At 46.8% G+C, this 121,896-nt stretch overlaps 1 protein-coding gene and 49 non-coding genes across 51 annotated transcripts; 35 read left to right on the forward strand and 15 right to left on the reverse strand.

Annotated features, from left to right (window-relative positions):
- Positions 1 to 62,966: 62,966 nt before the first annotated feature.
- Positions 62,967 to 70,759, forward strand: PDCD5 (programmed cell death 5). Of its 2 annotated transcripts, XM_078875790.1 has the most exons (7): positions 62,967 to 63,154; positions 65,362 to 65,394; positions 66,164 to 66,207; positions 67,129 to 67,190; positions 67,912 to 68,003; positions 68,269 to 68,340; positions 69,378 to 70,759. In XM_078875790.1, the coding sequence occupies exons 1-7, from the start codon at positions 63,086 to 63,088 to the stop codon at positions 69,423 to 69,425; spliced, it is 420 nt and encodes a 139-aa protein (XP_078731916.1). In that variant the 5' UTR covers positions 62,967 to 63,085; the 3' UTR covers positions 69,426 to 70,759. The 2 variants fall into 2 exon arrangements, with proteins under 2 accessions (XP_078731916.1, XP_078731917.1); XM_078875791.1 differs by lacking the exon at positions 65,362 to 65,394 and having other exon boundaries at positions 62,968 to 63,154; positions 69,378 to 70,757.
- Positions 70,760 to 80,347: 9,588 nt separating this feature from the next.
- TRNAR-CCG (transfer RNA arginine (anticodon CCG)) lies at positions 80,348 to 80,420 on the reverse strand. The gene has a single exon. It is a non-coding gene; the product is annotated as a tRNA-Arg (tRNA).
- Positions 80,421 to 80,655: 235 nt separating this feature from the next.
- Positions 80,656 to 80,727, forward strand: TRNAA-CGC (transfer RNA alanine (anticodon CGC)). Its single transcript has one exon. It is a non-coding gene; the product is annotated as a tRNA-Ala (tRNA).
- Positions 80,728 to 81,232: 505 nt separating this feature from the next.
- On the forward strand, positions 81,233 to 81,304 carry TRNAA-UGC (transfer RNA alanine (anticodon UGC)). The gene has a single exon. It is a non-coding gene; the product is annotated as a tRNA-Ala (tRNA).
- Positions 81,305 to 81,790: 486 nt separating this feature from the next.
- On the reverse strand, positions 81,791 to 81,863 carry TRNAR-CCG (transfer RNA arginine (anticodon CCG)). Its single transcript has one exon. It is a non-coding gene; the product is annotated as a tRNA-Arg (tRNA).
- Positions 81,864 to 82,098: 235 nt separating this feature from the next.
- On the forward strand, positions 82,099 to 82,170 carry TRNAA-CGC (transfer RNA alanine (anticodon CGC)). Its single transcript has one exon. It is a non-coding gene; the product is annotated as a tRNA-Ala (tRNA).
- A 505-nt stretch (positions 82,171 to 82,675) lies between these two features.
- Positions 82,676 to 82,747, forward strand: TRNAA-UGC (transfer RNA alanine (anticodon UGC)). The gene has a single exon. It is a non-coding gene; the product is annotated as a tRNA-Ala (tRNA).
- Positions 82,748 to 83,233: 486 nt separating this feature from the next.
- TRNAR-CCG (transfer RNA arginine (anticodon CCG)) lies at positions 83,234 to 83,306 on the reverse strand. The gene has a single exon. It is a non-coding gene; the product is annotated as a tRNA-Arg (tRNA).
- Positions 83,307 to 83,541: 235 nt separating this feature from the next.
- Positions 83,542 to 83,613, forward strand: TRNAA-CGC (transfer RNA alanine (anticodon CGC)). Its single transcript has one exon. It is a non-coding gene; the product is annotated as a tRNA-Ala (tRNA).
- Positions 83,614 to 84,118: 505 nt separating this feature from the next.
- Positions 84,119 to 84,190, forward strand: TRNAA-UGC (transfer RNA alanine (anticodon UGC)). The gene has a single exon. It is a non-coding gene; the product is annotated as a tRNA-Ala (tRNA).
- Positions 84,191 to 84,676: 486 nt separating this feature from the next.
- On the reverse strand, positions 84,677 to 84,749 carry TRNAR-CCG (transfer RNA arginine (anticodon CCG)). Its single transcript has one exon. It is a non-coding gene; the product is annotated as a tRNA-Arg (tRNA).
- A 235-nt stretch (positions 84,750 to 84,984) lies between these two features.
- On the forward strand, positions 84,985 to 85,056 carry TRNAA-CGC (transfer RNA alanine (anticodon CGC)). The gene has a single exon. It is a non-coding gene; the product is annotated as a tRNA-Ala (tRNA).
- A 505-nt stretch (positions 85,057 to 85,561) lies between these two features.
- TRNAA-UGC (transfer RNA alanine (anticodon UGC)) lies at positions 85,562 to 85,633 on the forward strand. The gene has a single exon. It is a non-coding gene; the product is annotated as a tRNA-Ala (tRNA).
- Positions 85,634 to 86,119: 486 nt separating this feature from the next.
- TRNAR-CCG (transfer RNA arginine (anticodon CCG)) lies at positions 86,120 to 86,192 on the reverse strand. The gene has a single exon. It is a non-coding gene; the product is annotated as a tRNA-Arg (tRNA).
- Positions 86,193 to 86,427: 235 nt separating this feature from the next.
- Positions 86,428 to 86,499, forward strand: TRNAA-CGC (transfer RNA alanine (anticodon CGC)). The gene has a single exon. It is a non-coding gene; the product is annotated as a tRNA-Ala (tRNA).
- Positions 86,500 to 87,004: 505 nt separating this feature from the next.
- On the forward strand, positions 87,005 to 87,076 carry TRNAA-UGC (transfer RNA alanine (anticodon UGC)). The gene has a single exon. It is a non-coding gene; the product is annotated as a tRNA-Ala (tRNA).
- A 486-nt stretch (positions 87,077 to 87,562) lies between these two features.
- On the reverse strand, positions 87,563 to 87,635 carry TRNAR-CCG (transfer RNA arginine (anticodon CCG)). Its single transcript has one exon. It is a non-coding gene; the product is annotated as a tRNA-Arg (tRNA).
- A 235-nt stretch (positions 87,636 to 87,870) lies between these two features.
- Positions 87,871 to 87,942, forward strand: TRNAA-CGC (transfer RNA alanine (anticodon CGC)). Its single transcript has one exon. It is a non-coding gene; the product is annotated as a tRNA-Ala (tRNA).
- A 505-nt stretch (positions 87,943 to 88,447) lies between these two features.
- On the forward strand, positions 88,448 to 88,519 carry TRNAA-UGC (transfer RNA alanine (anticodon UGC)). The gene has a single exon. It is a non-coding gene; the product is annotated as a tRNA-Ala (tRNA).
- Positions 88,520 to 89,005: 486 nt separating this feature from the next.
- TRNAR-CCG (transfer RNA arginine (anticodon CCG)) lies at positions 89,006 to 89,078 on the reverse strand. The gene has a single exon. It is a non-coding gene; the product is annotated as a tRNA-Arg (tRNA).
- Positions 89,079 to 89,313: 235 nt separating this feature from the next.
- On the forward strand, positions 89,314 to 89,385 carry TRNAA-UGC (transfer RNA alanine (anticodon UGC)). The gene has a single exon. It is a non-coding gene; the product is annotated as a tRNA-Ala (tRNA).
- A 505-nt stretch (positions 89,386 to 89,890) lies between these two features.
- Positions 89,891 to 89,962, forward strand: TRNAA-UGC (transfer RNA alanine (anticodon UGC)). Its single transcript has one exon. It is a non-coding gene; the product is annotated as a tRNA-Ala (tRNA).
- A 471-nt stretch (positions 89,963 to 90,433) lies between these two features.
- TRNAR-CCG (transfer RNA arginine (anticodon CCG)) lies at positions 90,434 to 90,506 on the reverse strand. The gene has a single exon. It is a non-coding gene; the product is annotated as a tRNA-Arg (tRNA).
- A 235-nt stretch (positions 90,507 to 90,741) lies between these two features.
- Positions 90,742 to 90,813, forward strand: TRNAA-CGC (transfer RNA alanine (anticodon CGC)). The gene has a single exon. It is a non-coding gene; the product is annotated as a tRNA-Ala (tRNA).
- A 505-nt stretch (positions 90,814 to 91,318) lies between these two features.
- Positions 91,319 to 91,390, forward strand: TRNAA-UGC (transfer RNA alanine (anticodon UGC)). Its single transcript has one exon. It is a non-coding gene; the product is annotated as a tRNA-Ala (tRNA).
- A 486-nt stretch (positions 91,391 to 91,876) lies between these two features.
- TRNAR-CCG (transfer RNA arginine (anticodon CCG)) lies at positions 91,877 to 91,949 on the reverse strand. Its single transcript has one exon. It is a non-coding gene; the product is annotated as a tRNA-Arg (tRNA).
- Positions 91,950 to 92,184: 235 nt separating this feature from the next.
- On the forward strand, positions 92,185 to 92,256 carry TRNAA-CGC (transfer RNA alanine (anticodon CGC)). The gene has a single exon. It is a non-coding gene; the product is annotated as a tRNA-Ala (tRNA).
- A 505-nt stretch (positions 92,257 to 92,761) lies between these two features.
- Positions 92,762 to 92,833, forward strand: TRNAA-UGC (transfer RNA alanine (anticodon UGC)). Its single transcript has one exon. It is a non-coding gene; the product is annotated as a tRNA-Ala (tRNA).
- Positions 92,834 to 93,319: 486 nt separating this feature from the next.
- TRNAR-CCG (transfer RNA arginine (anticodon CCG)) lies at positions 93,320 to 93,392 on the reverse strand. The gene has a single exon. It is a non-coding gene; the product is annotated as a tRNA-Arg (tRNA).
- Positions 93,393 to 93,627: 235 nt separating this feature from the next.
- Positions 93,628 to 93,699, forward strand: TRNAA-CGC (transfer RNA alanine (anticodon CGC)). The gene has a single exon. It is a non-coding gene; the product is annotated as a tRNA-Ala (tRNA).
- A 505-nt stretch (positions 93,700 to 94,204) lies between these two features.
- TRNAA-UGC (transfer RNA alanine (anticodon UGC)) lies at positions 94,205 to 94,276 on the forward strand. The gene has a single exon. It is a non-coding gene; the product is annotated as a tRNA-Ala (tRNA).
- A 486-nt stretch (positions 94,277 to 94,762) lies between these two features.
- Positions 94,763 to 94,835, reverse strand: TRNAR-CCG (transfer RNA arginine (anticodon CCG)). The gene has a single exon. It is a non-coding gene; the product is annotated as a tRNA-Arg (tRNA).
- Positions 94,836 to 95,070: 235 nt separating this feature from the next.
- On the forward strand, positions 95,071 to 95,142 carry TRNAA-CGC (transfer RNA alanine (anticodon CGC)). Its single transcript has one exon. It is a non-coding gene; the product is annotated as a tRNA-Ala (tRNA).
- Positions 95,143 to 95,647: 505 nt separating this feature from the next.
- On the forward strand, positions 95,648 to 95,719 carry TRNAA-UGC (transfer RNA alanine (anticodon UGC)). Its single transcript has one exon. It is a non-coding gene; the product is annotated as a tRNA-Ala (tRNA).
- A 486-nt stretch (positions 95,720 to 96,205) lies between these two features.
- TRNAR-CCG (transfer RNA arginine (anticodon CCG)) lies at positions 96,206 to 96,278 on the reverse strand. Its single transcript has one exon. It is a non-coding gene; the product is annotated as a tRNA-Arg (tRNA).
- Positions 96,279 to 96,513: 235 nt separating this feature from the next.
- Positions 96,514 to 96,585, forward strand: TRNAA-CGC (transfer RNA alanine (anticodon CGC)). Its single transcript has one exon. It is a non-coding gene; the product is annotated as a tRNA-Ala (tRNA).
- A 505-nt stretch (positions 96,586 to 97,090) lies between these two features.
- TRNAA-UGC (transfer RNA alanine (anticodon UGC)) lies at positions 97,091 to 97,162 on the forward strand. The gene has a single exon. It is a non-coding gene; the product is annotated as a tRNA-Ala (tRNA).
- Positions 97,163 to 97,648: 486 nt separating this feature from the next.
- Positions 97,649 to 97,721, reverse strand: TRNAR-CCG (transfer RNA arginine (anticodon CCG)). Its single transcript has one exon. It is a non-coding gene; the product is annotated as a tRNA-Arg (tRNA).
- Positions 97,722 to 97,956: 235 nt separating this feature from the next.
- TRNAA-CGC (transfer RNA alanine (anticodon CGC)) lies at positions 97,957 to 98,028 on the forward strand. Its single transcript has one exon. It is a non-coding gene; the product is annotated as a tRNA-Ala (tRNA).
- A 505-nt stretch (positions 98,029 to 98,533) lies between these two features.
- TRNAA-UGC (transfer RNA alanine (anticodon UGC)) lies at positions 98,534 to 98,605 on the forward strand. Its single transcript has one exon. It is a non-coding gene; the product is annotated as a tRNA-Ala (tRNA).
- A 486-nt stretch (positions 98,606 to 99,091) lies between these two features.
- TRNAR-CCG (transfer RNA arginine (anticodon CCG)) lies at positions 99,092 to 99,164 on the reverse strand. Its single transcript has one exon. It is a non-coding gene; the product is annotated as a tRNA-Arg (tRNA).
- A 235-nt stretch (positions 99,165 to 99,399) lies between these two features.
- TRNAA-CGC (transfer RNA alanine (anticodon CGC)) lies at positions 99,400 to 99,471 on the forward strand. Its single transcript has one exon. It is a non-coding gene; the product is annotated as a tRNA-Ala (tRNA).
- Positions 99,472 to 99,976: 505 nt separating this feature from the next.
- TRNAA-UGC (transfer RNA alanine (anticodon UGC)) lies at positions 99,977 to 100,048 on the forward strand. The gene has a single exon. It is a non-coding gene; the product is annotated as a tRNA-Ala (tRNA).
- A 794-nt stretch (positions 100,049 to 100,842) lies between these two features.
- On the forward strand, positions 100,843 to 100,914 carry TRNAA-CGC (transfer RNA alanine (anticodon CGC)). The gene has a single exon. It is a non-coding gene; the product is annotated as a tRNA-Ala (tRNA).
- A 1,208-nt stretch (positions 100,915 to 102,122) lies between these two features.
- Positions 102,123 to 102,194, forward strand: TRNAA-UGC (transfer RNA alanine (anticodon UGC)). The gene has a single exon. It is a non-coding gene; the product is annotated as a tRNA-Ala (tRNA).
- A 5,695-nt stretch (positions 102,195 to 107,889) lies between these two features.
- Positions 107,890 to 107,961, forward strand: TRNAA-CGC (transfer RNA alanine (anticodon CGC)). The gene has a single exon. It is a non-coding gene; the product is annotated as a tRNA-Ala (tRNA).
- Positions 107,962 to 108,466: 505 nt separating this feature from the next.
- On the forward strand, positions 108,467 to 108,538 carry TRNAA-UGC (transfer RNA alanine (anticodon UGC)). Its single transcript has one exon. It is a non-coding gene; the product is annotated as a tRNA-Ala (tRNA).
- A 486-nt stretch (positions 108,539 to 109,024) lies between these two features.
- Positions 109,025 to 109,097, reverse strand: TRNAR-CCG (transfer RNA arginine (anticodon CCG)). The gene has a single exon. It is a non-coding gene; the product is annotated as a tRNA-Arg (tRNA).
- A 235-nt stretch (positions 109,098 to 109,332) lies between these two features.
- TRNAA-CGC (transfer RNA alanine (anticodon CGC)) lies at positions 109,333 to 109,404 on the forward strand. Its single transcript has one exon. It is a non-coding gene; the product is annotated as a tRNA-Ala (tRNA).
- A 505-nt stretch (positions 109,405 to 109,909) lies between these two features.
- Positions 109,910 to 109,981, forward strand: TRNAA-UGC (transfer RNA alanine (anticodon UGC)). Its single transcript has one exon. It is a non-coding gene; the product is annotated as a tRNA-Ala (tRNA).
- Positions 109,982 to 121,896: the final 11,915 nt, after the last annotated feature.

Below are 121,896 nucleotides of genomic sequence, written 5' to 3' on the forward strand. Positions count from 1 at the left end.
ACTGATATTGGCTTCAGCCTCGAAGCGTCGAATGCATTCGTGTGTCAAGGGGGATGAGTTTGGGTTAAACAGGTAAAGGTGCAGTCCTGCAATTGCTCGCTCAAGCCACTGCTGTGGGAAGGGCATCCCACTAGGAGATCTAGAGAGTATTTGGTCTACTCTTCAACGCTGACCACACGTGTTGGAAGAGATGGGCGTACCCACAATTTACCCCACCACACGCAACCTGTTAATCACTCACTGTCGTGTGCCCATTTATACTGCCAGATAGACAGAGGCAGAAGGTATTCAAGAAAATGTCCCCATTGTTCCAAGTAGGCGCCACGGTCGTGAGATGTTAACTTCCTCGCCTGACCCTGACACCTGCTCAATATTTGGAGTTTGCGTGTCTCTCTCCCAGTGTTCGCATGGATTTTTCTCCGGGTCCTCCGGGTTTTCTCTCCACATTTAGAAACATGCATTTAGATTATTTGGCTGCTATAAATGTCCACATGGTAAGCCAGTTTGCTGAGTTATAATTCGTGGCCAGGTCGCTTCTAAAAAACAGCTATAGAGCTCAGTGGGCCTTACCTGCTAAATAGAGATGGAATCGAACCAGCGACCTCTAAGATCGCAAGTCCAGTGCGCTCTCTACTGAAGTTACCTCGTGGCTAGCGGACTTCGCCATTGGCATTTAGCTCGTGAACAAATTGCCATTATGCGCAAGAATAGAAGAGAGTGCTGCCAATTACACCACTGTGGCTGCCCTGAGCCAGGGACCCATCGCGATATTAAACCTTGCCGTCTGAATAAGAGCAGCTGCTGGAGGCAATTGCAGGAATACAAAGAAAAACACTCTAAAATCAATTCATAATTAATCATTATAATAATATAGGATAACTGTAAATGTGTATGAGGAAGGTTTGTTGTAATATTCATTACATGTCAAGGTATTGTTTATTTCAATACTGTATTAACGTAATGTGCGTTACTGCTGCTACCATGCGTTTAGAGTATGTGGCTACTATAAATGTCCACGTGATAAGACACTTCGTCCAGCTATCATTTGTGGCCAGGTCGCTTCTCACATAAGAGCTATATGATTTAGTGGGACTTACCTGGTTAAATAAAAAAATTGTTGAGTTTTAAACAGTTGTGTTATTTGAATTTAACTAATGTGCGTTTCTACTGTTATCCGTACGTTAATTAATTAAATATAAATTTGTTGTGTTGACGTTATTTAAAAAACGTCACTTGATTTCTTTTCAGATTCATGCAATATGTTGTTCCTGGGATATGCTGCACTTGTGGCGTTTGTGTTAATTTCAAAAGGTAAGTTTGTGCTTCCATACTTGCGTTTTAAGTTGGATGGTATTTAAAATTAATGCATAACATCTAATGGATGACAGCGTGTGGATCGTTGCAAATAATTTAATTGCACGTGCAACAGCATTAATGTGTGTGTGTGTGTTGTCTGTGTCCTGGCGTGGTCTAGCTTTCAGTTTGACCTGCGTCATCTCCCATGTAGATGTCCTTCTCAAGGCATTGTGGCTCCTCTCGCAAGAGATGCAGAGCCACTTCAGGACTTGTCATTGTACAGAATGACTTGAGATTCAATGATACTGGACATCGCTATTGATTAGGACATCGCCATTGGCTAAATCAAGGATGCACAACTAAATAATTACTCGATCCACTTTCGTCTTCGTAGTCTTGAACATTGTCTTCATCATTTCCATCGCCATCGATAGAAGGATGTTTCCAGTACCTGGTGTCATATTTGCAGAAAAGAGAAATCTCCTGGACCGGATGAAATAACTTGACGCCATCAAAGAAGCAGCGAAATTAGCAGAGACCTGCTTACGAGAGATTTCCAGGCAGTCCTCGACTTACGAACTGGTTCTGTTCCTGAGACCCGTTCGCAAGTCGTAACAAAATAACATACTGTATTTAAATACACATACGGCCAGTTATACATATGCGATATGGTTCAACAAAAAAGGGAAGCATTGTTAAACTCATAAACAATAAGGTGTACATTTCCATGTAATGCTGTAAAGAATATGGATAGCAAATTAAATATAAAATAAAGTCACAGAAATAGAAAAAATCTTTTTCATATTCACTTACCGTGAGTCCTGATGCTGACTTGCTTGTCGGAAGGAGCGCAATGAGTCACGCACACCCAACAAAGATCCCCTGTGTAGCCTTCACAGGCTGTTGGGGCAAGTGCTGTTAGCGAGCAGCTCCTATGAAGGCCGGGTGGCCAACACCACGCCCGGCCGCCTTTGACTCTCCAGTGGCGATGTTTACACACCGCACCAGGTATTCGTTTGAGGCTGAGTCGACCTAGGGGAGGCCCAGGACCCATTCAAATAATCGTCACTGGTGTTGGTTGTGAGAGCGGGAATCGAACTCGGGTAGCCGGGTTGGTAGTGCAGCGTGATAACCATTGCACTACCGCTCCACACACAAGCATGAGGTAAGGGGGACACACACAAAAAAAGACAAAGATCCCCCTTATAGCCTTTACAGACTGTTGGGGCAAGTGCTGTTAGCGAGCACCTATGAAGGCGGCACAGCACACGAGGGGGTCGGTGGCCAACTCCACGCCCGACCGCCTTTGTCTCCCCAGTGGCGATGTTTTTACACACCACACCAGGTACTCATTTAAGGCTGAGTCGACCTAGGGGAGGCCCAGGACCGGTTCAGATAATCGTCACTGGTGTTCGTGGCCGTGAGCGGGAATCGAACTCGGGTGGCCGGGTTCGTAGCGTAGTGCGCTAACTGCTATGCTACCGCTCCCCACACACGCGCACGCACACACACACAACCACACACACACATGTGCGTGCACGCACACACACACACACCGCGCAAGGCTGACTCATTACATCTCACGGAGGATCGCTCCGCTGGACAAGTGCGATTTCGCGTTTTGAGTCTATGTTACGGAAACTGGTTCGTAAGTGAGAATGTACGTAAGGCGGGGTATTCGTAACTCGAATACTACCTGTACACATACATGTAATGCCTCAAGAATAAAATGATGCCCAAATTATTATTCCATTTAGAAATGGAGAGAGACAAATTTATTTGAAGAATTACAGGCCCAGTGTCGTCCTCGCACACACATGAAAATTGTTCACCAATATCATGGGGAACAAAATAATGGACAACGTTGAGGCCAACCAATCACTGGAGCAATCCAATTAGGGAAACCTGTTTCTACTCTCGACCACATACATCCTGGCAATCGGATTCTGTGAAAGACTTGAATATCAAAAACCACGATGCCTGGCCTTCACAGATTGCGAAAAGGCAGTGGAAATTGATGCCTTCATCACAAACCAAGGCCTCAATAAGAAATGTTTATAAATGCTAAAAGCCATTTAGAAGGATCGCGGTCCATCAGACGAATTGGAACCTGAATGGCCACCATCATGCGCTGGATGGGATTATGCCATGGCAGGACTGCTGAAACGGTGTCAATGTACAACTATAAATGTAATAATGATGGCTTTGTATAATATTTAAATTGGCAAAAAAACACGTGCAAAGCCAATTTTTACTCCAGCGATGGAGATTTTAATCACCATAAACCTTACTGGATATCTACATTGGTTTCTCTTACACATCTATTTCCTTTTAAGCTTTTCAACAAAACTCCTGATAAGCACTCTCCCTGGAATGATTGATAAACGCATACCTTTAAAGCTGCACGACACTTATGCCCCCTTTGCTTTATGACGACCTTTCCCTACTCGGCAACATTGTTAAGCAGTTCCTCTAACGCAGTGGTTCTTAACCTTTACTGCAACCTTGCACCCCTTTGGTTCTCAATCGTACAAAAATATATAACGTTAATAAGTACATAATTTTGATGATATACGTATGTGACCGTGCTTAATTTGTCTTTTCGATTATTTATCTGGCCATGCCTCGCACCCAGAGAAAGGGCATCTCGCACCCCTGACGGTGCGTGCACCGTAGGTTAAGAAGAACCACTGCACTCACGTCTGTCAAACCTCTGCACTAAATATATCGACACTTGCACCGCAACCACTTACTCTGTCTTCACAGGTTTTTACTGCCCTTTATATTTTCTTTTAAATTTACTTTTCCGCCGATGCCCGATACTTCTCAACGGCAAAGGGTCAACAAGTTGCAGACACAGCCTCCTCCGCCTAGATAATAATATGATAGATTGGTAATCACGCTATTCTTATAGCGGCAAGGCTATCACGAAGTAAGGCGCTATGTTTCACAGACATAGCAGTCGTTTGGCTGCAACGGGCGATGTCGCTATGTGTCATTTCAGTTGAGTGACCTGCGGGTAACTTTTCTAAATTGACAACATTTGAACGATGAAGCCCGCACACAATATGCCTCATCTCGAGTGACGTCACGTGTCTCCCGACTCCCTTTGTAGTCGGGGTGGTGGTGCTCGCTTCTTTTTGGCTGCCCCGCCCGAGCCACTGGTGTAAATTACACATTCCCAGGGCCCCCAGTAAATCCGGAGACGAAGCCCCCGTGAAGACGTAACACGAAATCGCGCAGTAACCTTAAATATTCTCGCCGTAGTTGTACAAATTGATAACATCGCACGGCGTGGGCCTCTACTCTTAAGTTACTGCCTGCCATCAGGAATGTTTGAATAACCAGGATCAATACCACACAATAAGTGTGTGTTGCGACACGCAAATGAGCAGCCCTTTTGAGACCTGGTGCAGCCAGGGTTGTACTGCACGGCACACACAAATTGAGAATGACGTTTAGTAATATAATTTGCCGACATTATTGTGGCACTGTGAGTCCACTCGTATTGCACATGTCACGTGCATCTTTTATTATTTAACTGTCAAGTCTGGTTAATAACATCACGTAATTGCAGTTCTACCGATAAGATTAATATGCATATCAGTTGCGTTTGTTATCGCATAAGCTGGAAATGTTACGGTGATTTCACATTGCACTCTCATTCACAATCACTCCACACGATGCCGTTTATAGCGAAAATGGAGCTAATAATTGTGCATTTGATTTTTCTTCGGACAGAGCACTAAATAAATAAATGTACACGTGTACATTTAGAAAAATGTACGATGTTAAAAAATAATTATATAAGCTTAAACATCAACATATGGTTCAGATGTGGCTCACAAAACTTCCTAATGGTAGAGTGGTCCCAATATTGCAAGCTTTTAGAGCCCGACATTAATAATAATACATGCTAAATGTATTTTCTCTGCTAAATATAAATAAAATACCAGTTTTTAGATCGCCACCCATTCGATCCACCACTGATATCCGCGTGTTGACTCGATGCTGTCAAGATAACGAATGTGGTTTTTGCTTTTTTCCCCAACCCTTGCTCTCCCCGACTGTCCCCTTATCTATCTCTCCACCCCCACCCCCTGTCCCGCCACTCCTAGGCACCGCAAACGAAACCCAGGACATATTTGTGACTGAAGGAGATCAGGTTGTGCTGCCCTGCGGTGTTGATGATGGCTCCTTGAAGAGGTGACGCGGAGGAGAGTCGTGGTGTACGATACACGGACGGTGACATGGAGCAAAACGACTTCAGAGCAACTGCATGGACACCGGAGAATGCCCTTTTGGATATTTGGTTGTGAGCGTGTGGGTGATACCGTGTGATCCTCATTTGCATGGCCAACACCTTTCTCGCTGCTGATACCCACGATACTCGTGGAAGATGCTGGGATATACTTCTGCCTGGTAAATAGTAACCAACTCCAACTCATGCAAAAATTAGAATTTCAACTCATCATAAGGGAAAAAGGTAAACATCAGTGGTAACCGGTCTAGAAAACACTAAAATAAGTTTTAACAATGGCTAATTAGTAACTGTAATTGCGAATAATGTTCTCTCTATTGCATTTAAAAAAGTATTTGTCGCATGTGCTGCTGACAATAGACATTGCGTTACACGATGCTAGTAATTCGAATGTATTAGATATACTGTAGAATACTCATGTATACAGGAGTGTAAATGTGTATTTAAAAAAATCTGAAATATTAAGACTCAATTATTCAAATGTAACTATTTTTTAGATTTGTTTTTGATACAAAACGTTTCACAAGAGTTTACACATACAATATTTAAAACGAGTGACATACGTTCGGTTGGCCAAAGTCTTTCATAACGTTTGTTCACGTGACAATACACTTTAAACTCTTCAGTGCCTCATATGTCGACTTTGAATGATGAGGGTGGTGTGGAGTCACACGATCAGAGCGGCCTTCATTGTTCCTAGCTCAGTGGTGTCTTTAATGTTGTGACTAACGCTCACAGGGACCGAACCAGTTGTAAATGTCACCACGAATCCATCAAGATGCATCTCAGAGGTGGCCAGCTCAGGTCCTTCTGGCTTTGAGAACTCAAACACAACTCAAGGCACTGAACCTGACAACATATTCAAGCAATACAAGATGCTATTTTTCATCTCTCTTACAATGATGGCTGTTTTGATAACATTGTTGGTCGTGGTATTCTTCCAACTGGTCAAGAAAAAAAATGGTAAGGAAAACTATTACATTGGCATCACTATAAGTAGTCAGTGGTTGGTGACTACATATATACAGCATATACACATTGTAGCATAATTATGCACTTAAAATGTATGGCATAGGTAGTAGCGTGATAATCATGCTTGACAGAGAGACGATTGTTGTGGGGATGGGACCCAGGATGATGGAACACGTTTGTTAATGTGGAAATGATGTTCGTGAAGTACGACATTCGGGGAGACTGGTGAGAGAATTGGGAGTACAAGTAGCAGAGATTTAGCAGAGAGAAATATCCATCTTCAATGTATAACCCAATTCCGTCCCAGTGTGCGGGCTTATCTTTTACTACAATCGTAAATCCTCCTTTGCTCAAGGTTGCTCTGACCAGCTCTATGGCACCGTAATGCCACCAAAGTGATAATTTATTGTGCACATCGGCAATAACACAAGTGTTGGGGAATATACATGAATATAATTACTTAAAAAAGTAAAATCACACCCAAAAAGTAACTTGTTACCAAAATATTGCTTTCAATTTGCAGTACTGAAACATTACAAATATAAATATGTCTGTTGCCCAAGCACACTATAACCCTCTGCTTGGTTTAGATATGTGGATGACACATTGGTGGTCTGACCACACGGCAAAGATACACTTAATGAAATTCTAAATCATCTCAACTCGCAAAACCCATCCATCCAGTTCACCATGGAAGTGGAAGCTTACATAACTCTACCATTGCTGGATATGTATGTTATTTTACCAGTTTAAAAGGAAATTTTACCTCAAAAAGAAGGTTATGAGTTCAAGTGCTGTTTGAAGTTGATTCGTGCTACCGGTCTCCTGAGCACCGGTCTGTAATGTTAACAGTGGTTCTATCAAGCGCCTCACCACCTCCATATGAACGTGGGATTTCCACAGCTAGCTTTGAGAGAGGATAGGTGCAGTTCGCAGCTCGTAGGGATTCGTGGTCAGTTTGCTTTTGGCCAATTTCTGAGCAAAGGGGCAAATTCTGTTTGTATCTGGTGTGGATTCTTGGATTCTTGATCAAATATACAGTTTACTCTGCATAATCACACATCGATGACAAAAATAATTAAATTCACGAATCGACAAGGCCATGGAACTTGTTATTAAAGCATCGTCATCCACTGCCTGCTTGACGAAAGGAGGCCGCAAATGTAAAAAAAAACCCTGCACGTTTAATTGTTCAGAGAAAACCAAAAGTACTTAATATTGCTCTGAATGTTCTCAAAACAGAATGCCTGTCATTGATATCGAAACTGCAAGGACTCGGCAAGCTCTCTGCACAGGGACACGCTTCGGTGAGTGCGACTTCTGCCTTGAACACAGATGCTAACCACAGGCCCAGAGGCCACCACCGCCGCAGAATCGCATTCCATGCCGCTCTGCACCACACAAACCCAGGGGACAGATGCACCCGGGGGCCCGCCCCAACATTCCCAAATAACTTCCATCTGCGCCTTGTCACTTCCCCTTCATCACCGTGTACATCTGTCTCAACCTTAACGGATTCCATACATGTCCTATCAATGGCTCTCTGACCCTACCTCTAGCAGATCCCCAACGATGCCATAGTGGATGGGCGTCACAATCGATGAGCACTCTGCGCCATGCCTACGATGTAAGTGTGTGGCAGAGTTCATTCATTCATTGTTCTGTCCGTAGACAGGTCTAAGGCACAATTATGTCCTCTACGTTCCTCTATCTTATGCTGCTGTCTTTATCTGTCCCTACGTCCTTCCTTCCTTCCTTCTTGAACATTATCAAGCAACCTCATTATTTTCCTTCCTCTTTGTATTTTCCCAAAGACTCTTCCCTCTTTATCTCGGTGGAATGACGCCAGCCGACCCTCTAATGGCAGATGACGGAAATGACGGAGATAGCATTTATCTCATACCCGGTGGAATTGACGCATATAGCTCGTACACACTCGTATAAGCTGTAGGTACGTGCGTATGTGCGTCCATGCATTTACAAAGATTCAGCAAAGAAGCGGCTGAGTTATTGAGTCACACAGACAACAAGATTCACGAATAAGGGGACGATAGAAAATAGTTTGACTGACAATGGGAAACTACAGATAGAATTACACGTATTGGTGCTAGTGCTTTACATTCTCCTATCTTGTGGTCTATGTACGTTGTAAGGAATGTAATAGCGGGGGGACTGCAGTCACACCTGCTGTCGTAACGGTAACGAGCAGCCAAGTGGGATCTGTGTGTGTGTGTGAGTGACGGCTGTAACCGCACGCGGTGTGACTTGTCTCCTCCTGTGCCAGGATGCAGGGGAGGAGCCCCATTACTGCCCACTCCGGGGGAAAGGGCACAACTCCGAGATCTACACTCATCTGCCTGGGCAATCATAATACGCTTACACACACACATACTGCTATCTATATCATCATCATTATTATGACGTTTGTTTATGCAGGAAAGCCTCACTGCGTACCAGGACTCTTGTTCGGGATGATCCTGCCAAGCTTACGGAGTAGGGAGCAAGTTTTGTTTATGTGGGTCATCTGTAGGCCATTCTTCAGCATTGGGATGTTTGCCCAATACAAGTTACATTGCGTGCCTTTAGCTATTGGCAGGAAACCCACACAGAACAGGGGGAGAACAAACCAACTCCACACAGAAAGGTGCCCGAGATGGGAATCGTACCAAGACCCTTCTTGCTGTTAGACACAAGTGTTACCACTGTGCGTAACACCATGCCACCCAAAAATGAATAAAAGTTGAATTCTTGTACATTGTTACTTAAGTGTAGCGGGTATAACATGATTTAAAATCTGGTCTTAAAATGTGTAGTGTTTGCAATGAGTTACTGTTAGACAACTTTAATGAGTGCAACTTATAAATGCAGTACCGTATATGCCTACTGTGTCCTTGACGTGTGCTTTTAAAAACACCGTCAACATCCATTTTGGAGGCTTTTATGTCGAAAACGTCTCTGGCACGCATTGCGAGCTTGCACATTCGAGGATAACCGTCGGATATCCGACTCCCTGGGGACTCAGGTTCAGACGGTTGTGTGTGAAGGTCGGATTTGCAAACATCTACAGAATGTGACAGTTTTTCATCGTTCACAGATACCCGCGCTTCATTGCTATAAGCTCACAAACAAATGCATCTGCCGTGATCACTCTGATCATATCACGTTTTTTGATCTGGGGCATCTGTTGTAAATGTATGCATGTTGAACTTCTTTCGTATCGTACGTAGCCGACCGTATAATTATATGTTTCAAACATTGCATACTCTGACTTTCACTTTACTAAATAAACATTGTATTTGTGCTTATTTTGGTGCCGTTTTCATTTGTTTAAATGGTTTACATAAGTTGATTGGTCTATAGGTTGTGTTGTTTTATTCATAAAGCACGTTCCTTCGGAGTGGGCAGGTAGGAACTTGGTTGGACAGCGCATTCGTTCACGCCAGAAAGCTCGCGGTCACGTGACGCATTTCAACTAATCCGGGAGCGTACATGTTTGGGAGGGGCTATGCACGACAGACAAATAATCCCTGGTGGGCAGTGTGGAACTGTTGTTCCTACCTGTAGAACTAGTTCATCAAACATGGAAAATGTCTGTGTTCCGTGATGACCACGACTGCATCGAGCAATTCAATGTAATCACAGACAGAGCCCCCATGCACTCTGCCCAGTCACTGCACGCATAAATCATAGCTGCTGTGAAGGAGACATCATCACAGCGATGATGATTCACCACTCCGCTACTCCTGATGCAATCAGAACCAGAATCTGTATTTAAATTGGAGAAATTCGATGAGCTTTACGGTTCTTGTTCAAAGGTGTCCAGCAGGAGCAGGTCAGAACGTTATAACAAACAGTAACAACTAACAACAAACAGTAAAAAACACACGATACGAGTGTAAAGTCTAGAGAAGATAAACTAATCACATTAAAACAATATACAAATAAAAGTCAACTATGTTTTATCTTACCAGCTAAAGCCCACTGAGCTATTAGCTTCTTTTTCAGAAGGGGCATGGCCACAAATGACATGACAACGAAGCGGTTTATTCCGTGGACATTCAGAGCAGCAAAATAATCGTGCTGGCTCATCAACCACCTCGATGTACAATCACAGCTGTTGCTCTCCATCAACATCAGCCACGCGGAGGAGAAGCACAATGGCAACTACAGTGGAACCTCGGTATACAACCGCTTTGGAATACGTCGAATTTGGTATACGTCGTGTTTTTTCGAGAGAGAAAAATGTCTTGGGATACGACGCGTTTGCTAGAACTTGTATGGGTCGGGATGAGTCACCGTGTACAGTACCCGTCTACGCCTCGTTCACGACTGAGACAAAGCGAGAGGGGCGAGGTGGCGTGGGGGAGAGGGGCGGGGGACGTGGGGGAGAGGGGCGGGGGGCGTGGGGGGCTGCCCCCATGGAGGGTGGAGCTCCGGGTCGAGGCGCGCGCGACGTGCGTGGTTGAGGCACGCCACGTGACCAGCGCAGCTGGCAACAGCGCGGTCACGTGGCTTCTGTATGCATTTTAGTAATTGTTGTCTAAATTATTTTATACAACCCTATTAATGTATAATATGCCATATAAAATATCATTTATTTTCTTCTGGAACGGATTATTTCCTTTCCCTTTATGTCTTATGGGAAAAATTCGTTTGGTATACGTCATTTTCGGTATAAGTCCTACCTTCTGGAACGAATTAACGACGTATACCGAGGTTCCACTGTATGGTGGTTGTAGAGAAGCAGCCACGGCCCGAGGCCCGCTGAGCCTGTGGGTCAGGAGCAAGTGCAACGAGAGTTGTGAGTGACGCGTGTCTGGCAACAGCTGAGCGGCCACAACCGCTCTCGCAGCGAGTGGCACAGCTGTCTACCCTACAGGGGTGGGAGCAGATTTGGCACAGGGTGCCGTCCATAAATGACGTCACGCACCTGGGGGGGGGGGGGGGGTCAGACATTTGTTACGATGTGTGACGAAGGGGGGGGGGGGTTAAGAAATGTGACATCACATCAAAATTCGCAACTTAAATAAATATAGTTAACACGTTCTACTTAAATAGACTTTTTAATACATGTTTTCTTCTACAACATCAAATACGCACTACAATGGCAATAATTTAAAGCGATTTGAAGCACGTTTTATTTGGGGGGGGGCAGAGCTTTGTGACGTCATATTTGAGGGGGGGTTTGACTTTTTGTGACGCCGTGTGACTAGGGGGGGGGGGTAAAAAATCGTCAAAAATCGTGTGACGTCATTTATGGACGGCCCCCAGTCGAGCGACAGCCAACACCAATTTAAGGCACTTTATCTGAAGTAGGCGATTTAATAGTCACACACAATCACGCGTAGGCCAAACACGTGATGTTAAAAAAATAAAGGCCTCATTCGACACCCAAACATCGCAACATCTCCTAGCTTTTATTTTCCTTCTCGAAGACACCGGTGGAACCATCAACCACATCAGTACATCAACGGGCCGCTGCGCACATCTCCTTCATGAATAGGACATTAAAGACAAGCCACAATAGTTCAATTGCGGGCATACAACCCAAACTATGGACCATATCTTAAACCCACAGTTACTCATGAAGATAGAAGGAGACACATAGAGATACACAGAGATACATGTAGCCCATCCTACGGACCATACAGTAAACCCACTGCAGGCCGCGCTCCTCCAACGGAGAATGAGAAACAGCAAAACTACACGGACTCTCTCCTGAAGCCCTCTCGACGTGGCCAGCAGACCTCGCCATTGGCATCGAGCTCCTGAGCATATTGCTGCTGCCATCATACGCAAGAACGTAATATGTGAAACGGTGTATGAAACAGCAAACACAAGAGGAATCTCAGCATAGTTTGAATGTCGTGGTGACTTCATTATTCGCGTGCATATTCTGCACACAGCCGTATAACAACTGCTATATTTTAAGAACCAATTCATGAATTTTTTTTTTACAAACATGCCACCTGAAACAAATTCAGAATTAAGGGTGATTTTCAAACCATGGTTTGATCCAAACATTTCTGAGTTGATGAAACTAGAGATTTCTCCTGGAATAATGCAAAAACAACAAAACAACCTCCCCGATTGGATTACCTATACAACACTAAGAAATAGATGTACTCGCCATATAAGAAATGCCAAATGTTCATGTTATCATGAAACTATTCTAAATTAACAAACAAATCCAATACTCTTCTGGCAAACGTTTATTTAAGGAAACTAAAATGTTCTACAAAAAAAGCTCTGACCTAATGGCAAAGAACTACTCACAAAACAATTGATTTAATTCTCGTTTAGGATCAGCAGGACATATTTTTGACAAACTCACACCAGAGTAAAAGGTCTACAAATACACGACCGTTCACATCACTCACTTATTCCTCCTCCCCAAGCACCAACGCTAAACATGTTGGTGAAAGTCTTCGGTTCAACTTCTAGTTTAGTCCCATATCTGCACTGGATGTACCGCATGCGCTTGCATCAATTACGACATCGTCATCCACGGGAGAAGACAATTTACCTGCGTTTGTACTTGCGGCTGTGGCAGATCTCACCTGACACGCATTTTCAACCTCTCACTCACCGATGGTACATTTCCACTAATGTAAATCCGCTATTATTCATCCAGTATATAAAATGGCTCCAAATAAGATCCTAATAATTATAGACCAATCTCTATCCTTTCACCAATTACTAAAATATTTGAAAAAATACAAAACTCACTAATAAACTGCTACCTCAAAAGTCACAATCTCATTCACAGAGAAAAGTACTGCACCACCACAGCTATGACGGATTTATGACATTTTCTGTTCAGTAACCTTGATAGAGGCCACTACTGCTGTGCCCTATTATATTACTTGTCAAAAGCCTTTGACACTATTAACAATGATATTCAATTCACAAGATATAGCGATAACATCTCGTCCACAAATAATAAAATAACAAAGGGTCTTCCACAAGATTCCGTGCTGAGTTCAATTCTATTCTCCTTACATTTAAACAATCTTGGACTAACCTTAAATCATTGGGAATTAAATATCTTTGCTGATGACACTGTCATGCTTGTGTCGGGTAAATCTCCAAACGAAGTCAAACAGAATCTCCAACACGATTCTGACTTAATTCAATGTTGATTGTTATCACTAAAACTGCTCCTAAATCCCCAAAAAACGAAGATCATGCTATATTCTTCAAACAAAAACCAATTTCATTCCCTTCACCTATTACGGATATCAGAACATCATGATTCAAAATTTAGATTACAACCCCATATCGATCATATTGATCAAATCTTATATAAAATAAAATAAAACAGGGTTTTTATACAAAGCATTATTTTCCCATTCGATTGCACCTGCAAATTGTTGAAGTTATAATTCTGCCACTTTTGACTGCTCTAAGACTATCTGCCACTTTTTGACTGCTTTAAGACTATCTACATGACTTTACCGAAATAACCAAATAGTATGAATTCCTGCAGTCACGAAAGCTTCAAATCAAGATTGTTCTAAGACTGTTTATAGATCAGCTACTAATGAAACACTAAACAGTCTAACCCACTTTATCATTCTACTCTTCGATTTGCACTGGAACTACCATACAGGACCCACCATTGTGATATCTTCTTAAAATTCAATCGCACGTGACTTGATGCAAGAAATCTACATTGGGCCCTGTTTATCCATAACATCCTTACTGGCAAATCTGTGCTATACTTAGTTCATTAACCCTATTGTCAATGACAAGAAACTTAAGATGTCCATCTAATTGCCTTTACAATATCCCAAGAATAAGAATTGGAATAGATGACAATGCATTTGCCGTTGCAATACCAACGTTTTGGAACAACCTCATTCCCTCCCTTTACATCGTAAATCTTCCTTTAAAAAATCCTGAAGCAGATTAGTGCTAGATACAGATACAAATTGAAAATGTGATTTGTAACTTTGATCCGTACCCATGCATCGACAGTTCAATGTTAATGTGCAATTTTGAGGAACTGTGTGTTGTTTTGGTGTGGTCTGGCACTGCTCTTACTGTTGTTTAGCTGCTTTGCCCAAGCTTGGAAATTTGTGTACTAATGAAATTTGAACGTATATACTTTATATATATTTATTTTAGTGATTTGGTTACCTTCCCTAAACTTTGCACTCCTATCGTTTTTTGTATTGTTTGTTGTTGTAACTTTCTCACCCACCCCAACTGCATATCTGAAAAAAATAGCTTCATAGCTCATCGGATTTCTCCATGATAAATACAGATTCTGATTCTGCGATCTCAAAAGAGCTAACAGCATTCTGCCCATTTTCTCTATTTAGGCAGCACAAAGGGGAAAAACTTAAAAAACATGCGTGGACTTGTGACCCGTTCCCAATGTCTCGTTCTTCTTGGCCGGTGAACATCAAGGACACAGGGGTGGTCATCAATGAATGCATGTCAAAAGCGTTGACAGTACTCATGCGTTGTCTGCTTGTTTCTGCCCTACTATCCTCTATTGTCTAATGCAGTGGGTCTTATAACCTTTTACTGCAGCCTTGTACCCCATTGGTTCTCAATCGTAAGAAAAAATATGTTAATAAATACATAGGTTTGATTAAACAAATTAGTTGTACTTAAGTGCCCGTGCTTAATTTATGTTTTTGATGATTTACCTTTTTAAAAATATCTGGCATTTCTCGCACCCCAAAAAGGGCATCTCGCACCCCATGTTAAGAACCACTGGTCTATTGTCTAATGACTGCGACACAACTCGATCAACTCGCTCTCACACCGGCCACTGCACACAAGGACTCTTCAGGGAGTGACGAGAATCCAAAATTGCGCCTGTTTATTCAGACAGCTCTCAAGCACCCACACACCAGTACGCCAACAGACCTGCAGCGCGCTCCGCCTTGGCCATGCCCCCTTTCTGGAACCTACTAGCAGGTTCCCGGGGCTCCCTGATGGGCCCCTTCTGTGACTTTTCCTCTAGATGTCCCCCTCTCGTATATATTGTGGCCTGCTGACGCGAATTCTGCTGTACACTGCAGTTCCCCTTTTCCGCCAGCAGCCAGCGCTATACCACTACATCACCCCCCTACCCCCCGTGCAAAAAAAAACCAGCCATCTCGGCTGACAACAATCACGTAACAAGAGCGGGAAAGAGCTTACAAGAATTTGTGCTAACACAATTAGCATAAGACGGAGGGTAAGCAGACATCAGTAAAAAAAAAACTGTAACTATTAACCCCGAACCGACGTCTGCCGGTGCACCGCAGCCCACGAGCATAAGAAAAAACCCCAGATCAACCAGAAGGCACAGCCCGGCTCATGGCGACGGCTACCCGCCCGACGACGTCGGAACACAATTGAACGATGGGAAGGGAGCGGTTCTGTGGAAAAAAGTGCTCTTGGAGCAAGTCCTCGATGCCGGTCCCCCATCTCAAGCAGGAACCTGCATGCTGGGAACCACCGGGACATCACAAAAACGGCCTAAAGGGCGCGGCCCCTCCCTGGGAGAAGAAGATGGTGACTGGGCTTCCACACATGGTCCATCACACAGAGGCGCTTTCGGGGGATCTCCGGACTTCAGGTGCTGGGGTCCTGCGGGCGGCACGACACAATCCTTCTGAAGCGCAACTTCTGGGCTCATCGGCCCCGGCTCGTCGGACACATCAGACATCCGCTGCTCTGGAGATGGACTGTCTACATAGGGTGGAACATAGGGGTTTAACCATGACGGGTGCGCAAGCCAGTGACGGCAACCGACCTGTGCACGCACGCGCTGCGGCCTCTTGAGCTCGATGACCTCAATAGGGCCCTGCCACGACTGGTGTAATTTAGGGGACGTACCCAGGGGCACCTGGGGACAATGCAGCCACGCCTTGTCCCCAGTGGTCCATGGGGTCCCGGACCCCCGTTGTCCCACAAGCTTTTCATTTGCGGCCTGCCGTTTGGCCGAATTCCCCCGCGACGCCTCCCGTGCTTCCGTCAAACGTCTGAGTGTGACCTGCATGGGCATGACGGCTCTCTTCTTTCCCAAATCGTGCGGTGCGAAAGAAGCCCAACACATACATAGCACGGTCGGCTACGTACGGTGCGAAATAAATTCAACACACACACGTAGCACGATTGGCTATGTACGGTGCTAAAGAAGTTCAACATGAATACATAGCACGAGTGGCTACGTACGGTGTGAACGAAGTTCAACACATACATAGCATGGTTGGCTTTTGTAAGGTACAAAGAAGTTAAACACACATACACAGCATGGTTGGCTACGTACAGTGCGAAAGAAGTTCAACACACATACATAGCATGGACCCCAGTTATAAAGCCAATGGCTGCTGGGCAGCGGAGGATTAGCGGGACAGCTGCTATGCAAAAATTTCAGGGTCAGCGGCTATGCATCCGCAAGGGGAGAGCGGCTGGGCATCGACAGTGGGAACCGCTAGGCAAAGAGGCTGGAGTAGCTACGCATCGACGGACAGAGTGCAGCCGAGCGTCGACGGCGAGAGTAGCTATGCCAGGTTGCGGGAGCGGGTGAGCGTCGACCGAGAGAGAGGCTGCACGTCGATGGAGAGAGAGCGGCTGAGTGTCGATGGAGAGAGAGAATAAGGGATCCACGTCGATAGAGAGAGCGGGAGCTGCACATCGACAGGGAGAGCGGGAGCTGTACGTCGACGGGGAGAGCGGCTGAAATTTTACCATAGTCAAGCGTTGACCAAGCAGCATTGCGGAGGACCGCCATGTGGAGAGGAGGTGCGGGCCAGCATGAGGCGTGAACCCCAGGGGACGGTGGGGAGGAGAGCGGGTAAAATAGAGTGGGAGCAGGGGGCTCCAGATGGGGGACAGCGCACATGGTGGGTGCCATTTGGTCACCAGAGGACCTCCCATGGCCAGCGGGCACCATTTCTAGGAGAGCGCAGGAGCGCATGGAGGAGGCGCAAAGAGTGACGGAGCTGCAGGAGGCCACTCCTGCTCTGGCACGGGAGGCTCACACAAGATTCCTCCAGAGGGAGCGGATTAGAGGACGAGACACCCTACGCCTTCTGGGCAGCGCTGTTGGCACTGGGACGTGAGGCATACTCACTCTTGGGTGAGCGGGCACTCGACCTTTGTGTGGCGGAGAGGCTGCGGGAGCTGGCGAGAAGATTGAGGGTTGCCCTGCCCTCTGCCGTCAGCACAGAAATTTCATCCTCAACGGTGGCCAGAAACATACAGGTCTTTGAAGAGAAATAGCAGCGGGAAAGGTGGGAGGCCGCAACACGGAGCCTGCAAGATATGGTGGCAGCAGTGGGAGGCCGGGGAGCTCAAACATCAACACCCCCGCGGGAGAATCCGCAGCGAGGACAGCTCCCTCTCTGATTTGGAGACCCGCACCCAAGTGCTTCATGTGTGGTCGGAGTGACGAGTAAGCACCTGTAGGTTCACCCGTGCTTGCTGGCCCACCGGCATAGTCAACTCAAGCTCCGCCGGACCGGGTCTGTGAGGCCTACCGAGACCGCCAAGTGCGAGGTCTTGGGGTCCGGATCAGAGCGGGCACTGCCGGGCATTGAGGGGCCACGCCCTTTGAGCCGAGGACTCCGTCTCTATTGTCTCTTGGCCCTCCGGGTTCCAGAGGTGCAGGACCCCGCTGGGACGAGGGTGACCGGCGCCATGGAGCGGATCATGTGAAGTATGTCTCCGAATGGGAAGACTTTCCCTTGCATTGAGAGGAGATTCAAGGGTGAAGGGGTATTAGGGCTAAGGGCCTGGGCAAAAGGGAGATTGAGGCGGTGTATTGATTGCGAGTTCGGGGATGCCGTGTTGTGTGTGGGGTGTCGCCCATTCGCAGATAGGGGGCTTGTGGGAGAGTGCCGATTCGCGAGTTCGGGGCGTCACGTTGGGGTGAGTTTGCTATCGGGCGGGGGCACAGCAGAGAAGTGGAATGTGTTGTTGATTGCAGAGGATGGCGCGGTTGTAAAGGGATTGTGGTGATTTTTTTTCCTCATTAGTGTTCCTCGAGTTGGGGGAGTTTCTCTTCCTGCCTGCCAGTTGCTGCTGCTGTATTGACAGCCGGGACGGCTGTTTTTATTAACGGAGCGCGGGGGGGGTGATGTCGTGATATAGCGCTGACTGTTGTACAGCAGCTGCAACTGCAGGTGGGCGCACACGCCGTTGAACATATAAACGGGTGTGTCGGCAGGGCGGAGGAACTGGGACAAGGGTCACCGTAGACCTCATGTGGGTGCCCCTGGAACCCCCTGGTGGGATCGAGAAGAGAGGCGTGGCTAGGGTGGAACCAAGCCGCGCCGAGGGGAATAAGCAGTGGAGAGCGAGAGCTCCGGGCTGCCGGTTCTGGGATTGTACTCGTCTTGTCATCGCTGTCGTCGTCGCCGCCCTCGTCGCTGCCACCTTCGCCTGATCATTGCACGGCCGGACAGTACTTGGTTGTCCCAGTCGACGCCATCTGTGTGAATATATGCACCCTTTATTGCAAACATAACCACACTCGTTACACACGTCACAAATACTACGTTAATACGGAAACTGAACGTCCATTCCGTCAATGCTTCTGGTAACAAGAGAACAAGAGACATTCAAATTCAAGAATGTGGACAGGACGTGTTCAGGGCCAATGTTTTCCAACCTTTAATACGCCCTTGGGATGCTCTCATGATCTTCAGTACTGGACTTAAAATCACAGGAGGGAGTACACGGTTTTGAATTGGCTATAGCTACTTAAATAAATGCCAACAGGCGGACACAAGCCCTGAGTTCATTTATGTGTTTGATGTCAGGAGCCATCATGTCAGTGCTCTGCACGTTTTGAGTGGACACTTGCAGCTGGAACTTAATGACGAGGTCACGACCCTAAACAACATCAGAAAACGATTCTCACAAATTGGTTGTTAGGGGTTGTTGTTCATCTCAGCGGTGAGCTGAAAAAACAATTGGCGTGTTTTAACCGCTCGTACCGTGACAATTGAATGTGTGTGGCTATAATCAGGTGGCAAAAGGTTTGACATCACAATTTGAGCAAATAATTAAGTAGCTCAGCACAAAAATCGATTAGGAATCGAGGCGTGAATGCATGGCCTGGAGGTAATATCGAGTGCTGAGTAGGTGCTTACGAACGTTTCTCTCATCGTAAGCAGCTGCGATTAATTTTTATTTCGCGTTTTAATGACATTGTGGATATACATTTTCTCCATTGCCCATCCCCTTTCTCTTCCCTGCCCTCGCCCCTCTACTCTTTCCTGGCCCTCCCCTGCCCCTCCGTGACCCCTAAGTGTCCTGTGTTGTGGTCACTCGTTCATTGGCCCTTGCACGCCCCTGCCACCTAAATCACTCTATTTGTGTTACGTTTTTTAAACTTTGCCTTGAGATTATGCGCTCTATAAGATTTGAACATCCCGGAACCCTTGAACAGGGCGGATTGGGGAAACAAAAAATATATTTATGCCTGACAGCTGTGGAATATCTGACAAGGTGGCCGCAGTCATGAGCTATGGTGGGGGCACGTCTTCGACACGGGCGCCCTGGAGAAGCTGTCGATAGATCAGGGGGGCGGGGGGCGCTTGTAATCTCTCGTTGCCACAGCTGCTTCTGGATGTTACTAATGCATGGGCATAAAGCATGCCCCCCCCACACAGAAGCAAAGGAACACCCCCAGATTGAAAGTTTGACAGCCCGAGACAAATGTTATTCCAGCACAAAACAAATTGTATGAAATGAGATCTGGTTCATCAGCCAAAGAACCAACTGGATTAATGCGTTGCAGCAAAATATATTTGAACAAGTAAATCTTGGAGAAGCTTCGACATGAGCGTCAGTAGACTGCTAAAGCAGTGCTTCTGAACTTTTTTCATTCCACGGCACTCACACTTTTGAGTTTCCTCGATCATCGCGGCACACCGAGGGTGAGGGCTGACGGCTGTCTGCTGCCGTAAAGCGCCGCGACCAGTAGAGAGGAAAGTGTGGGAGGTGGGAGGTTGAGACTGGATCGACCACTGAACGGCACGGCGAATTTGTCTGTCTTAGCTTGCGAACTTTGAGCTTGTTTCCTTTCGTATAATTTTGAAAATACCGCGGCGCACCTGGGACACACCGGGGCGAAGCGCGGTGCTAAATAGGCATTGTTGGATTGCCTGGTGGTATAGGCAAGAGCCCTTCAGGAACACCGCTGACTATTCAGCGCAGCCATGCAAAATCATAGAACTAAAAAAATGATGACAATGGTGGTCATTGATGGCGGTGGTAAGGCTAATTATCAGGGCCTGATAAAAAATCACATTATTTATTTATTTCCTGATCACTTTTAAATAGACATATGAATAGTTACCTCAATGGCTGTTATAGACAGCTCCTTCAATAACACTGATCAACACACTTTTTCTGGCATGAGGTATTCCAACGGCTTTAATGTAATTTTGGGGTGCTGATTCCAAATCTGGCATCAGTTTTTGTCTATCACATCAGGTTTTTGAGATATCAAATATTGCATTTTCAATAAAAACTGCAGAAGAAAAATATTAAATAAATGTGGATATCTACATAAAATGATATTATAAACACACTTTCCTAAAAATACAGCACCATATTTTAACACTAAAGCAGTCACTGACTCGCTACAACTTGCAATCATAAGTGACAGAGTTAATTTCGGGTAAAATGAATGAAAATGGGGTATGCCGATAGCATGAAAATGAGATGTAATATAGCAAATCTGAGATCAGATTTGGAATCAGCACCCTGAAATTAGTCTAAAACAGCTGCAAAAGTCCAGGCCAGAATTTTGGTTTTTGTTGACCAGTGTAATCAAACATGTATGAGCAAATAAACTCATTAATATCAAAAGTTTAATTATTAAATGTTGCTGGTACATTGCATTATAGATAACCCTATTGCGGTGATGTCAACAAAAACATAATTAGCATCATCCAATTTATGATGCATTCTTGGGTCCAATCGTAATTTTAATAGTAATAGAAGCTCTCAAGAAATTTTAGGATCAAAGTACTTTTCAAACATTTAAATTGTTGAACCTTGCAGATCAAAGTATATTCGTGCATATACGTGACAACTGTATCTAGTTTTATTTGAGCGTCTTTTGAGCCCTTGCTGTGAAATTTTGCTGAGAAATAAAATAATAATAAAATAATTTTGATTACAAAATAAAATGTTACCTCAACAAATGATTGTTCCAATAGGATGTCACCATGTACGAATCCAAAAGAGGTTCAGGCAACAACCATGCGATGTGTCCATTCAGCCCTGCCGGCTTAACGGTATCGTGCTTCTGGTCTCGTTCCCACCGTCAAAGATCAACACACGGCACTCCTGGGGCTGCGGTCCAGGCGGGTGAAGTTGGGAGCTCTGCCCGGTGGGATGGCAACAGATGTTGGGAAAATCTATCACCAAGGCATGAAAATAATAACACCCATGTTATAAAATGACACCCATATTATCATGATTTCCCTTGGAATGTTAACCTTTGGATTGCTACATGATACTTACTTAATGAAAATGTTATCAAAAACAGTAATCCACAAGTTTGATTTTTTTTTAAACTCACTAATTGGCTTTGTCCGGTGGTGGTGGGTTAACGACACATTTAAATTCACGCGATATGACCCAAAAAAACTTTTATTGGAAATAATATTGATCGCAAAATCCTACGTGTGAAAACAACCGTTGTTGGAACACAACTGTAAAAGACAGCAGAATATGCATGCCGAGGGTAGCGATTGAGCATGTTGGAGTGCTTTTCGAAAACTGCCTTCGTGATCGTGGGTCAGCAGCATGGACACTTCGAAAGAATTGGGAGCTAAAATGAGTGAAGGTTACCTGCGATGACTTGGGTCAGCAGCATGGACACTTCGAAAGAATAAACAAAAAAGGAATGTGGGGTCAGGAAAAGGCCAATGAGAAACGCCTCGTGGAATGTGAAGGAGAGGAAGTGGGCTAGGGCCGGACATATCACGAGGCAGAGATGGACGAGACTGGTAATGGAATGGCAGCCAAAGGAGAGGACGACCCAACGTGAGAGGTGGAGAGATGAGACCGTTCTTGAGGAGATGGATTGTGTCACTGCAGGATTGTGAGGGCTGGCTGGCACTTTGCGTGAAGAAGGCTTCATTCAGCAGTGGATAGATAATATAATGTAAGCTTTGATATATTGGCGGATCCACGGGTGGGAGGTGGGGGGATGAGGGTGATCTTGAGATGCTGAATATTTGGTATTGATATTTACATAGAAAATGTAAGTATTATTAATCTAGGGCCCTATTTAAATTCTTGAAATTGGGGGTCGCCCCCCTCTCCTACCTCCAACTTGGGAAACCCACAGATCACGTTCAATAATTAAAAATGTATAAATATATGTAATGTTCAACTTATTAAAAGTTTTTGCTGAGAGCGCGCGGTCCCTTGCTTCAGAGCCACGGAACGTTCATCTGAATTCCGATCATTGCTGCGCTGCAAAAAAATGTTTGCCCATTATCCCATAATGTTGTTTAATTGCAATGGAAACTATGGAACGCTGGAAAAATTTTTACCACACAGGGCGGGGGTGGGGTGAGGTGGGGCAATGGAAAACGTGTGGGCAACTTATCGACATTTCCGAAACACCACACGAATGAGCACCCCTCTCGCTTTATCATGGGTTCCACCACAGCACACCTGCTCGGCGGTCCTGGCGGTGGAGGCGAGCGGTGCAGCAGCAGCCTTGGTAGCGTCGCGTGTGGAGGGAGAGGAGTCATGGGCGCGCGCTGAAGCTCGCACGCGGCTCACAGAGGCTGCCGTTGTTCTCACTTCGCCTCGGCTCCGACAACGGTGAGGGCCTCGCCACTTTTCCCGTTCACCTCCTTACGACGTCGACCGTCGTCGACGCAGTCGTTTGTTGTTGTCGTCGTTGTGTTCTCCTGCGCGCTTTCGACGACTATAGGTAAGCAGGTGAGCTTCGTGGATTGTGTTGTCGCGGTATTCGCTTGCTCTTGCTAAGCTATGCATTTTGCCGACACCAATCCTGTACCGCATTTCACACACTCAGATTTGGTGGTAATCATGTAATGCTGAAAAAACCCTTGAGCAAAGAGGAAAACATACATTAAACAACGCAGGATTCCGACAAATTGTGAAACGATGTGGATTACTGTCCCAACACACCGGTTATGCTGAAGCAGTAATAGATACATTTTGATTCAAAACATTCGTGACTGCAGGGATTCATATTCTTGGTTCTTTCGGTAAAGTCACGTAGAAGGGAAATAATAAAATAATAAAATATCTTTTTATTAGAAGGGAAATAATAAAATAATAAATTTTCTTTCTTATTTTACTTTATTATTTCCCTTCTACGTGACTTTACCGAAAGAACCAAGAACAGTAATAGATAGACACGTTTGCTCATCGGCGTGACACCTTTATTTTAATTGGCTGCGTCGGGTGGATGAGGGTTTAAGACATACATTTCACGTGGACGATCTTACCCAAACGTCAATTACGAATCGGTAAAGATTCACTCGCAGCGAGATAGCGCTCCCGTTGGAGGTGTGTGTATGTTTCGCTGTGCCACAGGATGTGCTGCCGTACGTTTGGCAACACATGGCAGCAAAATGTCTCCAAAGACTCGGTCCACAAAATATCAGCCTCAATTTCCCCTCGAATTAGATTCATTTCATAACATTCCTTTTTTTGTATAATATTTTAAACGATATCACGCATTATGGCTTTTTTTGCACTGGGCCGGCCCCTACCGTATTACTGCAGCTTCCTCTCTGTAACATCTGGCGGTCGGGCGGTATTTGTTCAATGAGCCAAGTTTTGTTGATAACACCCAGGTGGGATGAAACTTGTCCAATGCCGCTGGAAAGGCTCTTCGGCTGATGGACCAAACACATACTCAATGCTGATGTACAAGAGCAATTAGCAGTTCAATCTAGATTCGAAGCTTTCGTGACTACAGGAATAACTCTTTGGATATTTCGGCAAAGTCACGTAGAAAGAAATAAAATAAAATAATAATAGAATACGACTTTTAGATTGCAACACAAGCAACCATCATCAGGTACAAATGAATAAGAGAACAAACATAGTAAACTTGGAAATATAATGCAATCTTTGGGAGAACGTAATCAACCAGGCTATGCGTTAACTGTGTGCTAACCGACTCTCTGTGTTGTATTGCATTACACTTCCTAATTTTACTAAATTTGCTTTCTACCGTGCTTGTTTATGGATCCATTCTTTCCTCCGGCCGCTATGGGCAGTAATTCCAAACAACGTTCCGTGCTTGTTTGTTTAGAAGTCCAGTGTCCAGCTCGTCCGTCCGCTATGGGCAGGAATTCCACACAACTCCCCCGGTGCCCCCCCCCCCCTCTCTCTATTTAAGGCCTCGACACAGAGACGTTGTCTTTCTGTGTGCCTATGTGTGTGTCTCTCTCTCTGTTTGTCTCTCTCTGCTTGTGTGTCTGTCTGTGTGTCTCCGTGTCTATGTTTTGTCTCTCTCAAATTTAGCAATCTTTGGAAGAACGTAATCAACCAGGTGGGATGTTTACTGTTTTGTTGGCCGACTCTCTGTGTTGCATTGCATTATATTTCCAAGTTTACTATGTTTGTTTTCTCATTCATTTGTACCTGATGATGGTTGCTTGTGTAGCAATCGAAACGTCGTATTCTATTATTATTTTATTTAATTTCTTTCTACGTGACTTTACCGATAGAACCAAAGAGCAATGAGCAGTTGTTTATTTAAGTCTATAGTTGTACATTTCCTGGAAATCCACATGTTATCACAACCACTGATGTTGATGCCAGCACACCTGTTCGTTCCTTGGTCAGTGTCCAGCCAGCAGGATAAATCTATGCGCCGCAGTTAGTCAATCAATGGGTCGCGTGAGAAGATGTAAAGTGTGGGTACTCTTGACTTATTTTTCCAAAATATCTGGCCATAGTGGAAGAGTAGGCCAAATACCCTCTGGAAAAGATCTATTGAGCTCCCCTAATGGAGGACAGTTTGCCAGCAGTGGTGATAGCAAGTAGTATCAGCGCTGCGCCTTTACCTTACATGTCCGCTGTTGTAAACTAGACACCGTTGTTTTTAGAGTGTGTGAATTGCGTCCATATATTAATTCATAAAATATCAAACTGTCATGTTGATTTTAACAAAATGACTTGATTTATTTTCAGATTCATGAACAAAAATGCTTTTCCTGGGATATTCAATTGTGGCATTCATGGTATTTTCACACGGTAAGTGGTGCTGTCATGTTTACGATTAAAGTTGGATAGAAGTCAGTGAAGTGAGTTGATGGTCTCAGGCTGCTCATCAATGATCAGCGCATTCAATTAGGCACTGCACTTAATTGTCAAAATTCCACCTGAGAATTAAAATCGTGGCTTGACAGCCATGCCGCGAATCTCACTCTCATGTCCAGCGAGTAGGACCAGAGCGTCACCTGAGGGGAATCTCAGAGCTAGCTCTGTGATGTCTGCTTCTGTGGACCATTCTAAAAAAGTGTGGGTTATGCACTTCTCTGTGAGATTTCCGTCGGGAGGCTTTGACTTATGACGTGACGCTTATAGGACAATCTGTATACAATTTGGGAAATATTTATTTTTTATTCAAGTTTTGTTTACAGTTAGATGGTATTCATAATTAATGAAAAATACATACAAACATTTAGATCTTAACCACGGTGTATGCAGTACAATCAAGTTGTATATATCTTCCATCAGAATGAAATGAAATCCAATTAATACAACAGTGATTGTGTAACGTTATTAACTTGACATTATTTACGTAATTGTGTAACGTTATTCACGTTACATAATTAACGTTATTCAAGTTACACAAAGTGCTTGCCACAAATTAACCACAATACCCTGCTGATCTCGTCAAGGAATATTCACCACTACGCGAACTCCGGTCATCCTCTCAGCGGCTTTTGGATAGCCATCGAACAATGATGGTCACTGCATTGTGCACTTTCAGATGCGCTTAAGCGGCCGTCTGGAACACTCTTCCTTGCGATATAAGGAAGCCACTGGCGCTATGCACTTTTAAATCCGGATTGAAAACTAATTTCATTAGAACTGCGTTTTGTATTTAGTTTGTTGTCCTTGCCCCGTACCTCCAATTGGCTTGGTTGGCTACGTACAGAGCGAAATAATTTCAAGATACATACAGTCACAAATTGCTCCAATTAAACGCGGCGAGTGAAGGGCAATGGTACGGAGAGAGAATCGGCAGACGGCAGAGTTGACGCGCAGGCCGCTCTGACCAGGGAGGACAGCGGTCAGCGTTTGGTGGATGCGCCTTCTGCCGTAGCCTCACACTGCACTCTTTGGTGGTGCACCTCGCCGTCGGGCGAGCGATCCTTGTACTTCTAGATTTGAAGCTAATCATTGGAAAGATGTTATTAACCATGTAAAAAAGATTTAACTACACATTTTTGGACCAACTTATCTGACAGGCACTATTTTACTTTACCGAGTGTTAACATCCCCAGCGTTTAATAGCACTCTCCTTTTTCGTATTTGATTGTCAGCCAACACTGGTAAAAACAACATGGGAATTTTCGTTCTCTTCCATCATGTGCACCAACAGGTGCTTATGCACAAACATGTCCACGTACACCTCGTGCTCTCTTTTAGCCCCCCCCTTCCAATACGTTATCATGTGCACCAACAGGGGCTTGCGCACAAACACGTCCACGTCTACGTACACATCGTGCTCTCTTTTAGCCCCCCCCCCTCCCAATACGTTCCATTCATTGGCTACCACATTTTGATAAGCTCCCCCCCTCTCCTCCCCCTTAACTTGTATTTAAGAACTTGCATCTTGGAATCCCTGCCTCACTTGATACAGCAAATCTGGCTGTGACGGTCCCACCTGATGACGGAGACTTGTGTTGCCTCCGAAACGTCGTGATTTATATTATTTTATTTTGATTAATTTAAATTTCATTTTTTACCTACGTGACTTTACCGAAAAAACTAAGAGTATGGATCCTTGTACTGCAACTGTAACCCGTGTGGCAAACGTTGCTGATTCACAGTCGCCCAGATGCAGTCGTTGGCTTTGCGTTACCCGTCACGAGTGGACGCCACATGAAGGGGAACCGCGGTATACAAAAGGTCGTCGGTTCGATCCTGACCCTGACGCCTGCTGTATATTTCGAGTTTGCATGTTATCCCCGTGGTCACATGGATTTTTCTCCAGGTCCTCCGATGTTTCCCTTCACAGTTCGAAACATGCGTTCAGAGTATTTGGCTGTTGTAAATTTCCATGTGATAAGGCACTTCACTTCATTGGGCTATTATTTGTGGCCAGGTCACTTCTGACAAAGAGTTAAAGAGCTCAGTGGGCCTTACCTGGTAAAATATGTATATTAGTATTAAGAAGCTCGTTTCATGAATGTGTGCTGCCTGCCTGCTTAGTGGCAATTTTCCCAAGAAACTAACTCTTATTTGTTGAAAGCCTCACTTCTCATATCCCATGTCTTTCTGTAGTTGTCCTTTACTAACATTTATAACATCACACGAATAAAAATTCTGCGTACGTCTACTATTAAGTTACATTGTGGCGTTAAGAATTACTAATAGTTATGCTCAAACTTTACATGAGTTTAATTTTCGATTTAAAGCTTTCGTGACTGCAGGGATTCATCTTCTTGGTTTTTTCGGTATAGTCACGTAGAAGCGAAGTAATAAAATAATAAAAATAAAACATAATAAAATGAAACAATTCTCACTGAGAATTGTTTCATTTTATTATGTTTTATTTTTATTATTATCTCACTGAGAATTGTTTCATTTTATTATGTTTTATTTTTATTATTTTATTACTTCCCTTCTACGTGACTTTACCGAAAAAACCAAGAAGAAGGTTTACATGAGTTTCTGATTCAAAACACCCTATCTGACCAAATCTGGATATTTATTGCTCGAGTTTTAAACCATAAAAATGAAACAAATAAGAATGGGCACTCATTTATTATATTAATGATTTAAGAGGGTCGTCGTGAAGCCGCGCCACCCCTCCTGTCCTCACCCACCCCTGCCCCTGCTGTGCGCAACCCCCACCACAAGTTAAATGAGCCTGACCCTGAGTCCTGAGAGTCAGGGCCAAAACAGAAAGAGTTGGGGCCTAAATCAGAAGGGGCGGGTTCTAAAAGGGAAAGACACGAGTCGTATAAAGGAAATGTGCGGAGTCGAAATAGTAAGGGGCGGGCCTAATTGGGAAGGGGTGGGGCCTTAGAAGTATTAAACAGGAAGGAGGTGGGCCGAAAGAGGAAGGTGCAGGGCTTACAGAGGTTGAATATCCCTTTAGGTTTAAGGCAGGGGTCAGCAACCACAATTACAATAAGAGAATCAATATATGAGCCACAACGCATGTGAATAACATCGCAAAGCAGTTCTTAGAGAGCCGCATGTGACTCCGGAGCCGCAGGTTGACGACCCCTCGTTTAAGGTAATAAAGGCTTAGAAACAAATACGTGCAGCAGGCAGTATGTATTTAGTGCTGCAGATGCGAGTTTATTTACGTTATGAGAATTCGACGAACAACCGTGAGTAAGAATAGCAACTGCATGTCGGACTACTGAGGGGTGGCCTTGGTGTGGTTCAGGTGCAATGTTGCTCCTCGTATTCAAGAGTGGGAGTGGAACCCAGGAGCAGGAATCTCAGAGTGTTGTCATGACTACTATGAAACAATGGTAACTGCTGTTAACCCTCACGCCGTGGCAGCTGTGTTCAACTCTCACAACGTGGTAACTGTTAACTCTCACACCATGGTAACTCTGTTTAACTCTAACATTGTCATTACTGTTAACTATTACACCAAGGTGACCGTGTTTAATTCGGGCACCGTGGAAATGGTGTTTAACTCACACAATGGTAACTGTTAAATCTCACCGGTTACTGTACTTAACTCTCATACCATGGCAACTGGTTTAATTCTTACACCATGGTACCTATTCGTTGGTTCTTTCAGTAAAGTCACGTAGATAGAAAATAAAATAAAACAATAATGAAAATGAAAAATAAAAAACCAAAAACTCGCGACGTTTCGATTGCAACACAAGCGGTCGTCATCAGTTAGAGAGAAAAGGGGGATCAAGCCTCTAAATGCAACTGTTTATAAAGGTTTAACACGTTCCTTCTGAGTGGGCAGGTAGGAACTTGGTTGGACAGCGCATTCGTGCACTACAGACAAATATGCACGACAGACAGACAAATAATCCCTGGTGGGCAGTGTGGAACCTGTTGTTCCTACCTGTATAAAAGATAACTTGACTTGAGGTAGCCAGGCAGCCAGCCAGGTAGCCAGCCCCCTTAACTATCGGCCCCTCCCCCTTGCTTAGGCCCCTCCCCTGACCCCCCTCCCTTAGGCCCCTCCCCTGACCACCCCCCCCCCCCCCATATCCTTAGGCCCCTCCCCTGACTCTCCCTCCCTTAGGCCCCTCCTCTGACCACCCCCCCCCCCCCTCAGGCCCCTCTCCTGACTCCCCCCTTCCTTAGGACCCTCCTCCCTTAGGCACGTTGCCTCTCCGTACCCGGCAGTAGGTCTCCACCAAACAAAAAGAGGTATTTATATTATATATATTTATGCACGACAGACAGTCAGACAGACAAAAAATCCCTGGTGGGCAGTGTGAAACATCTTGTTCCTACCTGTAAAATGGGCGTAGCCCAAGTGTCAGAAGGAGTGGGGGACAAGAGCCGTGGAGCAGCATGAATGGACGAGCTGAAGTTGTGAGTGGGCGGGGCACAAGAGCCGTGGAGAAGCATTAATGGACGAGCTAGAGCTGAGTGGCGTAGTCCAAGTGTGTCAGCAGCATGGGCGGGGCAGCTAATGTTAATGTAGGAGAAGACAATTGGGGAGAGAGAATAGGTTGAGATAGGGGGAGAGAGGGGGTAGAGATGGGGGGCATTGCACCTCACTTCACACATCCACACTGCTGATGGTGGAGGTTGACAAAAATTTACAAATAAAGTCATGACCCAAAGTGGTTGATGGTATCTTTCCAATGATTGATGAGTTACATTGGGGAAACTTAACGACATGTCTCTGACCGTGTTTGTGAACATAAGGCAGATTTGAAATACGGTAGGACCAATACTTCTGCCGTAGCTGATCATTATTTTAATGCGGCTGGCTCACACAAAATTTATTTCTCTAAGACGATAGTACTTTGCAAGCCTACTGGCTATCAACAAAGATTCGTTCATGAAGCCATCCATATATACAGACACAAACACAATTTCAACTGAGAAGACGGTTATAAACTCAGCAATCATTGGAAAGATGTCACCAACCACTTTGGGTCATGACTTGATTTGCAATTTCTTGTCAACCTCCCCTATCTATCCTCCCTCTCTCTCTCCCCTATCTCTACCCCCCTCTCTCCCCCTATCTCTACCCCCTTCTCTTTCCCCCTATCTCTATGCCCCCTCTCTCTCCCTATCTCTACCCCTTCTCTCTCCCCCTATCGCTACCCCCCTTCTCTCTCCCCTATCTCTACCCCCCCTCCCCCTATCTCTTTTCTACCTCCATGGTGAATTTTATGGCTGGGTGTATGGAATTGATGTGGTTGAGGAATTGGTTCAGAGCCGGTCGGCCATGTGGCCCGATGACAAACGTGTCATCCACGTACCTCTTCCACAAGGACGGGCATAGAGTGGATGCCTGGATGGTGTTCGTCTCAAATTTTCCCATGAAAATGTAAGCTACAACCGGAGATAAGGGAGCATCCATTGGGGTGCCTTCAGTTTTCTTGTAGAATGTTCAATTCCAGGTGAAATATGTATTGGTGAGGCAGTGTCTCACCAGGGCCGGTACATCAGTATTCAATCCTTGATACAGCTGCTGTCGCAGCCATATCTGTGGCAGCAGTTACATTGGGGAAACTAAGCGACATGTCTCGGACCGTGTTCGTGAACATAATACAGATTTGAAACACGGTAGGACCAATACTTCTGCCATAGCTGATCATTATTTTAATGCGGCTGGCTCACACGAAATTGATTTCTCTAAGACGATGGTACTTTGCAAGCCTACTGGCTATCAACAAAGATTCGTTCATGAAGCCATCCATATATACAGACACAGACACAATTTCAACTGAGAAGACGGTTATAAACTCAGCAATCATTGTGTAATGCGGGCGAAAGCGACCTTCCGGATGTGACGTCACGAGGAGGCGGAGCCAGGTGACGTGGGTGAAAGGTAGGGGGTCCTTAAGCGGGTAAACCGGAAGGAGAAGGCAGTCGGGGTGTGAATGGAAAGGTGTGGGGCCACGCGGGCGTACGAGCCGAGGGGGCACCGTCAGAAGCGGGAGCCAACCCTGGGAACAGTAGGGAGCTACTGGGAGGTGTAAAGCTGCAGACAGAGATAGGCAGTAAGGCTGTGTGTGAGGGGCAGCGAGGTGGCTGCCAAGAGTCGCAGGAGCAACGAGAAGGCGAGACAGCACGAGGCTGTCAGAGCTGCAGCAGGAACAGCCAAGGGAGCTGTGTGAGAGTACAGCAGCGGAGCTGCTGTGGGGCTGCAAGAGCGACAAGAACAGCAGCGGGGCTGCTGATGTGGACTGGAGTGACATCGGAACCAGCACAGAGAGAATAAGAGAGACAGCCGTGTGGGAACGCATTACGGACCGAATAAAGGACACTGAGCCAGAGATCGTGGTCAAGTCTTTTATTACACTGGGGTCAGAAGTGAAACGGCATGTCTAAGCAAGTAAGGAAGAAAATTCCCCCGCCGCCAGCATCGGCTTCTTCGTCCGACGACGACGAATTCCCTCCGACCACGGATTCTGCTGGGGTGGTGGAGGAGAGCCCTGCTGAGGCGAGCACGGGGACGGGCGTGGAAGATGTCGGCGCGATGGCGGGTCCGTCAACAACATCGGACGCTGACCAAAGATGGCAACAGGTGGCAGAACAACTGAAGACACTCAAGGACGTCCTGGCGCATCTATGTCACCTCGTTACGCCAAGGACGACGATGGAACGAGAAGGTGCTCCACGGGCCGCCACGTTGCCTGCCCTGCCGCCGCCATTGGCCACGCGGCAAGAAGACGCCATCTTGCGCGCTCCGGGGCGCCAAACCGCCATCTTGGCCACGCCGCGGGCCGACGCCATTTTGAATTTGCCTCCAGAACAACCATCATTGGAAGACGGCGTAAAGAGGAGTCGGAGTCGCCACCTTACTACAGTTAAGGAATTCTCTATCGGGGGCGATTGGAGCGCTTTCGCCTGCCGATTTTTGGCGGCGGTTCGTTCAGCAAGATGGACCGATGCGGAGGCCTTGGAAGTGTTGCCGACTCTACTGGACGACGAATCTGTTCGATTTTTCCGTTCCATAACGGCCGATAAGAAGAAGACTTTATGTGGAGTTTTTGAGGAAATGGCCGACGCCTATGAGCCACCTGACGACGCGCATCGGCGATTCGCTCAACGACAACGAGCACCCGAAGAATCGCCCGTGGCGTTCAGGGGTGCGGTGTTGGAGCTGGCCATGGCAGCATATCCTGACACGCCACAGGATCTGCTCGAGCCTCTCATATTGGGAAAAATGCTGGAGCTGTCTCGGGATCTGGGGATCCCCATGCCTGTGTGTGGGCATGAGAAGCTCACGTCCCGGGCGGCAGCAAAGTGTCTGGATGCGCAGTTTAATCTCCGTCGCTGGAAGCAAGTGGCGGCATGGACGGGTGGGCCCGTCAAGGAAGGAGGCGCGATGGGGTGGGACCCCACAAGGGCGATCTATGTGCCGGATGAGCGGGGTCCACAGGAGCTGACGGCTGCCTCCTCTCCATGGTCGGGACGCGGAAGGCCGGGGCCGCGCGCTACGCCATCGGGACGGGGCCGCCGGGATGCAAGACCTGCGCTTCGGCGCAACGAGGCCGATTGCTTCCGCTGCGGCCGTAGGGGCCATTACGCCAAAGATTGCTGGGCCCGCTTCCCGGGTCCGCCGCAGCAGGAGCCCACAACACCGGACAAGCCGGCCAAGGAACCTCCGAAACAGGCATGTCGGCACGCACCAGACACTCGGCAAGGCTTTACACCTCACCCACCACCTGTGTTGCGCGATCCTAATGTTGTTGTTAAAGAAAGGCCATCGACGGGGCCTTGTCATTCAGTTACGCAGTGGCGCAAATTGCCACGGAGAGTTGTCGCGGCCGCTACGGGTTCGTCCACTGTACCGGGCTCCATACAAGGTGTGGACGTGCGCATTTTGGTCGACTCGGGAGCGTCTGCGACTATTATATCGGATGTCATTTTCCATCTGTTGGGCATTCCGCCGGGGGCTGTGCGTCCGGTTTATGGGTCTTGCGTCGCTGCGAACGGGGGTAGTATGGGTATCGTGGGCCAGGTGGATGCTAAGATATCTATAGGGGATGTGTCGGCTTCGGGCGTTGTGTTAATATCGAGATCTTTGGCGGTTCCTTGCTTACTAGGCACGGATTTTTTGGCTAAGATGCCCATTTTGATTAAAATCAATGAGAATTGTATTGAATTGCCGGGGGGCCGTCGAATCTCGTTTTTGCCGTCGCCCTGGGGGCGACCTGCTTCGGCCGTACAGGTGCAGGCGCTGTCCGTCGCATCTGTGGACATCCCACCTGGTTCACAGATGCTTATACCCTTGCGGTATCGGAAGCCCCTGCCCAATCGGCTAGGAGCATTAGGGGTCTTGTTGTCACCATCCGCCACGATAACAACGGGATTGGCGTTAGTTGGGGCACAGACCATCGTCCGGCCGGATCAATTACCGGTTTTACAGGTGCTTAATGCGGGGGTGGAAAACATCCGTGTTCCGGCCGGTACGGTTGTGGCACATGCCACTACGGCGTTTGCGACGCACGATTGTCCGCATCGCCGGGGAGTGGTCGCTGGTGTTTCCGAGCCAAGGGGTTCGGATAATCGTTGGATCGCTACCTTATGTGACGAAAATTCTTCCCTGTCCGTGGGGCAACGTGATGCGCTGCGTAAATTGTTGCTGACGTATTCGGATGTGTTCAGCTCCGACGATTTGGATTTGGGACGCACATCGTTGCTTTCCCATCACATTGAGACGGGCGACGCTGCCCCTATTCGGTTAAATTCGCATCGGATGAGTCCAGCGGAGCGAGAACACGTTCGGGGGGCGGTGGAAGACATGTTGGCTGCGGACATTATATCGCCATCTAACAGCCCATGGGGCGCTCCTGTGGTCTTGGTTAAGAAAAAGGATGGCAACTTGCGATTTTGTGTCGATTTCCGGAAATTGAATAAGATATCGGTGGCAGATGCGTACCCCCTGCCGCGTATGGACGACTCCCTTGACGCATTGTCGGGGGCTAAGTTCTTTTCCACACTGGACCTCTCTTCGGGATTTTGGCAGCTTCCCCTTGACGAGTCCTCACGGGAGAAAACCGCATTCCGTACGCCGCAGGGGTTATTTCAATTCAACTGCCTCCCGATGGGATTGAATGCGGCCCCTGCTACATTTCAAAGATTGATGGAGCTCGTTTTGACGGGGTTGCAGTGGGAGACGTGTCTTATATATTTGGACGATATTATTGTGTTCAGCCGCACATTTGAGGAACATTTAACGCGGCTGGAGACAGTGTTCACGAGGATGCGCTCTGCCAATTTGAAATTCAAACCAAAGAAATGCCACCTACTGCAACGGTCCGTCCGTTATTTGGGGCACATTGTGAGTGCAGAGGGGGTGTCCACGGATCCGGAAAAGACGGCGTGTGTCCGGGATTGGCCGACTCCGGCCTCTGTGGGGGATGTTCGGCGGTTTTTGGGATTTGCCTCGTATTACCGAAGATTTGTGCCGGGGTTTGCGACGATTGCGAGGCCCTTGCATCTCCTTACGGGTAAAGGACGGAAATTTGTTTGGGGAGAGCCGGAAGAGGCGGCCTTTCGGAGTCTGCGTGATCTATTGGCTACGGCCCCGACATTGGATTATCCCGATTTTGATCGCCCTTTCATTCTTGATACGGACGCGAGTGACACAGGTATTGGGGCGGTATTATCACAGTCTAAAGGGGGCGTAGAGCGCGTCGTGGCGTATGGTAGCCGAGTCTTGTCGCCTGCGGAAACACGCTACTGTGTCACTCGTAGAGAACTTTTGGCGGTTGTTTTTTTCCTACGGCAATTTCGACCGTACCTGTACGGTCGTTCTTTTATTGTGCGTACGGATCATGCGGCCTTGCAATATGCACTTAAAATGGACCAGCCATCGGGACAGTGGGCACGTTGGTTGGACACGCTGCAGGAATTTTCCTTCCAAATTCAACATCGGAAGGGAGTGCGCCATGCGAACGCTGACGCACTTTCCAGATTACCAGGGCGCGCCCCTTGTAAATGTGCATCGGGGACGCATAGGTGTTCGCCGATTCTGAACCCCCCTCAGCCGCTTTCGTTGGCCGTCGGGAAGTCGGATACTCCGATGGAACCGGGACCGACTGATGGGGTTTTGAATCTGCCGCGGTCTGTCTGGATTCGGGAACAGATGATGGACGAGTCGTTGTTGTCCATGCGGAAGCGGTCTATGAGGGACAATGGGAGTCCGAGTTCGGCTGTGGGGCCGCGAACCGCTCTCCGAGATGGTCTGCTTATGTGGCAAGAAAGGTTCCAGGAAAGCTGGCGTGTGGTGGTACCAACGTCCTTGCGATTTGAGTTGATTAGAACTCTCCATTGTGACACGCTATTGCATTTAGGGGTGCAGAAGACCTTGTTGACGTTGCAACGTCATTATTTTTGGCACGGCATGGCGACAGATGTCGTAGGGCACGTGCGCGCGTGCCCTGAATGCGCCCGGCGTAAGCCGCCTAAACATCCTTACGTGCCGCCTCTCCAGTCGATTCAGGTGTCTCGAGTCAATGAATTGGTGGCACTGGACATATTGGGACCCTTCCCACCATCGGCGAGGGGAAATAAATATTTGCTGGTAGGGGTTGAGTATCTCTCCCGTTGGCCGATGGCCTGGCCGTTGCCCAATCAGTCGGCCGCGGCCATCACCGACGCCTTTTTGTTTGGGTACATTATGGACAAGGGGGCGCCTGAGAGACTCCTCACGGACCAGGGCCGAAATTTCTCTTCTAAATTATTGGCTGAAGTGTGCGCAGGCCTTGGGACTAAGAAGATACGGACATCTCCATACCATCCGCAGACGGATGGTATGGTTGAGCGGCTGAACAGGACATTGTCTGCCATGCTTTGCCATACTGTGAGTGAACAGCAATCAGATTGGGATCTGCACATCCCCGGAGTGCTTTCGGCGTACAGGATGACGCCCCATGCGGCTACAGGGTATTCGCCGTTTTACCTTATGTATGGTCGGGAAAACGTGCCTCCGGTGGATGTGCAATTGGGTACTGGGGTGAAGGGACCTCGTAAACCACTCCCTGAATACATTCAGGACACGGTTCGCCGGGTTACGGAGGCGCGGGAAAACGCCCGCGTGGCTACGGCCAAAGCCCAGGCCCGGAACGAGCGGTATGCTCGGCGGTCTGAGGGGGAGTGCCCCTGGAAGGTGGGAGACCTGGCCTGGCTCCATTGCCCGCAGGTGCGGCCGGGGACCTCTCCTAAATTGCACAAACCTTGGCATGGTCCTGTGCGCCTCATTGAGGTTCCCAATCCACAGTCGGCGCGCGTTCAGTTTGGTTCTCGCCGTTGGTTTGTTCATACGTCGCGGTTGAAACCATATGTTGCTCCCCTACGTGATGCGTCATCTCCCAATGTTGCCTTGCCGGGGTCTGTTGCTGCCGACTCTCCCCTGCCTGCGTCCACTGATCTTGCTCGAGCGCCTGTCGTTCCTGTTCCAGACAGGCCGACCGTGACACCGCGGGGGAGGAGTGGGCCTGTTCGGAGGGCGCCTGCCAGGGCTGCGGGACCTTCAAGCCCGGCGACCCTTCCGACCCCGCTGCAGGCGCATTCGCGGAATACGACCAAGACTGATTCGTCAGGGACACGAGATGTCGGTGGACTTCCAATCGCAGCAGGGGAATTACCCCCTGTCATTTCTCGTGTTCCATCGCGTCCCCGTTCTACAAGTGGGCCGCCGACCGTCCGGGACGGGCCGGCGACCCGCACTCGTTCCAAATCGCTTACGTTTCGTTAATTGTATGTTGTTATTGTTCTTGTTCTTGCCATCGTATTTATCGCATGCTTTCGTACGTTCGTCGATGTTACTTGTGTGTTGTTCTTGTTGTTATATTGCATGCTTAGTGTCCTTTAAGGGGGAAGGTCGGTTCACCGCATTACGCTTTGGTGTTGTTCAGCCGAGGTCGGCTGGGTTTTTTTCTATGGGGGAGGGTGGTGTAATGCGGGCGAAAGCGACCTTCCGGATGTGACGTCACGAGGAGGCGGAGCCAGGTGACGTGGGTGAAAGGTAGGGGGTCCTTAAGCGGGTAAACCGGAAGGAGAAGGCAGTCGGGGTGTGAATGGAAAGGTGTGGGGCCACGCGGGCGTACGAGCCGAGGGGGCACCGTCAGAAGCGGGAGCCAACCCTGGGAACAGTAGGGAGCTACTGGGAGGTGTAAAGCTGCAGACAGAGATAGGCAGTAAGGCTGTGTGTGAGGGGCAGCGAGGTGGCTGCCAAGAGTCGCAGGAGCAACGAGAAGGCGAGACAGCACGAGGCTGTCAGAGCTGCAGCAGGAACAGCCAAGGGAGCTGTGTGAGAGTACAGCAGCGGAGCTGCTGTGGGGCTGCAAGAGCGACAAGAACAGCAGCGGGGCTGCTGATGTGGACTGGAGTGACATCGGAACCAGCACAGAGAGAATAAGAGAGACAGCCGTGTGGGAACGCAGTACGGACCGAATAAAGGACACTGAGCCAGAGATCGTGGTCAAGTCTTTTATTACAATTGGAAAGATGTCACCAACCACTTTGGGTCATGACTTGATTTGTAATTTCTTGTCAACCTCCCCTATCTCTCCTCCCTCTCTCTCTCCCCCTATCTCTACCCCCCTTCTCTCTCCCCCTATCTCTACCCCCCTTCTCTCTCCCCCTATCTCTCCTTCTCTCTCTCCCCCTATCTCTACGCCCTATTTCTCCCTATTTCTACCCCTTCTCTCTCTCCCTATCTCTCCCCCTATATCTACCCCCTCTCTCTCCCCCGCTTGTGTTTGCGATCGAAACGTCGTGGGTTTTTTTATTTATTCATTTTTTAAAGTTATTTTTAATTTAAATTTTATTTTTTATCTACATGACTTTACCAAAAGAACCAAATAATATGAATTCTTGCAATCACAAAAGTCAAAATTTTGCCATGGTACTATGTTAGACCTAATTTCATGCTAACTGTTTATCTCTCACGCCATGGTAACTGTTTTAACTCTCACCATGGTAACTATGTTACCTCTCACACCATGGTAGCCGTGTTAACTCTCACAATGGTAACTTTGTTGAACTCTCCCAACATGGTAATTCTGCTTAACTCTCACACCATGGGAACTGTTAACTCCCCCACCATATTAACCGATGTTACCTCTCACACCATGGTAAATTTTCACTCTGATATCATGACAACTATAACCTCTGATACCATCGTAACTGTTTTTAAGCCTCACACCATAGTAACTGTCACCATGGTCACTGCAATATTACTATTCACTAACCCAAAAGTAGCAGAGGATTAAATGCATCGTTACAATTAACTCGCTGGCTGACATTCTGTCATTAGCCTTGACCATCCGCCTTCATCCCTGGTAGCACCATGACCTCTCCAAGCCAATCCATTAGCCTTACCAGTCAATAAGATGTCTCTCACGTGAACTGCGATCCATATTTGTACGGAGTAAAAACTATTGCAGCGCTATATAATTTACAATTATTTATTGGGTTGGATTGCATAAGTAGATTGCCAAATGGTACCAATTAGTACTCCTCCACCCCTTCCACCCAACACAGCTATCTCACCCAAACACCAATTAATAATGATACAAGTAATCTATTATAATAACGACACCAATAACAATCTTTATTTATAGAGGGCCTTTCATACCACAAGATTCAAGGCCACTCCACATAAGTTAAGATAAAACAAAACCTTTACAAAGACAAATGTTCTCAAAAGAATGTGCTCGTAAACAATAAAAATAGATGAAGAAAATAAAAATTATTAAAACAGTAAAATAATCACGAAATACCAGAATACAATCAGAGAGCCAAATCATACCAATTGGCCTGAAGCCTTGATTTAAATGTAGCCACTATGGTTGTATTGGGAGCATTCCGGTCGCAAACACCTACCTGCGTGTTAGCTCAGGACTGCATAAATTACATATCGCGATTTGACATGATTTTTTCCAACTTGCTTATCACAATTATACATTACTAGCTTTACTACCCGGCTTCGCCCGGGACTTGGATTCACCACGCCCGGCCGCCTTTGTCTCCCCAGTGGCGATGTTCACACACCACACCAGTTACTCGTTTGAGGCTGAGTCGACCTAGGGGAGGTCCAGGACCGGTTAAAATACTCGTCACTGGTGGTGGCCGTGAGCGGGAATCGACCTCGGGTCGCCGGGTTCGTAGCGCAGTGCGCTAACCACTACACTACAATGCGTTACTCTTCCACATGCGCAGGTCACGTGACAGATTTGACGTCACAGCTCACTTGCCGTGCAAAAAATATATGCATTATTGAGCTCCCCCCCCCCCCCAAAAAGTGTATTTGTATAATTTTTGCATGGTGTACAGTCTAGAAAGTACCCACATGGCAAAAGTCAAGTTTGTTGCATGTCGGGAAGTACGCTAAAAATTTTGAACAGACACATAATCACAACTTTGCCTTTTATATATATGGAGATTTACGTTACAATACAGTATACTTGTTCATTCCATTCATACACATGCATGTCTATCATCATCAGCCATGATCAATCCACTGCTGGATGAAGGCCTGCCCAAGCAATCACTACCTTGAACGATCCTAAGATGCAATAATCCACCCAGCACCTGCGCATGAACTAACCTTATCACTCCATCTCTTCGGTTGACGTCCTCTCTTCCAATCATATACGTGCGCAACATTTAGAATTTTGTTCGCTTAAATAAAAACACACGTGGTAAAATGTGCGTGTTGACTTGATGTCAAGATAACGCATGTGTCTTTTGTTGTGTGTCCCAATGCTTGCTCTCTCTCCCTGACTCCCCCCATCCCGCCATTCCTAGGTGCGGCGAATGAAACCCGGGAATTAACGGCGACTGCAGGAGATCAGGTTGTGCTGTCCTGTGGTATTGCTGATGGCTCCGTAAAGAGGTGACACGGAGGAGCATCATTGTGCGCAGAACACGGACGATGTCACGGAGCAAAACGACCGTAACTCCCAATTGCAAGGCAAAGTGGAGGACGAAACGTGGGTTTTGGATATTTTGGGTTGTTAACATGAGGATGGGAATTGCGCGTCGTCAATCAATGGCGTGGCACAAACCCCTTCCGCTCTGCTGATACCTGCAGTGCGTGCGGAGGATAAAGCAACGTACCGCTGTCTATTCGGCGTTCATGCAAACAAACTTGTGCAGAAGCTCGAATATCAACTGACCGTGATCGCGAGAGAAAGAGGTAACCACCAATGGTTATGCGTATGGCCGAGAGCACACGCCTGCTGTTTAAGACTGGCTTCGCGTCAGGTGTTCATTTTAATGCAAACCTTTAAAAAAAATTAATACTAAATTATAAAACGGGTGTTGCATGTAAATGAGTGATATATATGCAGTTGGACAACATCTTTCATAGCTTTTGTTGAATAATTAAAATACAATTTCGACTTGTCAGCGCGTTAGGTGTTCAGTGCTACAGGTGTTCATTTTAATGCAAAACATTTTTTTAAATTAATACGAAATTGTAAAACGTGTGCTGTATTTAAATGAGTGATATATATGTTCAGTTGGACAACATCTTTCATTGCTTTTATTGGATAATTAAAATTCTATTTAGACTTTTCAGCGTCTCATCTGGCAAATGAGAATGGTTAGTGTCGTGCGGAGTAGTGGCGATATGAGGGCGATGCTTATCGGTCTTGGCAGAGCAGTGCGACTGATGTTGTGGCTGATATTCACAGGGGAAGAAACTGACGGAAGGACATTCGTTCCCCCAAAAGGATGCATCTCAGGGTTGGCCACCTCCAGTACCCATGGCGGTCAGAACTCAAGTACGGTTCAGGAATCAAGCCTATCCGAAAAAACTCAGGCCAACAAAATATCAGACAGGCCGTACGAGACGCTGTTTTTCATCGCCGTCGCAACGGTGGCTGTGCTGCTGCCAGTGTCCATGTTGTTAATATACAAACTGGTGAAATTTAAAGAAGGTAAGGGCGGTAAATATAGCATTGGCATTCTGGTAAATATTCAGTGGTTTGTGGACTTACATGTTGTATAATATCTCTTCCATCTACGTTTCTGCCTGTTACTGATTACGCCGAAGTTGTTTACACATCTGCTTCCGGCTTAGCGTTGGACAATTTTAATTCCAATTTTTATTACGCCTTACGAACTACTCAACCCATTGTTACGATCTCTACTCTAAGTTTAGTCTTCGGCCTATCTCGAGACACGAGGACAAAGCATTGGGCCAAATTTGTCTTCAACACATTCGCAAATAAATAAGCTAATGTTACAGCTGTGTTGCCGCTATCCAGATCCAACTCTTTGGAGCCTAAGACATACCACTCCCGTTCACTGCATCATACCTAATGTGAATATAAGGTTTTGTCTGGCATCAATTCTCGAAACTAAACTATAATTTAAAGAAAAAAATATTTGATCAGGTAAGGCCAATTGAGCTATTATATAGCTCTTTTTCAGAAGCGACCTGGCATTCCATTCTACAATCACTCCCAACTCCACGTTAATACAATTTCAACCAAAGCAGAGTATGCATAAAAACTAGGAAATTGTTTTGACAAAACCTCTGTGAATGTGTTTGATTGGACTGCAGTTATTTTAATGTTTGCCGGCTGCTCGTACACATTTTTTTAAATATGTTATCACAAATTGTACAATTCTGTCCATCGCCTCTATTTGTGTAATATAATAATTTTCATTTCAAGAAATCAGATTTGTTTATGTATATGAACACTATTTCAAGTACAATGTACTTTCTGTATGTACTTATTGCATGTATCCTCATTCACTTTTTTTTGTATGCAATCATTGTTAAATGTTGTTTACATTTATTGCAAAATGTAGTCCATATTTTTTTCGGTTGTTTTTTGGACGTGGGCAAAGTTTGGTCTGAATCAATTCATGATGATATTTTCGGTCTGAATTCATGATAAAAAGGGTAAAGTTGGCAGTGCATCCTCACACATCGACTCATAAAACACAAAGCCAACACTTGCGCCGACGTAGAGAATACAGGTCACAACATAAGGAAGCAGACAATATGCCTGCTTCGCATATCCGTCACTCCACGTAAAAAGCCATAACTTTATTTTATAAACATCCCATTAGCCACATGGCACACTGTTATGTTTTATGTGGGGGGACGGATATATGAAGGAAACTCAACGGGCTCCTTATTTACTTTGCAAATTCATAGAATAAGTCAATTTAGAAAGCGACGCGGCTGTAACGTGATCATGCATGGAACTTGTTATTAAAGAAACGTCACTCATTGCCTCTGTGATTAAGCCCATCAGCTTGAAACACGGTCATTGATCATTGTTATTTGAGAACAACAGAATTAATACATGTTTTTTATGTTCTCAAAACAGAATACCTGTCATTGAAATCAAAATTGCAAGGACTTGGCACACTTACTGCGCAAGGACACGCTACGGTAAGTGTGACTTTTACGCTTTAAAATTAACAGGAAACTATAAACACGAACAGTTGTGTGTCGCGTTGTATATCGTAAATATCTTGCTGATTTGCCGCTCGGTGAACCTTCAGATTATATCGGCCCGAACCCTCCATTCATAATTCGCTAAAGAGTCGAGAAGGGACCATTGCAGAGAGCGCATAGGTAAAAACGGATCATTGGGCAGAAAAATACATCGAAAATCTATCGATATGGAAGAATAGAGAAATTTCAAGCATTGATAGGGAGGGAGAGAGACACGCAGCACGACCATGACCTATTTTTGGCTGGACAATCTCTCCCATGGTTTGTCCAAAGCCCCACCTGGCAGCCTTGACGCCAAACCCGTGCCTATTTTTTGACACCACTGATATGCTTCCTCACCCTGTGATTGGTCAGAGCCACGTTTACATCTGTCTGGTGGATTTGCCCACTTCGGAGGCGTGGAAACTCATTTCTTTAGAACTGCTTTTTGTTTTAGTTTGTTATCCTTCCCCCGCACCTCCGATTAGCATGGCTGGTTTACGTAAGGTGCGAAAGAATTTCAAGATACGTACATATAGGTGTGGACAGCGGGGAGCAGACTTAGCAGAAATCAACACAGTTTTGTCAAGCTTTATGAAGATGCAGCAAAGAGCGGCTGCGTTATTAAGTCACCCAGACAACATGATTGACGAATAAAGGAAATTATAGAAATTAAAATTCGACTGGCATGGGAAACTGTTGATAGCATTACACACATGAAACGTCGTGCTTTACATTCGCCTATCCTGTGGTCTATGTACAGTGAAGGAAAAAAGTATTTGATCCCCTGCTGATTTTGTGCGTTTGCCCACTGACAAAGAAATGATCAGTTTATAATTTTAATGGTAGGTTTATTTGAACAGTGAGAGACAGAATAACAACAACAAAATCCAGAAAAGCACATGTCAAAAATGTTATAAATTGATTTGCATTTTAACGAGGGAAATAAGTATTTGACCCCTCTGCAAAACATGACTTAGTATTTCGTGGCAAAACCCTTGTTGGCAATCACAGAGGTCAGACGTTTCTTGTAGTTGGCCACCAGGTTTGCACACATCTCAGGAGGAATTTTGTCCCACTCCTCTTTGCAGATCTTCTCCAACTCATTAAGGTTTCGAGGCTGACGTTTGGCAACTCGAACCTTCAGCTCCCTCCACAGATTTTCTATGGGATTAAGGTCTGGAGACTTGCTAGGCACTCCAGGACCTTAACGTGCTTCTTCTTGAGCCACTCCTTTGTTGCCTTGGCCGTGTGTTTTGGGTCATTGTCATGCTGGAATACCCATCCACGACCCATTTTCAATGCCCTGGCTGAGGGAAGGAGGTTCTCACCCAAGATTTGACGGTACATGGCCCCGTCCATCGTCCCTTTGATGCGTTGAAGTTGTCCTGTCCCCTTAGCAGAAAAACACCCCCAAAGCATAATGTTTCCACCTCCATGTTTGACGGTGGGGATGGTGTTCTTGGGGTCATAGGCAGCATTCCTCCTCCTCCAAACAAGGCGAGTTGAGTTGATGCCAATTTTGGTCTCAACTGACAACAACACTTTCACCCAGTTGTCCTCTGAATCATTCAGATGTTCATTGGCAAACTTCAGACGGGTATGTATATGTGCTTTCTTGAGCAGGGGGACCTTGCGGGTGCTGCAGGATTTCAGTCCTTCACGGCGTAGTGTGTTACCAACTGTTTTCTTGGTGACTATGGTCACAGCTGCCTTGAGATCATTGACAAGATCTTCCCGTGTAGTTCTGGGCTGATTCTTCACCATTCTCATAATCATTGCAACTCCACGAGGTGCTATCTTGCATAGAGCCCCAGGCTGAGAGAGATTGACAGTTCTTTTGTGTTTGTTACATTTGCGAATAATCGCACCAACTGTTGTCACCTTCCCACCAAGCTGCTTGGCGATGGTCTTGTAGCCCATTCCAGCCTTGTGTAGGTCTACAATCTTGTCCCTGACATCCTTGGAGAGATCTTTGGTCTTGGCCATGGTGGAGAGTTTGGAATCTGATTGATTGATTGCTTCTGTGAACAGGTGTCTTTAATACAGGTAACAAGCTGAGATTAGGAGCACTCTCTTTAAGAGTGTGCTCCTAATCTCTCTTTAAGAGTGTGCTCCTAATCTCAGCTCGTTACCTGTATAAAAGACATCTGGGAGCCAGAAATCTTTCTGATTGAGAGGGGTTCAAATACTTATTTCCCTCATTAAAATGCAAATCAATTTATACAAATTTTTACATGCGTTTTTCTGGATTTTGTTGTTATTCTGTCTTTCACTGTTCAAATAAACCTACCATTAAAATTATAGACTGATCATTTCTTTGTCAGTGGGCAAACGTACAAAATCAGCAGGGGATCAAATACTTTTTTCCCTCACTGTACATTGTAAGGGGTCGTCCATAAATGACGTCACGCGATTTTGGGCGATTTTTGACCCCCCCCCCCTTCTTCACACGGCGTCACAAAAGTCAGACCCCCCCCTCAAATATGACGTCACAAAGCTCTGCCCCCCCCCCCCAAAAAAAACACATGCTTCAAATCGCTTTAAACTATTGTCATTGTAGTGCGTATTTAATCTAATGTGGCGCTGCACGCTGGCGTTGTAGGAGAAAACATTTATTTAAAAAAAGTCTATTTAATTAAGTAGAACGTGTTGTCTATTTATTTAAAGTTGCGCATTTTGATGTGACGTCACATTTCTCACCCCCCCTCGTCACACATCGTCACAAATGTCTGACCCCCCCCCCCCCCCAAGGTGCGTGACGTCATTTATGGACGGCCCCTAAGGAATGTAATAGCGGGGGGACTGCAGTCACACCTGCTGTCGTAACGGTAACGAGCAGCCAAGTGGGATCTGTGTGTGTGTGTGAGTGACGGCTGTAACCGCACGCGGTGTGACTTGTCTCCTCCTGTGCCAGGATGCAGGGGAGGAGCCCCATTACTGCCCACTCCGGGGGAAAGGGGACAACTCCGAGATCTATACTCATCTGCCTGGACAAACATAATGCACGTGCACTTGTTCGACACGCATGCTCTAGGTCAGGGAAAAGCTAAAGGCTGACCTAGAATTCCCAGGTTATTGCCATGCATTGTTATAGCAAAATAAAAACTACGAAACTATCAACTATTTTTATTTTACCAGGTAAGGCCCACTGAGCTATATAGCCATTTTTCAGAAGCAACCAGCTCACAAATGATAGCTCAATAAAGTGGCTTATCACGGGAAAAAAATTAGCAGCCAAATAATCGAAACGCATATTTCAAAATGAGGAGAGCAAAACCGGAGGACCCGGAAAAAAATCCACGCGGGAAAACATGTAAACTCCAAATATACAGGCATCAGGAGGGTCAGGATCGAATCCACGACGTCCTGTATACTAGTCAAGGTAGTTAATATCTCGCCAGCGTGGTGCCCCAAATATTAGAGACCGATCCATGAATTTCCCAAGGAGGACGGGGGGGGAGCGGGTCTGGAAGCGCACGATGCAGTGACCACCGGCGTTGTTCGATGGCCAGCCAAAAGCTGCTGCGAGGATGGCCAGAAATTGCGTGGCGATTTATGCTCCTTGACGAGAAATCGAGGTTGGATAAACTTGGAATGCTAATTTTTTTATCATTACGTGCAATGAAACTGTATCAACGTTTTAATTTCGTGGATTTTACGTGGAAATAACATATGCTTAACACACATTTCTCAAAGAAGTTGACCGTTAATATGTGCTGGCAATGAAATTTATTTGCTGCGATTATTCTCATGCTATATGTAGTTGTGTGTACATAATAAGACTCGTACATTTCTGATCTGGCGCACCTTTTATTGACCATACGCGGTGTAAAGAATGGATAATGTGGTAAGTCCAATTACACGTTTCAAACGCTGCATATTATCAGTTCCATTATATAAAATAAACATTGTATTTGTGTTTAGTCGGTTGCTTTTTTCATTCGTTTAATTGTTTCACGTAAATTCTATTGGTCTATGTATGGTATAAATCTTGACTTAAAGCTGTCGTGACTGCAGGAATTCATATTCTTTGGGTCTTTCGATAAAGTCACAGTGACTTTACCGAAAGACCCAAATAATATGTATGGTATATTATAGAAAGAACACCACTGAATAAACAAACTGAATAATTGCTGTTTTCCTTGATAACCACAACAGCGTAAAGTAATGAAACGTAACCACACACTGGGCCCACTCCCCCATGCACCCTGCCCGCAGCCCTCAAATTCACGGCAGCTGTCGCGGCAGTTGTAGAGAAGCTGCCTTAGTCGGTGCCACCGAGCCTCCTTCGGCGCCATCTTGTGGCAACTGTTGATGTTAACACTGCCCTAGCTAGGGGCCACTGCACCCTTACCTGGCGCCACGGTGGCGAGATGTTAACTACCTCGCCTGGTATACAGGAGGTCATAGGTTCGATCCCGACCCTGACGTTCGATCCCGACCCTGACGTTCGATCCCGACCCTGACGTTCGATCCCGACCCTGACGTTCGATCCCGACCCTGACGTTCGATCCCGACCCTGACGTTCGATCCCGACCCTGACGTTCGATCCCGACCCTGACGTTCGATCCCGACCCTTGTATATTTGAAGTTTGTGTGTTCCCCTGTGTGGATTCTTCTCCGGGTCCACCGGTGTTTCCCTCCACATTTAGAAACATGCGTTTAGAATATTTGGCTGCTATACATTTCCACACGATAAGCCACTTCGTTGCGCTATCATTTGTGGCCAGATCGCTTATTAAAAAAAGCTATATAGCTCAGTGGGCCTTACCGGGTATAAAAATATAGTTTATGATAGTTTAGTTTACTCATGACAGCAGCCAAAACTATTCCACCTGACCATTTCTGTAACCACGGACAAAACAGCTGGTAGTACCAGTCTGGCTCATGACATAGGAATGGCAGACTTTTCTCCTCAGGGAGCGTTCAGACATTGCATGTGGACAAACGTAGAAATTGTGTGTTATCTCTGTAGAGCAGTGTTTCTTAAACTTTTTGCCCAGCAGACCACTCAGCCGAGGCGAACATTTCCACAGACCACCCAGCCCCCTCACCCCCAATGACAAAACGCATTCACTTCTCTCTCAATACCAGGCATATAGAATGATTCATAGTACCACCACATAAATATTTTTTTGCACAGCAATAAGGGTTTTTTTAGGAGAGGAAATTTTGATCTTAGGGTTAGTGTAGTTTAATCAGGGTAGTTTACGTAACTTCATTTTTTTTAATTAAATATAAGTAAAATATGAATTAATGTCTGAAACAATTGGAATAAACATTGGCATTATTGTCCAGATTAACCTGCGTTTGCATCACGGCCCCGCACTCTGAGAACCACTTCTGTAGACTGTCCAAGGGGGAACGGAGCTTTAGTCTCCGGGATATTGTGAAGTTTGCCCGCGAAATGCCATGGAAACCCATTCCTATGGAGCCTTCAGCCTCGTACTTAATTTGAACCTGTGTGGGAGTGACAATTTACGGTGACAGGGTTTCCAGCCGCTCACACCGTCCAGGGCCTCTACTTTGCCACTGTGGTGGATGTGGTCAACCCGTGAGGGTTATCAGTTCACAATCGGAAGCCCTTTCCCTCCAAAAGGAATTGCTAACCTCACCAGCACCACCACAGTGTTGCTATCTGGTGCCGCAGAGAAAGGGGGGGGGGGTGGTTTGAAATAATTAAATAATTTTCCCAAATGGAGCCTTTCGAAATCTAAGATACATATGAATGCCACGGAAGCTATTGGTCATGACCAGGGGTCGGCAACCTGCATGCGGATTTCTAAAGACCACTCCTCGACGTTATTCATGAAGGACCAATGTCTCGTATTCAAACGCATTGCTGCTCTCAGACTATTGCGGTTTTTACCAAAATAAAAAAAAATTGGCTCTTAATATTATTATAATTTTGGTTGCCAACCCGTGGTCATGGCTGACGATGGTGGCAGCTATGCATATATATAATATCACAGAAATTGCATGACTGTATTAATAATAATTCACTCAATTGTACAATATTTATGACAATATTCAAACTTTAGATGTGTAAGGACAGTACGGGGTGATGTAAGGACAGTACGGCTCCCCGTGACCGTGATTACTAATTACCGTGACAGGAACAGACAGGGTCACGTAAGGGTAATATGGGACCTAAGTGGTCGTTAATAATGAGTGATGCGACGGGCACTGACAGGGTCGTGAGGATAAGCTTGGGACCTAAATGGTCGTAAATAGGAATTGGGACAGAGACAGACAGGGCCAGGTGCGGTGAGAAAGTTCGGGAAAAGGGGCGTGGCCCGGTCGTGAGGGGGATAAAAGCCAGCGTGGAACAGGGCTCTGGGCTGCTGTTATGGGGGAACCAAGGAGCTGTCGTCGTTGTCGTCATCTTGGAGTGGGTCATCTTTATTGTCTTGGAGTGAGAACCTTGTAGGCTTGGAAGGCTAGAGTTATATTTTTTCAGTGAATATTACGCGTCCGCTCCTGTGTAGCCAGCCAACTACACAGGGAGCGTAGCGTAAAGTCACAGAAGTGACCCAGGTGTATATAGTCACTCGCAGTTACTCGTTAAGTCATCATTGAGTCGGTGGACTTTATTCACAATAAATATACAGAAACAGAACAAGACGGTGTCTCTGAGAGCTACATTACACATGTAAAACAGCATTACTTCTGTACTTGAAAAAAACTGTTCAAGCAGCAAAAGCTTCTGTATTGCCTTGTAATATTTTCCTTTGGAGCGACAATGCTGTATAGAAATATCCATTTTATTACGGAAATTTTCTATATGTATAGATAAACGTGCATGTCTAATCTGAAGCAAAATTTGCTTCAAGGGCACACATTTTTGCGATAATTGGTGTGGTATTGGATTGTTGTTGTTGTTGTTTTGCTGCCTTGACACGTTCGCATTTATTGTTGTCGAATGTGGGAATTTATGCACGAGTAATATTTCTGTACTTTATATTTATTTACGTATTTATTTTAGTTACTTGCTTAACCTTCATCGATCTTACTCTCGTATCGTTTCTTGTATTTTTTTTATTGTTGATGTAACTTTCTGACCACCCCTACTGGACATCTTTGAAAAAGAGTTTATAGCTCATCGGATTCATGCAGTTTAAAAGAAAGATTCCGATTATGATTATGACTTACATCAACACTGCCCTCGAGTGCATTGACAAATTGGTAGCACAAGATTACGGCAGCGCTGTGCAAGCTGGCACCAGCAGCCATCTGCTGGATCCCTACTTTGTCTCTGCCATCCCTTACCCCCCCTAAGTCTTTATACTTTTCTCTTCTTCTTCCCATCCCCCACCACTACTACTTGCTTTATTTGCTATTTTTACGACGCCCTTGTTTTTGGAGGCGCCGCTCCCCTCCCACGTCTGCTGCCTGCTCCCGCGCCCATTGGGCGTTCTCTTGGTGGGCCGGCTGCTGGCGGTTGCCCTCTGAGCCACACCGGCGCCGTGCGACTTCCATGCTATCCAAGCCACGTGGCCGCCGAGGCATCGGAAGCCCCAGGACATTGGGGCTTAGTGCGGTCCCAAGGATGGGAGGTCAAGCTCCTGCATTCCGGGCACGGAGGGAAGATTCGCGTCTGTGGCAAGCGAGCCGAGCCGAGGCTGCCCATTCGTCCTCATCATGGGCCTGGCCGGGACTCCGCTGCTGCACTGCATGGACATCGTTGGTGGTGCGGGGAACTCGATCGCGGTGGCCCCCTTCTCCCTCCTGGCTCCAGCCCCTCGCTGCCCCGCTTTGTCTTCCCAATATAATGTTGCCTGATTACCATTCAGCCCTCCTGCTTTCTGTCACCCCCCAACTACGACCAGGCCTATCCCAACCCCTCATTATCAATCTATCTTGCTTTACTGCATCAAAACTACACCACATACAATAACCCAATTCATTTCAAAGTATCATGTTATGTACAAGTCTAGCATTGCTGTAAAGTGCCTTGGTAAAGGTGCTATATAAATCTCATTAAGATTAAGATCACGAATTGGCACAAAAATGTATGGTGACAACACGCACGAAGTGGAACACACGTGCAGTATTTCCTGTGCCTTCCGCTCGGGAAACTGATTGCATGCATGCTAATGAGCTCTTTTTGACGTTACGGGGTCATGGCTCCATGCGATGTAGATTCCAGAGAAATTGTAAAGCGTTTTATTTTTTGCGCAAAAGCAGCGGAAGCGATGCTTATTTTATTTGTTAGCGAAAAAACGGAAGTGCAAAACAGGTGAATGTTAATTATTTGTGTGTGTGTGATGTAAGCACCCTATGTGCAGGTACACCTAGTCTGGCACAGGAACCTTGTTGACTTCTCCACCATAAAAAAAACACTTTTTTTCTTTGACCAGGTGAGGCCTACTGAGCTATATAGCTCCTTTTCAGAAGTGATCTGGCCAGAAATCATAGCTCAATGAAGTGGTTTATCAATTGGAAATGTATAGCAGCCAAATACTCTAACGCATGTTTTCTAAATGTGGAGGGAAACATTGAAGGACCCGGAGAAGAATCCACATTGGGGGAACATGCAAACTCCAGGGTCGGGATTGGGATCGGGATCGAACCCATGACCTCCTGTATACCAGGCGAGGTAGTTACCATCTCACCACCGTGGCGCCAGGAGGGGTGCACAGGCCTCTACCTAGGGCAGGGTTAACATCAACAGTTGTCACAAGATGGCGCCGAAGGAGGAGAAAAATCCACTCGACCACGGCGAGAATATGCAAACTCCAATATACAGGGTCATTTAGTGGCGAATGACAGCTGTTGTTGTATATGCCAGGGTGTCTCAAAGCTTTTCACGTCACACCTCATCTCAACACTTTTGAAAATGTTAACGATAATCTCCCAGGAGGAAGTCAGGGATGCCAGGTATAGTCCCAATTGAGTAATTTGCAGATAATTTCCGCATTTCACAAATTTGGATCCAAACGCAAGCACACAATGGCCTCCTCTTGCAAACGAAGTCAGGGGACTTTTTAAGTTCACGGTAAAACAGACAACGTGTAGTATTATGATCACAACTGCAGTATTAATCAGGACGAATGCTTGATTCGAACCGCAACTATTGGCGAACATTTATCTTGGAAATGTAGCTTTCGTTTGTTTGACAAAGTATATTTGTCATCCATAATAGAAGTTTTTTTTGGGTTAGATCGCGTAATATATAAATGTGTCGTTAAACCCACCACCACTCGATACAGCTAAAGAGTAAGGGTTGTCACGTAAACAGAACATGCCAATTCGTCACTAGTACAGCACACCGGTGTGTTGGAGAGCCAAGCCACAACATTTACAATCTGAGTACGACGTTTCGCCAGTAATTACAACTATAGCTTCATCAGGCGATAGCCAGATTTGTGGAGAAGTCCCCCTGTTTTGTTCCTTATATAGAGGCGTAGATGTGGTGACCAGACTTGTGCACTCTTCTTGCTCGAAATGGGGGGGATTAATGAGTCAATGTACATTATGCATGCGCATTATGCGAGACCATTGGTCTCGTCCTTCCTGTCCATTGTCAGTATATACTACTGTAGAGCCAATGGAAATTACTATAGAGTCAATACATACTACTGTGGAGCCAGAATCTACTGTAGATTCAGTAGATACTACTGTAGAGTTAGTAGATACTACTGTAAAGTCAGTGGATACTAATATAGAGTCAATATATACTACTGTAGAGCCAGATGCTACTGTAGTGTAAGTAGATACTACTGTAGAGCAGTGGCGGCTCGTCAATAGAGGGCGCAGGGGCGCCGTCCCCATCAAGATTCAAGAATATACATATACAAAAATTATATAAAAATACATAAATAAAATATTTTATTCATACGATGTGCCGGCTGGTAGTAAGAAAAGCATCAGCATTTAATAAAAAACTGGCTTTAATCGGTCAACTATTTTCTATGTTTTTCAATGTGTTTCATGCGGGGCGCCGGACAAATGGATGTCTATGTGAGACTTTAAATTTTCGGACAGCATGTGACCTGAAGCTGGTCTCTAATTGGTTTCTTAAAGATTCTCCTCGGGGCGCAAGTCGTTGCGTCCCTGGCCAATCAGAATTGGATACATGTTATTTTATCCAATCTGATTGGTTCTCGTCACCTATCATTCAAATTTACGCTCTGGGCCACTACTGCGAGTGCGCAGGCGACACCACTTCGACACTTGCTAGGCTGATCACATTTTTTGTGTAAACAATGGCAGCAGTTCATCCAAATTCTGTAATTTATTTACAAAAAAACCCTTTCACAAGGCTTTCGCTGGAAGAAATAAAAAAGATAAAGGATCTCGGACCGGACCAACCCGATTTACAAATCCAGCAGCAGGCCAGTGACAGAGGACGAAGCTACACACGAAGCTTCACCCGCGCTTGTTATGAGAAACGGAGGTGGCTGGCTGGATGTGATGTTAGCAATTCTCTTTTTTGTTTTCCCTGTCTTTTATTTCAAAGTGTCGGCACTGAAGTTTTGTGGACAACGACGGGGGTAAGAGACCTCAAACATCTCTCTGACAAATGCAAACGTCATGAAAGTAGCCGCAGCCATATTGATAATAGCATGAAACTAACGTTTTTATGTTCAAGTAGGAAACATGCTTTTTGGTACTTTGGTCTGAAATGTATATAAAAGAGAAACATTTATGTTCAAGTAGGAAACATGCTTTTTGGTACTTTGGTCTGAAATGTATATAAAAGAGAAACATTTATGTTCAAGTAGGAAACATGCTTTTTGGTACTTCTTTTGGTCTGAAATGTAAATAAAGATCATCAAAATTTATATTCAAGTAGTCCAAATGGTTTTTGGTACTGCTTTATATTTATTTGTCCCCCTCAATAAAATAAAAAAAATGCGCCCCCCCAAAAATAAATATCACCAGCCGCCACTGCTGTAGAGTCACTAGATACTAGTATAGAGTCAATAGATACTACTGTAGAGTCGGTAGTTACTACTGTATAGTCGGTAGGTACTACTAAAGAGTCACTAGATACTACTGACTATATTGTATGAAGGGTGTGTAGGTATATATGCCTACAAAATAAAAATTGGCTGGGGGGGGGGAAACACATTTTTGGAGGTGGGGGGGGTCGACATTTAGATCAACTATTTACCCCCCACTTTATATTACTTTTCATTCAGGACTTCTGCAAGCTTCTTACAATTTTGTTGATGGGCAAATGGACAGACAAACGGAATGCTGGGCTTTCACAATAGCTTAGTATTTGTGTATGTGAAGTAACATCACACCGACTGCTGTCCAGCAGCAGTAACTGTGGTGGACAGTTAGCGCACATGCTGTTGAGCTTATACACGAATGTGTGTCGGCAGGGTGGAGGAAGTGGGGCAAGGGTCACAGGAGACCTTATCGGGTAGCCCCTGGAACCTGCTAGTGGGTTCGAGAAGGGAGGCGTGGCCAGGGCGAATCCAGGCCCCGCCAAGTAGGATAAAAGCAGTAGAGAGAGAGATCTGGGCTGCCGGTTCTGGAAATGGACTCATCTCGTCGTTTCTGTCGTCTTCACCATCTTCGTCACTGCTGTCTTCACTAGATCATTGCGTGGCCATATACAGTAGTTGTTGGCTGTCTCGGTTGGCGCCATCAGTGTAACACGATCAGGGTTACATCTAGGATAGGCTATACGACATCGGAAGGAACCTGTGAACCTAAGAGTGTGAATAAAGTAAACATCGGGCTAGTTTATCAGTTACTCCCACAATTTACGGTATTATAATAGTTTTAATTACTTGGGCAGTTTCAATACGTGTGTAGGTACTGACTCAGAGACACTGAGAGTAGGAGGCACTCTGTTTATTAACACGGCCTGACAGTAACACTTAGTAATTACGGTTCCCAGTCAGAACAGCTGGTAGACTGCCTGACTGGTGACGCCGAGATGGTGAAGACAGAGATGATGGTGAAGACTCCAGCAGCACGATGGTATCCCACTCCAAACGACAGCCCCGAGGTCCCCTCCCGGAGCCCCTCTTATACTGTCAGCGTGGCCTGGTTCCATCCCCGGAACCTACGAGCGGGTTCTCGATGTGCCCCTTCCGTGACCCTTCCCTAGATCCCTCTCTGGTCTATCACCAGGCCTGCTGTCAGTCAGGGCTGCTGTAAACTGCAGATCCCCGTTCCTGCCAGTAACCAGTGCTATGCTGCTGCGTGACCAATTCTATGTCACACTACACGTGTGTTATTTGAGTTGGTTTTGGCATTCAATGCCCTGTTGATTTGTGCGTCATTGTAACCCTTCAATTGCAGCACTTCTTTAACATGTTTAATTTCACTTCTCAGACTATCACCATCTGACACTTTCTTAGTCCGATGAATGAGCGACTTGATGGGAGCAGATTTCTGTGCGGGGTGATGGTGTGACTCTGCATTCAGATAGGCGTCAGTGTGCATTTTCTTTTGGTAAATTCTGTGTTATTTTACCATTTCGACCACCGTCCGAGCAGAATATCAAGAAATGGTAGAGTTATGTCAGCTTCTACTTCCATGGTGAACTGGATGGATGATTTACAAATTCGTTAAGTGTATCTTTGCCGTGTGGCCAGACCACCAATGTGTCATCCACATATTTAAACCAAGCAGAGGGTTTTAGTGTGCTTGGGCAACAGCAATTTTAAGACCTTTAGACATTTATATTTGTAATGTTTCAGTACTGCAAATTGAAAGCAATATATTGGTAACAAGTTACTTTTTTGGGGGGGGGGTGTGATTTTACTTTTTCTTAAGTAATTATATTCATGTACATTCCCCAACACTTGTGTTATTGCCGATGCGCACAATAAATTGTTAACACTTTGGTGGCATTACGGTGCCATCGAGCTGGTCAGAGCAACCTTGAACAAAGGAGAATTTACGATTGTAGTAAAAGATAAGCCAGCACACTGGGACGGAATTGGGTTATACATTAAAGACGGCGATTTCGCTCTGCTGATAACTGCAGGCGCTGTAAAGCAAACACAGTGTGTGTTTGCTGGAAAGCCGCGTGTTCCATATCCAACGATGTGAGATGACGCTCTTTGTCATCAATAACCTTTTATTTTAGTCTGGTGAGGGATACACTGAATAGCATTTTACTAATTGTCAAAATGTCATATGTAATTAGGTATTCAGCCACATTGAGACAAATATCGATTTTTTTTTTTATAAACTGGGAAGTTCCAATTGTTTTACTCTGCATTGTAGTCTCCCTCTCTTTGTCGCTGTGTCCACCTCCTTTTGCCTGTCTCGGTCTTGCTGGCTTTGTCTTTGTCTCAAGTTTTTTCTGATCTCCCTATTCATCTCTGCCTCTTCTCTTTGTCTCCCTGTCTCTTGACTTTCATGCTCTTAGGGTGAGACTCGTTGACATTCCCCTCACCTGTGCTCCACTCCTCACATCTCGCCCCCTGCGTTCTTCACCACAGCAATCATGGCCATGTGACTGCAGTGGCTCACGGTGATCAAAATATTTGGATTCACATTTTGTTCTTGCTACAATTTAGCTGAACGCGAATACGAAGTGACTATTCACTGATTTATGATTCTGGCCAACATTGCAAAAGTCTTTGAATTCAACCAACAAAGACGCTGTTTATGTTCACAAGAGCTTGCCGAGAGATTGAGCTGGCAAAAACTCGTGTCGTTTGCAAGGGAGGACGGAAGATTTTGAAACATATATTTTTTTACGCTGATCAGCGAAGCAGTACGATAGAGCAGATGATTTGGCTGCTATAAATGTCCACATTATAAGCCACTTCGTTGAGCTATCATTTGCAGTCTGAAAAATAAGCTAATAGCTCAGTGGGCTTTACCTGGTAAAATAAAATAGTTTGGATGTATTTGTATCTCTTTTATTAGCGATGTGCTTGCCTTTCCTATACTTTGTATTCCTATCGTGCTTTTTTGTATTGTTTGTTGTTGTAACGTTCTGACCGTGCCTACTGAACTTCTACAAAAACGAGCTTGATAGCTCATCGGATTACTCTAGTATAAAGAAATGATTCTGGAACTACACAACACGCTGGGGGCAGGATTTACTAAGAGGCTGAACGTAGGAGTGGGATGTGAGGCGGTAATTCACTTGGGAATTAATCAACCCCGACATGTTCCTGGAGAGCTGCATTGTCGTCATTTTAATTCACCATTAATAGAAGTGACCAACAGGCAGGAATTACCGTTGCCATTTTTGCACACTACTGGGTCCGAATGGTGCAGAAGTTGGGTCTCTACGTACTGAATGAGATTCCCAGAGGCACACTTGGCAGCAGTGAGCATTCGTGACTGTACTATACTGATGAGTCCTCATAAGGACCAACTTGGTCCTTTGCTTAAGTTATTGAAGGTGATTTAAGACTAGTTTAACACGGTACAGTGCTCCAGGAACTGGTGGTTTTGGCATAATAAAGAAGGAGTTTGTATACGCAGATCACGTGTTTGTGCTGTTGAAACTAATGAGTTATATTACCTCAAGGGATTTTTTTACCTCCAATTTAAAGCAGACAACATGTAGTATGCATGGTTAAGACAGAGTGTAGGGGCAAGTGCTGTTAGCAAGCACCTATGAAAGCCGACACAGTACACGAAGGGGTGGGTGGCCAGCAACACGTCTGACTGCCTTCATCTCCCTAGTGGCGATGTTTACACACCCCACAGGCACTCATTTGAGGCTGGGTGAGCCTCGGGGAGACCCAGGACCAGTTGAGATAAGTGACTGGTATTGGCCATGAGCAAGAATCGAACTTGGGGAAACGGGTTTGTAGCGCAGCGCGCTAACCTCTGCGCGATGGTTAATGTACCCACAGTGATAACCAGGGCGGCCTTCGGGGTTCGAACCGCGAATCTCTGCGAATCTCTGCAGATTCCAATCGATCTGCCAGCATTCACCTCGTGCAGGGGTCGGCAACCGAAATAACAAAAATATGTTTTGTTCGAATTCGGGATATGTATATAAAATACCAATAGATATTCAATGCACGTGATGAATACGAGGCTCGCGGTGGCCCTTAATCGATAACGTCACGAAGCCGTTCCTTTGAATAGAGCCGGCATGCGGCTCCGGAGCCGCAAGGTTGCCGACCCCTTCTTCTGCTTGTCGTACGGCTGCTGATGTAGATGCAGAGCAACAACTACAATTAAAATTCAGGTAGTCAAGCTCAGACAGCCGCGTCAGGAGTAGCGGAGTTGTGTATCGCCGTGTTGTCTCCTTCGTATTATTGTGGATCGGGGCATTACGTTGTTATACATTCATACCTGTCAACCCCTTATCAGTGCCTACCTGATTACAGACCAATTCAGACCTTATTGGTCACCCTGTGCTCCTGTCGTAACATAGAATCGGTCACGTAGCAGCATAGTGCTGGCTGCTGGCAGGGAAGGGGATTTGCAGCTAACAACAGCCCTGACTTGACAGCAGGCCAGGTGATAGATAGGCCTCGGCAAGGTAAGGTAAATTACCTTTATTACCGGGTAAAAGGGTAAAGGTAAAGGGTAAAGGTTTCGACATGCCAAGGGGTAAGGTAAAGAGTAGGGTAAAGGTAGCTCTGAAGAATTACCCAGTAGGGTAAGGATAGCGCGAATAATTACCCGGTAAATACAGTACCTTGTTTACCGCTAAAAGTTCCGTGGCGCAATGACGCAGTCCGTGGCCTCCATTTTAAAGTGATGGCGGACCACATGGAGACGGTCCACGTTCTTGAGGTCGAGGTACTAGAGGACGAGGATGCCAGCAACGGCTTTTTTGGGGTTGCTGCGAACAGCAATCGAAAGAGGCAGCGGTATGCATTCCCGTGGGAGCACACACACGATTGGATGGAGGGTGATCCGCATGCACAGCAAGGGAAGCGGCAGTGCGTGCACTGCCGCAAGTGGTTTTTCACCCACACGAACGCGTCGGGGTGGAAAGCCCACCTCAAGAAGCACAACGTGTTCGCCCCAAGCAGCGAGGTCGGGACGTCGGCGTCGGCGAGCCGCCTAATACAGCAAACGCTGAGCCGGCCAGCAATCCCGGATCGCCTCCTGGTAAAGTTTGAGAACGCGGTGGTGGATTTTGTTATCCAAGGTGCAATCTCTTTGCGAGCCGCCGGCAGCGACAAGTTCAAGACCTTGGTCAACACATTGACGCAGGGATATGAGGGCCCATCGACCCGCACCATCATTCGCAGGATTCTCGAGCATCACGCCATCATGCTGCCCATCGTCGGGGCGTTCTTCTCCAACCTGGACGTCGCCATCTCGCTCACCATCGACGGGTGGTCGAACCGCAACCTGAAGGGATTTTGGATGGTCACGGTGCACTGGATCGACAGCAAATCTGGTGCGTCAAAATCCATGCTGCTGACAATCCTCGATGTGCAGTCCGGAAGGGGTGTCGGCAAGCGCATTGGGGCTGCTCTGTTTGAGCACCTCCAAAGCCTCAGGCACAATATCTCGACCAAGCTGCTCGCTGTCACCAGCGACAATGGCTCTGATGCGAACAGTGCTGTCAAGACGTTGATCGCCCTGGTCAACGTGGACGCCGGATATGAGCAGTTGCGGGCTTGCCACCATATTCGATGTGCGGATCATTCCGTCCAGATCGGTGTCGTCCAAGTTCTAAAACTGATCAAGTCAACAAATGCCGAACTGCACAAGGCGCTCTCGTCAATATCAGGTGCAGCAAGGTCGTCCGGCAGTCTTACCGCCGCGAGGCTGAGATCGCCAAGCTCGCCAGCAAGGAGCCGACGCACCAGGACTCGCCGACCAGGTGGCATTCGACGTTTGACATGGGCGATGACGCCATCAAGAAGCGTGTCCCATTGGACATTATCATGGCGCGCTTCCAGGATGTGATCGGTGTCGGTGCTTTATCTGAACTGCAGTGGGCAAACATCGAGGGCGTGACAGCATTCCTGCGAATGCCGCGCCAGGTCATGGCCTCGTTGTCGGTGGACCACAAGTCGACATTGGATCTCGTGCCGGTGATGATGGAGCACCTCGTCCGTCATTGCGATCACGGTGAAGCAGCCCTTAGAGCGATCGATGAGCCCTTGACTGCGACGGGGATGAAGGCCAAACTGGTGCGGTACCGCCACCTACTGGTTCAGGAACCCACCATTGTGGCATCCTACTTGAATCCACAGCTGCCGAAAACGACAGACCAAGACGAGCTGGCTACACTGAAGGCCACAATCTGCTCTGTCCTGCAGCATCGCTACTCGGACGTGCTCACGATCTCGCCGACGGCAGTTGCTGCCCATATGGAGGAGCGGTCGCTGTTCAGCACCCTGTTCAGCAACGTCGGCAACTCCATAGACGACGGCGATGAAGTCGATCGTTTTCTGAGCATGGGCGTCACGACTGCCAGCGCCTTCATTGACGTAATGCAGTGGTGGTTTCTCCGCAAAGAGCTGCTCCCCGCCCACTACAAGATGGCCTGCGACTACTTGGGAGCGCCGGCGACGTCAACTCCCTGTGAACGCGCGAATAGCGGAGCCGGGCGGGAGTTCACATGAGTTCGCCAGTCGCTGTCAATGACGCTTTTCATAAAGTCCATGTGCTTGCGCTCATGGATCACGGCCGGCTGCCTGAAGGTTCCGTCTAACCAGTGTAGGCTCCTGCAAAATCTCTCAAGGGGGGGGCAAATGTCTGGATGATTGATAAGGATCAGGTCCACCCATGCAATGGATAAATTAACAGCTTAAGCATGTAAAGGCAACTTCACTTCTTTAATATTAATGAAAAATAAAGTGACTCTTACAATACATCTTGTTTGTTTCTATACTCACTATTATTACAATCCACTCAGTTTATTTTATGAAAGATTCCACTAGGTGGCGACAAATAATATTGTTGACTGAAACATGCTTACGTATGATGACGTAAGCACGTTAGTGCGAGCCCTCCCGGAAGCCATAGAGAATGCATTAGAGCGCCCGCCGTTCGAAAAAAAACATTTTGAATGTAAGTCTATGGGAACACTCTGGGCGATTCTCAGCCGGAGTGAAATCGCCCAAAAAGAGGCGGTACTCCACAGAACGTGACATGACGCTGATTGGACTATATCCAGAGGCACAGTAACGGCTAGCATAGCTCTGTGGTTGAGATTGGTGGTGCGTCGCCCAATCGCCCTAATGAAGAAACCGCCCCTGCGTCTAACTGGGCCGGAGCGGCACAGGATCTTATTGTCTGTCGTCCGTCCGAGGATGATGGCAATGACGAACTTGATCAGGTTGTTGATGAGATCGCCATCGACCAAGACGACTGGGACGAGGAGGTTATGGAGGACGGTGTCGTCGACAGCCTAAACGCCCGATTCGAGAGTATTCTATATGAATAAAGCGCTCTAACTAGCATTTATCGTTATAAATCTTTTCCATGTTTTTTTAATTACCCTGTAATCGGGAAATTTGTATGGGATAAGGGTAAAAGGTAAGGTAAAGGTAGGCTCGTTCTTTTTTACCTTTTACCTTACCTGCTAAAGGGTAAAAGGTAGGGTAGCGCGATTGTATTGTGGTAAGGTAAAAGGTAGGGTAAAGTTTCTCTTGTTTTTTTACCGTTTAACTTTTACCTTACCTTGCCGAGGCCTAGTGATAGACCAGAGAGGGATCTAGGGAAAGGGTCACATCGAGAACCCGCTAGTAGGTTCCAGAAGGGGGCGTGGCCGGGGGCGAAATGTGACGTCACATCAAAATGCGCAACTTTGAATATAGACAACACGTTCTACTTAATTATATAGACTTGTTTCTCCTACAACATCAGAGTGCAGCGCCACATTAAATACGCACTACAATGACAATAGTTTAAAGCGATTTGAAGCGTGTTTTATTTTTGTGGAGGGGCAGAGCTTCGTGACGTCATATTTGAGGCGGGGTCTGACTTTTTGTGACGCTGTGTGACGAGGGGGGGGGGGTAAAAAATCGTCCAAAATCGCGTGACGTCATTTATGGACGGCCCCTAAACCGTATGGGTTAACAGCTGTGCATTTTGCACGGTCTGTTGTGGATGACCCCCAGTCGCACACCACGACCCCTGGGATCTCGTGCCATCGGGCTCCTCCTCAACTTGCCCGGCTTCGACACTGACCACCAATAAGAGCACGAGCTGCCTCCAAGTCACGTGGCTCGCCCCATTCACAAATCGCGTGGCAGCAACTGCTGCCCCCCCCCCCGCCAGTGACGCAGCGACTGCTGCCCCCCTCACCCACCCCCACCCACCACTCCCACTGCCAGTGACGTAGCGACTGCTGCAGCCCCCCCCCACTCCCTCACCAGTGACGCAGCGACTGCTGCCCCCCTCACCCACCCCCACCCACCACCCCCACTGCCAGCGACGTAGCGACCGCTGCACCCCCACCATTCCCACACCAGTGACGCAGCGACTGCTGCCCCCCTCACCTACCCACCCCCCCACCCCCCACCCACCAGTGACGCAGCGACTTCTGCCCCCCCCACTACCCTCCACCAGTGACGTAGCGACTGCTGCCCCCCCTACCCACCCACCAGTGACGCAGCGACTGCCCCCCCTACCCACCAGTGACGCAGCGACTGCTGCCCCCCACCCACCCCCACCAGTGACGTAGCGACTGCTGCCCCCTACCCACCCACCAGTGACGCAGCGACTGCCCCCCACCCACCCACCGCCCACCCACCAATGACGCAGCGACTCGCGCGAGGCTTATTTTCGTCACACGGTGGCGCTTTCTCATCCTCCACCACCTCGTCGTCGTCTCTCGCCTGCCGCTCGCACGAGTCCCTTCCTCGCCGACGAAGCAGACAGCGGCCGCGTGTGGCATGGGGGACGAGGAGCTCGAGGCGATTCGCCGCCACCGAATGTCGGAGCTGCAGGCGCAGCGCGGCGGGGTGAGAGCCGCTGCTATTGTCGTTGTTGTGTGGGTGGTGGTGGAGCCGCGACGCACTCCGCTAGTCGAGCTCCGTACGAGGCGATGGGGGCCTGTCGGCGTGGGGGGAGGGGGCGGTAGCCTCCTCCTCTCCCGTCTCCGCGCTGTTTGCGACGAGATTGTTGTGTTTGGTGTCGGACGTGGTTGTTGGTGATAGCCACAAACACTGACAATCGCCCGCATTCATAACAATAGAAAGTCACCGGCTTATCCCACGTCCGCTATTCGACTCGTAACTGTCAATATACATACACCACCACTGACAACCACAATAAAATACAACCGCCCATCGCCACTAAAGTGGTAGGGATGTAACCACGGCACTCGTGCCAGGCTAGGTGCACCATGAGGCCAGGTGAAACGTGGAAAGGTCACGAGACAGACCCAGGTGTATTGGTTGACTGAGTGTAATAATGTACAGTACAAAGATCTCCACGTTTAGCCTTAATAGACTGTAGGGGCAAGTGCTGTTAGCGAGCACCTATGAAGGCCGGCACGGCACACGAGGGAGTGGGTGGCCAGCACCACGCCCGACCGCCTTTGTCTCCCCGTTGCCATTTTTGTACACATCGCACCAGGTACTCATTTAAGGCCGAGTCGACTTAGGGGAGGCTCAGGACCGGTTCAGATAATCGTCACTTGTTGATGGCCGTGAGCGGTAATCGAACTCGGGTCGCCGGTTTCTTAGCGAAGCGTGCTAACCGCTACACTCCAGCACATCCCTTCATTCACTACCACTGCCAACCGGCACAACAATAACAGCAGTGGACAACCCTGCATCCCCTGCTGGAGAGAGGGGGGGATCTGTAACCCCTTCATCTCAGCCGGCGAGGGAGATTGCCACGCCTGATTCTCCAACTCTTACCCTGCAAGAAGAGTTCGTCCACCACGTGCGCGCGCGCATTCGTGTCCCGTAGTGAGCTTCAGCAGTGGGTTGATCGTGTGTGTACCCTACTGCATATTTGTGTATTATGTTGCGTGTGTACGTGTCAAACTGTGTCTTGCTTAAGTGTTATTTCGACGGCCAGAAAATAAATACGGTATATGCAGGCTGGAAATATGGCGTATCCATCAGCGAAATGTAAAAGGAATGCCAGCAGGCTGTGTATGTCAACATTAGATCGCCGTTCTTTCACACATTCGGCATACAGCCATGTGTATTGTGCGTATAATGTGTATGGGTAAGAAGCAGTGGCGCAGTGGTATTAATCACTGCTCAAGGAATCGGGCAAATTGAGTTGTTTCCTGGCCACTCATGACATTAGTGACGAGTTATATCTACCAAATAAATGAAACTGAAACTAAACTAACCCTGCCCCTACCTACCCCGTCACGAACCCGCTCTGACCAGTATTGTGATGTATGTAAAAATTACTTCTATTTATAAGGCGTGGATATCCCTTCCTCCAGCAGTGAATTGACAAAGGGCTGAACGTTATTTTTATAGTGTGCATTTTTGCGTGACTTGGCAAAGTCAATTCCGCTTCTAAATATATTAGAAGTGTTTCAATATCATTCAATGCAAACTACTTTTAAAACCTCAAATGTTGTGGATATAAGTGAAAACATAGCCGTTTAGTCTTCCAAAAGAGATGTTTTCTTAATAAACTGAATTTTCAGCTAGATAATTGTATTGCGGTAAACATTGTGTTTACATAATTTGTGATCGTTACATTATGAATAAATTATCTCCTACTTGTGAAATGTATTCCCAGAGGTTGGCAGCAGCGGACACAGATCAATAAACATTGGTAACCTCTGTGAGGTACAATAGCTGTAAGTTAACTATGGCCAGAGGCGGCGACTGTATTTAATATAACATGTATTCACACGTAGTGAGATGGTAGCATTATAATAGTTGTATCTGCTTCGCAGGTTTACTCCAGCTAATGTGTTGACATTTTATGCCACTCGTAAACTTACATTTGTTTTTAAATCGTGTTATATTATCGTCTTCTACCGGCTCGGCTCCATCACCTGTCAGCAAATTTTGGCCCCTCAACCAGTCTCACAGAGCACCGAGCCTGGCACGGAAGCTGTGTGAATGCCACTCGGCAGTAAACGTCAGCTGTAGTATTTGCGCGTGTAGTTTGTGATATGCACCTTCATGGCGGTATGTGTGCAAGAGCATTCACGTGGTTGTGCGTGCGTGTGGGTGCGTGCGTGCAGCAGGTGACGTGGGGTGATTATGGTGACCCTCGCGTACGTCGCATGCCAGTGTGAATTTTAACAGCTTGCTTTTGAATTACAAAAAAATATTAATTTGCAATGTCAAACATTGGCTCTTTGAAGAATTGTGCTTCCTTTCATGCTGTCAGCCCACTCGTTTGGTGTGGCAACTGAAATGGGATGTTCATTGTGGCTCACCACGTGAGCCGTCAATGTAATCTCAAAGTCGCTGGATTTAAATTTGCGCTGTCAAACTTGGTCATTTTGCTTTTTTTCAATTGCTATAAGTTTTAAGTCTGCCAAGGGTAAATGAGCATGAAGTAAGGAGAAACAGTACTTAATCGTGTTCCGTGAAGAATGACTCTTGTTCTGTGAAACCTGGCCATGCCAGTAATGCAGCACAGGCATTTTTTCTGCAATGATTAAGCACTCAGGAGGTAGGGTTTCCCAATTCCAACTCTTCCAAGCAGGAAGCCACTTCCACAAGGAAGCCGTACTGGGATATCTCTCTTCTTACTCAGGTTGCCTTAATTGGGCTCTTTAATTATTGGGCATTTCCATTGAATCTATTCCAATTTAATCTTAAATACATCTAGCATGCGGGGAACAGAAGATCTACAATTCTTGTAATCTGATGATTCATGAATACATTTACTGGCATTAATGTATATTAATTAGCCGAATAATCACTACTTTATTAAAGCTATAGTGCAGATGGTGTTCACTGGTGATGTTTTTATACAGCTTTAATGTGGGTTAATTGGAGGCTGACGGGGAGCTCTTGTTTGTGTTCGTCCGGTAGGCTGGTGGCACGGACCAGGAAGCCCAGCGGGAGGCAGCTCAGAGGTGAGTGTGTGTTTGCACGTGCCACACTGCCCATCGTGCGCGTTGCCTGCACATGATGGATTCTCAAGTCTCATCTCGCTGCGTGACTCGGTAGCCCAGTGTTCGGGCATGAGACCCCTACGTGCAGTTTACACACGAGGCAGCAGCGCTTCTCCCGCAGGGCCTGGTAATTTGTAAGGATGACGGACAGTGGGTCTCATCAGGTGGAAGGTGGATATTGAGGACCCTAAACTTCATGTGTAGGAGTTGGCCATTGTATGCCAGTGTCGTGAAATTTAATTATTATCTGCAACTCATTTGGAAATATTGTCCCTATGACACATGAGGCTGTTAATGGTGAAGTACTTTAAAGAAATTTTATAAAATTAACTTCAGTTTAGATCATATCTGGCTAAATGTTATTCATGGTGCTTGTCTTTGCGTTATATCGCAGTGTGGGGCATTACTGGATCATTGGCTGAGTGTTCTGAAAGGGTGGCATGTGGACTTGACGATTGCAGCAAATTTCCAGAGTGAGAACATAATATGGTAAAGCTCTTACTTATTCAGGATTGTCTAATCCATCAATCCCATTATATGTGGAGAGCAGAAGGTCCGCAGTGTCTATCATTATCTGAGGATTCACAAATACGTTGTATGATTAATGAGCATTGAGATGGGGTTATACAGCATTAATGGCTATTTTAATGACACTTGCGAACTTGTTTTTTACGGGCATTACCTCCAAGGTAATGCTATACTCAGTTTCGGGAATGATTGCCTATAGTGATGGCAATGACAATAATAACTACAGTGATGATGCATGCAGTGATAAGGTGGCTGCGTTGGTTATTGTGGGAACATGGCCCACTGTATTGCTGAGCATTATTTTGATTGCACATTGTCGATGGTGGTGGTGTTGCTGTGTCTTGACGGTCGCAGGGACACTGAAATGCGAAACAGCATTCTGGCCCAGGTGCTGGACCAGTCTGCTCGTGCCCGGCGTAAGTCTTCTCTTCCCTTGCACCACTCTGTGGTCGTATTTACCCACATGTTTACACCTATAACATTAAGTGCCATTTGTTGTATCATTTTAGTTACTTTGATATCAAATAGCTCTTGGCACAGGTAATGCTGCAGTCATCCCAAAACGATGATGACGTGTTAGCTCTTACATCCAGACCGGCTCCCTACTGAGAGGAATCTGCAGTAGGGGCTTTTATCAGTTAAGGTGGTAACGTGGTCCACTGGTACTGCGCTCACTGCTTGGTTGCAACAGTTTGCGGTTTGAATTCACGAGGATGCCCTGGTTATTACTGCGGGTGTAGTAACATTAAAATATGCGCCGCCTGTCTCACAGTGGACGTTAAAGATCATATGACATAATTTTAAACGAGTAGGCCATTGCCTGCTGCAGTCATTGTCAAAATGTGACATTGTTTATCAGCCATCAATCACTCAATTGAGATTACACACAACAACATTGCCCCCTACTGTAAAACGACTAAGAGCCTGTGAAATGCAGTGCTTTAATGTTAGCCTTGTGCTCTATAGCGAGAATACCGAATGTACTGAATTATTTAGTGACTTGTGCAATTGTAACTTGCAACCTAGGTAAAGTGTGGTTACAAACCAACAAGATAATGTGTTCTCTTACCAAACGTATTGCAGCTTTACTGCTGTGATATTCAAGTGGTGCTGTCTGTCTGTCTGCACTGCCCACAGTGAGTAACCTGGCCCTGGTGAAGCCAGACAAAGCCAAGTCGGTGGAGAATTACCTCATTCAGCTGGCGAGATATGGCCAGCTCCCTGGAAAGGTACAGTGCTACTGCCTCCTCATACCTGTGCAGGGCTCCCTTAACGGGAGGTGTGAGCACTATTAACAGTGACTATAGGTTTGAAGTTTTCGTGACTGCAGGGATCCATACTCTTTGGTTCTTTCGGTAAATTCACGTAGGTATAATATAAATAAATTATGAAATAGCAAAACATTTTCTCGCTGTGGTTTTCCCACCTGATGATGATTGCTTGTGTTGCGATCGAAACGTTGTGGAGTGGCGTCAATGTCCGCTGTGTTTTCAGGTGGATGATAAAGGCCTCATCGAGATCCTAGAAAAAGTGAGCCAGCAGACAGAAAAGAAGATGACTGTCAAGGTAATAAAAACTCATCACTTTCATCAGTAACACTATGGCCTTAAAAGGAAAAGACATATATATATACCAGGTGACGTTTCAGGAAATGGCCCTTGTTCATTTTCAAGCTCATTGCCTTACCTCTGCCATTGCCAATTGTCGTGTGCTAACCTTCCGCATGCATGTTAAACGTATTTGTTATGTGGAGGGATAGAGGAAGGCGGTGTATTGTTTGGTTATTTATTTCGATAAATAAGGATATGCAAGGCCAATACTGGACATCTGTAGATATCTGTGCAAAAAAGCTGTATAGCTCATTGCTTTCCTCCAGATAAATAGATATTCTTATTCAATCTACAAAAGTTTGTAGTAATTACCACAATGTAATAAATTGAGGCGTTTATAGTTTGACATGTTGATTTTTTAATTTATTCAAAATTAATAGCGATGTCGAAGAAGCGCAAGGACTCTTTCTTAGCATTCGTTATGCACTGCCGCAATTCAATCTTGCACCACAACAATGTCAACTGCAATTGCCCCGACTAACATAATCTTCATATGGTGACAATGATTTAAGATAGCTTAACTCTCCTAATGACTCAGTTGAGCAAATTAAATCCATTGTTGTCTTGTTTAAACAAAATTTACAGAACAAAAATGCTCCTGCAAAGATTCATCATCTGAATTGGTTTTTATTTTCCCACAAAAGCCCCCTCGTATGTTTATTATATTTTTTACAAAGACAGTTTGTTGTGAAATGATACAGCACGTGTAACTGAAGTCGTTATTCACGAATTTGATATCCATGATTTTGGCATTCCGCGAATCGCATCTGGAACTCTACACAAATGCGAGAGAATATTATGCGAGAAAGTGATGAGATATCGTAATGAGAGAAAGCTTATTTACATATTTACTTAAGATAATACATTTTTTGTGGGCCAATGTTATCTGCGAAATTTGCTATTCATGAGCATCTCTGGAACGTATCCCTCGAAAATAACGAGGGAATACTGTTTACATTTTATGACATCCGCCTCCAATCCTCTCCACCGCAGTTTAACAGAAGGAAAGTTATGGACTCCGATGAAGAGGATGAATACTGATGGCGCGGGACTCTTGGGGTGCACTTGCCCATGCTTATGTATGGCGCCTGATCAAGCTAAGCAACCTGGTGATAGTAGTAATTTGAGTGGATCGGTCATCTGTTGCTAATACTGACAGGTTGTGGCTGTCACTTACAACAACCGTATGCACTTGAGTGTGTGTGGGTGTGTCCATGCATGTGTCTCCATGTACACATGCATGCACACAGTCTGTGTGTGCGCTTATGCCTCTTAAGCTTGACACCTGTCACTGGTGATAAGCCATCATAAACTTGTGTAGGATTGATATTCAATTCATTTTTAGAGAAAGTGTTACAATGGTAAAATATTGGCCTACATCAATAGGATATTCTTTTATTTTAAACTATTAACATTTCACAAGGAAACTATTTTGGGAGATCGTATGGTGTGCTTGTGGTACCTACGTTGTTGGCCATGGGAAAGCATTTAACCTGAAAATTTAATAACCAGGGAGTCGAGGTATGATGGTAAATCTTAGTGCTGCATATCAGGTTTTGAGATGCAAATAATGCCAATTACAAATGTGGTTACCTCAAGTTATAAATTTCCATTTGTGTATTCCAAATGTAACCCAATTTGCAATTAAACCAGCACATGCCGGTGCTCACAAATGCTTGATGGTTGCATCCATTAAGCAAGGTGCTACTACCAACTTTTTGAACCTGTAGACAGCCACGGTCATCACTCAGGAGGTATGTGCAAGACCCAGAGGGTTAACAGGATCGTATCCCCTGCCTGCCTGATGCTCCGCCGCTCGTCTAACTTCAAGCAGCTGTGTGCCGTAAAGGCACTTCACTTGTGCAGTTAGAACTAAACCACACTGCTTGCTATTATGGGGTCTGCTGGCATCCACTAAGTGCCAAGTCTGCAAAGGAAAACGAGAGTCCACATTTAAGGGGTCTTCAACTCAAATGAGGTTTGAGCACCACAGCGGCGATAGACACGAAAAGCTGGGTGCACAAACTGCTTGTGTGACGGGCGTTCAAAATACTGTTCGTTTATTTGTTGAATGCCAATGCTGTTGTGCATGTTCCTGAATTGCATTGTTTTTTGAAATAAACCGTTTCTAAAACATTTGAGTTACCTTCTCCAATATTATATAGCCGACTGGCCTTCTTTGGAAAACTTTGAGCATCACAGCAAGTCTTGAATATACTCTCCGCATGTCATGCCGTTCAATATAAACTTCAATGAGGCATATTCTTGGTTCTTTCGGTAAAGTCACGTAGAAGGGAAATAATGAAATAATAATAATAATATAAAACAATACATTTTTTATTGTTTTATATTAATGTAATAAAAGACTTGACCACGATCTCTGGCTCAGTGTCCTTTATTCGGTCCGTACTGCGTTCCCACACGGCTGTCTCTCTTATTCTCTCTGTGCTGGTTCCGATGTCACTCCAGTCCACATCAGCAGCCCCGCTGCTGTTCTTGTCGCTCTTGCAGCCCCCACAGCAGCTCCGCTGCTGTACTCTCACACAGCTCCCTTGGCTGTTCCTGCTGCAGCCCTGACAGCCTCGTGCTGTCTCGCCTTCTCGTCGCTCCTGCGACTCTTGGCAGCCACCCCGCTGCCCCTCACACACAGCCTTACTGCCTATCTCTATCTGCAGCTTTACACCTCCCAGTAGCTCCCTACTGTTCCCAGGGTTGGCTCCCGCTTCTGACGGTGCCCCCTCGGCTCGTACGCCCGCGTGGCCCCACACCTTTCCATTCACACCCCGACTGACTTCTCCTTCCGGTTTCCCGCTTAAGGACCCCCTACCTTTCACCCACGTCACCTGGCTCCGCCTCCTCGTGACGTCACATCCGGAAGGTCGCTTTCGCCCGCATTACACCACCCTCCCCCATAAAAAAAACCCAGCCGACCTCGGCTGAACAACACCAAAGCGTAATGCGGTGAACCGACCTTCCCCCTTAAAGGACACTAAGCATGCAATATAACAACAAGAACAACACACAAGTAACATCGACGAACGTACGAAAGCATGCGATAAATACGACGGCAAGAACAAGAACAATAACAACATACAATCAACGAAACGTAAGCGATTTGGAACGAGTGCGGGTCGCCGGCCCGTCCCGGACGGTCGGCGGCCCACTTGTAGAACGGGGACGCGATGGAACACGAGAAATGACAGGGGGTAATTCCCCTGCTGCGATTGGAAGTCCACCGACATCTCGTGTCCCTGACGAATCAGTCTTGGTCGTATTCCGCGAATGCGCCTGCAGCGGGGTCGGAAGGGTCGCCGGGCTTGAAGGTACCGCAGCCCTGGCAGGCGCCCTCCGAACAGGCCCACTCCTCCCCCGCGGTGTCACGGTCGGCCTGTCTGGAACAGGTACGACAGGCGCTCTAGCAAGATCAATGGACGCAGGCGGGGAAGAGTCAGAGTCAGCAGCAACAGACCCCGGCAAGGCAACATTGGGAGATGACGCATCACGTAGGGGAGCAACATATGGTTTCAACCGCGACGTATGAACAAACCAACGGCGAGAACCAAACTGAACGCGCGCCGACTGTGGATTGGGAACCTCAATGAGGCGCACAGGACCATGCCAAGGTTTGTGCAATTTAGGAGAGGTCCCCGGCCGCACCTGCGGGCAATGGAGCCAGGCCAGGTCTCCCACCTTCCAGGGGCACTCCCCCTCAGACCGCCGAGCATACCGCTCGTTCCGGGCCTGGGCTTTGGCCGTAGCCACGCGGGCGTTTTCCCGCGCCTCCGTAACCCGGCGAACCGTGTCCCGAATGTATTCAGGGAGTGGTTTACGAGGTCCCTTCACCCCAGTACCCAATTGCACATCCACCGGAGGCACGTTTTCCCGACCATACATAAGGTAAAACGGCGAATACCCTGTAGCCGCATGGGGCGTCATCCTGTACGCCGAAAGCACTCCGGGGATGTGCAGATCCCAATCCGATTGCTGTTCACTCACAGTATGGCAAAGCATGGCAGACAATGTCCTGTTCAGCCGCTCAACCATACCATCCGTCTGCGGATGGTATGGAGATGTCCGTATCTTCTTAGTCCCAAGGCCTGCGCACACTTCAGCCAATAATTTAGAAGAGAAATTTCGGCCCTGGTCCGTGAGGAGTCTCTCCGGCGCCCCCTTGTCCATAATGTACCCAAACAAAAAGGCGTCGGTGATGGCCGCGGCCGACTGATCGGGCAACGGCCAGGCCATCGGCCAACGGGAGAGATACTCAACCCCTACCAGCAAATATTTATTTCCCCTCGCCGATGGTGGGAAGGGTCCCAATATGTCCAGTGCCACCAATTCATTGACTCGAGACACCTGAATCGACTGGAGAGGCGGCACGTAAGGATGTTTAGGCGGCTTACGCCGGGCGCATTCAGGGCACGCGCACACGTGCCCTACGACATCTGTCGCCATGCCGTGCCAAAAATAATGACGTTGTAACGTCAACAAGGTCTTCTGCACCCCTAAATGCAATAGTGTGTCACAATGGAGAGTTCTAATCAACTCAAATCGCAAGGACGTTGGTACCACCACACGCCAGCTTTCCTGGAACCTTTCTTGCCACATAAGCAGACCATCTCGGAGAGCGGTTCGCGGCCCCACAGCCGAACTCGGACTCCCATTGTCCCTCATAGACCGCTTCCGCATGGACAACAACGACTCGTCCATCATCTGTTCCCGAATCCAGACAGACCGCGGCAGATTCAAAACCCCATCAGTCGGTCCCGGTTCCATCGGAGTATCCGACTTCCCGACGGCCAACGTAAGCGGCTGAGGGGGGTTCAGAATCGGCGAACACCTATGCGTCCCCGACGCACATTTACAAGGGCCGCGCCCTGGTAATCTGGAAAGTGCGTCAGCGTTCGCATGGCGCACTCCCTTCCGATGTTGAATTTGGAAGGAAAATTCCTGCAGCGTGTCCAACCAACGTGCCCACTGTCCCGATGGCTGGTCCATTTTAAGTGCATATTGCAAGGCCGCATGATCCGTACGCACAATAAAAGAACGACCGTAAAGGTACGGTCGAAATTGCCGTAGGAAAAAAACAACCGCCAAAAGTTCTCTACGAGTGACACAGTAGCGTGTTTCCGCAGGCGACAAGACTCGGCTACCATACGCCACGACGCGCTCTACGCCCCCTTTAGACTGTGATAATACCGCCCCAATACCTGTGTCACTCGCGTCCGTATCAAGAATGAAAGGGCGATCAAAATCGGGATAATCCAATGTCGGGGCCGTAGCCAATAGATCACGCAGACTCCGAAAGGCCGCCTCTTCCGGCTCTCCCCAAACAAATTTCCGTCCTTTACCCGTAAGGAGATGCAAGGGCCTCGCAATCGTCGCAAACCCCGGCACAAATCTTCGGTAATACGAGGCAAATCCCAAAAACCGCCGAACATCCCCCACAGAGGCCGGAGTCGGCCAATCCCGGACACACGCCGTCTTTTCCGGATCCGTGGACACCCCCTCTGCACTCACAATGTGCCCCAAATAACGGACGGACCGTTGCAGTAGGTGGCATTTCTTTGGTTTGAATTTCAAATTGGCAGAGCGCATCCTCGTGAACACTGTCTCCAGCCGCGTTAAATGTTCCTCAAATGTGCGGCTGAACACAATAATATCGTCCAATATATAAGACACGTCTCCCACTGCAACCCCGTCAAAACGAGCTCCATCAATCTTTGAAATGTAGCAGGGGCCGCATTCAATCCCATCGGGAGGCAGTTGAATTGAAATAACCCCTGCGGCGTACGGAATGCGGTTTTCTCCCGTGAGGACTCGTCAAGGGGAAGCTGCCAAAATCCCGAAGAGAGGTCCAGTGTGGAAAAGAACTTAGCCCCCGACAATGCGTCAAGGGAGTCGTCCATACGCGGCAGGGGGTACGCATCTGCCACCGATATCTTATTCAATTTCCGGAAATCGACACAAAATCGCAAGTTGCCATCCTTTTTCTTAACCAAGACCACAGGAGCGCCCCATGGGCTGTTAGATGGCGATATAATGTCCGCAGCCAACATGTCTTCTACCGCCCCCCGAACGTGTTCTCGCTCCGCTGGACTCATCCGATGCGAATTTAACCGAATAGGGGCAGCGTCGCCCGTCTCAATGTGATGGGAAAGCAACGATGTGCGTCCCAAATCCAAATCGTCGGAGCTGAACACATCCGAATACGTCAGCAACAATTTACGCAGCGCATCACGTTGCCCCACGGACAGGGAAGAATTTTCGTCACATAAGGTAGCGATCCAACGATTATCCGAACCCCTTGGCTCGGAAACACCAGCGACCACTCCCCGGCGATGCGGACAATCGTGCGTCGCAAACGCCGTAGTGGCATGTGCCACAACCGTACCGGCCGGAACACGGATGTTTTCCACCCCCGCATTAAGCACCTGTAAAACCGGTAATTGATCCGGCCGGACGATGGTCTGTGCCCCAACTAACGCCAATCCCGTTGTTATCGTGGCGGATGGTGACAACAAGACCCCTAATGCTCCTAGCCGATTGGGCAGGGGCTTCCGATACCGCAAGGGTATAAGCATCTGTGAACCAGGTGGGATGTCCACAGATGCGACGGATAGCGCCTGCACCTGTACGGCCGAAGCAGGTCGCCCCCAGGGCGACGGCAGAAACGAGATTCGACGGCCCCCCGGCAATTCAATACAATTCTCATTGATTTTAATCAAAATGGGCATCTTAGCCAAAAAATCCGTGCCTAGTAAGCAAGGAACCGCCAAAGATCTCGATATTAACACAACGCCCGAAGCCGACACATCCCCTATAGATATCTTAGCATCCACCTGGCCCACGATACCCATACTACCCCCGTTCGCAGCGACGCAAGACCCATAAACCGGACGCACAGCCCCCGGCGGAATGCCCAACAGATGGAAAATGACATCCGATATAATAGTCGCAGACGCTCCCGAGTCGACCAAAATGCGCACGTCCACACCTTGTATGGACCCCGGTACAGTGGACGAACCCGTAGCGGCCGCGACAACTCTCCGTGCCAATTTGCGCCACTGCGTAACTGAATGACAAGGCCCCGTCGATGGCCTTTCTTTAACAACAACAATAGGATCGCGCAACAAAGGTGGTGGGTGAGGTGTAAAGCCTTGCCGAGTGTCTGGTGCGTGCCGACATGCCTGTTTCGGAGGTTCCTTGGTCGGCTTGTCCGGTGTTGTGGGCTCCTGCTGCGGCGGACCCGGGAAGCGGGCCCAGCAATCTTTGGCGTAATGGCCCCTACGGCCGCAGCGGAAGCAATCGGCCTCGTTGCGCCGAAGCGCAGGTCTTGCATCCTGGCGGCCCCGTCCCGATGGCGTAGCGCGCGGCCCCGGCCTTCCGCGTCCCGACCATGGAGAGGAGGCAGCCGTCAGCTCCTGTGGACCCCGCTCATCCGGCACATAGATCGCCCTTGTGGGGTCCCACCCCATCGCGCCTCCTTCCTTGACGGGCCCACCCGTCCATGCCGCCACTTGCTTCCAGCGACGGAGATTAAACTGCGCATCCAGACACTTTGCTGCCGCCCGGGACGTGAGCTTCTCATGCCCACACACAGGCATGGGGATCCCCAGATCCCGAGACAGCTCCAGCATTTTTCCCAATATGAGAGGCTCGAGCAGATCCTGTGGCGTGTCAGGATATGCTGCCATGGCCAGCTCCAACACCGCACCCCTGAACGCCACGGGCGATTCTTCGGGTGCTCGTTGTCGTTGAGCGAATCGCCGATGCGCGTCGTCAGGTGGCTCATAGGCGTCGGCCATTTCCTCAAAAACTCCACATAAAGTCTTCTTCTTATCGGCCGTTATGGAACGGAAAAATCGAACAGATTCGTCGTCCAGTAGAGTCGGCAACACTTCCAAGGCCTCCGCATCGGTCCATCTTGCTGAACGAACCGCCGCCAAAAATCGGCAGGCGAAAGCGCTCCAATCGCCCCCGATAGAGAATTCCTTAACTGTAGTAAGGTGGCGACTCCGACTCCTCTTTACGCCGTCTTCCAATGATGGTTGTTCTGGAGGCAAATTCAAAATGGCGTCGGCCCGCGGCGTGGCCAAGATGGCGGTTTGGCGCCGCGGAGCGCGCAAGATGGCGTCTTCTTGCCGCGTGGCCAATGGCGGCGGCAGGGCAGGCAACGTGGCGGCCCGTGGAGCACCTTCTCGTTCCATCGTCGTCCTTGGCGTAACGAGGTGACATAGATGCGCCAGGACGTCCTTGAGTGTCTCCAGTTGTTCTGCCACCTGTTGCCATCTTTGGTCAGCGTCCGATGTTGTTGACGGACCCGCCATCGCGCCGACATCTTCCACGCCCGTCCCCGTGCTCGCCTCAGCAGGGCTCTCCTCCACCACCCCAGCAGAATCCGTGGTCGGAGGGAATTCGTCGTCGTCGGACGAAGAAGCCGATGCTGGCGCCGGGGGAATTTTCTTCCTTACTTGCTTAGACATGCCGTTTCACTTCTGACCCCAGTGTAATAAAAGACTTGACCACGATCTCTGGCTCAGTGTCCTTTATTCGGTCCGTACTGCGTTCCCACACGGCTGTCTCTCTTATTCTCTCTGTGCTGGTTCCGATGTCACTCCAGTCCACATCAGCAGCCCCGCTGCTGTTCTTGTCGCTCTTGCAGCCCCCACAGCAGCTCCGCTGCTGTACTCTCACACAGCTCCCTTGGCTGTTCCTGCTGCAGCCCTGACAGCCTCGTGCTGTCTCGCCTTCTCGTCGCTCCTGCGACTCTTGGCAGCCACCCCGCTGCCCCTCACACACAGCCTTACTGCCTATCTCTATCTGCAGCTTTACACCTCCCAGTAGCTCCCTACTGTTCCCAGGGTTGGCTCCCGCTTCTGACGGTGCCCCCTCGGCTCGTACGCCCGCGTGGCCCCACACCTTTCCATTCACACCCCGACTGACTTCTCCTTCCGGTTTCCCGCTTAAGGACCCCCTACCTTTCACCCACGTCACCTGGCTCCGCCTCCTCGTGACGTCACATCCGGAAGGTCGCTTTCGCCCGCATTACACTAATATGTAACCAGGAGGTTCCTACCAGTAATATTACGATTTTAATGCATTTTAATGGACAATGCTCGATTATTTATAACAAAAATATATAATGGATGTTACATTTAAGGCAACTTAATTGTTTCAGGTAAAAATGTTACAATATTCGAGTAAGGTTAATTATAGATATTGTGACATTTGTTTGATTTACGTACATCTTGAATTATTCTCCTTTGTCAATGACCAGGGTTAAATCCAGTGGGTTTAGAGCAGGGTTGAGTTATAGAGCAATGTTTCCTGTCTGGCAGATGGTGGAGAACAGCTAGAATTTTCGGGATGAGCTTTACATTTGATTGAAATCAGAATATTAATACTGGTAGGAACATCCTGGTTACACCAGCCCACAGGGGATTATTGTGTCCGTCCGTCGTGCAGGAAGGTGCTGGGTGGGGAGAGGAGGGTGGGAAGGGGCTGGGAGGGGAGGGTGGTGCTGGGATGGGAGGGTGGTGCTGGGATGGGAGGGTGGGGCTGGGATGGGAGGGTGGGGCTGGGATGGGAGGGTGGGGCTGGGATGGGAGGGTGGGGCTGGGATGGGAGGGTGGGGCTGGGATGGGAGGGTGGGGCTGGGATGGGAGGGTGGGGCTGGGATGGGAGGGTGGGGCTGGGATGGGAGGGTGGGGCTGGGATGGGAGGGTGGGGCTGGGATGGGAGGGTGGGGCTGGGATGGGAGGGTGGGGCTGGGATGGGAGGGTGGGGCTGGGATGGGAGGGTGGGGCTGGGATGGGAGGGTGGGGCTGGGATGGGAGGGTGGGGCTGGGATGGGAGGGTGGGGCTGGGATGGGAGGGTGGGGCTGGGATGGGATGGGAGGGTGGGGCTGGGATGGGATGGGAGGGTGGGGCTGGGATGGGATGGGAGGGTGGGGCTGGGATGGGATGGGAGGGTGGGGCTGGGATGGGATGGGAGGGTGGGGCTGGGATGGGATGGGAGGGTGGGGCTGGGATGGGATGGGAGGGTGGGGCTGGGATGGGATGGGAGGGTGGGGCTGGGATGGGATGGGAGGGTGGGGCTGGGATGGGATGGGAGGGTGGGGCTGGGATGGGATGGGAGGGTGGGGCTGGGATGGGATGGGAGGGTGGGGCTGGGATGGGATGGGAGGGTGGGGCTGGGATGGGATGGGAGGGTGGGGCTGGGATGGGATGGGAGGGTGGGGCTGGGATGGGATGGGAGGGTGGGGCTGGGATGGGATGGGAGGGTGGGGCTGGGATGGGATGGGAGGGTGGGGCTGGGATGGGATGGGAGGGTGGGGCTGGGATGGGATGGGAGGGTGGGGCTGGGATGGGATGGGAGGGTGGGGCTGGGATGGGATGGGAGGGTGGGGCTGGGATGGGATGGGAGGGTGGGGCTGGGATGGGATGGGAGGGTGGGGCTGGGATGGGAGGGTGGGGCTGGGATGGGAGGGTGGGGCTGGGATGGGAGGGTGGGGCTGGGATGGGAGGGTGGGGCTGGGATGGGAGGGTGGGGCTGGGATGGGAGGGTGGGGCTGGGATGGGAGGGTGGGGCTGGGATGGGAGGGTGGGGCTGGGATGGGAGGGTGGGGCTGGGATGGGAGGGTGGGGCTGGGATGGGAGGGTGGGGCTGGGATGGGAGGGTGGGGCTGGGATGGGAGGGTGGGGCTGGGATGGGAGGGTGGGGCTGGGATGGGAGGGTGGGGCTGGGATGGGAGGGTGGGGCTGGGATGGGAGGGTGGGGCTGGGATGGGAGGGTGGGGCTGGGATGGGAGGGTGGGGCTGGGATGGGAGGGTGGGGCTGGGATGGGAGGGTGGGGCTGGGATGGGAGGGTGGGGCTGGGATGGGAGGGTGGGGCTGGGATGGGAGGGTGGGGCTGGGATGGGAGGGTGGGGCTGGGATGGGAGGGTGGGGCTGGGATGGGAGGGTGGGGCTGGGATGGGAGGGTGGGGCTGGGATGGGAGGGTGGGGCTGGGATGGGAGGGTGGGGCTGGGATGGGAGGGTGGGGCTGGGATGGGAGGGTGGGGCTGGGATGGGAGGGTGGGGCTGGGATGGGAGGGTGGGCTGGGTGGGGAGGGGCTGGTCACCCCGTGGTGCCCTTACAAAACTCAATGTTTAACCTAATCACGCCGGCTTTTGCCCACCCTCACAGTTGGCCATATTTGCGGAATACACCATGCCGCCGTTGACCCTGGCCATTGACCGAGCAACCCAACGTTCCTACCAGCTCCCTCCGCAGGAATGTGTTTTATAATGGTGGAATCCGATGAGCTATGAAGCTCTTTTTCACAGATATCCAGTATTGCTTTAATCATTAACGCTATTTCCTACTATAATTTACTGCTATAATGAGCCAAGAATGTCTGTGTCCTGCGCGTGACGTCACTCCACGTCGACCAGCCCTGTCTCAATAATCATGAACATGTGACGTCCTCCACATGGACCCCCCCTCATTAATAATCATGCGTGGCTGACGTCTCTTCACATCTAACAGCCCCCCTCATTAACAAAACGGCAACTTGTTTTGATTCGTTATGATTGCTGAGCACAGATCCAGAAGCCCAACATGTCATCCGTTCAGCAATGAACAGCACTACAATCAAATTGTCGTCGATTAGAGTTAACATATTTACGGAACTTCGCAAGGTTATTAGACTTGATACCGGATGATGGACTTCTAAATTCGAGCAGTGCGTGGAATAAGCTGATAGAAAAGTGTTGTGGTCGAACGGAGTGTGTGAGACGAAAATCAGTCTGGAGTCCTCATGGCAGAAGGATAACTCAACGAGTGGAATTATATCAGGATACTTGGGAAATTTTCTTTATAAGTGGAGAGGTAAATTATGCATAGGTAATTGAATGGGAAATCAACTTGTGATTTGAATAAGAAATATGATCGTTGAATTTTTACCAAAACACTAAAGACCCAGATGGGACTCGAACCCACAATCCCCAGCTCCGGAAGCTGGTGCCTTATCCATTAGGCCACTGGGCCAAATTCATCGAGCCCTGTGTTCTTTGTGATGACCCCTAATGTGGATGAGATGTCACTTTCAAGGTACTCAGAAGATGCCCAGGTAATGCTTGCTTCCAAGTGCCACTATCTAACAAACGGGAAAAGGAAGAGATCTGCGAGATTTCAGAGTAGATTCTTCAACTCCGGCCATGACCCCGATAGCCCCCTTACACAACGAGGTCACGTTACTGGGATCAGACTTAGCCAGCGTAGTGGGGATGTAGCTCAGTGGTAGAGCGCACGCTTCGCATGTGTGAGGTCCCGGGTTCAATCCCCAGCATCTCCATGTCCGCAGATTTTATTTAATTCATGTTTTAAACAAAGGTTGAATTTTAAAATGAATTGTCTGTGTCCATGTCCCTGTAATAAGGGTGCACGTTAACTTTCGTAAATATTACCCTACATGAACGAAATCTTAGGATTAATGTGTGTTAATATACCCAACTTGCTATTTTTAAAACTCACGATGTACACAGTGATCAAATTGTTTATTTAAACATTTGGAGATGAAAACAAGTGCTTAAAAGTATCCAGAACATTTTTATTTCCGAATTAAATACTTCCAATAATAAATAAATTGGGAAAGCATTATAGTATCCATCCTCCACATGTATTCTAGTTATTTCTTTCAGTTTAAAAGAAACACATTTTGCTTGGACTCTGTGCAGACTCGATGGGTACAAGTCCCAGGGCCAACAGGAGAGTGAGTGGGGTGACAAGAGAGAGAAAGAAGCTGATGACAAAGTTTCACCCCATACCTAGGTGGAACTGCGCCCAGGTAGAACCGGAATGGGGATGTAGCTCAGTGGTAGAGCGCACGCTTTGCATGTGTGAGGCCCCGGGTTCAATCCCCGGCATCTCCACGCAGTGACATTTTGCCAGTGGCCAATTTTACTCGAAGGAACATGCGTGGCCTGGACAAAACGCCAACTTGTTTTGATTCGTTATGATTGCTGAGCACAGATCCAGAAGCCCAACATGTCATCCGTTCAGCAATGAACAGCACTACAATCAAGGTGTCGTCGATTAGAGTTAACATATTTACGGAACTTAGCAAGGTTATTAGACTGGATACCGGATGTTGGACTTCTAAATTCGAGCAGTGCGTGGAATAAGCTGATAGAAAAGTGTTGTGACCTGCTGAGTGGTGGTCGAACGGAGTGTGTGAGACGAAAATCAGTCTGGAGTCCTCATGGCAGAAGGATAACTCAACGAGTGGAATTATATCAGGATACTTGGGAAATTTTCTTTATAAGTGGAGAGGTAAATTATGCATAGGTAATTGAATGGGAAATCAACTTGTGATTTGAATAAGAAATATGATCGTTGAATTTTTACCAAAACACAAAAGACCCAGATGGGACTCGAACCCACAATCCCCAGCTCCGGAAGCTGGTGCCTTATCCATTAGGCCACTGGGCCAAATTCATCGAGCCCTGTGTTCTTTGTGATGACCCCTAATGTGGATGAGATGTCACTTTCAAGGTACTCAGAAGATGCCCAGGTAATGCTTGCTTCCAAGTGCCGCTATCTAACAAACGGGAAAAGGAAGAGATCTGCGAGATTTCAGAGTAGATTCTTCAACTCCGGCCATGACCCCGATAGCCCCCTTACACAACGAGGTCACGTTACTGGGATCAGACTTAGCCAGCGTAGTGGGGATGTAGCTCAGTGGTAGAGCGCACGCTTCGCATGTGTGAGGTCCCGGGTTCAATCCCCAGCATCTCCATGTCCGCAGATTTTATTTAATTCATGTTTTAAACAAAGGTTGAATTTTAAAATGAATTGTCTGTGTCCATGTCCCTGTAATAAGGGTGCACGTTAACTTTCGTAAATATTACCTTACATGAACGAAATCTTAGGATTAATGTGTGTTAATATACCCAACTTGCTATTTTTAAAACTCACGATGTACACAGTGATCAAATTGTTTATTTAAACATTTGGAGATGAAAACAAGTGCTTAAAAGTATCCAGAACACTTTTATTTCCGAATTAAATACTTCCAATAATAAATAAATTGGGAAAGCATTATAGTATCCATCCTCCACATGTATTCTAGTTATTTCTTTCAGTTTAAAAGAAACACATTTTGCTTGGACTCTGTGCAGACTCGATGGGTACAAGTCCCAGGGCCAACAGGAGAGTGAGTGGGGTGACAAGAGAGAGAAAGAAGCTGATGACAAAGTTTCACCCCATACCTAGGTGGAACTGCGCCCAGGTAGAACCGGAATGGGCATGTAGCTCAGTGGTAGAGCGCACGCTTTGCATGTGTGAGGCCCCGGGTTCAATCCCCGGCATCTCCACGCAGTGACATTTTGCCAGTGGCCAATTTTACTCGAAGGAACATGCGTGGCCTGGACAAAACGCCAACTTGTTTTGATTCGTTATGATTGCTGAGCACAGATCCAGAAGCCCAACATGTCATCCGTTCAGCAATGAACAGCACTACAATCAAGGTGTCGTCGATTAGAGTTAACATATTCACGGAACTTAGCAAGGTTATTAGACTTGATACCGGATGTTGGACTTCTAAATTCGAGCAGTGCGTGGAATAAGCTGATAGAAAAGTGTTGTGACCTGCTGAGTGGTGGTCGAACGGAGTGTGTGAGACGAAAATCAGTCTGGAGTCCTCATGGCAGAAGGATAACTCAACGAGTGGAATTATATCAGGATACTTGGGAAATTTTCTTTATAAGTGGAGAGGTAAATTATGCATAGGTAATTGAATGGGAAATCAACTTGTGATTTGAATAAGAAATATGATCGGTGAATTTTTACCAAAACACTAAAGACCCAGATGGGACTCGAACCCACAATCCCCAGCTCCGGAAGCTGGTGCCTTATCCATTAGGCCACTGGGCCAAATTCATCGAGCCCTGTGTTCTTTGTGATGACCCCTAATGTGGATGAGATGTCACTTTCAAGGTACTCAGAAGATGCCCAGGTAATGCTTGCTTCCAAGTGCCGCTATCTAACAATCGGGAAAAGGAAGAGATCTGCGAGATTTCAGAGTAGATTCTTCAACTCCGGCCATGACCCCGATAGCCCCCTAACACAACGAGGTCACGTTACTGGGATCAGACTTAGCCAGCGTAGTGGGGATGTAGCTCAGTGGTAGAGCGCACGCTTCGCATGTGTGAGGTCCCGGGTTCAATCCCCAGCATCTCCATGTCCGCAGATTTTATTTAATTCATGTTTTAAACAAAGGTTGAATTTTAAAATGAATTGTCTGTGTCCATGTCCCTGTAATAAGGGTGCACGTTAACTTTCGTAAATATTACCCTACATGAACGAAATCTTAGGATTAATGTGTGTTAATATACCCAACTTGCTATTTTTAAAACTCACGATGTACACAGTGATCAAATTGTTTATTTAAACATTTGGAGATGAAAACAAGTGCTTAAAAGTATCCAGAACACTTTTATTTCCGAATTAAATACTTCCAATAATAAATAAATTGGGAAAGCATTATAGTATCCATCCTCCACATGTATTCTAGTTATTTCTTTCAGTTTAAAAGAAACACATTTTGCTTGGACTCTGTGCAGACTCGATGGGTACAAGTCCCAGGGCCAACAGGAGAGTGAGTGGGGTGACAAGAGAGAGAAAGAAGCTGATGACAAAGTTTCACCCCATACCTAGGTGGAACTGCGCCCAGGTAGAACCGGAATGGGGATGTAGCTCAGTGGTAGAGCGCACGCTTTGCATGTGTGAGGCCCCGGGTTCAATCCCCGGCATCTCCACGCAGTGACATTTTGCCAGTGGCCAATTTTACTCGAAGGAACATGCGTGGCCTGGACAAAACGCCAACTTGTTTTGATTCGTTATGATTGCTGAGCACAGATCCAGAAGCCCAACATGTCATCCGTTCAGCAATGAACAGCACTACAATCAAGGTGTCGTCGATTAGAGTTAACATATTTACGGAACTTAGCAAGGTTATTAGACTGGATACCGGATGTTGGACTTCTAAATTCGAGCAGTGCGTGGAATAAGCTGATAGAAAAGTGTTGTGACCTGCTGAGTGGTGGTCGAACGGAGTGTGTGAGACGAAAATCAGTCTGGAGTCCTCATGGCAGAAGGATAACTCAACGAGTGGAATTATATCAGGATACTTGGGAATTTTTCTTTATAAGTGGAGAGGTAAATTATGCATAGGTAATTGAATGGGAAATCAACTTGTGATTTGAATAAGAAATATGATCGTTGAATTTTTACCAAAACACTAAAGACCCAGATGGGACTCGAACCCACAATCCCCAGCTCCGGAAGCTGGTGCCTTATCCATTAGGCCACTGGGCCAAATTCATCGAGCCCTGTGTTCTTTGTGATGACCCCTAATGTGGATGAGATGTCACTTTCAAGGTACTCAGAAGATGCCCAGGTAATGCTTGCTTCCAAGTGCCGCTATCTAACAAACGGGAAAAGGAAGAGATCTGCGAGATTTCAGAGTAGATTCTTCAACTCCGGCCATGACCCCGATAGCCCCCTTACACAACGAGGTCACGTTACTGGGATCAGACTTAGCCAGCGTAGTGGGGATGTAGCTCAGTGGTAGAGCGCACGCTTCGCATGTGTGAGGTCCCGGGTTCAATCCCCAGCATCTCCATGTCCGCAGATTTTATTTAATTCATGTTTTAAACAAAGGTTGAATTTTAAAATGAATTGTCTGTGTCCATGTCCCTGTAATAAGGGTGCACGTTAACTTTCGTAAATATTACCCTACATGAACGAAATCTTAGGATTAATGTGTGTTAATATACCCAACTTGCTATTTTTAAAACTCACGATGTACACAGTGATCAAATTGTTTATTTAAACATTTGGAGATGAAAACAAGTGCTTAAAAGTATCCAGAACACTTTTATTTCCGAATTAAATACTTCCAATAATAAATAAATTGGGAAAGCATTATAGTATCCATCCTCCACATGTATTCTAGTTATTTCTTTCAGTTTAAAAGAAACACATTTTGCTTGGACTCTGTGCAGACTCGATGGGTACAAGTCCCAGGGCCAACAGGAGAGTGAGTGGGGTGACAAGAGAGAGAAAGAAGCTGATGACAAAGTTTCACCCCATACCTAGGTGGAACTGCGCCCAGGTAGAACCGGAATGGGGATGTAGCTCAGTGGTAGAGCGCACGCTTTGCATGTGTGAGGCCCCGGGTTCAATCCCCGGCATCTCCACGCAGTGACATTTTGCCAGTGGCCAATTTTACTCGAAGGAACATGCGTGGCCTGGACAAAACGCCAACTTGTTTTGATTCGTTATGATTGCTGAGCACAGATCCAGAAGCCCAACATGTCATCCGTTCAGCAATGAACAGCACTACAATCAAGGTGTCGTCGATTAGAGTTAACATATTTACGGAACTTAGCAAGGTTATTAGACTGGATACCGGATGTTGGACTTCTAAATTCGAGCAGTGCGTGGAATAAGCTGATAGAAAAGTGTTGTGACCTGCTGAGTGGTGGTCGAACGGAGTGTGTGAGACGAAAATCAGTCTGGAGTCCTCATGGCAGAAGGATAACTCAACGAGTGGAATTATATCAGGATACTTGGGAAATTTTCTTTATAAGTGGAGAGGTAAATTATGCATAGGTAATTGAATGGGAAATCAACTTGTGATTTGAATAAGAAATATGATCGTTGAATTTTTACCAAAACACAAAAGACCCAGATGGGACTCGAACCCACAATCCCCAGCTCCGGAAGCTGGTGCCTTATCCATTAGGCCACTGGGCCAAATTCATCGAGCCCTGTGTTCTTTGTGATGACCCCTAATGTGGATGAGATGTCACTTTCAAGGTACTCAGAAGATGCCCAGGTAATGCTTGCTTCCAAGTGCCGCTATCTAACAAACGGGAAAAGGAAGAGATCTGCGAGATTTCAGAGTAGATTCTTCAACTCCGGCCATGACCCCGATAGCCCCCTTACACAACGAGGTCACGTTACTGGGATCAGACTTAGCCAGCGTAGTGGGGATGTAGCTCAGTGGTAGAGCGCACGCTTCGCATGTGTGAGGTCCCGGGTTCAATCCCCAGCGTCTCCATGTCCGCAGATTTTATTTAATTCATGTTTTAAACAAAGGTTGAATTTTAAAATGAATTGTCTGTGTCCATGTCCCTGTAATAAGGGTGCACGTTAACTTTCGTAAATATTACCCTACATGAACGAAATCTTAGGATTAATGTGTGTTAATATACCCAACTTGCAATTTTTAAAACTCACGATGTACACAGTGATCAAATTGTTTATTTAAACATTTGGAGATGAAAACAAGTGCTTAAAAGTATCCAGAACACTTTTATTTCCGAATTAAATACTTCCAATAATAAATAAATTGGGAAAGCATTATAGTATCCATCCTCCACATGTATTCTAGTTATTTCTTTCAGTTTAAAAGAAACACATTTTGCTTGGACTCTGTGCAGACTCGATGGGTACAAGTCCCAGGGCCAACAGGAGAGTGAGTGGGGTGACAAGAGAGAGAAAGAAGCTGATGACAAAGTTTCACCCCATACCTAGGTGGAACTGCGCCCAGGTAGAACCGGAATGGGGATGTAGCTCAGTGGTAGAGCGCACGCTTTGCATGTGTGAGGCCCCGGGTTCAATCCCCGGCATCTCCACGCAGTGACATTTTGCCAGTGGCCAATTTTACTCGAAGGAACATGCGTGGCCTGGACAAAACGCCAACTTGTTTTGATTCGTTATGATTGCTGAGCACAGATCCAGAAGCCCAACATGTCATCCGTTCAGCAATGAACAGCACTACAATCAAGGTGTCGTCGATTAGAGTTAACATATTTACGGAACTTAGCAAGGTTATTAGACTTGATACCGGATGTTGGACTTCTAAATTCGAGCAGTGCGTGGAATAAGCTGATAGAAAAGTGTTGTGACCTGCTGAGTGGTGGTCGAACGGAGTGTGTGAGACGAAAATCAGTCTGGAGTCCTCATGGCAGAAGGATAACTCAACGAGTGGAATTATATCAGGATACTTGGGAAATTTTCTTTATAAGTGGAGAGGTAAATTATGCATAGGTAATTGAATGGGAAATCAACTTGTGATTTGAATAAGAAATATGATCGTTGAATTTTTACCAAAACACAAAAGACCCAGATGGGACTCGAACCCACAATCCCCAGCTCCGGAAGCTGGTGCCTTATCCATTAGGCCACTGGGCCAAATTCATCGAGCCCTGTGTTCTTTGTGATGACCCCTAATGTGGATGAGATGTCACTTTCAAGGTACTCAGAAGATGCCCAGGTAATGCTTGCTTCCAAGTGCCGCTATCTAACAAACGGGAAAAGGAAGAGATCTGCGAGATTTCAGAGTAGATTCTTCAACTCCGGCCATGACCCCGATAGCCCCCTTACACAACGAGGTCACGTTACTGGGATCAGACTTAGCCAGCGTAGTGGGGATGTAGCTCAGTGGTAGAGCGCACGCTTCGCATGTGTGAGGTCCCGGGTTCAATCCCCAGCATCTCCATGTCCGCAGATTTTATTTAATTCATGTTTTAAACAAAGGTTGAATTTTAAAATGAATTGTCTGTGTCCATGTCCCTGTAATAAGGGTGCACGTTAACTTTCGTAAATATTACCCTACATGAACGAAATCTTAGGATTAATGTGTGTTAATATACCCAACTTGCTATTTTTAAAACTCACGATGTACACAGTGATCAAATTGTTTATTTAAACATTTGGAGATGAAAACAAGTGCTTAAAAGTATCCAGAACACTTTTATTTCCGAATTAAATACTTCCAATAATAAATAAATTGGGAAAGCATTATAGTATCCATCCTCCACATGTATTCTAGTTATTTCTTTCAGTTTAAAAGAAACACATTTTGCTTGGACTCTGTGCAGACTCGATGGGTACAAGTCCCAGGGCCAACAGGAGAGTGAGTGGGGTGACAAGAGAGAGAAAGAAGCTGATGACAAAGTTTCACCCCATACCTAGGTGGAACTGCGCCCAGGTAGAACCGGAATGGGGATGTAGCTCAGTGGTAGAGCGCACGCTTTGCATGTGTGAGGCCCCGGGTTCAATCCCCGGCATCTCCACGCAGTGACATTTTGCCAGTGGCCAATTTTAATCGAAGGAACATGCGTGGCCTGGACAAAACGCCAACTTGTTTTGATTCGTTATGATTGCTGAGCACAGATCCAGAAGCCCAACATGTCATCCGTTCAGCAATGAACAGCACTACAATCAAGGTGTCGTCGATTAGAGTTAACATATTTACGGAACTTAGCAAGGTTATTAGACTTGATACCGGATGTTGGACTTCTAAATTCGAGCAGTGCGTGGAATAAGCTGATAGAAAAGTGTTGTGACCTGCTGAGTGGTGGTCGAACGGAGTGTGTGAGACGAAAATCAGTCTGGAGTCCTCATGGCAGAAGGATAACTCAACGAGTGGAATTATATCAGGATACTTGGGAAATTTTCTTTATAAGTGGAGAGGTAAATTATGCATAGGTAATTGAATGGGAAATCAACTTGTGATTTGAATAAGAAATATGATCGTTGAATTTTTACCAAAACACTAAAGACCCAGATGGGACTCGAACCCACAATCCCCAGCTCCGGAAGCTGGTGCCTTATCCATTAGGCCACTGGGCCAAATTCATCGAGCCCTGTGTTCTTTGTGATGACCCCTAATGTGGATGAGATGTCACTTTCAAGGTACTCAGAAGATGCCCAGGTAATGCTTGCTTCCAAGTGCCGCTATCTAACAAACGGGAAAAGGAAGAGATCTGCGAGATTTCAGAGTAGATTCTTCAACTCCGGCCATGACCCCGATAGCCCCCTTACACAACGAGGTCACGTTACTGGGATCAGACTTAGCCAGCGTAGTGGGGATGTAGCTCAGTGGTAGAGCGCACGCTTTGCATGTGTGAGGTCCCGGGTTCAATCCCCAGCATCTCCATGTCCGCAGATTTTATTTAATTCATGTTTTAAACAAAGGTTGAATTTTAAAATGAATTGTCTGTGTCCATGTCCCTGTAATAAGGGTGCACGTTAACTTTCGTAAATATTACCCTACATGAACGAAATCTTAGGATTAATGTGTGTTAATATACCCAACTTGCTATTTTTAAAACTCACGATGTACACAGTGATCAAATTGTTTATTTAAACATTTGGAGATGAAAACAAGTGCTTAAAAGTATCCAAAACACTTTTATTTCCGAATTAAATACTTCCAATAATAAATAAATTGGGAAAGCATTATAGTATCCATCCTCCACATGTATTCTAGTTATTTCTTTCAGTTTAAAAGAAACACATTTTTCTTGGACTCTGTGCAGACTCGATGGGTACAAGTCCCAGGGCCAACAGGAGAGTGAGTGGGGTGACAAGAGAGAGAAAGAAGCTGATGACAAAGTTTCACCCCATACCTAGGTGGAACTGCGCCCAGGTAGAACCGGAATGGGGATGTAGCTCAGTGGTAGAGCGCACGATTTGCATGTGTAAGGCCCCGGGTTCAATCCCCGGCATCTCCACGCAGTGACATTTTGCCAGTGGCCAATTTTACTTCAAGGAACATGCGTGGCCTGGACAAAACGCCAACTTGTTTTGATTCGTTATGATTGCTGAGCACAGATCCAGAAGCCCAACATGTCATCCGTTCAGCAATGAACAGCACTACAATCAAGGTGTCGTCGATTAGAGTTAACATATTTACGGAACTTCGCAAGGTTATTAGACTTGATACCGGATGATGGACTTCTAAATTCGAGCAGTGCGTGGAATAAGCTGATAGAAAAGTGTTGTGGTCGAACGGAGTGTGTGAGACGAAAATCAGTCTGGAGTCCTCATGGCAGAAGGATAACTCAACGAGTGGAATTATATCAGGATACTTGGGAAATTTTCTTTATAAGTGGAGAGGTAAATTATGCATAGGTAATTGAATGGGAAATCAACTTGTGATTTGAATAAGAAATATGATCGTTGAATTTTTACCAAAACACTAAAGACCCAGATGGGACTCGAACCCACAATCCCCAGCTCCGGAAGCTGGTGCCTTATCCATTAGGCCACTGGGCCAAATTCATCTAGCCCTGTGTTCTTTGTGATGACCCCTAATGTGGATGAGATGTCACTTTCAAGGTACTCAGAAGATGCCCAGGTAATGCTTGCTTCCAAGTGCCGCTATCTAACAAACGGGAAAAGGAAGAGATCTGCGAGATTTCAGAGTAGATTCTTCAACTCCGGCCATGACCCCGATAGCCCCCTTACACAACGAGGTCACGTTACTGGGATCAGACTTAGCCAGCGTAGTGGGGATGTAGCTCAGTGGTAGAGCGCACGCTTCGCATGTGTGAGGTCCCGGGTTCAATCCCCAGCATCTCCATGTCCGCAGATTTTATTTAATTCATGTTTTAAACAAAGGTTGAATTTTAAAATGAATTGTCTGTGTCCATGTCCCTGTAATAAGGGTGCACGTTAACTTTCGTAAATATTACCCTACATGAACGAAATCTTAGGATTAATGTGTGTTAATATACCCAACTTGCTATTTTTAAAACTCACGATGTACACAGTGATCAAATTGTTTATTTAAACATTTGGAGATGAAAACAAGTGCTTAAAAGTATCCAGAACACTTTTATTTCCGAATTAAATACTTCCAATAATAAATAAATTGGGAAAGCATTATAGTATCCATCCTCCACATGTATTCTAGTTATTTCTTTCAGTTCAAAAGAAACACATTTTGCTTGGACTCTGTGCAGACTCGATGGGTACAAGTCCCAGGGCCAACAGGAGAGTGAGTGGGGTGACAAGAGAGAGAAAGAAGCTGATGACAAAGTTTCACCCCATACCTAGGTGGAACTGCGCCCAGGTAGAACCGGAATGGGGATGTAGCTCAGTGGTAGAGCGCACGCTTTGCATGTGTGAGGCCCCGGGTTCAATCCCCGGCATCTCCACGCAGTGACATTTTGCCAGTGGCCAATTTTACTCGAAGGAACATGCGTGGCCTGGACAAAACGCCAACTTGTTTTGATTCGTTATGATTGCTGAGCACAGATCCAGAAGCCCAACATGTCATCCGTTCAGCAATGAACAGCACTACAATCAAGGTGTCGTCGATTAGAGTTAACATATTTACGGAACTTAGCAAGGTTATTAGACTTGATACCGGATGTTGGACTTCTAAATTCGAGCAGTGCGTGGAATAAGCTGATAGAAAAGTGTTGTGACCTGCTGAGTGGTGGTCGAACTGAGTGTGTGAGACGAAAATCAGTCTGGAGTCCTCATGGCAGAAGGATAACTCAACGAGTGGAATTATATCAGGATACTTGGGAAATTTTCTTTATAAGTGGAGAGGTAAATTATGCATAGGTAATTGAATGGGAAATCAACTTGTGATTTGAATAAGAAATATGATCGTTGAATTTTTACCAAAACACAAAAGACCCAGATGAGACTCGAACCCACAATCCCCAGCTCCGGAAGCTGGTGCCTTATCCATTAGGCCACTGGGCCAAATTCATCGAGCCCTGTGTTCTTTGTGATGACCCCTAATGTGGATGAGATGTCACTTTCAAGGTACTCAGAAGATGCCCAGGTAATGCTTGCTTCCAAGTGCCGCTATCTAACAAACGGGAAAAGGAAGAGATCTGCGAGATTTCAGAGTAGATTCTTCAACTCCGGCCATGACCCCGATAGCCCCCTTACACAACGAGGTCACGTTACTGGGATCAGACTTAGCCAGCGTAGTGGGGATGTAGCTCAGTGGTAGAGCGCACGCTTCGCATGTGTGAGGTCCCGGGTTCAATCCCCAGCATCTCCATGTCCGCAGATTTTATTTAATTCATGTTTTAAACAAAGGTTGAATTTTAAAATGAATTGTCTGTGTCCATGTCCCTGTAATAAGGGTGCACGTTAACTTTCGTAAATATTACCCTACATGAACGAAATCTTAGGATTAATGTGTGTTAATATACCCAACTTGCTATTTTTAAAACTCACGATGTACACAGTGATCAAATTGTTTATTTAAACATTTGGAGATGAAAACAAGTGCTTAAAAGTATCCAGAACACTTTTATTTCCGAATTAAATACTTCCAATAATAAATAAATTGGGAAAGCATTATAGTATCCATCCTCCACATGTATTCTAGTTATTTCTTTCAGTTTAAAAGAAACACATTTTGCTTGGACTCTGTGCAGACTCGATGGGTACAAGTCCCAGGGCCAACAGGAGAGTGAGTGGGGTGACAAGAGAGAGAAAGAAGCTGATGACAAAGTTTCACCCCATACCTAGGTGGAACTGCGCCCAGGTAGAACCGGAATGGGGATGTAGCTCAGTGGTAGAGCGCACGCTTTGCATGTGTGAGGCCCCGGGTTCAATCCCCGGCATCTCCACGCAGTGACATTTTGCCAGTGGCCAATTTTACTCGAAGGAACATGCGTGGCCTGGACAAAACGCCAACTTGTTTTGATTCGTTATGATTGCTGAGCACAGATCCAGAAGCCCAACATGTCATCCGTTCAGCAATGAACAGCACTACAATCAAGGTGTCGTCGATTAGAGTTAACATATTTACGGAACTTAGCAAGGTTATTAGACTTGATACCGGATGTTGGACTTCTAAATTCGAGCAGTGCGTGGAATAAGCTGATAGAAAAGTGTTGTGACCTGCTGAGTGGTGGTCGAACGGAGTGTGTGAGACGAAAATCAGTCTGGAGTCCTCATGGCAGAAGGATAACTCAACGAGTGGAATTATATCAGGATACTTGGGAAATTTTCTTTATAAGTGGAGAGGTAAATTATGCATAGGTAATTGAATGGGAAATCAACTTGTGATTTGAATAAGAAATATGATCGTTGAATTTTTACCAAAACACAAAAGACCCAGATGGGACTCGAACCCACAATCCCCAGCTCCGGAAGCTGGTGCCTTATCCATTAGGCCACTGGGCCAAATTCATCGAGCCCTGTGTTCTTTGTGATGACCCCTAATGTGGATGAGATGTCACTTTCAAGGTACTCAGAAGATGCCCAGGTAATGCTTGCTTCCAAGTGCCGCTATCTAACAAACGGGAAAAGGAAGAGATCTGCGAGATTTCAGAGTAGATTCTTCAACTCCGGCCATGACCCCGATAGCCCCCTTACACAACGAGGTCACGTTACTGGGATCAGACTTAGCCAGCGTAGTGGGGATGTAGCTCAGTGGTAGAGCGCACGCTTCGCATGTGTGAGGTCCCGGGTTCAATCCCCAGCATCTCCATGTCCGCAGATTTTATTTAATTCATGTTTTAAACAAAGGTTGAATTTTAAAATGAATTGTCTGTGTCCATGTCCCTGTAATAAGGGTGCACGTTAACTTTCGTAAATATTACCCTACATGAACGAAATCTTAGGATTAATGTGTGTTAATATACCCAACTTGCTATTTTTAAAACTCACGATGTACACAGTGATCAAATTGTTTATTTAAACATTTGGAGATGAAAACAAGTGCTTAAAAGTATCCAGAACACTTTTATTTCCGAATTAAATACTTCCAATAATAAATAAATTGGGAAAGCATTATAGTATCCATCCTCCACATGTATTCTAGTTATTTCTTTCAGTTCAAAAGAAACACATTTTGCTTGGACTCTGTGCAGACTCGATGGGTACAAGTCCCAGGGCCAACAGGAGAGTGAGTGGGGTGACAAGAGAGAGAAAGAAGCTGATGACAAAGTTTCACCCCATACCTAGGTGGAACTGCGCCCAGGTAGAACCGGAATGGGGATGTAGCTCAGTGGTAGAGCGCACGCTTTGCATGTGTGAGGCCCCGGGTTCAATCCCCGGCATCTCCACGCAGTGACATTTTGCCAGTGGCCAATTTTACTCGAAGGAACATGCGTGGCCTGGACAAAACGCCAACTTGTTTTGATTCGTTATGATTGCTGAGCACAGATCCATAAGCCCAACATGTCATCCGTTCAGCAATGAACAGCACTACAATCAAGGTGTCGTCGATTAGAGTTAACATATTTACGGAACTTAGCAAGGTTATTAGACTTGATACCGGATGTTGGACTTCTAAATTCGAGCAGTGCGTGGAATAAGCTGATAGAAAAGTGTTGTGACCTGCTGAGTGGTGGTCGAACGGAGTGTGTGAGACGAAAATCAGTCTGGAGTCCTCATGGCAGAAGGATAACTCAACGAGTGGAATTATATCAGGATACTTGGGAAATTTTCTTTATAAGTGGAGAGGTAAATTATGCATAGGTAATTGAATGGGAAATCAACTTGTGATTTGAATAAGAAATATGATCGTTGAATTTTTACCAAAACACAAAAGACCCAGATGGGACTCGAACCCACAATCCCCAGCTCCGGAAGCTGGTGCCTTATCCATTAGGCCACTGGGCCAAATTCATCGAGCCCTGTGTTCTTTGTGATGACCCCTAATGTGGATGAGATGTCACTTTCAAGGTACTCAGAAGATGCCCAGGTAATGCTTGCTTCCAAGTGCCGCTATCTAACAAACGGGAAAAGGAAGAGATCTGCGAGATTTCAGAGTAGATTCTTCAACTCCGGCCATGACCCCGATAGCCCCCTTACACAACGAGGTCACGTTACTGGGATCAGACTTAGCCAGCGTAGTGGGGATGTAGCTCAGTGGTAGAGCGCACGCTTCGCATGTGTGAGGTCCCGGGTTCAATCCCCAGCATCTCCATGTCCGCAGATTTTATTTAATTCATGTTTTAAACAAAGGTTGAATTTTAAAATGAATTGTCTGTGTCCATGTCCCTGTAATAAGGGTGCACGTTAACTTTCGTAAATATTACCCTACATGAACGAAATCTTAGGATTAATGTGTGTTAATATACCCAACTTGCTATTTTTAAAACTCACGATGTACACAGTGATCAAATTGTTTATTTAAACATTTGGAGATGAAAACAAGTGCTTAAAAGTATCCAGAACACTTTTATTTCCGAATTAAATACTTCCAATAATAAATAAATTGGGAAAGCATTATAGTATCCATCCTCCACATGTATTCTAGTTATTTCTTTCAGTTTAAAAGAAACACATTTTGCTTGGACTCTGTGCAGACTCGATGGGTACAAGTCCCAGGGCCAACAGGAGAGTGAGTGGGGTGACAAGAGAGAGAAAGAAGCTGATGACAAAGTTTCACCCCATACCTAGGTGGAACTGCGCCCAGGTAGAACCGGAATGGGGATGTAGCTCAGTGGTAGAGCGCACGCTTTGCATGTGTGAGGCCCCGGGTTCAATCCCCGGCATCTCCACGCAGTGACATTTTGCCAGTGGCCAATTTTACTCGAAGGAACATGCGTGGCCTGGACAAAACGCCAACTTGTTTTGATTCGTTATGATTGCTGAGCACAGATCCAGAAGCCCAACATGTCATCCGTTCAGCAATGAACAGCACTACAATCAAGGTGTCGTCGATTAGAGTTAACATATTTACGGAACTTAGCAAGGTTATTAGACTTGATACCGGATGTTGGACTTCTAAATTCGAGCAGTGCGTGGAATAAGCTGATAGAAAAGTGTTGTGACCTGCTGAGTGGTGGTCGAACGGAGTGTGTGAGACGAAAATCAGTCTGGAGTCCTCATGGCAGAAGGATAACTCAACGAGTGGAATTATATCAGGATACTTGGGAAATTTTCTTTATAAGTGGAGAGGTAAATTATGCATAGGTAATTGAATGGGAAATCAACTTGTGATTTGAATAAGAAATATGATCGTTGAATTTTTACCAAAACACAAAAGACCCAGATGGGACTCGAACCCACAATCCCCAGCTCCGGAAGCTGGTGCCTTATCCATTAGGCCACTGGGCCAAATTCATCGAGCCCTGTGTTCTTTGTGATGACCCCTAATGTGGATGAGATGTCACTTTCAAGGTACTCAGAAGATGCCCAGGTAATGCTTGCTTCCAAGTGCCGCTATCTAACAAACGGGAAAAGGAAGAGATCTGCGAGATTTCAGAGTAGATTCTTCAACTCCGGCCATGACCCCGATAGCCCCCTTACACAACGAGGTCACGTTACTGGGATCAGACTTAGCCAGCGTAGTGGGGATGTAGCTCAGTGGTAGAGCGCACGCTTCGCATGTGTGAGGTCCCGGGTTCAATCCCCAGCATCTCCATGTCCGCAGATTTTATTTAATTCATGTTTTAAACAAAGGTTGAATTTTAAAATGAATTGTCTGTGTCCATGTCCCTGTAATAAGGGTGCACGTTAACTTTCGTAAATATTACCCTACATGAACGAAATCTTAGGATTAATGTGTGTTAATATCCCCAACTTGCTATTTTTAAAACTCACGATGTACACAGTGATCAAATTGTTTATTTAAACATTTGGAGATGAAAACAAGTGCTTAAAAGTATCCAGAACACTTTAATTTCCGAATTAAATACTTCCAATAATAAATAAATTGGGAAAGCATTATAGTATCCATCCTCCACATGTATTCTAGTTATTTCTTTCAGTTTAAAAGAAACACATTTTGCTTGGACTCTGTGCAGACTCGATGGGTACAAGTCCCAGGGCCAACAGGAGAGTGAGTGGGGTGACAAGAGAGAGAAAGAAGCTGATGACAAAGTTTCACCCCATACCTAGGTGGAACTGCGCCCAGGTAGAACCGGAATGGGGATGTAGCTCAGTGGTAGAGCGCACGCTTTGCATGTGTGAGGCCCCGGGTTCAATCCCCGGCATCTCCACGCAGTGACATTTTGCCAGTGGCCAATTTTACTCGAAGGAACATGCGTGGCCTGGACAAAACGCCAACTTGTTTTGATTCGTTATGATTGCTGAGCACAGATCCAGAAGCCCAACATGTCATCCGTTCAGCAATGAACAGCACTACAATCAAGGTGTCGTCGATTAGAGTTAACATATTTACGGAACTTAGCAAGGTTATTAGACTTGATACCGGATGTTGGACTTCTAAATTCGAGCAGTGCGTGGAATAAGCTGATAGAAAAGTGTTGTGACCTGCTGAGTGGTGGTCGAACGGAGTGTGTGAGACGAAAATCAGTCTGGAGCCCTCATGGCAGAAGGATAACTCAACGAGTGGAATTATATCAGGATACTTGGGAAATTTTCTTTATAAGTGGAGAGGTAAATTATGCATAGGTAATTGAATGGGAAATCAACTTGTGATTTGAATAAGAAATATGATCGGTGAATTTTTACCAAAACACTAAAGACCCAGATGGGACTCGAACCCACAATCCCCAGCTCCGGAAGCTGGTGCCTTATCCATTAGGCCACTGGGCCAAATTCATCGAGCCCTGTGTTCTTTGTGATGACCCCTAATGTGGATGAGATGTCACTTTCAAGGTACTCAGAAGATGCCCAGGTAATGCTTGCTTCCAAGTGCCGCTATCTAACAATCGGGAAAAGGAAGAGATCTGCGAAATTTCAGAGTAGATTCTTCAACTCCGGCCATGACCCCGATAGCCCCCTTACACAACGAGGTCACGTTACTGGGATCAGACTTAGCCAGCGTAGTGGGGATGTAGCTCAGTGGTAGAGCGCACGCTTCGCATGTGTGAGGTCCCGGGTTCAATCCCCAGCATCTCCATGTCCGCAGATTTTATTTAATTCATGTTTTAAACAAAGGTTGAATTTTAAAATGAATTGTCTGTGTCCATGTCCCTGTAATAAGGGTGCACGTTAACTTTCGTAAATATTACCCTACATGAACGAAATCTTAGGATTAATGTGTGTTAATATACCCAACTTGCTATTTTTAAAACTCACGATGTACACAGTGATCAAATTGTTTATTTAAACATTTGGAGATGAAAACAAGTGCTTAAAAGTATCCAGAACACTTTTATTTCCGAATTAAATACTTCCAATAATAAATAAATTGGGAAAGCATTATAGTATCCATCCTCCACATGTATTCTAGTTATTTCTTTCAGTTTAAAAGAAACACATTTTGCTTGGACTCTGTGCAGACTCGATGGGTACAATTCCCAGGGCCAACAGGAGAGTGAGTGGGGTGACAAGAGAGAGAAAGAAGCTGATGACAAAGTTTCACCCCATACCTAGGTGGAACTGCGCCCAGGTAGAACCGGAATGGGGATGTAGCTCAGTGGTAGAGCGCACGCTTTGCATGTGTGAGGCCACGGGTTCAATCCCCGGCATCTCCACGCAGTGACATTTTGCCAGTGGCCAATTTTACTCGAAGGAACATGCGTGGCCTGGACAAAACGCCAACTTGTTTTGATTCGTTATGATTGCTGAGCACAGATCCAGAAGCCCAACATGTCATCCGTTCAGCAATGAACAGCACTACAATCAAGGTGTCGTCGATTAGAGTTAACATATTTACGGAACTTAGCAAGGTTATTAGACTTGATACCGGATGTTGGACTTCTAAATTCGAGCAGTGCGTGGAATAAGCTGATAGAAAAGTGTTGTGACCTGCTGAGTGGTGGTCGAACGGAGTGTGTGAGACGAAAATCAGTCTGGAGCCCTCATGGCAGAAGGATAACTCAACGAGTGGAATTATATCAGGATACTTGGGAAATTTTCTTTATAAGTGGAGAGGTAAATTATGCATAGGTAATTGAATGGGAAATCAACTTGTGATTTGAATAAGAAATATGATCGTTGAATTTTTACCAAAACACAAAAGACCGAGATGGGACTCGAACCCACAATCCCCAGCTCCGGAAGCTGGTGCCTTATCCATTAGGCCACTGGGCCAAATTCATCGAGCCCTGTGTTCTTTGTGATGACCCCTAATGTGGATGAGATGTCACTTTCAAGGTACTCAGAAGATGCCCAGGTAATGCTTGCTTCCAAGTGCCGCTATCTAACAAACGGGAAAAGGAAGAGATCTGCGAGATTTCAGAGTAGATTCTTCAACTCCGGCCATGACCCCGATAGCCCCCTTACACAACGAGGTCACGTTACTGGGATCAGACTTAGCCAGCGTAGTGGGGATGTAGCTCAGTGGTAGAGTGCACGCTTCGCATGTGTGAGGTCCCGGGTTCAATCCCCAGCATCTCCATGTCCGCAGATTTTATTTAATTCATGTTTTAAACAAAGGTTGAATTTTAAAATGAATTGTCTGTGTCCATGTCCCTGTAATAAGGGTGCACGTTAACTTTCGTAAATATTACCCTACATGAACGAAATCTTAGGATTAATGTGTGTTAATATACCCAACTTGCTATTTTTAAAACTCACGATGTACACAGTGATCAAATTGTTTATTTAAACATTTGGAGATGAAAACAAGTGCTTAAAAGTATCCAGAACACTTTTATTTCCGAATTAAATACTTCCAATAATAAATAAATTGGGAAAGCATTATAGTATCCATCCTCCACATGTATTCTAGTTATTTCTTTCAGTTTAAAAGAAACACATTTTGCTTGGACTCTGTGCAGACTCGATGGGTACAAGTCCCAGGGCCAACAGGAGAGTGAGTGGGGTGACAAGAGAGAGAAAGAAGCTGATGACAAAGTTTCACCCCATACCTAGGTGGAACTGCGCCCAGGTAGAACCGGAATGGGGATGTAGCTCAGTGGTAGAGCGCACGCTTTGCATGTGTGAGGCCCCGGGTTCAATCCCCGGCATCTCCACGCAGTGACATTTTGCCAATGGCCAATTTTACTCGAAGGAACATGCGTGGCCTGGACAAAACGCCAACTTGTTTTGATTCGTTATGATTGCTGAGCACAGATCCAGAAGCCCAACATGTCATCCGTTCAGCAATGAACAGCACTACAATCAAGGTGTCGTCGATTAGAGTTAACATATTTACGGAACTTAGCAAGGTTATTAGACTTGATACCGGATGTTGGACTTCTAAATTCGAGCAGTGCGTGGAATAAGCTGATAGAAAAGTGTTGTGACCTGCTGAGTGGTGGTCGAACGGAGTGTGTGAGACGAAAATCAGTCTGGAGTCCTCATGGCAGAAGGATAACTCAACGAGTGGAATTATATCAGGATACTTGGGAAATTTTCTTTATAAGTGGAGAGGTAAATTATGCATAGGTAATTGAATGGGAAATCAACTTGTGATTTTAATAAGAAATATGATCGTTGAATTTTTACCAAAACGCTAAAGACCCAGATGGGACTCGAACCCACAATCCCCAGCTCCGGAAGCTGATGCCTTATCCATTAGGCCCCTGGGCCACATTCATCGAGCCCTGTGTTCTTTGTGATGACCCCTAATGTGGATGAGATGTCACTTTCAAGGTACTCAGAAGATGCCCAGGTAATGCTTGCTTCCAAGTGCCGCTATCTAACAAACGGGAAAAGGAAAAGATCTGCGAGATTTCAGAGTAGATTTTTCAACTCCGGCCATGACCCCGATAGCCCCCTTACACAACGAGGTCACGTTACTGGGATCAGACTGAGCCAGCGTAGTGGGGATGTAGCTCAGTGGTAGAGCGCACGCTTCGCATGTGTGAGGCTCCGGGTTCAATCCCCGGCATCTCCATGTCCGCTGCTTTTATTTAATTCATGTTTTAAACAAAGGTTGAATTTTAAAATGAATTGTCTGTGTCCATGTCCCTGTAATAAGGGTGCACGTTAACTTTCGTAAATATTACCCTACATGAACGAAATCTTAGGATTAATGTGTTAACATACCGAACTTGCTATTTTTATAACTCACGATGTACACATGGATCAAATTGTTTATTTAAACATTTGGAGATGAAAACAAGTGCTTAAAAGTATCCAGAACACTTTTATTTCCGAATTAAATACTTCCAATAATAAATAAATTGGGAAAGCATTATAGTATCCATCCTCCACATGTATTCTAGTTATTTCTTTCAGTTTAAAAGAAACACATTTTGCTTGGACTCTGTGCAGACTCGATGGGTACAAGTCCCAGGGCCAACAGGAGAGTGAGTGGGGTGACAAGAGAGAGAAAGAAGCTGATGACAAAGTTTCACCCCATACCTAGGTGGAGCTGCGCCCAGGTAGAACCGGAATGGGGATGTAGCTCAGTGGTAGAGCGCATGCTTCGCATGTTTTTAGGTCCCGGGTTCAATCCCCAGCATCTCCATGTCCGCAGCTTTTATTTAATTCATGTTTTAAACAAAGGTTGAATTTTAAAATGAATTGTCTGTGTCCATGTCCCTGTAATAAGGGTGCACGTTAACGAAATCTTAGGATTAATGTGTGTTAATATACCCAACTTGCTATTTTTAAAACTCACGATGTACAGCTTTTATTTAATTCATGTTTTAAACAAAGGTTGAATTTTAAAATGAATTGTCTGTGTCCATGTCCCTGTAATAAGGGTGCACGTTAACGAAATCTTAGGATTAATGTGTGTTAATATACCCAACTTGCTATTTTTAAAACTCACGATGTACACAGTGATCAAATTGTTTATTTAAACATTTGGAGATGAAAACAAGTGCTCAAAAGTATCCAGAACACTTTTATTTCCGAATTAAATACTTCCAATAATAAATAAATTGGGAAAGCATTATAGTATCCATCCTCCACATGTATTTTAGTTATTTCTTTCAGTTTAAAAGAAACACATTTTGCTTGGACTCTGTGCAGACTCGATGGGTACAAGTCCCAGGGCCAACAGGAGAGTGAGTGGGGTGACAAGAGAGAGAAAGAAGCTGATGACAAAGTTTCACCCCATACCTAGGTGGAACTGCGCCCAGGTAGAACCGGAATGGGGATGTAGCTCAGTGGTAGAGCGCACGCTTTGCATGTGTGAGGCCCCGGGTTCAGTCCCCGGCATCTCCACGCCGTGACATTTTGCCAGTGGCCAATTTTACTCGAAGGAACACGCGTGGCCTGGACAAAAACGCCAACTTGTTTTGATTCGTTATGATTGCTGAGCACAGATGCAGAAGCCCAACATGTCATCCGATCAGCAATGAACAGCACTACAATCAAGGTGTCGTCGATTGAATCGGAAGCGAGATGGGACGAGGTGTGAATGGTGAGTGTAGGCCCACGTGGGGGCCTACATAGAGGCCTACGTGGGGGCCTACGTCGAGGCCCACGTGGAGGCCTACGTCGAGGCCTACGTCGGGGCCCACGTAGGGGCCTACATAGAGGCCTACGTCGGGGCCTACGTCGAGGCCCACGTGGAGGCCTACATAGAGGCCTACGTCGGGGCCCACGTCGAGGCCCACGTGGGGGCCTACATAGAAGCCTACGTCAGGGCCTACGTCGAGGCCTACTTCGAGGCCTACGTCGGGGCCTACGTCGAGGCCTACTTCGAGCCCTATGTCGGGGCCCACGTGGGGGCCTACGTGGGGGCCTACGTCGAGGCCTACGTGGAGGGCGCTCGTCAATGGAAGCAGAACAATGAAGCTGATGGGCCAAACATCTCGCCTCTCCACGTCCACATCACGCAACTACTCGGCCTCGGTGCCTCCAGGCCGCACGGCCGCTGCTGCTCTGCTGTAGTACACACAGCTGCGGCTGCTTCGTGTATGACTCCTGCAACTGCAGTTGGGTCGGCTGCAGCTGCTACAACAACAACAACAGCAGCTGCAACAACAACAGCAGCTGCAACAACAACAGCAGCTGCAACAACAACAGCAGCTGCAACAACAACAGCAGCTGCAACAACAACAGCAGCTGCAACAACAACAGCAGCTGCAACAACAACAGCAGCTGCAACAACAACAGCAGCTGCAACAACAACAGCAGCTGCAACAACAACAGCAGCTGCAACAACAACAGCAGCTGCAACAACAACAGCAGCTGCAACAACAACAGCAGCTGCAACAACAACAGCAGCTGCAACAACAACAGCAGCTGCAACAACAACAGCAGCTGCAACAACAACAGCAGCTGCAACAACAACAGCAGCAAGATGGCGGCGGCGTGTGCGGCCGCGTGTGCGTTGTGCTGCATGGGTGTGGGCTGTGCGTGAGAGTGGGTGAAGGTGAGCTGCGTGTGAGTGAGCTGTGTGTGTGTTTAAATTTAGTGTTTTAAAGATGTCAATTCACCTGCTGTGTATCTTACTACTGTCCCTCCCGGCCATATCTAGTGCCACACTCAACTCTACAAACGGCTACCCGCGTTACTTCGCGTCACTTTGCGTCAATACTTATTGCTAAATTTGCCACTACACCTGCTAATGAAACAACTTATAGACACTTCTACACTCCATCATTGTATCCTTTTAAACCCTATCTTTGTCCCATTACTTCACCAGCACTCCTTCCAAACTTCATTCTGCTCTTAAAAATAACACCATCTGCGAGCTGCTGCTATTCGTCCAAGGTTCGTCGCTCTTCATCCTTTCACAGAAAATACCTGTGCAAACTATTAATTCTACTTTTCTTATTTCTGGGTGGTATTGAGCTTCATCCTGGCCCAAATGTAAAGAACTCATATAATTCTGTAGATTTTTCTGGCAGAAAAGGTGTTGGTGTTCTACATGTCAACATCAGATGGCTTTTGATTACATTAAGTCAACTAAAACTAGAAGTAGCAAATCTTGACCCGGACATATTTTGCCTAACAGAAACATTTCTCACTCCTGCCGTCAATGACTTGCAGATTACGATTGACAACTACAACCTTTTTCGGCTTGACCGATGATCTAAAGGAGGTGGAATTGCCATCTATGTTCGTAATACTATTGCATGTTCACCAGCTCACTCCTTGTTTAAAAAATGTTGCTGTGAAGGTCTGGCTCTCAGAATAACTCTCCCTAATAATCAACACATATTGGTAGTGTGCTGCTATAGACCGCCTAGTGGTAAGGATGTTGAAGCTGCATCTGCACTGAGAGAGCTTCTTGGGGGCCTCCCTAAAGGTGAAATAGTTTTAGTGGGTGATCTAAATTGGAATTGGCTAAACCCGCCGGCCGTGGCCACAAATTTTGCAGATGAATTTAACCTGTTTCAATTAATAAATGTCCCCACAAGACCCAACCTAAAAAATCCGGGGCAGTCATCTCTGCTTGACGTCCTATTGACAAATGCCCCTCACAATTTCGCACTGACTGGTGTTCTAGGTAATAACCTTAGTGATCACTCCTTCATTTTTGGGGTGAGATCATCAGCCAGACCCAAAGCCCCCCCTAAATTGGTTGAGAAGCACTCCATGAGACACTTCAGCATACAGGCATTTACTAATGATGTGCTTCACTCGGATATTGACAAGGTCTGTGATATTCCAAACCTGACTACGGCTTGGGAGACCTTCAGGTACACGTTTCTCCAAATTCTTAACAAACATGCTCCGTTGGTTAAATTTAAAACTAAAGGCAATCGTCCACCATGGTTTGATCTTTTGATTACAAAGCTCATGAAAACTAGAGACAAGGCTTGGGCATGTGCTCAGAAAAGTAATTTGGTTAATGACTGGCTAGAATACAGGATTTTAAGGAATAGATGCGTCAAAAAAATACGGCATGCAAAAAATGACTACTTCTCTTCTACTCTCCTTGAATCTCATGGAAATGCCAGGATTTTCTGGAAAACAATCAAATGTATCGAAAAGGCATCCAAAACAGATAATCTGCCCGTTCAGCTTAACCGAAATGGGGAATATTTTTCAGATCCCCAAAAAATAGTTGACAATTTTAACCTTCATTTTTCTGAAGCTGGTACCCTATTTGATAATCTATTGGGAGTCACCCCTGCTCATGCAAATTCCTACACCCCTATCCAAACATTAAGCGAATTTAGTTTTCAGCCAATCCACGAAAGTAATGTTCTGAAACAACTGTCCTACCTCAAAGGGTCCTCCTCTACCGGAGCAGATAGTATTCCCGTCTTTGCTCTACTAAGTGTTGGTCACCTAATATACAAACCTATAGCCCATATTTTCAACCTGTCCATAAAAGAAGCATCAGTTCCACTAGAATGGAAACATTCCTATGTTCGTCCACTTCACAAAGGGGGCCCTAAAGATGATCCAAATAACTACCGACCTATCTCAATTTTGTCCCCGTTGATGAAAATTTTTGAAAAATTATTGAACTACCAAATTAGCAGTTTCCTGTCCGCCAACAATCTATTACATCTAAAACAATCTGGGTTCCGAAAAAAATACAGCACCACATCTGCTGCATTAGACTCTATGAATCACATTTACAGTAGCCTTGATAATAACCAGTACTGCGCCTGTCTTTTTCTTGACTTGTCCAAAGCTTTTGATACAGTAGACCACAACATCCTGCTTAGTAAAATAAGTTGCCTCGGTTTTTCCGAAAACACAGTAAAATGGTTAAAAAATTACCTCTTTTCTCGCACCCAAACTGTATTCACAGATGGTTGGAGGTCAAACAGTGTTAAGATAACAAAAGGGGTTCCACAGGGTTCCATTCTCGGCCCCCTCTTGTTCTCTCTTTATGTAAATGACTTGGGCACTGAACTGGATTATTCCAGGGTAAATGTTTTTGCAGATGACACGGTACTAATTACTGCTGGCCGCTCTCCGGATGACGTGATTGCTAAGCTCCAGAGTGATTTCAACAAACTACAACATCAGCTAGTTGCTCTTAAACTAGTCCTAAATCCTGCCAAAACCAAGGTGCTATGCTTCTCACCAGGACTAAAGCAGGAAGTTATTTTCCCCAAATTACATTCCTTAAATAATGATCAAATAGAGCAAGTTAAGATTTATAAGTATCTTGGGGTCATCCTGGATTCAAAACTGAATTTTGAAGATCACATTGATTATATTGGGAAAAAGACAAAAATTTAAATTGGTTTTCTATATCGACACAAGCACTGCTTCCCCCCTATGTTCCGTTTGGAATTGATTAAAGCTACCATACTGCCTCTACTTGATTACTGTGACATTGTTTATAAATCAGCCCCAAGTACTGTACTGAAGAAGCTTGACTCAATGTATCACTCGGCCTTAAGATTTGCATTGAACTGCCCATATAGGACTCACCACTGTGATCTCTACATTGGGTCAAACTTAACATCTCTGAATGTTCGACGGCTTGTGCACCAGATCTTATTTATTCATGATGTACTTGCAAAAAAATCTGCAGATTACCTGCTGGATCTCATCTCTGTTTCAAAGAAGAAATTTGACCTAAGGTCTACACTCATTTACCAGCTTAATATTCCCTATTGCCGTACATATACTGGAGGAAGGGCCTTTGCTATTGATGCCCCCAGGGTCTGGAATGCTGTTGCCAATAAATTGAAACTTGAGTCACTACCTATGAGATCTTCACTCAAAACTGCTCTAGAGGAGTTGTACACCCCTAGCTGCCAGTGCTATTCAGTGACCTAAAATAAAATGTTTCGCTCCGGATGATCGCTACAAAGTATGACCTGTGTTTTGATTTAGTGTGCTGATCTTAAAGGTGCATTAAAAAATTACAATACTCCGATTGATGCTCCTGCTGTTGTGGAGTGACTCATGCAGCCAGCTATGGCTGCAAGGTTTTGGTAGTACATGTTGTTTATGCCATTTATTGTGAAAATTCCGTCACAGTTCCTATGATTGCTTTTTCATTGCTTTCATGGCTTTATTTTGGTGATTTCGAAAAGTGTATTGGTTTAGCCATGTTTGTTTGTTGTAGTACAGAGTTAGACTGATGGCCTTAATCTAAGCTGTCTTGTGGGTGTTGTTGTTGTTGTTTGACTTGCATCCCACTGAGATTTTTGCACACAGCGTTGGTGTACGGTGTTTTTTCTGCAATATTTTTGCTGTCTTTTCTTGGATTTTCTGTTTGCACTTAGTCACATATTCACTTTAAGATGTTTTTTGTTCTTTTTTTTGTTTTTTGTTTGTTGCGGTTGCACCCGATTCAAGAGCTGAATGGCTCACAGGGCTATACCTATGAATGAACTTGAACTTGATAAATTAACTTGATTAGAGTTAACATATTTACGGAACTTAGCAAGGTTATTAGACTTGATACCGGATGATGGACTTCTAAATTCGAGCAGTGCGTAGAATAAGCTGATAGAAAAGTGTTGTGACCTGCCGAGTAGTGGTCGAACGGAGGGTGTGAGACGAAAATCAGTCTGGAGTCCTCATGGCAGAAGGATAACTCAACGAGTGGAATTATATCAGGATACTTGGGAAATTTTCTTTATAAATGGAGAGGTAAATTATGCATAGGTAATTGAATGGGAAATCAACTTGTGATTTGAATAAGAAATATGATCGTTGAATTTTTACCAAAACACTAAAGACCGAGATGGGACTCGAACCCACAATCCCCAGCTACGGAAGCTGGTGCCTTATCCATTAGGCCACTGGGCCACATTCATCGAGCCCTGTGTTCTTTGTGATGACCCCTAATGTGGATGAGATGTCACTTTCAAGGTACTCAGAAGTAGACCAGGTAATGCTTGCTTCCAAGTGCCGCTATCTAACAAACGGGAAATGGAAAAGATCTGCGAGATTTCAGAGTAGATTCTTCAACTCCGGCCATGACCCCGATAGCCCCCTTACACAACGAGGTCACGTTACTGGGATCAGACTGAGCCAGTGTGGTGGGGATGTAGCTCAGTGGTAGAGTGCACGCTTCGCATGTGTGAGGCCCCGGGTTCAATCCCCGGCATCTCCATGTCCGCAGCTTTTATTTAATTCATGTTTCCAACAAAGGTTGAATTCTAAAATGAATTGTCTGTGTCCATGCCCCTGTAATAAGTGAGCACGTTAACTTTCGTAAATATTACCCTGGATGAACGAAACCTTAGGATTAATGTGTGTTAATTTACGGAACCTGCTAATTTTGTAACTCACGATGTACACAGTGATCAAATTTTTTATTTAAACATTTGGAGATGAAAACAAGTGCTTAAAAGTATCCAGAACACTTTTATTTCCGAATTAAATACTTCCAATAATAAATAAATTGAGAAAGCATTATAGTATCCATCCTCCACATGTATTTTAGTTATTTCTATCAGTTTAAAAGAAACACATTTTGCTTGGACTCTGTGCAGACTCGATGGGTACAAGTCCCAGGGCCAACAGGAGAGTGAGTGGGGTGACAAGAGAGAGAAAGAAGCTGATGACAAAGTTTCACCCCATACCTAGGTGGAACTGCGCCCAGGTAGAACCGGAATGGGGATGTAGCTCAGTGGTAGAGCGCACGCTTTGCATGTGTGAGGCCCCGGGTTCAATCCCTGGCATTTCCACGCAGTGACATTTTGCCAGTGGCCAATTTTACTCGAAGGATCATGCGTGGCCTGGACAAAACGCCAACTTGTTTTGATTCGTTATGATTGCTGAGCACAGATCCAGAAGCCCAACATGTCATCCGTTCAGCAATGAACAGCACTACAATCAAGGTGTCGTCGATTAGAGTTAACATATTTACGGAACTTAGCAAGGTTATTAGACTTGATACCGGATGATGGACTTCTAAATTCGAGCAGTGCGTGGAATAAGCTGATAGAAAAGTGTTGTGACCTGACGAGTGGTGGTCGAACGGAGTGTGTGAGACGAAAATCAGTCTGGAGTCCTTATGGCAGAAGGATAACTCAACGAGTGGAATTATATCAGGATATTTTGGAAATTTTCTTTATAAGTGGAGAGGTAAATTATGCATAGGTAATTGAATGGGAAATCAACTTGTGATTTGAATAAGAAATATGATCATTGAATTTTTACCAAAACACAAAAGACCCAGATGGGACTCGAACCCACAATCCCCAGCTCCGGAAGCTGGTGCCTTATCCATTAGGCCACTGGGCCACATTCATCGAGCCCTATGTTCTTTGTGATGACCCCTAATTTGGATGAGATGTCACTTTCAAGGTACTCAGAAGTAGCCCAGGTAATGCTTGCTTCCAAGTGCCGCTATCTAACAAACGGGAAATGGAAAAGATCTGCGAGATTTCAGAGTAGATTCTTCAACTCCGGCCATGACCCCGATAGCCCCCTTACACAACGAGGTCACGTTACTGGGATCAGACTGAGCCAGCGTGGTGGGGATGTAGCTCAGTGGTAGAGCGCGCGCTTCGCATGTGTGAGGCCCCGGGTTCAATCCCCGGCATCTCCATGTCTGCAGCTTTTATTTAATTCATGTTTTAAACAAAGGTTGAATTTTAAAATGAATTGTCTGTGTCCATGTCCCTGTAATAAGGGTGCACGTTAACTTTAGTGAATATTACCCTAGATGAACGAAATTTTAGGATTAATGTGTGTTAATATACCGAACTTGCTATTTTTATAACTCACGATGTACACAGTGATCAAATTGTTTATTTAAACATTTGGAGATGAAAACAAGTGCTTAAAAGTATCCAGAACACTTTTATTTCCGAATTAAATACTCCCAATAATAAATAAATTGGGAAAGCATTATAGTATCCATCCTCCACATGTATTTTAGTTATTTCTATCAGTTTAAAAGAAACACATTTTGCTTGGACTCTGTGCAGACTCGATGGGTACAAGTCCCAGGGCCAACAGGAGAGTGAGTGGGGTGACAAGAGAGAGAAAGAAGCTGATGACAAAGTTTCACCCCATACCTAGGTGGAACTGCGCCCAGGTAGAACCGGAATGGGGATGTAGCTCAGTGGTAGAGCGCATGCTTTGCATGTGTGAGGCCCCGGGTTCAATCACCGGCATCTCCACGCAGTGACATTTTTCCAGTGGCCAATTTTACTCGAAGGAACATGCGTGGCCTGGACAAAACGCCAACTTGTTTTGATTCGTTACGATTGCTGAGCAAAGATCCAGAAGCCCAACAGCAATTGTAATAAAAGACTCGGACGCTTCTCTCTGTCCTGTGTCCTTTATTTGGGTTCAATCTCTTTTCCCTCACGGTACTCCCCTATATACTCTCCACTCTGCAGCCCCAGGCTGCTGTCGCTCACGTAGCCCAACTCCCTCCTAGCAGCCCCGCTGCTGTCACGTCGTGCAGACCCCTGCTGCCCGACTCCTCCCTTGCAGACCCGCAGCCTCCTCCTGCCCCGACCTCGCCACTCTCTCCTCACCCTTCGCCCTGCGTGGCCTCTAACTTTCCCACTCCTGCTTCCCCCACTCCCGACTGCTTCCGGTTACCCCCCTTATAGACCCTTACCCTCTCCCCCACGTGACGTAACTCCTCCCCCCATGACGTCACTTCCGGGAGGTCGTTTACACCCGCATTACACCACCCTCCCCCGTAGAGAAAATCCAGCCGACCTCGGCTGAACACAACTCCAATAAGCAATGCGAGCGAACACGACCGAAAACGAAAAAGGACACAGAACACACGATAATATACCGAAAGAACAAGAACACAACACAATAATTAACGAAATGTGAGGGATTTCGAGCGGGTGCGGGTCGCCGGGCCGTCCCGGACGGTCGGTGGCCCTCCCGCCGAGCGGGAACGTGGCAGGGTTTTAAGAGCGACAGGCTGAAGTTCGTCTGTCGCTATTGGAGGCCTGGCAACGTCCCGGTCCCCTATTTTCGAAGGCGCAGCATCAGAGGCGTCCCGCGATCGTGTCCGCGGCGGGGTAGGAAGGGCTGCGGGCCTCAAAGGTTCCGCAGCCGTGGTAGGTGCACCCCGAGCTGGGTCTGCTTTCCCCTGCCGCGTCACGGCCGGCTCATCTGTGAAAGGCACGACAGGCGCTCTAGCAAAGTCAGCAGGCACAGGCAAGGGCGAGTCGGCAGCAACAGACCCCGGCAAGGCAACCTCAGGAGATGACGCATCCGGTCGAGGGGCCACGTATGGTTTCAACCGAGATGTATGGACGAACCAACGCCGAGAACCAAACCGAACACGCGCCGACTGTGGGTTGGGAACCTCGATGAGGCGAACCGGCCCTTGCCATGGCTTATGTAATTTAGGAGAGGTACCTGGCCGCACCTGTGGACAATGGAGCCAGGCCAGGTCCCCCGTTTTCCAAGGGCATTCCCCTTTTGAGCGTCGCGCACACCGCTCGTTCCGAGCCTGGGCTTTGGCCGTAGCCATGCGAGCCTCCACCCGCGCCTCAGTGACTCGGCGAACGGTGTCCTGAATATAATCAGGAAGAGGCTTGACAGGTCCCCTCGCCTCGGTTCCCAACTGTTCATTAATCGGCGGTATGTTTTCACGACCGTACATCAGAAAAAACGGCGAATATCCTGTAGCCGCATGCGGCGTCATCCGGTACGCTGAAAGCACCCCAGGGATATGCAAATCCCAATCCGATTGTTTTTCACTAACCGTATGGCACAACATGGCGGACAGGGTCCGATTAAGCCGTTCCACCATACCATCCGTTTGTGGGTGGTAGGGAGATGTCCGTATTTTTTTTGTACCCAGCGCCGCACACACCTCCCCCAACAATTTCGAGGAAAAATTCCGGCCTTGGTCTGTAAGGAGCCTCTCCGGCGCCCCTTTGTCCATAACATACCCAAAAAGAAAGGCGTCTGTGATAGACGCCGCTGACTGGTCAGGCAAAGGCCAGGCCACCGGCCAGCGGGAGAGGTACTCCACCCCTACCAGCAAATATTTATTTCCCCTAGCGGATGGCGGAAAGGGTCCCAAAATATCTAACGCCACCAACTCATTAACTCGAGACACCTGGATGGATTGTATCGGCGGCACATATGGATGTTTAGGTGGCTTACGGCGGGCACAATCGGGACACGCGCGAACGTGCCCGACGACATCCGTCGTCATGCCGTGCCAATAGTAGTCTCGCTGCAGCGTCAATAGCGTCTTCTGCACCCCCAGATGTAAAAGCGTGTCACAATGCAGAGTCCTAATCAATTCGTACCGCAATGATGCCGGTACAACCAGACGCCAGCGTTCCTGCATCCCTTCCCTCCACATCAGCAAGCCATCACGGAGAGCGGTTTCCGGCACGCCGCCCGCACAGAGTCGCCCACTCCCCTTCACAGGCCGCTTACGTAACGTTACCAAGGAATCATCCAACATCTGTTCCCGAATCCACACAGACCTCGGGAGATGTAGAATGCCATCAGCCGGTCCCCCATCAGCCGACCCCGCATCAGCCGGCCCCGGCTCAAGCGGAGCTTCCGGCACTTCGACTGCCAGCGCGACAGGCGGAGGGGGGTGCTGAATCGGGCCACAACTATGCGTCCCCGACGCACACGCGCAAGGGGATCGCTGCGGCAACCTGGAAAGTGCGTCCGCATTAGCGTGACGCACTCCCTTCCGATGGTGAATTTGGAAGGAAAATTCTTGCAGCGTGTCCAACCATCGCGCCAGCTGGCCGGATGGTTGGTCCATTTTAAGAGCATACTGCAAGGCCGCATGATCTGTGCGAACAATAAACGAATGACCGTACAGATACGGTCGAAATTGGGGGAGAAAAAAAACAATAGCCAAAAGTTCCCTGCGAGTGACACAGTAGCGGGTTTCAGCGGGAGACAAAATCCGGCTACCATACGCGACCACGCGTTCTACACCACCTTTGGACTGAGATAACACCGCCCCAATACCCGTGTCACTCGCGTCCGTATCCAGAATGAAGGGATGCGCAAAATCCGGATAATCCAACGTCGGTGCCGTAGCCAATAGATCGTGTAGGCCTCGAAACGCCGCCTCCTCTGGCGGTCCCCAAGCAAATTTGTGTCCTTTACCCGTCAGGAGATGCAAAGGCCTCGCGATCGTAGCAAAATTTGGAACAAACCTCCGATAATATGAGGCGAACCCCAAAAACCGACGCACATCCCCCACCGTGGCAGGGGTTGGCCAGTCACGGACGCACGCAGTTTTGTCCGGATCTGTGGCCACCCCGTCCGCACTGACGATGTGCTCCAAATAACGCACGGAGTGTTGCAGCAGGTGACATTTCTTGGGCTTAAATTTCAAATTAGCAGAACGCATCCTGGTGAACACGGCCTCCAACCGCGATAAATGCTCGTCAAATGTGCGGCTGAAAACGATAATATCGTCCAAATATATAAGACATGTCTCCCACTGCAACCCCGTTAATACCAACTCCATCAACCTCTGAAAAGTGGCAGGGGCCGCATTCAGCCCCATCGGAAGACAGTTAAATTGAAATAACCCCTGCGGCGTACGGAAAGCAGTCTTTTCTCGCGAGGACTCGTCGAGGGGAAGCTGCCAGAAGCCCGAAGAGAGATCTAGCGTTGAAAAGAACTTCGCCCCCGACAAGGCATCGAGAGAGTCGTCCATACGCGGCAGGGGATACGCATCTGCCACCGACACCTTATTTAATTTATGAAAGTCTACACAAAATCGCAATTTGCCATCTTTTTTCTTGACCAAAACAACAGGTGCGCCCCATGGGCTGTTAGACGGAGATATTATGTCCGCAGCCAACATGTCATCCACTGCCCCTCGAACATGCTCTCGCTCAGCCGGACTCATCCGATGCGAGTTCAACCGAATAGGGGCAGCGTCCCCTGTGTCAATATGATGGTAAAGCAACGAGGTGCGTCCTAAGTCCAAATCATCGGAACTAAACACATCAGAATAGCTCGATAACAATTTACGAATCGCACAACGTTGTTCCCCGGAAAGAGCTGAATTCTCCCCACACAATTCAGCAATCCAGCGGTCATCTACAGCTCCGGGGCCCGAAACACCTCCAACGACCCCCCGGCCGGACAGATCATCATGAGCTGTAAACGCAGTAGTGGCATGTGCCACAACGGTACCCGCCGGCACACACACGCTTTCGGCACTCGCGTTAAGCACCTGCAAAAACGGCTGCTGGTCTGGCCTAACAATAGTTTGTGCCCCAACCAGCGCCGATCCACCCGTGATGGTGGCAGACGGTGACAACAAAACCCCAATCGCTCCTTGACGACCAGGTACAGGCTTCCGATAACGCAAAGGAATGAGAATCTGTGAGCCAGGTGGAATATCAACAGACACTTCGGACAATGCCTGCACCTGGGCGACAGGAGCAGGTCGCCCCCAGGGCGACGGAAAAAAGGCAATTTTACGGCCTTCCGGTAATTGAATGCAGTTCTCATTAATTCTAATTAGAATGGGCATTTTGGCCAGAAAATCGGTCCCTAATAAACAAGGAACCGCAAGAGACATCGAAATTAACACAATTCCCGAGGCCGACACTCCCCCGATAGCAATTGTAGCGTACACCTGGCCCACAATGCCCATGCTACCCCCGTTCGCGGCGACGCAGGAAGCGTAAGCCGGACTCACGGCCTCTGGTGGGATGTTCAAGAGATGGAATATTACATCCGAAATAATGGTCGCGGACGCTCCGGAATCTACCAAAATCCGTACGTCCACCCCTTGTATCGACCCAGGTATGGTGGACGAACCGGTAGCGGCCGCGACGATCCGCCGAGCCAACTTACGCCACTGCGTTACGGAACGACAAGGCACAGTCAATGGTCTCCCATTATTCAAAACACCCGGATCGCATGACAACGGTGATGAGTGAGGTGTCAAGCCTTGCCGGGTGTCTGGTGCGCACCGACTTGCCTGTGCTGGCGAATCCTTCCTTGGAGCGGCCGCTGTCGAGGCCTCCTGCTGGGGCGGACCCGGGACACGGGCCCAGCAGTCCCTGGCATAATGGCCCTTACGCCCGCAGCGGAAGCAGTCGATGTTGTTGCGCCTTGCTGCGGGCGCCCCGTCCCGACGCGGCCGTGTCGGCGGCGCAGCCCGCGGCTCCGGCCACGGAGCAGCGGCAGCCGACAGCTCCTGCGGGCTCCTGTCGTCCGGCACATAAACAGCTTTCTTGGGGTCCCAACCCACGGCTCCCCCTTCGACGATGGGCCCACCCGTCCACGCCGTAACTTTCTTCCACCGGCGCAGGTTGAACTGGGCGTCCAGACACTTAGCCGCAGCCCGGGATGTGAGCTTCTCGTGACCGCACACCGGCATGGGAATGCCGAGATCCCGGGACAACTCCAACATCCTACCCAGGATGAGAGGTTCCAACAGGTCAGTGTTGTATCCTAACCCTTCTTCCAAACTTGATATTTTTATATATTATCTTTTTACTTGATATATAATGAATGAAAACACCCCAAAGCGCAGCAAACTGCAAAACACCAGGTGTTGTTAAGTGATGAACTGGAGGAGGGCTGGGATGACAGAATTTGCAACCTTGCCTCAAGGATAGATAAATCCAGGGTGAGTGGTCAAACGAAGTGGGTCAGCTCAAGGTTGTGTATACAGGGGAGGGAGCTGATTAACAACCTGCGCGTCTGAACGTGAGGGGGCCTTTGACCTGAAATTAAGAATAACACTCCCAGAGCAGAAGGTTGGATGACCACAGTGAGACGAGAATAAGGGTGTTGTACCTTTCTCAAGGCTGCAGGCTCAGCTGAACGGCGAGGCTGCGGGGGTCACCAAAAGTTCGTGTTCGCCTAGTTAAGTCGAAAAGCTCAATTATTCTGTATTGCTATTAAAGTAACGTTAAAGTCAGAATTTAACAACAGGGTAGGCTAAAGTTATTGATATTCACACCCACTCCAATTAAACCAGGCCACAAGTTACGCCTACTGAACCATCACCATCATTAAGTCAATATGAAATGTTATTTCCATACCTTAATATACAACTCGACCCAAAGCATATGACAATCAGAACCTTCCTAAGTCAAAATTGAATCGCACCCAGACAGGAGCGAATAGTCGATATAAGGTTGAAGAGGGTATGAACAATAAGAGCGCGGCGAACTGCAAACGTAAGCAAAAGCCGGGAACGACACCAACCCAGCGACACCAGCCAGCAACAGCGAGTCGGGCTTCGACAGGCCATAAAAGTAGGAATAATAACTCCCGGGGTCAGGGGACATCAGAAGAAGCAAGCAGACAAAAACCAGAACTGACTCCAAGGTTCAACCGCCCTCACCTACAAGGAGTGACGGAAATTAATGAGGCCTTGAGTTAACGGCGTCAGCTGGACAGCAACAACAAAGGCGAGCAGAGACAGAGTGAGGCAAAGACTGCGAGGCTATGAAATGCAACTTCATGTCAGTAAAGCCGACCAACAAGTTAAGTTAAAGACATCACAATACATAATATCGTACATAACATCAATGTTAACGCTATTCACCGTCAACTATATTCCGCTTATATAACCATGCAGACACCAAGGAATACGAATTCCTAGGATCAAGAAACTTACCCCTTAACCTAAGGTATCGGAAATAAATTAATAATAATAAGCCTATGCATGAAAGACAAAAGTAAAACTTATGAAAAGCCAGGATAGCGGGATAAATCACCACCAGGTCGAAATAAAATACATAATAAAAGAGCGATGTTAAACCCAGGGTCGGAGAGAAAGGGAGATCCCGGCCGTCTTTGTATCCCCGCAGCGCGGGATGGGAGTGTGTATGTGCTCGGGGAGGCACCTCCACTTGGGTCAAGCACCACGATGGGAAACGACACACCTTAGGCTACATACAGAATCATAACTGGGAAATGGTAAGGGACAAATGTTAATTTAAAACTTTTTAACCATGTCTGTGTGCGTCTGTGAGGGTCGGAGGGAGTGTGCCCCTCCCTCCAGGTCGTGCAACACGGACAGAGACGCCTGTGAGACGATTTGTAACGTCTGTGTTTTGGTTCATGAAGAAGGCCAGACAAGAGATAATATTGCACCCAGACAGAGAGACGATTTCGAGGCAATTTGTAACATCTGATTGTTTGCTCATGGATTTTATGGAGGGAGTATGACAACGGAAAATACCGTGGGTGATGCACACAAGGACACACGGACGTACGGACACACACATGAACACACCTACACACGGACAGATCCTGACACAGTAAATCAAAAGAAACCCCGCCTTGTGGGCAGGGTCCAAAGGGATTTTTCGGCATAAAAGAAAGGACTCTGAGCATTGGAAACCAGTTCGACCAGGAGAGTCAACTCATCACGAGTTCGACCAGCGGGTCAGCTCCGGAGCGAGCTCGACCGGGAGGGTCGGCTCGACTCATCTTCAGCTCGACCGAGCGGGTCGACTCAGGAGCGAGCTCGACCGAACGGGTCGGCTCGACTCTTCAGCTTCTGGGACTCAGCCGAGTTCAGCCGGCTCTCGGGGCTCGACTCAAGCGGCTCCCCATCTCCTCTGCAGGCGGGCAAGACCCGCTTGACAGCTCAACTCGGCCGCGTGGGCCAACCTCTGCCGAGTCGAAGGTCTCTGCTGGCCGCCAGCGTCGCGGTTTGGCGACGAGGTGACGACCAACACTGCACGCCAGGAGCGAGCTGTGGGCGCCACCTACCGACCGAGCATCCAAACCAAATTCCCCACGGCGACAGAGGAGCGACTAATACGTATGACGCGCACCGCCCCCTCACCACACGACCACCAGGCGTCTGTTTGACATAAAGAACCGACTCCGAACACTGACTATTGAAGACAACTCTTACCACTCAAACCCACTCGAACCCATAAGCCGTCCGTGGCTGTGAAGAAACACTCGAGACCGAGTGATGGTCATCCGTCGTTTATAAGAGTATTCGTAATTTTATCTTTAATATTTAGTGGGCTGTACTCTTAATCACATAAATTCCCAACAGATCCATCAATACGAATTGATTCTTGGCACCTCCTTCCGCCGAGCAACGCTCACGTGGGGAGTGGTGGCCCACCAGATCCTTAACAGGTGATCTGGTCCCCAATTAGTAAACTCTGTATAAGATAACGATCTTCGGAAAAGGAGCCGTCGCAGGCCTTTACTCCGAGCCATTCTGTTGTCAGATAACCTGCCGATGTATCTGTTGAGATTGGTGCCTTTAAGAATAATAACTGTTTTGATTGTGTTTTTTTTTTATCGCCGTATAATCTTTCAAGTATCTTTCATGCATTAACGTTAAGGTTTTCTTAGCATAGTATTTGCATGTTTTAACGACTCTCTCTCTCACTAACAACCATCGCGTTATGCGGGATCTATGTGCCGTTGTCAAAGTGAAATCAGACAATCGTTGGTGATACTGTATTGATGCCGTATTGACGTTCCGAGATTGAGAGTTCGCATACTATATCATAGTTGAGGTTGAATTAGTAATAAATTGATTAATACAGAAGTGGTTGTGTGATTCTTTCCTGAAATTTATGCATAAGATCTGCTTCTGCGTTGAGATCTGAACTTGGTGACCTTAATAAACACACTAACACGTACTCAGTAAATGTTAAAGCGATAACGGGGTGAACCGGGGACCTAAAAAAATTAAGCGAGAATGAGACGAACCTAGACAACGATGCCGAGTTAATCTAAGTTAATCTTGCATACTTACACCACACCTGCATAACTGCATACGATTAATTGCCGTATTCCGATCGATAACCCACCCTCGTCACCGAGGCGGGGTCTGGTTATCATAACGACTTGCATTATCATAATTACACCACTCGCAAAATTACTACGATTACCTCTCGAATTGGCATAATTAAATGTGCATAATTACCTCAATTAACATATTTCCGGATAATTACACATTTGGCCAAATTTCATTTGATTATTATTATTTTCACTGAATATTCATAACCCACATATACAACATAATAATTTCACCCACGCACGCATACAACATATCAAAATTTTCATACCCAACATATACAACATAATGGGGGCTCTTGTCCGGGATCTCTCGCAGACAGTTTATGCATGAATTCAGGAACGAATCACTGTTGTGTTAATCAAAGTGTTGTGAACTAACGTTGCCTTGTGATTATAAACGGGGGTATACACGCGCTCTGAAGGGAAATACCAGAGTAGCAGAGTATAACAAAGACAGCTGGGCTGAGATTATTTGCTCGAGTTGAACTGACGCATCCTGTGATACAATTGTTTATAAGTACTCTGAAAAGGAATCTCAAAGTAACTCCTGCCACTTGAGATGATAGGATTAAGAATAATTTTTGAATGGGTGACGGGGTACGGGGAGCTCGTATTAAAACGTACCGACCAATCTGTTACAAAGCAGTACAGTCAGAGAGACATATGGGAAGGGAGCTGTATCGATAACACGAACACACCTCGGGGGAAACTAATTGACTGGATAAAATGTAACAAAGGCGAACACGATGCAAAAGCTGCAGAGAAGGCAGGACAGGACTCATTCCTCCTCACACAGGCATACAGTCAGGGATGGTGGAATAAAGGAAAATTTGGAAAGGAAACAGGAGAGAAATCGTCTCTAATAAACGAGGGAAAATGTCCTCACACCATCGTAAGGGAGGAGAAATCAGGGCTCGCGACACCAGCGGAACTCACAGACGTGGATCCACAGAATAAATATGGAAGTAACATTAAATCACACTCATTCGAGAGAAGGGATGGAGAGATACATATGCAAACAAAAACATGTGAGATTGACAACTTCACAGGTAGAGGGAAGCAAAATGTTAAAGTAAAGTCGACTGGACAGGCTCCACTAAGGGCAGAGGCAAAAACTGAAGGGAAATGGCAACACAAGCGACACGGCACTGGGCGCGCACACAGAAAATGCACACCGCTTAATCACGCCCGACGCAGAACAGATAAAAGTGACAGATTGCCTGATGATAACTTGTTTGATGATGACGCTGACGGCGATCAACTTTCGGAATACTTATTCAACAGTAAAACCCTTAAATTGATGGACAAGGCTCTAGTCAGAATCCCCGATTTTGACCCCCACAATAAGACTATGGATATCCACACACATATCGCGACAGTGGAAGAGGAGGCAATGATTAGAGGGTTGATGAGACGGGATGAAAAAGCGAGTTTGTTGAAACGAAGCTTAAATAAAGATTCTATCCCATGGGTAAAGTCACTACCACACAAGGTTAGAAATGATTTTAAACAACTGAGCCTGGCAGTGATTCGGAAGTTTGGAGAATATTCGACACTCACTGAGGGGTTTTATGCTGTAAAATCGATGACCCAGGGCATGGACCAAGATCCACGTGACTACCTCGTACAATTTAAAAGAGCGTATTACGCAGGCGATGTGAATCAATACCACGAAGGAGATAAAATGTTCAAAATTATGTTTTTTGAATCCTTGAGCCCAGAGATTACAGAAAGGGTGAGAATGGTTTTGAATCCAGAAACCGCATCCTTACGCCGCATAGAGAGCAAGGCGTACATGGCGTGGTTATACAGAGCTAAGAATCATAATTCGGATCCAGAACACAGGGAGAGGGATAAGGAACCCAGCCTCTCAGAGAGGAATAAAAATCACCGAGCAGTCCCACAATGCAGGACGGAGCAAACACGCACGCACACATGGCAAAATAACCCAGAGAGAGGTTGGCACGAGAATGTGAGCGGCACAAAGCCGAACATTCAGGAGAATCGTAGGGGGGAGAGGTTCAGAGCAGAACCATATCAACACCCCATGCCACGACACACACGAGGCCAAAGTTGCACACTAAGATGGCGAGATAACCATCCAGCGGGAAGGTACACAGACTGCGGAGGTATGGATGCGAATATGCAGGAGAATCGTAGGAGGGAGAGGTTCAGAGCAGAACCATACCAACGCCCCATCCCACGACACACGCAAGGTTCAAATTACGCACAGAGATGGCAAGATAACCACCTAGCGGGAAGGTGTTACACAGACCGCGGAGGTATGGATGCGAACATTCAGAGTAATCGCAGGATGGGAGGTCAAACACAATCGATCCAATTCCGACCAATTCCTCCACCGGCTATACCAGGAGGGAATAGAGGAATAACACAGAATGCGGTCCAAAGACATGATAAACAACCCACAGTGAGCGTGAGCGAGCGGCCAACACGCGCCCCACTCGCCGAGATTTTAAACCCGAAACTCAATGAGAAATACGGGCAGGCTGCAAGTGACAGGGCGGGCAGAAACGTGGACAGTACTCCCGTAAATGACGCGCGGATCGAATACAAGGACAAGGTTGCATTGAAGCGTGATCGGACAGTACAAAAACCGACAGCAGGGACACGCCCTGAGGAGCGCAGGCATGAGCCTTTGAATGGAAAATATCCAAGGGAAACCAAAATTTATGTGGATCGGAGTGCTAAAATGGAGACGAATGTCCATGACGTATCGGGAATGGTGTTGGAATCCAACACACTCGTAAAAACAAAGAGGGCAACATTACGAGGGACAGAATTAAACCGACACACTGACTCGGCAAATGTGCATGTAATCGCAGAGAGAGCGAATGCCAGTGATGACGGAATACCGAAGTTGGTTGTGTGCGCGAATTCTGATTATGTGCAGCACAATTTTACACCACACACTCCCACGACGCGAGAGAGTGAGAGGGGAAATTACAAAAACGAACCGGAAAACCGTGATAGAATGATCAAAGTGATAAGTGGTAAACCAGACACTCGGAACTTGGTAAAAAGATTGCAAGGATGTAACAGGAGGGAATTAACGCAAAAATGCGTTCGAAACCGCTACCTAGCGTTTCCCAGGATTTAACAAAAACAAAAAAAATTAATATCCGTCGGAGTTATGAGGGATGAGAACCATGTAACTGGTGATATCGATGTTAAAGTTGATTTCTTTTGCTTATTTCAAATGTAACCTTGTTAAGATTGTGATACATGCGCGCGCTTTGGAAGGAATGCGTTATGGATTAGTACCGATGTTTAACGTTGTGTTTTATTTCTTTTG

Source organism: Lampetra fluviatilis, chromosome 42 (assembly GCF_964198595.1).
Source record: "Lampetra fluviatilis chromosome 42, kcLamFluv1.1, whole genome shotgun sequence".
Taxonomy (NCBI): domain Eukaryota; kingdom Metazoa; phylum Chordata; class Hyperoartia; order Petromyzontiformes; family Petromyzontidae; genus Lampetra; species Lampetra fluviatilis.

Excerpts from the sequence above, each read along its gene's own strand:
- PDCD5 (XM_078875790.1), top strand. The coding sequence starts at position 63,086 with ATGGGGGACGAGGAGCTCGAGGCGATTCGCCGCCACCGAATGTCGGAG. Across the intron at positions 66,208-67,128 it reads CAGCGGGAGGCAGCTCAGAG|GGACACTGAAATGCGAAACA; the intron begins GTGAGTGTGTGT and ends TGACGGTCGCAG. Across the intron at positions 67,191-67,911 it reads CCAGTCTGCTCGTGCCCGGC|TGAGTAACCTGGCCCTGGTG; the intron begins GTAAGTCTTCTC and ends CACTGCCCACAG.